The following is a 144,179-nucleotide window of genomic DNA, read 5'->3' as shown; positions in this document are numbered from 1 at the left end:
TGTGAAAGCCGAGGAGAGAGGCCTCTGGAGAAACCAAACCTGCCGACAACTTGACCTCGGACTTCCAGCCTCCAGAATTGTGAGAAATACACTTCTATTGCTTAAGCCACCTGGTCTGTGGTATTTGTATGGCAGCCCTAACAAACTAACACAGGTGTCCTCCATAAAGACTTATTTTTTGGCTGAAGTTCATTGTAATTATTCTTCCTCTCAACTCATCATTGTCTGTACCATTCATTTGAAAATTAATCCTGAAAAATTAAAGATTTTAAAATTTAACTCTTCATGATTTTATTTTTTTCTCCAATTCTTCATTCAATCATTAACCAAACCTTTACTGAGCACTTCTATGTATGTCCTGTTCTAAAGCACGTAGATTGCCATGTTCTCCACTTCAGCCATGCATCCATCACAGAACCAAATAAAACCTTGAACACTGTAGGGCTTAGAAATTTCGATGGCTTTCTTTTTTAAAGTAGTCATTTTTTCTGATTATCATGGTAATTGGAATTATTAAAGAATTTGGAAAATATATAGAAGAGTATGACTATGAAAATAAAAATCACTCATAAAAGCCACTACTTGGGGAAAATTACTGTTAGGATTGAAGAATTTTCTTCCAATTTAAAAAATAGAAGAAACACTTTCCCATGTTGTGAAATAGCTTTCTAAAGCAATTTTTAATGCTGTAACAATATCCTACTGTATGGGTTTACTTTATCTATTTTTACTGTTTACCTGCTACTGGACATCTGATCTTTCTTATTTTTATTGTTATTATGATTATTATATGTTAAATAGCCTGGCTTACTAACTCTCCATACAAATCATTTTTAAATTTAATTTTTATTTTATATTGGAGTATAGTTGATTTACAATATTGTGTCTCCATACAAATCTTTCTTCAAATTTCTATAACTTCCTTATGATGGATTCCATGAAGCGATCACAGGAGAAGAGCTTTGCCGTTCTTGATATTTATTACCAAACTGCTACCCTGGGGTGATTGCACGAACTGGATGTGGTTTTTACTATAAAATAATCAGGAACATGTTATAGGTCCTTCTACTGCTTAGATTTGATAACCCCAAACTTAAAAGAGGAAAGATCTTTATAAGATAATCAGAAACACCTGCATAATTACCAAAAAGCTGACTACAAAAATTCGATTTTTTGTTATTGCATCTTGAGTGTTTTATTTTCAAGTCTTAGAACGTTAAATCCTGTACGAAGGGTAGAAGGACTTTTAGAAGCCATCTGCCAACTTTATTGATGACAAAATTGCAGCCCAGGGAAGTGGCTTTCTTAAGGTCATGCAGTTACAAGTCAAAGAGCTGGTGCTGACATTCGTGTCTCCCGAATCTCAGTCTTAGAAACTGCTCTTAGGAGGTTCAAGTTAAGGCAGCACGTAGCAATAAGGATATGACTTATTCTTAAACATTTCCAGCAGAGATATCCCTAACTCAGCTGCTCATAAATGGCTTTCCAAGCACTTTCTACTAATCGGTTAATTAGTAGAACAGTGTTTTTACAAAGAAGATTCTGAAATAATGAGTATTTCTAAGTAAGAGGTACAGTTGGAGATGAAGGTCGCCCATGGCAGAAACTACCATAGCTTCCCTGAGGAGGAAAATGCGAACTTAATTCCTCTTGGAACTTGACTAATTGATGAAAGTCCTGTGCTCACCTCCCTTCTCAGGACTTTTGGAGTAAATAGCAAGAAATAAAGGACTGCTCTTTCTCATCATACAACCTGGGAAATATGGATTGAATATCCAAGGAAGCAAGGCAAAATGTTGGTCTTCCTTGTTTGAATTTAGAGACTAGAAATAATTCTAAGAAAACAAGAAATAATTCTATATCAGCACAGTCCAACAGAGTGTAATCTGAGCCATATATAAAATTTAAAATTTCCTAGTAGTCACATTTAAATAAGTAAAAATTAATTGCCATAATATATTTTATTTAACCCAATATATCCCTAGCATTATCATGTCCACGTGTAATCAATATAAAACTTACTACTGAGCTATTTTACATATTGGTTATATTAAGCCTTTGGAATCTGGTGTATATTTACACTTACAGCCCATCTTAGCTTGGACTAACAACATTTCCAGTGTTCAGGAAGCCACATGTGGCAGGTGGCTTCCATCCTGGATGGCAATTCTGCCCTATACAGCAGAATTCAGTCTCTGATGGGTCCAGGCCTGTCGGTTTTATTACCAAAGTGAAAGAGGTATCTTAGAATAGAAAAGATAATATGACCATTTTTATCTTTTTAAAATGTCTAGCAGGCAATGTGTATAAGTTGTTATTAAAACTGGTTATGGGGCTTCCCTGGTGGTGCAGTGGCTAAGAATCCTCCTGCCAACGCAGGGGACACAGGTTCGAGCCCTGGTCCGGGAAGATCCCACATGCTGTGGAGCAACTGAGCCCGTGCACCACAACTACTGGGGCCTGTGCTCTAGAGCCCACAAGCCACAACTACTGAGCCCGCGAGCCACAACTACTGAAGCCTGCGTGACTAGAGCCCATGCTCCGCAACAAAGGAAGCCGCCACAATGGGAAGCCCGCGCACCTCAACGAAGAGTAGCCCCTGCTCGCTGCAACTAGAGAAAGCCTGCACGTAGCAACGAAAACCCAATATAGCCAATAAATAAATAAATATATATATATATATATTTTTTAAAGTGGTTATGGGAGAGAGACACAGTGGCCTTGCCAAGGAGAGGGATAGCAGGCAGGTCCAGAACAGGATGCCACAACTGGCAGAGTGTTTTTCTTATCAGGGACTCACAGTCAGAGAAAGAAAGCCTCCTTGTTCAGGGAGGGTTTCTTTTGTTTGCTTTTTCTTTTTTAGCCGAAGGGAGTTCCTGGGAAAGATGAATGCCATTAGAAGTGGAAATTCTCGGAAATAAGAAAAAAAAAAAACCTGCCCATGCAGACACTTGCCCCACCCAAGCAACCATCGCAGCTTCAAAGGATTCAGCAAGTGTCCAGGCTCTGCTGCTTGGGGTTGCAGAGGGCCGGTCCTGAGAGAGCTGGCCGGGGCGGGCAGAGAGGCCTGTTCATTTCCCTTCCTCTCGAGGGGGGCCAGGGCTGGCCGCATTGAGAGCAGCTGTGTCCAGAGCTGCCCCTGCTGATTTAAATCAGGTGTAACGGGGAAGTCCAGGGAGACCTCGGTGTTCTTGGGTTCTGCAAGTAAGCAAAGCTTGAAGCCGCGACAGAGGAAGCTGGGAGAGCCCTGGAGACCACCATGCCCAAGAGGAGGGTCCCAAGAGGCAGAGGGCCTTGCCCAAGGCCCACACCTAGATAGAGGCCAAGCTGGGCCTTGAATGTGGCTCTGACTGGTAGCCTAACTAGCGCCTGTGGGCAGAAGTGGAATCTCTTCTGCGATTTGCCTCTGTCACTTCGTATTTGTGGGTGTTGGGAGTGGGGGCTTAGAGAGGGAGGGCTGTCCACCGTAGGCCACACCCCAGGTTATCACCCAGGCCAGTGTGTGGTGGTACTCACGGCCACCAAGGTGATGCTGAATCCCAGATTTGCCACTTCATCATTTGATAAATATTTATTGTGCCCTACTGTGTGCTAGGCACTGTTCCAGAGTCTGGGGGATACAGCAGTGAACAAAATGGGCAGAAAACTGTGCCCTTGCCTTCCCCCTAGTGAGGGGAACAAATAATGAACAAAACGAGTAAATTACACAGTCGGTTAAAAGATGGCAAGCAGGGAAGGGGACAAAGAATACAGAGAAATGTTGCCATTTACATAGGGTGGTCAGGGAAGGCTTCACTGAGGAGGTGACGTTTGAGCATGCTCTTCCTAGATATGGAATGTTTAGGCAAATTCCTTATCCTTCTGGACTCAGAACAGTAGTAATAGTAATAATAATAGATAAATCTATTTAAAGTGCTTACTCTGTACCTTTTAAAGTTCTTTATATGCATGAAGCTCACTTAATCCTCATAATCCTGTGAGACAGGTGCTATTATTAACTCCATTTTACAGAGTAGAAAACAGGCAGAGAAAAGTGAAGCAGGTTTGCCTGAGGTCACACAGTTAATCACTCAGGCAGGCAGCTGGCCTCCAGAGCCCGCCCCTTTCTTACCAGCCCTAATAGGGGTGGTCTCTTAAGCCCTTTTCAGTTTCACCGAGGAAAACAGAGAGGAAGCGTCTGCAAGCTGAGCGTTGCTCGTGACTTGTGATTTATCTGGGCAGGCTGCTCTTGCTGCTTCCATTTTTCTGTCTGAAAATGGAGTGACTAAAAGCTCTTCAAACATCTGTTTCTGAAGCATCCTGCTGGACTTGGCAGAGGATACAGGGTGGCATCGGATGTGAGCCCAGTCCTAAGGAACATATCTTCTCTTTAGGCAAAAAGAAGCAAACCCGTTAAAAAAGGTAGGCAGGAGGAGATGCCACCAAAAGGCTACACAGCCGAAGTCCAAGGGGAGGTCAGACCTTGGGGTGGCGGGGGGATCCAGTAAGACTTGCCCAGAGCCTTAGGTGGGGAGTCTCAAGTAGTAGTGGGGGGTGGTACATCTCACAGGTGAGAACAGCATAGGTACAAGGTGAAATGTGGCAAGTCACGCTAGGAGAGTTGAGAGTTGGTTTACCTAAAACAACACTATTCTGATGTCTGTTTCCCAGAGGCATTGAGATTAATAAGTGCAAAACTTCTCCAAATCCTGTTTATCTCTAGAAAGCTAGATAATCAACATCAACAAATCCAAAAGTAGTTTCCAGTCGGTTTGGAATGAAGCTGATTTGACTTCCTAATTACATCAGACGAACATCACCTTAGCCAGGTGGGAAACTATCATGGACTGCAAGCATTCCCGTGGTAGAGAAGGAAGAGCCTTGAGGGCGGGGCACATCCAGGTGAGTCCTGTATGCCTTGTTATTTACACTGAGTGTGTGACCTTGGGCATCGCTTCTCTTTATCTTAGCTCCTGTGTTCTGTAAATGAAGGATGCATTCCCTCCTGTTGTTTAAGGACCAAGTGAGCTAGCCCAGGTGTAGCAGACACTATGGGTGCTGAATCCAGACCTCCTCAGAGCCCTCTGACTGGTTCCGTGTGCCTGTCCCCCAGTTTCTGAGTGCTTTGCTTCCGAAGGCTCCAACCTGAGACCTCCTTTGGAGGATGGTCCTTGGGCTACTGGAGCTGCTCCCACCCCCTGCCTGGTTTCTCCTGGGAGCATCTCCATTGTAAATTATTGATACCTGCATGTGAATCTTCTCCTGAGTCTGTATCTGGGGACCCAACCGAAGATAGTTTATGAAAGCATTTTGAAAATTTACAAGTGAAACATATAATGTAAGGAATTACCATTTGAAATAACTGCAGAACTGACTGTACTTGAAATAACTGCAGAACTGACTGTACAAATCTTCTGTCTCTGAATTATTGAGGTCAGGACAGAGCAAGAGTTCGAAAGATGACCAGAGTCTAATTTTTCCATAATGTACTCAGCACAGTCAGCCTCTGTGTGCTGTCCCATCAGCTAGGAGCTTTCATCTTCTTGGGTCTCGGGGGACCTCCACCACTGCTCTGTCTGCTAAGCCAGCACTGTTTTCCACCCAGGGGTCATCAGCTTATTTCCACTCCATTCCCTGTGTGACCTTTATCAGGGCTCCAGAAGAAAGGCAAAGTCCTGAGGACAAGGGCTCAGACTAGATTCACTTTGGAGAGCTGTGTGAAGAAGTCACGTACTTTGGGGCTATAGTGGGAAGATCTAATTGTGGGGAGTCAGGAGGCCTGGCTGGGTTCTGGCCCCGTCGCTGTTACCAACCAGAAGGTGTCCTTCAATGACCCTTTTCAATTCACTGTTGTAGGATGAGGGTGTTGACCTTGAAGATCTCCGGAATCCTTTCTAGCTCTAAAAATGCATGATTTTATAACATAAATGGGGGCAACTGTGGCTAAAACCATCTGATGTTAATTTGGGCTTAAAATCATTCTGATGAATGTTTTCAGGCTTGGGAGGTGGCCTGCAGTGCACTGGCCAGAACCAAATTGACCTCTTCCAAACCTCAAGTCTACACGAGGTTTGTGGCCTTGGGGAGCCATTTGGAGTCTCCAGGCTGGGCAGATGGTGCAGAATTTGGTGCCACTGCCAATAAAGTTTGGTCTGTATCTGCCTGGACCCTGCAGTAAAGAACACATCAAATATTTTCTTTCCCTTTTTAGCTGGATGGGGCTCAGTGCAAACACAGAGCTGGAAACTCCAAATGAGGATGCAATATTTTAATAGATAGTCTGTCAAGAACATTAAAACGCCTCCAAGGGATGCTGCAGACCTGGAACTACAATGGCATCGGCCTGAGTCCAGGCTGTCAGAACAGTCTCGGAAACTTTGCTTGGGAGACACTGGGGAGAAACAGGACAACTCCCACATGGGAACCGTCTTGCGGAAAAACTGGTCTCTAACAGCATCTGACCCCACATCAAACATCTGCTGCTCTCCTTTAAAAAAAAAAGGGGGGGGGGAATAAAGTGAAAAAACGTTTTTAAAAAAATTTTTATTAGAGTATAGTTGACTTACAATGTCATGTTAGTTTCAGGTGTATGGCAAAGTGAATTAGTTACATGTATACATATACCCACTCTTTTTTAGATTCTTTTCCTATATAGGTCATTACAGAGTATTGAGTAGAGTTCCCTGTGCTATACAGTAGGTCCTTATTAGTTATCTATTTTATATATAGTAGTGTGTATATGTCAATCCCAAATCTCCCAATTTATCCCTCCCTCAACTTACGCCCTGGTAACCATAAGTTTGTTTTCTACATCTGTAACTATATTTTGTAGATAAGGTCATTTGTACACTTATTTTAGATTCCACATATAAGCAATATCATATGATATTTGTCTTTCTCTGTCTATGTCACTTAGTATGACAATCTCTAGGTCCATCCATGTTGCTGCAAATGGCATTATTTCATTCTTTTTAATGGCGGAGTAATATTCCATTGTATGTAAGTACCACATCTTCTTCATCCATTCATCTGTTGATGGACACTTAGGTTGCTTCCATGTCTTGGCTATTGCAAATAGTGCTGCTATGAACATTGGGGTGCACGTATATTTTCGAATTAGAGTTTTCTCCAGATATGTGCCCAGGAGTGGGATTGCTGGATCATATGACAGTTCTATTTTTAGTTTTTTAAGGAACCTACATACTGTTCTCCATAATGGTTTTACCCACCAACCATTTACATTCCCACCAACAGTGTAGGAGGGTTCCCTTTTCTCCACACCCTCTCCAGCATTTATTGTTTGTAGATTTTTTTGATGATGGTCATTCTGACTGGTGTGAGGTGATAGATATCTCATTGTAGTCCTGATTTGCATTTCTCTAATAATTAGCAATGTTTAGCATCTTTTCATGTGCCTCTTGGCCATCTGTATGTCTTCTTTGGAGAAATGTCTATTTAGGTCTTCTGCCCATTTTTTGATTGGGTTGTTTGGGGTTTTTTTGACACAGAGCTGTAAAATGTTTTCTTCATTGGGGAAGAACAAAGCAGGCATGACTATGGGTGGCCACCCTTTTGCATGAGCTTTAGACAAACCATCTAGTGTGACTGTAGAGGGAACTTTGCTCAAAGAAAATGCTGTTCACAAAAATTTTAATTCACAAAGTAAAGAGTGAAGCATAAAGGGATTTTTCACTTCTCTAAAGGATTTACTGTAAGTTCATTTGAGTAGGATGGGGTTTCCCAACAGGCTGCTTACAGGTAGAAAGGAAGCCCATCTCCCAGGATGTGGCGAGCAGAGGTTGTCTGGGATCTGGATGCACAGAGGGGGGTTCGGCAGCATCAGATGCTGGGCCAGGCGCCATGAGAGCCTTGGCTGGTGGTGACGGGTGACCAGCTCTCTCCAATACTCCCTATGTGAGGCCATCCCCTTACCGAGTCTGCCACGTGTGTATTCATTTCTGACATGGGAGAAGACTTTTTTCCAGTTATAAAAAGGTTATACAGTGTACAGAATGTCCCAGGACTAAAAGTGGGCTCGCTGAAACTCTGGGACACCTCATTAAACATACCTCTCACTTATATGGTAGTAAAGAGTGACCTGGATATTTCAAAACCACAGATAGTCCCAAAATAATTTATATCAGGCACACATGTGAATGTCTTGTATTGTTTCTTGAGTCCTGTTACGAAATCACATATTTTTAGAATGGGAAGATCAGTTAGTTCCTTTACTTAAAAAAAATATGTGGTTAATAAACACATGGCATAAATTTACCTTCTAACAATTTTAAAGTGTACATTACAGTATTGTTAACTGTATACATCTTGTTGTATAACAGATCTCTAGAACTTTTTCATCTTGCAAAATTGAAACTCTGTACCCATTGAATAGTTCTACCTTTCCCGCCTCTCCCTAGCCCCTGGCAACCACCATTCTACTTCCTGTGTCTAAGAGGTTGACGACTTTAGATACCTCATATAAATGGAAGCACGCAGTATTTGTCTTTTGTGACTGGTTTATTTCATTTAGCATAATATCCTCAATGCTTATCCATGTTGTAACATGAGACAGGATTCCCTTCGTTTTTAAGGCTGAATAATATTCCATTGTATGTATATACCACATTTTGTTTATCCATTTATCTGTTGATGGACATTTAAGTTGCTTCTACCTCCTGGCTATTGTAAGCAGTGTGGCAGTGAACATGGATGTGCAAATATCTCTTCAAGATCCTGTTTTCAATTATTTTGGATAAATACCCAGAAATGGAATTGTTGGATCATATTATAGTTCTATTTTTAATATTTTGAGGAAACTCCATAGTGTTTTCCATAGCACCAATTTACATTCTCACCAGCAGTACACAGAGTTCCCTTTTCTCCATATTCTCACTGATATTTTTTATTTCTTGTATTTTTGATAATAGCCATTCTATCAGATATGAGGTGATATCTCATTGTGGGTTTGATTTGCATTTCCCTGATGATTAGTGATGTCAGGCATCTTTTCATGTGCCTGTTGGCCATCTGTATGTTTTCTTTGGAAAAATGTCTATTTAGATCCTCTGTCCATTTTAAAAATCAGATTCTTTATTTTTTTGCTACTGAGTTGTACTAGTTCTTTATATATTTTGGGTATTAAACCCTTGCTAGATACATGATTTGCAAATATTTTCTCCCATTCTGTAGGTTGCCCTTTCATTCTGTTGATGGTTTTCTTTGTGCAGAAGCTTTTTAGCTTGATGTAGTCCCACTTGTTTACTTTTGCTTTTGTTACCTTTGCTTTTGGTGTCAAATCCAAAAAAAATCCTTGCCAAGACCAATGCCAAAGAGTTTACCACCTATGTTTTCTTCTAGGTGTTTTATGGTTTCAGATCTTATATTAAAGTCTTTAATCCATTCCAAGTTAATTTTTGTGTGTGGTGTAAGATAGTGGTCCAATTTCATTCTTTTACATGTGGCTGTCCAGTTTTCCTAACACTTTTTATTGAAGAGACTGTTCTTTCCCCATTGTGTGTTCTTGGGGTTTTTTGTCATAAATTAAATATATATATTATATACATACACACACACATACACACACATATATATATATACACACACATATATATATTTATATTTACTTCTCTCTATTCTGTTCCATTGGTCTATGTGTCTTTTTATGCCAATACCATACTGTTTTGATTATTATAGCTTTGTAATATAGTTTGAAATGAGGAAGCATGATATCTCTAGCTTTGTTCTTTTTTCTCAAGATTGCTTTGGTTATTTGGGGTCTTTTGTGGTTCCATACAAATTTTGAGTTGTTTGTTCTATTTCTGTGAAAAATGCCATGGGAATTTTGGTAGGCATTGCATTGAATCTGTAGTATGGATATTTTAACAATATTCCTATCTATGAGCATGGAATATCTTTGTTTATCTGTGTCTTCTTCAGTTTTGTTCATTAATGTCTTATAGTTTCACCTCCTTAGTTAAATTTATTCCTGGGAATTTTATTCTTTTGATGCAGTTGTAAATGGGATTGTTTTCTTAATTTCTCTCTTTTTTTTTTTTTTTTTTTTTTTTGCGGTACGCGGGCCTCTCACTGTTGTGGCCTCTCCCGTTGCGGAGCACAGGCTCCGGACGCGCAGGTTCAGCAGCCATGGCCCACGGGCCCAGCCGCTCCGCGGCATGTGGGATCTTCCTGGACCGGGGCACGAACCCGTGTCCCCTGCATTGGCAGGCGGACTCTCAACCACTGCGCCACCAGGGAAGCCCTTAATTTCTCTTTCTGATAGTCCATTATTAGTGTATAGAAATGCAACAGATTTTCTTTTGATTATAGTTTTGTAAAATCGATTTATCCTGTAACTTTATCAAAATCAATTTTTTATCCTGTAACTTTACCGAATTTGTTTATTTTAACAGTTTTTTGGTGGAGTCTTTAGGGTTTTCTGTATATAACATCAAGTCATCTGAAAATAGAGACAGTTTTACTTCTTCCTTTTCAATTTGGGTGCCTTTTATTTCTTTTTCTTGCCTAATTGCTCTGGCTAGGACTTCAATACTATGTTGAATAAAAGGTAAGCATGGGCATCCTTGTCTTGTTCTTGATCTTAGAAGAAAAGTTTTCAGCTTTTTATTGTTTTTTAAAAATACATCTTTATTGGAGTATAATTGCTTCACAGTGCTGTGTTAGTTTCTGTTGTGCAAAAAAGTGAATCAGCCATATGCATATATATATCCCCATATCCCCTCCCTCTTGATCCTCCCTCCCACCCTCCCTATCCCACCCCTCTAGTTCATCACAAAGCACCAAGCTGATCTCCCTGTGCTATGCTGTTGCTTCCCACTAGCTATCTATTTTACATTTGGTAGTGTACATATGTCTATGCTACTCTCACTTCACCCCAGCTTCTCCCTCCCCCTGCCATATCCTCAAGTCCATTCTCTGTGTCTACATCTTTATTCCTGCCTTGCTACTAGGTTCATCAGTACCAATTTTTCTTTTTTTTTTAGATTCCATATATGTGTGTTAGCATATGGTCATCTTTTTATTGTTGAGTATGATGTTAGCTGTGGGCTCATCATATCTGGTCTTTATTATGTTGAGGTATGTTCCCTTTATACCCACTTTTTTAAAGAGTTTTTATTGTAATTTTTAAAAATTAATGTGCAAAGATGGGTCTTTAGTTGGGGAGGGATTCAGAGCAAATTTCTTGATATCATAAAGTTAGATGAATTGTGGTTTTCCCTTGATGGGTAAGGAAACTGGAGTTTGGGGACCATCAGACATGGAGATAACATTCCTGGTGGAGAGGAGCCCATGGAGAAAAGGAGCAGGGAGAGATCCCCAGTGATGGGAATTAATATATCAGGGAAGTGATGCCTGATGTTGAATTATTACTGATTCCCATGCTGTTCTCCCACCCATTTGCTCCAAACCCTTGGTAAAGATATATTGCTGTGTCCATGGTTCTGTGGGGAACAAAGGAGGAGCAGTGGGAGCTGATGTGGGACAGAAAGAGGACAACGGCAGCAGGGAGACGCCAAGAGTCAGAACAGGAGTAGGGAAGATGGTGAGAAGGTGAGCCCCTTGGAGAGCCAGGAAGTCTGGAGATGGTGCTGGGCCTCACACTGGGAAGGGGGTTGCATTTTGCTCAGTTATTTAAGAAAAGGGGGCTCAGGAAGGCTAAAGGGGGACACCAGCCCTGCTCCTAAAACTGGCGACAACCCAAGTTAGGAGGAGAAGGTGCACACACATGCGCACACACAGGAAATATTCCTGATAACTAAGGGAGCAAAAGCTAAATCCCCATTTATTGAATAGAAAAGACAGGAAGTGCTATACGAGTTTAGAATTCAGAGAGATTACTTTGGTTGTGGTCAGTGGTCATGCTGGTAAATGTTTAACAACTGGCTCTCTGGGAGGAAAAGAAAAGTTTTCCTGTATAACATTTGCCAATTTCCATGGTAAATACCATACTTCCAACATGGTCAACTTCAAGTCACCAAGATGACTTCATGGAATGTGGAGTTGGGAAGAGACACACAAGGACATACCATGATAAAGTAGTTCCACCACAAAGGCACAATGAATGTAAATAAATGTGAGCACAGATTACAGTCAAATGTATTATAATAATTCAGAAGTGATGAGTTCTGAGCATTTACTACCTTCTTAAAAAATATAATTTATTTCATTGTAAGTTTATATATATTTAATTTTTAATTATGCCTGTGTTCACTAATCAGCTTGCAAAATTCCTGAAAAAATTACCAACTGGCTCTTTTGAACTGGTATGAACCAAATTCAGCATAAACTGGCTACAGTGTCAGGGAAGGCATTTTGTAGAAGGTGAGACTTAAGCTGGGCTTTGGAGAATGGATAGGAGTTTGATGGTCATGGCAAAGAGTATTCAAGGCAAGGTAAAAGATGTGGCAAAGGGTGGCCAGTAAAGTAGATGACATGAGAAACAATAATGAGGGTTTCTCCTACTTCTGTATTTTAAGGTTAAGAAAGCACTTTTTAAAAAAAAATTTATTTATTTGTTTGCACCAGGTCTTAGTTGTGGCAGGCAGGCTCCTTAGTTGTGGCATACAAACTCTTAGTTGTGGCATGCATTTGGGATCTAGTTCCCCGACCAGGGATCGAATCCAGACCCCCTGCACTGAGTGTGGAGTCTCATCCACTGTGCCACCAGGGAAGTCCCAGAAAGTACTTTTTTAACCAGAAAAAAACCCAGAAGGGATGGAAAGACCAAATAGGATTAAGTATTCATAATACACATAAAGCATACATGGCACCAAATATTCATGATACACTAAACATACATAAGTACATACATATGAGACACTCAATGTTCATCAGGTCTTAAAATGGCCACACATTCTGGTCCCATATGTCCTCTGCCAGATAAAACTCATAGCTGCTCAACAGGCTAACTAAGAAGGTACAGCTGTGGCCCTGAGTGCTTGCCCCTGCATCTCCCCATGGAGCAAGTGTGCATTATTGGCCCAGGTACCTTCTGTCTATGGGTCCCTTTGCTCAAAACCTCAACTTTGGTCCTCATAATCAAACCATCAGTGAGGAAGCCTGATATGGCTGACAGAGGCTGGATATGTGGATATTGCATAATCCAGGGCTCAGGTAATGTGGTCTTTCATTCCACTCGGACCTACCCCATCTCCTTCCTCTTGTTTCTTAATTTTTAAATTGCTTTAATAAACTGTATTAATGGCTCAGTCCATTCTGGCTGCTGTAACATAATACCATAGGCTGGGTGGCTTATAAACAACAGAAATTTCTCATAGTTCTGGAGACCGGGAATTCCAAGATAAGAATGTTGGCAGATTCAGTGTCTGGTGAAGGCCTGGTTCATAGATGACTATCTTCTTGGTGTATCCTCACGTGGTGGAAAGGATAAGGGAGCAACCTGGGGTCTCTTTTTTAAGGGCACTAATCCCATTCATGAGGGCTCCACCCTCATGACCTCATCACCTCCAAAAGGCTCCACTTCCCAATTCCACCACACTTGGGATTAGGGTTCAACATATGAATTTGGGGAGAGACAGAAACATTCAGTCCATGGCAGTTCATTATCTATGGTTGTGTAACAAATTACCCCCAAATTAGTGACTTTAAATAAATATGTAATATTTCATAATTTCTGAGTTAGGATACAGTCCTCCGCTCAGGGTCTCTCACAGGCTGTAATCAGGTGTTGGCAGGGGCTGCAGTCCTCCCAAGGCTAACTGGGGAGGATTTACTTCTAAGCCCGCATGAGTGGTATTGGCAGGATCCTCCAGTTTCTCACAGGCTGGAGAGAGACCTACCTCAGTTTCTTGCCATGTGGACCTCTCCATAGGGCCGCTTACAACATGAACCTGCCTTCCATCACAGGGAGGGAGTGAGAAAGCAAGTCTCTTCATAACCTAATCTCAGGATTCACATCCCATCACTTTTGCCAGATTCATTAGAAGTAAGTCCTGAGGTCCAGTCAGTACTCAAGGGGAGGGGATTACACAAGGATGTGAATACCAGGAGGTGGGAATTCCTGGGGGTCGTCTTAGAAGCTGCCTGCCACCTAACATTCTGTGACTTCTGGCTTAGCCAGCCTGGTGGCGGACTTGGAGGCTGCTGTTGTGTCGAGGTCATTCCCACACCACAGACCCTACAGTCGTTCCCACTCTAGTCTCACGACAGCCTTGAGTGTAGGCATTATTATTACTGTTGTTGTTATTTCCATTTTATAGCAAGAGCATTGAGAGTTAAATGACTTGTTTAACTCCTCAAAATTCGTAAGTGGAGTCAAGCCAGACCTTGAACCCCGGTCTTCTGACTTCCAGGCTACGGCCTTTGCAATTTATTGTATTGTACTCGGTTGAATATGTCCCCCCCAAATTCATGTCTACCCAGAACCTCCGAACATGACCTTATTTGGAACTAGGGTCTTTGCAGATGTATTTAAGGTGAAGTCATACTGGATTAGAGTGGGCCCTAAATCTAATGACTAGTGTCTGTATAAGAGGACCCTGTGAAGACAAGCACAGAGGGAAGATAGCCATGTGACAGTGGAGACAGAAATTGGAGTGATGCTGCTACAACCCAAAGGAAGCCAGCAGTACCAGCAGCTAGGAAGAGGCAAGGAAGGACTTTCTTAGAGCCCCCAGAGGGAACACAGTCCTGCCATCGCCTTGATTTCAGACTTCTAGCCACCAGAATCATGAGACAATAGATCTGTGTTGTTTTAAGCTCCCCAGTTTGTGGTTATTTGTTATGGCAGCCCTAGAAACAGGACATGCATTATCTCCCTGGAAAGATTCCAGCCAAACTTCCCCAGTGTCTACAGTGTGTTGAAGGGGCTTCTGAAAGTGAGTCAAGATGCACAGCTACCCTGGTTTAGGCCCCATCTACCAGCCCCCCGGAGGCTCCATCTAGAATTCAGTCTCCAGTTCCCCTCTGGGGAGGGACATCCTGTCTTCTCTAATCCCAGGCCAGAGCCCTAACCCAGGGCTGGAGGAGGAGAAGGGACACAGTGAGTAGATTCATTGCCTGTGATCTCAGGACAGAAGCATGGGTACGTGAGATTTTCTTTCTTCTTCCATGTGACAGACCAAAGATTAGAATCCCTCCTCCCTTCTCCCCCTCATGTTCTTGAACTTGAATGCACTCAGGACAATTTGTTCACAGCAGCTCTGTGTATGTGTGTGTTAAGTTTTTGGTCATCTCAGCTTCCTCGTAATTGTGCTGGTTTATAATAAGAAGCAGAGGTCAGGGTTCAGAGGGAATAGAGGTGGGTGTGGACAGTGGCTGTGGGACACATCGTTCTGTGCATCCAAGTTGGCAGGTTCACACAGAAGAGTCAGCAGCGTTGTGCAACAGAGAGGGAGGCTAGAAGGATGTTCTCCAGATTCAGTGCCATGGCAAGGGGCTTGTGTTCCTATTTGCAGAGTCTTTGAACTGCGAGAATTTCAGAGGAGGACAAATAGCTCATCATGTGAATTATGATTAAGATTTAAGGATTATCTTTACAATATTTCTTAAAAATGACCGCCACTCTCCAGCTCATCTCCTGGTGAAAGTAGTTGGGCCACTTGTGTCCACCAGCTCCCAGTGACTAGTAATTCACAATCCATGGCCCAAAAGGCTCTCGGGCTGCAAGGGACCTTAGAGTGATTTGCCTGCTCATTTGGCAGACAGAGTAGCAAAGGCACAGAAACCCTCTCCTGTCTACTCAGCACCTTCCCTGTCCTACCCCCGAGCCAGTTGGGCCGAGGGCTCTGCTCTGTTTCCCTACTTGCCTCTCTGCTGTCTTCTTCTTAAATTCAATCTCCATTCCTACAGCACCTATAGTTTAAGTTGTGGGCTCCAGTGGGGTGTAACCATCCATCCAGCATCCATTCATCCCATCACATAGTTATTGCGCAAACTGCTATGAGTCTTCCACTATGAACCATGGATGTGGAGATTATTAGGACAAGATCCTTGTTCAACGAGCTTATAGTCTAATCAGAGAGAGAAAACTTGTCTGCAAGTAGCTGGACCTCCAACAAGGCTCCTTCATTGGAGTACAGACTAGCTCCCCACCTATCAAACCATTTGAAGAAGTGGAGAAGAAATTGTAACCAGAGGACATGGTCCTCTATTGACCTATATAATTTGAAAAATTTGTGGAATATATATTTGAATTTTTCAAAATAGCTCTGATTTTAAATATGCTTTTCAGTTCATGTGTCCTGACTATTGGTCAGGAAAAGCTGGATGTCATGCAGTCAAGGGTTTTCTCTACCCAGTCTATCTTCTCTGCTGCGTTCCTTCTCTGACTCAGACAGATTCATTCTTTGGACTTCAATCTTGTTACAATGTATCTGTCCTTGGAAGGGTAATGCCCTAAGCAATATATCAGGTCCATCTTCATCCATCACCTGAAGCCCTGCTCTGGATAGGCTTTGGATGGGGTACTGCACAGGTGATACAAAGGTGCTTAAGTATGTCCAGGAGCCCTGGGCTACTGGGATGAATAGGGGATGGAATCTTATAAATATCATGAAAGAAGCACCAACTGAATGCTTAGGGGATATTACCACTGGGACTTGGAACAAGTATTGGGGATGACTGGGAAGAAACTGAGAGAAGGTCATGGGAAGTGGGAGAGAATCAGAGAGATTCTTTTGGCCATTTCATCACTTTGCCCAGCGTCAGCTCTGTTGGACAGGAGCTTACCGGATATGGACCTGGAGACAAACCATTACAAGGCAGCGTCTTTCAAGTCTCTGTGTTTCAGTTTTATAGATAAAGGGAGCCCTACTCTCTCTTTCCCCAACAGCTTAGAGAGAAAACAAGTCAACATTGCCTTTTAGGTTAGTGCAAATACCTTTTCTCTATGTGTAGGGACAAATGGTTCACTGAGAGACAAATATTCACACAATCATGGAAAAATTTAACCAGAAATCAGGGAGCATGCCAGGGAGTGGCCACAAGGTGTCAAAGCTTTATCCAGCCTGGTAGCCCTGACACATGTCCCTGTGCTGTCACAGAGGTCCTCATCCCCCCAAAGACTCTGCCTTACTGCTGTTTCGACTCCAATTGTCAAGGTAATTTAAAAATAAATATGTTCTATAATGTGCATATCTAATTGGATGTACAAGTTTAGCATAGATTTGTTATAAACAGACATTTTCCCTCAAGAAAACATACTCTGGACTTCCCTGGTGGTGCAGTGGTTAAGAATCTGCCTGCCAATGCAGGGGACACGGATTCGATCCCTGGTCCTGGAAGATCCCACATGCCGTGGAGCAGCTGAGCCCACGTGCCGCAACTACTGAGCCCACGTGCCACAACTATGGAGCCTGCACACCCTAGAACCTGTGCTCCTCAACAAGAGAAGCCACCGCAATGAGAAGCCCACACACCATAACGAAGAGTAGCCCCCGCTCGCCACAACTAGAGAAAGCCCGCGCACAGCAACGAAGACCCAATGCAGCCAAATATAAATAAATTAATTTAAAAAACCACATTCTGTTCATCTAAACATATTTGGAGAACCAACTGTTTACTAAACACTAATGGGGCTGAAAAGCCAAGAGTCACCAACGTGAGGCATCGTGTCACAGTCTTCTGGGAAAGAAGCAGGAGTTGCGATTCATGCCTGCTGGGGACATTTCCTCTTTAGACCTAAAACTGCTCTATAAGCTACACCATCAACTCAAGGCTCCTGAGGGACTCTCTTAAATGCCACTACAAGGAATCTGAAGTGTTGTACCAATGTTCCTCTCCATTGATATTGTCTGAAACAAAGTTCAGAAAACCTCTCTTTTATCAATGTTTCAACTTCAGTCAAATGACCTGTTGCTTTCCGCCGTGGCGCTTCAAGCACTTTGTGGGCTGTGCTCTCTCAGTCAGCAATCTTGTCAGGAAGACCGAGGTCAGGAAAGACCTCGGAGCAAGGTCCAGAGAAAGTCAGTGACCTCTTCCAGGTTGGACAGCGAGTGAGGATGCCAGGTATGGCCTCCCACATACGCCAGATTACCAGGCAATACGTTTATCTCACCTCTGGCTTGGAAGAACATTAGATGTCTATTGTGTATCAAAGCCCTCACTTTCCAGATAAGAAAACTGAGACAACTGAGACCAGAGTGGGCTACTGACTGTCCAAAGCGATGGAAGTATATGTTTTTAGAGAGGGAAGTCACCATTGGTCTTTTATAATCTAGTTTCATCTCTAACCCAAAGGAGAATCACTTTTCACACGCTCTTCACCAGGTGATCACCCAGCCTCTGCTTGAACACCTCCGGGGGGGGACAACAGGATTTTTCCTGTCCATTCCATTCACAGATGTGTCTAATTGTTGTCTCGCCCTTCTCTATAATAAGAGGGCATCTGCTTTCCTGCTGCATCCATGGACAGCTGTTTCCAAAGCTACCAGAACAAAACCTGGAGACTTCTGTGTCCCAGGGTAGTTACTCCCCGCCATGGATCCCTTTACTGACTTGACTGCTAAGCTTGCCTTGCCTTAGTTTCCAGTGAGGGTTAGGTCCAGATAGACTTTATTTAGTGTAGCTTAGTATATTTGTTTATTTTGCTTTTATTTATTTTTATTTTTTTAAACATCTTTATTGGAGTATAATTGCTTTACAATAGTGTGTTAGTTTCTGCTGTATAACAAAGTGAATCAGCTATACATATACATATATCCCCATATCTCCTCCCTCTTGCGTATCCCTACCACCCTCCCTATCCCACACCTCTAGGTGGTCACAAAGCACCGAGCTGATCTCCCTGTGCTATGTGGCTGCTTCCCACTAGCTAGCTATTTTCCATTTGGTAGTGTGTATATGTCCATGCCACTCTCTCACTTCGTCCCAGCTTACCCTTCCCCCTCCCTGTGTCCTCAAGTACATTCTCTATATCTGTGTCTTTATTCCTGTCCTGCCCCTAGGATCTTCAGAACCTTTTTTTTTTTTTTTTTTTTTTAGATTCCATATAGATGTGTTAGCATACGGTATTTGTTTTTCTCGTTCTGACTGGTGTCATATGTTAGTTCTCTACATCTGTGTCTCAGCTTTTGCCCTGCAAACTGGTTCATCTGTACCATTTTTCTAGGTTCCACATACATGCATTAATATGTGATATTTGTTTCTCTCTTTCCGACTTACTTCACTCTGTATGACAGACTCTAGCTCTATCCACCACACTACAAATAACTCAGTTCTTTTTATGGCTGAGTAATATTCCATTGTATATATGTGCCACATTTTCTATATCCATTCATCTGTCAATGGACACTTAGGTTGCTTCCATGTCCTGGCTATTGTAAATAGAGCTGCAATGAACACTGTGGTACATGACTCTTTTTGAATTATGGTTTTCTCAGGGTGTATGCCCAGTAGCGGGATTGCTGGGTCATATGGTAGTTCTATTTTTAGTTTTTTAAGGAACCTCCCTACTGTTCTCCATAGTGGCTGTATCAATTTACATTCCCACCAACAGTGCAAGAGGGTTCCCTTTTGTCCACACCCTCTCTAGCATTTATTGTTTCTAGATTTTTTGATGATGGCCATTCTGACTGGTGTGAGGTGATACCACATTGTAGTTTTGATTTGCATTTCTCTAATGATTAGTGATGTTGAGCATTCTTTCATATATTTGTTGGCAATCTGTATATCTTCTTTGGAGAAATGTCTATTTAGGTTTTCTGCCCATTTTTTGGTTGTTTGTTTTTTTGATATTGAGTTGCATGAGCTGCTTGTAAATTTTGGAAGTTAATCCATTGTTAGTTGCTTCATTTGCAAATATTTTCTCCCATTCTGAGGGTTGTCTTTTCATCTTGTTTATGGTTTCCTTTGCTGTGCAAAAGCTTTGAAGTTTCATTAGGTCCCATTTGTTTATTTTTGTTTTTATTTCCATTTCTCCAGGAGGTGGGTCAAAAAGGATCTTGCTGTGATTGATGTCATAGAGTGTTCTGCCTATGTTTTCCTCTAAGAGTTTTATAGTGTCTGGCCTTACATTTAGGTCTTTAATCCATTCGGAGTTTATTTTTGTGTATGGTGTTAGGGAGTGTTCTAATTTCATTCTTTTACATGTAGGTGTCCAGTTTTCCCAGCATGATTTATTGAAGAGGCTGTCTTCTCTCCAGTGTATATTCTTGCCTCCTTTATCAAAGATAAGGTGACCACATATGCGTGGGTTTATCTCTGGGCTTTCTATCCTGTTCTGTTGACCTATATTTCTGTTTTTATGCCAGTACCATACTGTCTTGATTACTGTAGTATAGTCTGAAATCCAGGAGCCTGATTCCTTCAGCTCCGTTTTTCTTTCTCAAGATTGCTTTGGCTATTCGGGGTCTTTTGTGTCTCCATACAAATTTTAAGATTTTTTGTTCTAATTCTGTAAAAAATGCCATTGGTAATTTGATAGGGATTGCATTGAATCTGTAGATTGCTTTGGGTAGTAGAGTCATTTTCACAGTATTGATTCTTCCAATCCAAGGACATGGTATATGTCTCCATCTGTTAGTATCATCTTTAATTTCTTTCATCAGCATCTTATAGTTTTCTGCATACAGGTCTTTTTTCTCCTTAGGTAGGTTTATTCCTAAGTATTTTATTCTTTTTGTTGCAATGATAAATGGGAGTGTTTCCTTATTTTCTCTTTCAGATTTTTCATCATTAGTGTATAGGAATGCCAGAGATTTCTGTGCATTAATTTTGTATCCTGCTACTTTACCAAATTCATTAATTAGCTCTAGTAGTTTTCTGGTGGCATCTTTAGGATTCTCTATGTATAGTATCATGTCATCTGCAAATGGTGACAATTTTACTTCTTCTTTTCCTATTTGGATTCCATTTATTACTTTTTCTTCTCTGACTGCTGTGGCTAAAACTTCCAAAACTATGTTGAATAACAGTGGTGAGTGTGGGCAACCTTGTCTTGTTCCTGATCTTAGTGGAAATAGGTTCAGTTTTTCACCATTGAGACCAATATTGGCTGCGGGTTTATCATATGTGGCCTTTATTATGTTGAGGTAAGTTCCCTCTATGCCTACTTTCTGTAGGGATTTTATCATGAATCGGTGTTGAATTTTGTCGAAAGCTTTTTCTGCATCTATTGAGATGATCATATGGTTTTTCTCCTTCAATCTGTTAATACGGTTTATCACATTGATTTGCGTATATTGAAGAATCCTTGCATTCTTGGGATAAACCCCACTTGGCCATGTTGTATGATCCTTTTAATGTGCTGTTGGATTCTGTTTGTCAATATTTTGTTGAGGATTTTTGTATCTATGTTCATCAGTGATATTGGCCTGTAGTTTTCTTTCTTTGTGACATCTTTGTCTGGTTTTGGTATCAGGGTGATGGTGGCCTCGTACAATGAGTTTGGGAGTGTTCCTCCCTCTGCTGTGTTTTGGAAGAGTTTGAGAAGGATAGGTGTTAGCTCTTCTCTAAATGTTTGACAGAATTCTCCTGTGAAGCCATCTGGTCCTGGGCTTCTGTTTGTTGGAAGATTTTTTTTTTTTTTTTGCAGCACGTGGGCCTCTCACTGTTGTGGCCTCTCCCGTTGCAGAGCACAGGCTCCGGATGCACAGGCTCAGCAGCCATGGCTCACGGGCCCAGCCGCTCTGCAGCATGTGGGATCTTCCCGGACCGGGACATGAACCCGTGTCCCCTGCATCAGCAGGTGGACTCTCAACCACTGCACCACCAGGGAAGCCCTGTTGGAAGATTTTTAATCACAGTCTTGATTTCAGTGCTTGTGATTGGTCTGTTTGTATTTTCTATTTCTTCCTGGTTCAGTCTCAGAAGGTTGTGCTTTTCTAAGAATTTGTCCATTTCTTCCAGTTTGTCCATTTTATTGGCATATAGTTGCTGGTAGTAATCTCTCATGATCCTTTGTATTTTTGCAGTGTCAGTTATTTCTTTTTCATTTCTAATTCTGTTGATTTGAGTCTTCTCCCTTTTTTTCTTGATGAGTCTGGCTAATGATTTATCAATTTTGTTTTTCTTCTCAGAGAATCAGCTTTTAGTTTTATTGATCTTTGCTATCGTTTCCTTCATTTCTTTTTCATTTATTTCTGATCTGATCTTTATGACTTCTTTCCTTCTGCTAACTTTTGGGTTTTTTTGTTCTTCTTTCTCTAATAGCTTTAGGTGTAAGTTTAGGTTTTTTATTTGAGATGTTTCTTGTTTCTTGAGGTAGGATTGTACTGCTATAAACTTCCCTCTTAGAACTGCTTTTGCTGCATCCCATAGGTTTTGGGTCGTCGTGTTTTCATTGTCATTTGTTTCTAGGTATTTTTTGATTTCTTCTTTGATTTCTTCAGTGATCTCTTGGTTATTAAGTACTGTATTGTTTCGCCTCCATGTGTTTGTATTTTTTACAGATTCTTTTTTTTACTGTAATTGATATCTAGTCTCATAGCATTTTGGTCTGAAAAGATGCTTGATATGATTTCAATTTTCTTAAATTTACCAAGGCTTGATCTGTGACCCAAGATATGATCTATCCTGGAGAATGTTCCATGGGCACTTGAGAAGAAAGTATATTCTGTTGTTTTTGGATGGAATATCCCATAAATATCAATTAAGTCCATCTTGTTTAATGTATCATTTAAAGCTTGTGTTTCCTTATTTACTTTCATTTTGGATGATCTGTCCATTGGTGAAAGTGGGGTGTTAAAATCCCCTACTATGATTGTGTTACTGTCAATTTCCCCTTTTATGGCTGTTAGCATTTGCCTTATGTATTGAGGTGCTTCTATGTTGGGTACATAAATATTTACAATTGTTATATCTTCTTCTTGGATTGATCCCTTGATCATTATGTAGTGTCCTTTGTCTCTGTAATAGTGTCTATTTTAAAGTCTATTTTGTCTGATGTGAGAATTGCTACTCCAACTTTCTCTTGATTTCCATTTGCATGGAATATCTTTTTCCATCCCCTCACTTTCAGTCTGTATGTGTCCCTATGTCTGAAATGGGTCTCTTGTAGACAGCATATATACGGGCTTGTTTTTGTATCCATTCAGTCAGTCTATGTCTTTTGGTTGGAGCATTTAATCCATTTACATTTAAGGTGATTATCGATATGTATGTTCCTATTACCCTTTTCTTGATTCTTTTGGGTTTGTTATTGTAGGTCTTTTCCTTCTCTTGTGTTTCCTACCTAGAGAAGTTCCTTTAGCATTGTTGTAGAGCTGGTTTGGTGGTGCTGAATTCTCTTAGTTTTTGCTTGTCTGTAAAGGTTTTAATTTCTCCATCAAATCTGAATGAGATCATTGCTGGGTAGAGTAATCTTGGTTGTAAGTTTTTCCCTTTCATCACTTTAAATATGTCCTGCCACTCCCTTCTGACTTCCAGAGTTTCTGCTGAAAGATCAGCTGTTAACCTTGTGGGGATTCCCTTGTATGTTATTTGTTGTTTTTCCCTTGCTGCTTTTAATATTTTTTCTTTGTATTTAATTTTTGATAGTTTGATTAATATGTGTCTTGGTGTGTTTCTCCTTGGATTTATTCTGTATGGGACTCTCTGTGCTTCCTGGACTTGATTAACTATTTCCTTACCCATATTAGGGAAGTTTTCAACTATAATCTCTTCAAATATTTTCTCAGTCCCTTTCTTTTTCTCTTCTTCTTCTGGGACCCCTATAATTTGAATGTTGGTGTGTTTAATGTTGTCCCAGAGGTCTCTGAGACTGTCCTCAGTTCTTTTCATTCTTTTTTGTTTACTCTGCTCTGCAGTCGTTATTTCCACTATTTTATCTTCCAGGTCACTTAATCCGCTCTTCTGCCTCAGTTATTCTGCTATTGATTGCTTCTAGAGAATTTTAAATTTCATTTATTGTGTTGTTCATCATTGTTTGTTTGCTCTTTAGCTCTTGTAGTTCCTTCTTAAACGTTTCTTGTATTTTCTCCATTTTATTTCCAAGATTTTGGATCATTATTCCTATCATTATTCTGAATTCTTTTTCAGGTAGACTGCCTATTTCCTATTCATTTGTGTGGTCTGGTGGGTTTCTGCCTTGCTCCTTCATCTGCTGTGTGTTTCTCTTCTCATTTTGCTTAACTTATTGTGTTTGGGGGTCTCCTTTTTGCAGGCTGCAGGTGCGTAGTTCACATTGTTTTTGGCATCTGCCTCCAGTGGCTAAGGTTGGTTTCAGTGGGTTGTGTAGGCTTCCTGGTGGAGGGGACTAGTGCCTGTGTTCTGATCAATGAGGCTGGATCTTGTCTTTCTGGTAGGCAGGACAGCATCTTGTGGTGTGTTTTGGGGTGTCTGTGGACTTATGATTTTAAGCAGCCTCTCTGCTAATGGATGGGGCTGTGTTCCTATCTTGCTAGTTGTTTGGCATAGGGTTTCCAGCACTGTAGCTTGCAGCTCGTTGAGTGGAGCTGGGTTTTAGTGTTGATACAGAGATCTTTGAGAGAGCTTTTGCCGTTTGGTATTACATGGAGCTGGGAGGTTTCTGCTGGACCAGTGTCCTGAACTCGGCTCTCCCACCTTAGAGGCACAGGCCTGACACCCGGCTGGAGCACCAAGACCCTGTCTGCCACACGGCTCTTTTGGGAGGTCTGAGGTCTTCTGCCAGTGTTCAGTAGGTGTTCTGTAGGTGTTGTTCCACATGTAGTTGTATTTCTGATGTATTTGTGGGGAGGAAGGTGATCTCCATGTCTTACTCCTCTGCTGTCTTGAAGGTCTCCCCCCTATTTTGCTTTTATATATTAATGATAACCATCACCTTCAGAAAGTCCCACCCATTTTCCATTCCTTTCTGAAGTGCAGAAGGCTCTCATTAGAACCTCAGTGAGTTCACTGCACTGTTTAAAATCAGGCAACAACAACAAAAAGCTTGCGTGTGCCTCCCCTGACACGCCTGCTTAAATATAATTATAGATCTGTCACAAAATGTGCGGGCTTATGACGGGTTGTCAAAGTCTTTCCCGAAGTGGGAGAGGTTGGGGGAAAAATTTTTTTTAAGTTAACTGAAAAGGAACAAAGAGGAACAAATCAAGGACCAAATGTTTTTATGACAGTTTTGCATAACTACAACGTGGTAAGCTTTGCCTGGATTCATGATAATGCAGAGGATTCCTGGAAGAGAGAAAAATGAAGTTCTGTGCTGTACACTTAATTGGTCTTGACATCTCTCTTCTCTGAAGTTTTTATTCTTTTAACCCAGTGAGGAAGCAGGTGAGGTGAAAGAACCAAAAATGTTCATTTTAACTCATCCAGATTCAAACTGTGAGTAGACCAGAGGGCAGCCACTGAATACACACTCAGGTTTCTTTAAATGATGCCTTACTCAGATGATTCCTGTTATTAATTGCGTTTCACATCATGATGCCGGAGGGTGATGGGCTCTTAAGGACTTCTTGAAAAAGATTTAAAAATTTTTCTTTAAAGCCATTTGGATTTGCATCACAACACAAAGGAGCAGAGTTCAGATCCTTCTGGGTTCCGTAAATGGGATCAGCGGAGGGTGTTCTAATTTTCTTCATTTCTTGGGGTCGCCTTTTTGAGGTCCTATGGGCAGCAGCCCAGGCCTCCAAACGCTGAATGGATTCCTCTCTGGCCCATGCATCCGGTTGCTTCAAAGGCCAGTGTAGACACAGCCCCACCTTGCACAGCATTTGAAGAAGGAATTTCATGTGGGATGTGTGACTGACCTGGTGCAGTGGCACCTCTGCGTCTGTTGGGCTTTTCCATGGGCTTCCCTGCATCCTTCCCTCCTTGTTGTCCAAAGCTGAATCTCCCTAGTGCACTAGTGATTTGGTAATGACTCAACAGAAATAAGATTTCAGAACTCTGCCTGGTTTAGAATGTGCTTTCCACGTTCTCACCAACCCACTTCTCTGACCATGCCTTGCCCTGAATGAGAAGTACATCAGCAGGAAGACTCACTGGTCCTTAAATTGCCCCAGTGGCATATTTCTATTTAGTTCTCCAGTGAACTTCCCCATCCTTCTTCACGCAGCCAGGCTAAAGAGGGAATTTCATTCAGACATGGCTAGAATGCCCTGCCCCAAAAACAGCATCATGAAAATGAGCTTACTGTTTCCTCCAAATGAGAAAGCAATCCCACCCTTTTAAACTTCCAGGAGCAATTGTAATGAGGATTATGAACAAGCACCACAGATATCAATTTTCAAATGTAAGAACCCTTTCAAGTGCCCTAACCCTAATTGTAGACTACAGCAGTATGATGGTTTTAAAAGCCAGGTTGATGATGCCTGAAATTAAGTTATATTATACCTGCACGTGCAAAGGAAAGGGACATCAAAAAAAAATGGATTTGGATGGCAAACAGAAATAAATGCCGGGCACAGACATTGAACACATCTGGCTTTTCTGGAGCCTGATGTTTGTTTCTTAGGCGAGGACAGTTAGGGACTTTCGTGAGAGCTGGATGTGGCTTTGTTACGTCCTCTTACTTTCCTGTGAGTCTCTGAAGGCTTCTTATTTCCAGGCACCAAGGATGTATCCATTGTCTTAATTGTTACCCTTTAAAGCCTATTCTTTTTTTTTTTTTTTTTTTTGCGGTATGCGGGCCTCTCACTGTTGTGGCCTCTCCCGTTGTGGAGCACAGGCTCCGGACGCGCAGGCTCAGCGGCCATGGCTCACGGGCCCAGCCGCTCCGCGACATGTGGGATCTTCCCGGACCGGGGCACGAACCCATGTCCTCTGCATCGGCAGGCGGACTCTCAACCACTGCGCCACCAGGGAAGCCCTAAAGCTTATTCTTGTATTTTAACAAAGGAAAGTAATCTTTCAGGTGAGAAGTCAAGGTTGACCCAATGAATGCATACTAAGTCAGGATTAGGTTATTATCAAGGAAATGCAGCTTCCTTACTCTCAACCTAGGGGACTAGAAAATTGCTTGGGTGAGGGAGGTCTTTGGGGGAACTGCTCAAGTGGAAGAATAACAACTATTTGTAATTAATATGTCATTTGTCTTTTTTATGGGCTTTGCGTTTTTGAATTTATTCTTGTATGTAATGTTAACGCTACCTCTTAAGATATTTTTACCCTTTGATTTATGTAAATGTATCAGGTTCTAAAGTGACAACATCTTAACAGAAAGGGTTTGCCCACTATGAAGCAGTATTGGTGGCTGTAGAGTCGCAGGGACCTGGGTTTGAGTCCTGGCAGCACTCTCTGGGTGACATTGGGGGCGTGACTCCTAAGCGCCCTCTCCTCGCTGATAAATGGGGGATAATAACACCCTCACTTCCTGTGGTGCTGTGAAGCGTAGGATGACCATAATGCACACAGCCACTTATACCAGGGCTGGGCACAGGATGCAAAGAACATTAGCTCGTACCCAGGGATTTCCGAGGAAAATGGCACTGAGAGTTTCCGATGCATCAGGCAAACGCCTGCATCTGTAAAGTTCTCTGCTCTCTATCACGCTTCCTAGAACCAAACCAGACAGCAAGAACACCCCGGCTGTGCCCAGGTTTAAGCCCTAAGTAAATAACAGATATACTCTCATGGGGAGCAAGTGCATTTTGTTATGGGTACGGAAATATTTTATCAGTCTTCAGACAAAGTAAACAGTAGATGAAAGGACGTTTTTTTCCAATTTTTCTGACGTGTACAGTGAGAAAATAGCAGTGTGAGCATCTCAGCAGCCTTAGGGGCACCTGGGGTACAGTAAAGGAGACCATGATGGTGGTGAGTGCAAAATAAGAGTCCTGGATGGGCCTTTCTGGATGCCTGGGTTCTAAACCCAGTTCTGCCACTAACAGTGGGACTGGGATAAGTCACAAGCTCCATGGGTCTGATTCCCCCTGAGAATATGATGGCTCACCTAGTTGGTCCCCATGGTCCAGTGAACTTCTGAGTCCTCAAATCAGCTCTCACCAGCTGTCATTTCCCACTCTGGGGGTTAATAAAAGCGTTTTATGACAACAGCCGGCTCATCTAATAAAACCTTAGAAGAAGGCTCAAGGCAAGATGTGTTTTTCTTCCCAGATATCTGTGTCTAGGGAGAAAGACTCCATTGGCTATGCTCTGGGGTGACACAAGGCAGCCCAGCCATCACCTCTCATCAGGATCCACTTGGAGAATATGAGGTCGATGGACCTATGGTTAAATGGAGTCTTCTCCATTTGGAGGAGAAACACCTTTAACTGAAGCCTGCGGTGATTATTTTTTGGCCAGAAAACCTACCCAGTCTCCATCAGCGTGATGGAAGGTCTTCACAGGGAGTTTTAGAACTTTCCATATTTAGTTCCAAACTGCACATACTAGTCACTCTTCTGCAAACCGGCCAGCTGTCTCTCAGTGGGAGTGAGTGCTACTGTTTCTTCCTGACGTGGGTTTACTTGACACTGTCGTGCTTGCTCCGTCTGAAAGCAGAGTCCACTCGCCCTAACCAGAAGAACTGGAGAATCAAATGCAGATCTCTGTGGCTCTTATATGAGGAAGCAGCCTTTTGCAGGAAAACGGGCCACCAGTTCGGTCGTGTGTCTGGTTTAATTGCTCATGATTTGTCAAGGTGTAGCTATCCTTTTAAAGTGCTACATAAGCAGAATGGAAGCAGAATTAACCCAAAGAATGCCTCATTTCCCATAATTCACTCCCCGAGTAAGCTGTTTACCTTCCATCAGCTTGCCAGCTACTGTGTCATCTGTAGTAAGGGTGTCACGAGAAGTCCCTCGGCTTTGCTGCCGTGATGGGCTTGCTTCCCACACAGTGAGTGACACTCTTGCTGTTCTCTTAATTATTTTTATTTTGATTCTTGACAGAAATGACTCCAGTTTAAAGAAGGGAGGCCGTATTTAACCGATCGTTTTTTAAAAACAAAGGCTGGTATTGAGACTCGGGGTTGAATATGTGGTTATGAGGGACACACCTAGATACTGGTGAAGCTAAGTGCAGGATGGTGCTAAAAACAAAAACAAAGTAAAACAAAAAAAAACCCGGAAGCAATGAACTTGTGAGACTGTGACAAACCATCCACGAATCAGTGAATGAATGCCTTCCACCCAGGCCTGGTGCCTTTATATAGAGCACACAGCCTGGGCTTCAGACTTTCCAGCCTTTTCAAGGAGAGCAGCTTTATAAAATAGGTTGATACAAGATGGCAACACCTTTGCTGGGCTAAGACAGGAGAGGCTCCAAGGCCTGCTTGCCTTTTTTTCCCTCTCTCCTTTCCTTCTTTTTTCTTTAAACCAGAGCTTCCTACTTGTATTAGTTTCCTGTTGCTGCTGTAACAAATGACCACAAACTTAGTGGCTTAACACAGCACAAATGTACTCTCTAACAGTTCTGGAGGTGGGAAATCCAAAATGTCTCACTGGGATGAAATCAAGGTATCAGGACTGCGTTCCTTCTGGACGCTCTGGGAAAGAATCTGTTTCCTTGCCTTTGCCAGCATCTGGAAGCTGCCCACATTCCTTGGTGACATATTCAGAGGTTCCAAGGGCCAGGATGTGGTCATCGTCAGGGAGCCCTTATTCTGCCTTCCACCCATCCAGAATCACTGAGTGCTCTGAGCGAGGGTGTGGGGATGGGGTAGGGCCGTGATTCCACACGCCAGTGACGCTCAGCGTGCTGCTCTAGCTCTTGGAGTCGGCTAGGAGTCCAGAGCTTCTGGAATGGATTTGGATCAAACCTATCATTCTGGATTCTTTCTTGCAAAACCATGCAGCCCGCTGTGCATTTTACCAAAACATGAACTCAGTGCACATGACAGAGGCAAGTGTATAAACATATATAAAGAATTATCCAGCATATTTTACAAATCTGAAGGCACCCGGAGACAAAAGGAAAAGATTTTCTGTTGAATTTAGCCCTTATTCTTCACAGGTAGACGAGTCTCTCAGATAAGAGTTTAGGAAGGGGAGCCTTGTCTGCAGCATAAGGTACGAAAAATCCCAGAGTGCTTTTGAAGCAAGGATAAAGGGAGTTTTCACCAAGCGAGTGCATTTATTTTGACCCAACCCATACTTACCATCGTCTGCACCTGTTCCTTAACCTACGGTAAATAAAATTAGGATGTTTTTCTTAAGCAAAGACCATTGCTGAGTTTCCCCTTAGAAAGCAAAGGGTTGCCACTACCACCAAAAGCAAGGGCAACAGATATATTCTAATGCCTTTGGGACAATACACATTTTTAAGGAAAATATTTTCTTTTGGGGACCTAAAATTGTCTTTAAAACATGGGGCTTCCCTGGTGGCGCAGTGGTTGAGAGTCTGCCTGCTAATGCAGGGGAAACGGGTTCGAGCCCTGGTCTGGGAGGATCCCACATGCCACGGAGCGGCTGGGCCTAGTAAGCCATGGCCGCTGAGCCTGTGCGTCCGGAGCCTGTGCTCCACAACAAGAGAGGCCGCAACAGTGAGAGGCCCGCGTGCTGCGATGGAGAGTGGCCCCCACTTGCCACAACTAGAGAAAGCCCTCGCACAGAAATGAAGACCCAACACAGCCAAAAATAAATAAATTAATTAATTAAAAAAAATTTTTACCAAATTTTGGTAAAATTCCTGGGACTTCCCTGGTGGTGCGGTGGTTAAGAATCTGCCTGCCAATGCAGGGGATACGGGTTCAAGCCCTGGTCTGGGAAGATCCCACATGCCGTGGAGCAACTAAGCCCGTGCGCCACAACTGCTGAGCCTGCGCTCTAGAGCCTGCGAACCACAACTACTGAGCCCATGTGACACAACTACTGAAGCCCACGTGCCTAGAGCCCATGCTCCACAACAAGAGAAGCCACCACAGTGAGAAGCCCGTGCACCGCAACAAAGAGTAGCCCCCGCTCGCCGCAACTAGAGAAAGCCCACGTGCAGCAACGAAGACCCAATGCAGCCAAAATAAATAAATAAATAAGTAAATTTATTTTTAAAAAAATTCCTTCCCTTCCCACACCTCCTCCCCGCACCGAATCACAATCTCCAAAAAAAAAAAATTTTTTTTTAAAAGAAGAGGAGGTAGGTTGGATAAATGTCCATGAAACTTCTGGGCTATTCTCACTTCTTTTTGAGGACCAGCAGCCTGCTGTGGGTTAGAAGATTATGTTCATTTGTAATAAATTTTGAGGCTAGGAAAAGCCAAGTTAATAGTCCTTCGACAAAGACCAATTTCATGCCCTTGTTTTAATCTTTAATCTAGTCACCATATGTTGTTTCTAAAGGATTAGTTAATTAAAAGACCTTATTTTGAGGACAAGCTGGACTAACGTTGGCAATATACCAGAAAAATGAGAAAATAATTGCAGAAATGTCTGCAAAAATGCTTAATAATTTCTTTTATTAATAAAATTTTTAAAGCTTAAGCTGGACTGGAAAGAGAATATAGATTTTACTCCAAATTCAGGAGCTTTTAACCTTCAAGAAACAAATGCCCACAATTCTTTTAGAGAACACAATTAAAGGTCCACAGATAATAGTAATGACAGTACCTATGGGGTAGAGACACCTCTAAATCAACTGTATTTCTGAGGTAAAATTTAAACCAGTAAGCAAGCACGACCCAGTTAGAATTCAATATTGCCTTCTTGTTATTTTTTTATACAATAGTAAATATTTGCATAGAGTTAATTTACATAGTTGCTGTATTGTTTTCCTAAGGCTGCTGTAGCAAAGAACTACAAACTTGGTGGCTTAAAACAACAGAAAAATTTCTCTCCCAGTTCTGGAGGCTGTAAGTCCAAACTCAAGATGTTGACAGGGCCATGCTTCCTCTGAGTCCAGAGAAGGATCTGTTTCATTCCTCTTTCCCTAGCTTCTGAGGGCTTCTGGCAACCCTTGTCGCTCTTTAGATTGTAGATGCGTAGTTCCAGTCTCTGCCTCTGCCTCTGTCTTTATGTAGCCTTATCTCTGTGTGTCTCTGGATCTCTGTGTCTTCACATGGTCTTCTCTCCCATGTGTCTGTGTCCAAATTTCCCTCTTTTTATGAGGACACTGGTCACTGGATTAGGACCACCCTAATACATTATGACCTCATCTTAACTAACCACATCATCAAATATTTCCAAATAAGGTCATTCTGACTGTTACCATTTCACTGGCTCTGCGTTTCCATCCATATAATGGAATCACATTTCTTGTTCCTGTCTGGTTTTAGTGTAATGGATGTATTATTAATTGTTCTCCAATAAGATCTATTCTTTGAGTCTTACTCCTGAGATCTAGTAAGATGGGAAGCCAAACTTCCTGTGGAATTATTTTCATGTAACATGAAAATTATGAAGCACAGAATCTCTTTTCATATAAGCTTTTCAGACTTGCATTTCCTAGAACATACCCTGGGGAAGATCAGTTTAAGAATTTGCCCTATGTATCCAGTAAAAATAATAAAACTAGAGACATAGGTATGTGGTCTGAATGCTTGTGTCCTTCTCACTGCCCCCCACCAGTTCATATGTTGAAATCCTAACCCCCAAGGCAATGGCATTAGGAGGTGGGGTCTCTGAGAGGTGCTTAGTTCATGATGGTGGCGCCCTGGTAAATGGGACTAAGCTCTTATAAAAAAGGCCCCAGAGAGCTAGCTCCTCCCTTCCACCATGTGAGGACACATGAGAGATTGACAGTCTGCAACCCGAGGGCTTTCACTGGAACCCAACCATGTTGGCACCCTGATCTTGGACTTCCAGCCTCCAGAACTCTGGGAAATTTATATTGTTTACAAGCTACCCAGTATATGATATTTTGTTATAAGCAGACTGAACAGAGTAAGAGAGTAAGCAATATTCTTATCTTCAAGACAACCCCCCCCCACACACACACACTTTGAACCACTGAATGCCGCATGAGTTTTTGGCTTTAGAAGACTGTTTGGAGTTTCTACAAGTGCTGCTTAACATTTTCGTTAGCTCTTGGATAAAGGCCTTCTTTCTTTGACAACTTTAAAAGATTTATGATGACTTTGGAGATGGCTACAGTTGCCAGTCATAAAAGAAAAAACAAGCTCATGAGCACAAGGCAGGGAATGATGGTCCTTGCCTGGAGTACAACCCAAGAGGATGGGGGAGAGGAGGTCCCTTGTGGAATGACAGTGTGCAGAGCTTGGCTGACTCACTTCCCGGTGAAACTGGTTAAAATGATAAGAAAGGAGCCATTAAAACCTCTGGAAATGGTCCTAAGGACAAACAGTAAATGAAGAAACGTCTATTCAAGAAAAATCTACAAGAATGTGGTGAAGAGTTGAGTCTGTGGTATTTGAAACAAGGCTGCTTCCTCCCTCATCTCTCCAGCTCAGTGAGGTGAGGACTCCACTCCAGACCACTGTAACCAAGAGCTCAAGGCTGCCTAACCCCCCAGCTCCAAAATGGGGGGGCTTCCTTCCTGTGAAAAGCAGGACTTGAGTGTTTCCAACTCCCAGCTTCCTGCTGCTGAGGCTTAGTCCCAGGCAAGTGTGGTCAGGAGGTGGGTGCTCCCTGCTTCTGTCCAGCCCTCGCTCATGGAAGGAAAGCTCTACCTTGGGCAAAGTGCACCAGGAGCGCTGGGGCCCCTATTGCCCTTGCCTGGCTCATGAGGTATTGGTAGAGGCAAGCCAAGAGGACCTCAGGCTGCGGCCACCCCAACTTGCACTGAGCACTTAACCCCAAAACAGGAATGTCACTCAGGGAGAAGCTGTTGTGTCATTCCCGGTTCCAGAGCCCTGGCTCAGAGATTTTGCCCCGGGGGAGAGGGAGAGCAGGCTGTAAAACAGTTAGCTCCTAATCTCTTTCCAAAGGAACTGATTTTATTTATAACAGAGTGAAAAAGCGCAAATATAAAGGCACTCTGAAGCACAGTGGAGGTTGTGGTTAAAGGCAATACGGAGGTGATTCATGGATTTAAAGGACAGCCTAGATTAAAAAGATTTGACTTAGACCGTGGGGTGGCCAGTTTGGAGGAGAGAACTGAGAAATAAAACAGCTGAGGAGGAGCCCTCGTGAGGTCAGAACAAATAACAAATGCTGACCTCAGAAACTGTTCCTTTAAAGGAGCCACAATTTGATTGGACTCATTTGTAGAGCAATTGAGTACAATGTTGAAAACAATAGAGCAATCTGCTGGAAATTAGTAGAGTTTAACAGCTGGGTGTGGTCAGTGAGAGGGGGAGAAAGCCCTCTGGATACCGCAGTCACTCCAAGGTTACTGCAGGCACACCCAGAGCTGCACCTTCCTAAGGAGCAAGATCAGAGGCTTATCAATGTGTGTATGTATTGGGTTGGGGAAGGGGTGGAGAGACTACAGTAAAATAATACAGCCAGTTACTAAAATTAAACAGGCAAAACAACAATAAGAAGTGGATGTCAGTATCCAGAGTTGCTATAATATGTCATTTAATATGTTCAGTTTCCAACAAAATAAATTATGAGGTATGCAATGAAACAGGAAAGGATGACCCATACACCAGGAAAAAACAAAACAAAACAAAACAGCCAACAGTAACTGCCTGTGACAGCACCAGATGTTGGATTTAATAGAAAAAGATTTCAAAATAGCCACAATAGATATGTTCACAGAACTAAAGGGAAGCATGATTAAAGAAGTAAAGGAAGGTATGTTGCATTAAATAGAGAATGGCAATGAAGAGAGAAAAATTATAAAAGAAGCAAATGGAAGTTCTTGAGTTTAAAGATATAATAATTGGAATTTAAAAATCACTAGATCAAGAGAATGAGAAGACAAGTGACAGATTGGGAGAAAATATTTGTAAAAGACTTATCTGATAAAGGACTAAAAAGTCAGTAATAAGAAAATGAGCAAGCTGATTTAAAAAGGGCAAAAGACCTGAATAGACACGTCTCCAAAGAAAATATACAGATGGCAAATAAGATGCTCATCATTACATGTAAAAGATGCTCATCATTACATGTAATCAGGGAAATGCAAATTAAAACAACAATGAGATATTACTACACACCTATTAGAATGGCCAAAAACTAGAACACCAACAAGACCAAAATCTGATAAAGATGTGGAGCAACAGGAACTCTCATTCATTACTGGTGGGAATACAAAAACGGTACAGCCACGTTGGAGGACAGTTTGGCAGTTTTCTTACAAAACTAAACATACTGTTACCATACAGTCCAGCAATTGCATGCCTTGGTATTTACCCAAATGAGTTGAAACTTTATGTCTACACAAAGACTTGCACACAGATGTTTAGAGCAACTTTATTCAGAATTGCCAAAACTTGGAAGCAACCAAGATATCCTTCAGTAGGTGAATGAGTAAATAAGTTGTGATACATCCAAACAATGGAATGTTATTTGGCTCTAAAATAAATGAGGTATCAAGCCATGAAAATACATGGAGGAATCTTAAATGCATACTATTAAATGAAATAAACCAATCTGAAAAGGCTACATATTGCATGATTCCAACCATGTGACATTCTGGAAAAGGGAAAACCATAGTGACAGTGAAAAGGTCACCAGTTGCTCAGGGTTAGGTGGGAGGGAAGGATTAACAGTAAAAGCACAGAGGATTTTTAGGACAGGAAGCTATTGGGTATGATACTGTGATGGTAGATACATATCATTATACATTTGCCAACCATAGAATGTACAACACCAAGAGCGAACCTTGGTGTATGTTATGGACTTTGGGTGATAATGATGTGTCAGAGTAGGTTTATGAGTTGTAACAAATGTACCCCTCTGGTGCAGGATGTTGATAGTGAGGAGGCTGTTTTGTGTTGGGTCAGGGTACATATGGGAACTCTGTATTTCCTGCTCAATTTTGCTGTGAACCTAAAACCGCTCTAAAAAATAAAGTCTATTAAAAATTCACTAAAGAAGCTCAAATGTAGATTTGAACTAGCAGAAGAAAAATTAGTGAACCTGAAGATAAATAAATAGAAAATATGCCAGCTGAAGAATAGAGAGCAAAAAGAATGAAGAAAGATGAATGCAGCCTCAGAGAAATAGGGGAAACCATCAAGCATGTCTATATACACACAATAGAAGTATTGGAAGGAGAGGAGAGAGAGAAAGGAGCAGAAAAAAAAACAAATACATTTTCCAAATTTATTGAAAAACAATAACCTACACATCCAGGAAATTCAATGAACTCCAAGTAGGATAAATACATAGAGATTCACAAATAAACATATTATGGTAAAAAATGGTGACAGTCAAAGAAAGAGAAAAATCTTGAAAGCAAGAAAAAAAAAAACTTGTCACAAGGGCATCTCCGTAAGATTAAGCACTGACTTCTCAGCAGAAACAATGGAGGCCAGAGGTTGGGGAATAACATTTAAAGTGCTCAAAGATAAAAACTCAATCAGATGGAGTTACTATAGAACCCACTAGTTGAAGGACATGGTCTACAACAAGACTGATCTTATGTCAGATCAACTGACTACAAGCCTGGTGGGATTCAGTATCAAGCCACAGAACTCAGGACAACACTAGAGTTACACGCAAATGAAGACACACGTACTGTGACTGTGAGGTCTGGGAGGACCCCAAACACAGCTTCAATGACTTTTCCCAAGGGAATCAGTGTATGTCACCCTTCTGGCTCAATGATGTGTTCACCAACCAGGAGCTCTACCATTCATGCCTAGAGTTTTTATTAGGTTATCATTACATAGGCATAATTTATTGAACATTGGACATGTGATTGAACTCTGTCTCCAGCTCTTTCCTTCCCTCTCCTCCCTGGAAGTCAGGAGGTCAGGCTGATACCATGTGACTCAAAGTTCCATCCCTCTAATCACATGGTTGATCTTTCCAGCATGACCAGCCCCCATCCTGAAGCTATTGATACCTAGGGGCTCACTGTGAGTCAACTCATTGGCATAAATTTAGTTGTAATCCAAGGGGCTCATAAATAACAAAGATACTTCATCACTCAGGAAATTATAAGCGTTTTAGAAGCTCCATGCCAGGAACCTTGGGCAAAGACCAGATAAATATAATATTTATTATACAACAGTCATGGTGTGTCATTCTTTTTATATGTTGCTAGATTGAGTTTGTTGGTATTTTTTATTGAGGATTTTTACTTCTATAGTCATAAGAGAGATTGGTTTATAGTTTTCTTGTGATGTCTTTGTCTTGTTTTTGGTAGCAGGCTGATAGGATGAATTGGGAAGTATTCTGCTATTTTTTGGAAGAGTTTTGTGAAGAATTGATGTTAATTCCTCTTTGAACATTTGGTAGAATTTACCAGTGAAGCCATCTATTGTTGGGATTTTTTTGTGGGAAGTTTTGCAACTAATAATTCAATCTATTTATTTTTATAAGTCTTTTAAGACTTTCGATTTCTTCTTGAGTCAGTTTCAGTCATTTTTGTCTTTACAGAAATGTGTCCATTTTATCTGTTAAAATATTCATTTTATTCATTCATAATCCTTTTTATTTCTGTAAGTTCAGTAGTAATGTCCCCTCTTTCACTTCTGCTTCTTTGTATCACTGTTCTGGATGTGGTAGTGGGGATAGTGCCCTATGTTTTTGGAGCGACGCTCATGCTTTGTGAGCATGGCACTGAGTGGGGGTGGTAGCCTCTCATCTTCTTGGCTTGTGTCTTATGCTGTGGAACCTCTGTCGAATGAGTTAGGTGGGTGAGACGTTCAGGGCCCCAGTGTTCTTGGCTTGCTGTGCCTGGGGTAGAGCCTTTACTGCATGAGTGAGGCTAGGTGAAGGAAGGCAGACCATGACTCTTGGCTGCACTCACCTGGAATTTAGCAGAGAGGCAGGGATAAGAGGGAGGTGGTGGTGGTGGGGAGAGGGATAAGAATGCAGGCAGCCTGCCCTCCTGGGGAACTACTGCAGCCCTTACCTGGGAACTGGAGAGAGGCCACACCCACCCAGAGTGGGGCTTCTGCTATACTGATCTGGGGCAAAGGGAGCAAGGGAATGGGTCATGGCTCTAGTGCCATGGATTCTTGAGGTTTTAGTAGATTTCCTTGAATAAATGTTTCTTCCTTTGATGTATGCAATTGGAACAATTTACAGAGATAGTTATTTATAGATAATTTTCACCAGTTATGATTCACTGGAGAAGAGGGTCCTCAGAACTCCTCATGTGACATTCCAGAAGTATGCCTCATCTCCAGCATTGGTTTGCCTTTCCACAGAATGTGCTTTAAGTTTTGGCTTTATAACTTTAGGTGGCTGTGGACAGTTCAGGGAGGGCTGGTGAAAAACAGGAGACTAAGAAAGACAACATAGGAGGCATATATGTGGGGAATTAATACTGAATTGAAAAAAATGTTAAAATATGATATGATTAACTTTGAAAAGAGAAGGTTAAGTTTATGAAGAGCTTAGTACAAAGTGGAATGCGTATAATGCAGAGCAAGGCACATAGGTTAGACACACATAATCTCTTTGCAAGGTTGTTATATAATAGAACATATTGCCCATAAAGGTTGCAGAATAGCATTTTAAAACAGACTGGATCCTTAACTTTAGATGGTTGATCTCCTGAGTGACTAAAATACAGCTTCCCCATCACCACCATTCATTATGGTAGAATTTGACAGAGGTACTTTATTAACATAAATGATTGAAAATAACATCAGTGTTGTACCTTTTACCTACAACACTGAGCCAGAGTGAAACACCCACAAATATTTTAAAGTTTTTAATAGCAAAGTGCAATTAAACCGAATGAGGTTCTGGGCCACGCGGATGATTATTTTGTTCTTCCTCCAGAAAGCTAAACAAATAAAAGCAGCTGTCTTTCCTACTTGACTTTCCGCAAAAGGCTGAGTTGGGCTTGTTGCTCCCCAGACTGGGGCACAGGGTAAACAGCCTCGTTAGATCCCTGGCAATGCTTGGATTCTTAGGGCATGTCAGCTTCCTGAACATGGTAAGCTATTGTTTTTCCCTTTCCAGGATGAGGAGATAAACCCTACTTCAAATATTTATCCTCCTTATCTTTTTTTTTTTTTTTTTTTTTTTGCGGTATGCGGGCCTCTCACTGTTGTGGCCTCTCCCGTTGCGGAGCACAGGCTCCGGACGCGCAGGCTCAGCGGCCACGGCTCACGGGCCCAGCCGCTCCACGGCATGTGGGATCTTCCCGGACCGGGGCATGAACCCGTGTCCCCTGCATCGTCAGGCGGACTCTCAACCACTGCGTCACCAGGGAAGCCCGATCCTCCTTATCTTGCTTACTCTAGCAAGGGACTTGGTTGTGGTGTCATTTCAAATGAAATGCCAAATATAGAACAATTTCAATTTAAAAAGATATATATTATTTAATGAGATGCCTCTTTGCAAATTAAAATCTCAAAAATATTAGGGGAAATGCATGTTCTCGTATGTTGGCAAGATTATAGAACTTGGCCTTTCTTTGGGATCCTCCCACTCTTCCAATGGCAGTTCAGTAATTTCTTCAATAAGAGGAAGAAGTAGCAGATATAGTGATACTATCTGACAGCTTCTCTTAGCAACAGAAAATATATGGAACATATATTTAAATGGTAATTTGCAAAGTTTGGTTAAAATTACTACTTAGTAAAGTTGTGCTCTAAGATGCTGGAATTTGACTTTGGGATCAAAAAGGGAAAACTAGTAACTACAGCTGGTGAAATATATACACAAATTATACATACTAAATTATATATGTATATCATGATTATATACATATAGATATATAGATTTAGATAGTGATCAATATATATATTACTATATATTGAGTATTATAGAGTCCTAAGGCATAAAAGTGGTTTAAAGTTTATAGAGATGTCTTTAAGCTAAAAAGCTAAATTCTGTCTGAGCTAAAAGTCAACTTAAAGTGCTTTGATGAACAGCAAAAGTACAGTCCTCACTAATGTGAAAAAAATTCTCATCTTAGTTTCACTAAAACCTAGTGATTTAAAAGCTGATTTGAAGCAATCCTGTTTATTTTGAGGGGTTTCCCCCTCTTGGAAAATAACTAGCTGCACTGACACATCCGTGGATGCTGACAAAAGGTTGTTTCACGTACTGAAAGGCAAACTTCAGGAGTTTGGAAATACATTTGCCTGTCATTTCAGTTATCTAAGTTTCTTGATTATATCTGCTCCTAGACAGTTGACAAGATAAGGAATGAGCACAAAATATCACCAATGTCGATGTATTCCACGTGTCATGAAAAAAATCCCATAATAAAGAGCAATATATTCTTTGGAAAGCTTTGAAGATCAAGGTCACAAATCTGTAAAATAGCACAATTACTGTATGTTGGATAGCCCATGATTTTCTGTAAACCTTCATTTTAATGGGGTTTAAAAATATCCTAAGTAAGGTTTTATATACATAAAGGATATTTAAAATATTTGTTGCATATTCAAAAGCAAAAAAGGGGGGGGATGAATATCCAATTTTTTTTTAGCTCAAGATCCTTTTCTTAGTAAGAAGTTTCTTATCTCGTTAGGAGTTCAAAACCGCAATTGCATTAGGTAGAGACTGGATTTGCACAAAATTATAATAACGAAGTTACATTTGGTTACCTAAAAGTGTTTTAAATCATTTTCTGGGTCCTATTAAAAAATCTGTGTATCTTTATAAACGTATCGATATTTGAATTGGTTTATAGTGTGTGTTTCATTCTAAAAAATGTTACAAAGTCCTAAGGCATAAATAACAAATTATTATTTTGAAGTAAAACTAAACAAACAGATTTTTCCATATATATTCCAAATCACAGAATCTTAGAATGATTCAGAACTTGAGGTCATCTGGTTTCATTTCCCACCCACTGTGATAAATACTTGATCCAACTATCTTACAGCCTCTATTTGAAGACATTCATGGGCAGAGAACTCAGTGCTCTTCGAGGCATGAGTGACTCAGTGTTTGTAGCATGGACTAGTTGTTAGTCACTGGGCTAAGTGCTTTTCTAATATTATCAAAACATAATTCTGTGAGGTATTAATATCCAGTTTGACAGATGAAGAAACAATGTCGGAGGTGAAGTAACTTGCTCAAGGCCATTCTGTTATTAAGTGACAGTGTCAGGTCAGCTGGAACAAAATTGGTGTTTTAGACATGACACTATGCTGTGTGACAAGTTCACTCTCATTTTACATGAATTCTCTGCATATTCTAAGATAACCATCACGGGCTTTCCTCACTCCTACCCCCAAACAAACATTTCCTTATTCAACACTCTTTCTCATATTACTTCTCATTACCCTCTGGTTACCCTTACCAGGACACCCACAAAGCTAGCAGTGTAATTGTGGGCAACAGAAGTAATACTTTTCCCACTTTAATTTGCTCTAAAAAGTTAGAAATATTAATTTACAAAAGTTCAAACAATACAACAATATATCAGGTCAATAAATACTAGTCTTTCCCTATCCTCTGTATTTAACTCCATATAGTTATTAGGAATTTGTTGCATCCTTCCAATTAGCTATTTCTTGTTTCTCTCTGTATATGCAGGCAGCCCTTGCTTTGAACAATTCTGATGTGCACAGTTTCAGTGAGTATAGTTTAACACCAGTTCCCCAGCAACACAACTCCAGTTTCAGTTATCACAGTATATTAACTGTAATTACCTATGTACAAACCTCACTGCCAGCTCTTCAGTCCACAAACCATTATGTAATAACAGATGTGTCCCATGACCGTGACTAATAATGTCACTTTCAAAGTCTGTGACTAGTCACTGTTCATGTTTAGTTCCAGCACAGACAGCAAATCATGCAGTTGTGTTGCCTTATTGTTTTCTAGTGATAGAGCCATGTGACATTTTACAAAAGTGGAAAATCGAAAGAGGGAATTGGCCTAAAAGACAAAAGGTACAGCAAAGAAATGAAAAGTGAAAACACTGGAAGTGAAATTTGAATGGAACGTAAATAGAGTTACAGAGGAAATAGCTGCCCATGGGAATGTTTGATGGACTCTAGGTACACAACCAGAGAAACTGAGTGAACTTACTAACATAAATGAAGAAAGTGGCTGTGATGAAAATGATGATGTCTCAGAGGAAGTGACACTGGCAAAAAAAAAAAAAAAAACTTCACATGAAAGGAACTCTTGGAGAATGTAGCACAGCACTGAAAGCACAAAGATTAAAATATGGGTATAGCTCATCCAGACTTAGAAAGGAGTGTGACAATTTGCCAGGGTAGAGAAAAGGTGCTTGCTCCATCTCATAAATTTATGATGGGAAGAAAGCAATGTTCAAATACTCTTGATAAGTTTTCTTAACAAAGAAAACTTTAACTCAATATTTGTAATGTTTTAAATTACAGTGTGCTAAATATTAGATTTATTTAAAAATTTTTTCCCATACATTTATAACACTAAGAGTTTTTAATATTTTTAAAGGTCATGGAAAATAATACTTTCTCCCATTGATTATTAAGATTGCCTTGCAGTTTCAGCTTACATGCATGGTCTTTTTAAGAAAAATATTTACTTATTTGGTTGTGTGGGGTCTTAGTTGCGGCACACGGGCTCCTTAGTTGTGGCATGCATGTGGGATCTGGTTCCCTGACCAGGGATCGAACCCAGGCCCCCTGCATTGGGAACACAGTCTTATCTGCTGCGCCACCAGGGAAGTCCCTGTATGGTCATTTTTATAATCTTGCATTACTGTACAAAGATTGTCTATGTCATTTGTGTGTGTGTGCCTGTAAACAAATATGCACCTGTATAGAACTAGTTTTTGTTTTTTTTTAACTAGAAGTTGGTACCTTTTCACCCCCTTCACCCATTTCACCTATCCATCACTTCCCAGCCACCAGTCTGCTCTCTGTATCTATGAGCTCAGTTTTTTGGTTTGTTTGGGTTTTTGTTTGTTCTTAGATGCACATGAAAGTGAGATAATACGGTATTTGTCTGTCTGACTTATTTTGCTTATCATAATGTCCTCAAGGTCCATCCATGTTGATGCAAATGGCAAGATTTCCTTTTTTATGGCTGAATAATATTTCATTTTGTGTATATACATGTGTGTATATACACGTATATACACGCACATATCACATTTTCTTTATCCATTCATCCATAAATGGACACAGCTTTTTTCCATATCTTGGCTCTTGTAAATAATGCTGCAATGAACATGGGGGTGTATATATCTTATCAAGTTAGTGTTTTCATTTTCTTCAGATAAATACTGAGAAGTGGAATTACTAGGTCATATGGTAGGTCTATTTTTAATTTTTTTAGGAACCTCCATACTGTTTTACATAATGGCTGCACCAATTTTAATGCATTCCCACTAACAGTGCACAAAGGTTCCCTTTTCTCCACATCCTTACCAACATTGTTTTTTTTTTGTCTTTTTTGATAATATAGTTAAAAAAATAAAATAGGATATTTACATTAATTCTGTTGATGGACATTTAGGTTGTTTCCAGTTTTTCACTACTACAATTGCCGACACACTTTTGTGCACATATGCAAGTACTTGAACGAACCGATTTATGTTAAGTACAACTACTGGGTCAAGACATTTATGCATTAAAAATTTTGATAGATATGGCCAAACAGCCCTTGAAAAAGATGTGTAATTTATATTCCTTTAAACCATTACAAAAGTGCACATTTCCATGTGCCCTCACCAAGACTTCTTAAATTTTGCCAATTTCATGGGCATAAAGATCAGCAAATCCTATTGGGTTTACCTCTACAATGTGTCAGTTCTATCCACTTCTCCCATACTAACCCAATTCATAATCCACTCTTTATTGCTTGGGCTAATAGCTTCCTAACTGCTTCCTCTCTCCTGGCCCCATTCCTCATAATCCATTTTTCACATAGCAGCCATAGTGATCTTCAAAAACATAAACTAGATCACATGACTCCCTGTTAACATTCCTTAATGGCTTCTAGCTGAACTTTGAAAACTCAGAATGCAAATTGCTCAAAATTTGGCTGCTGCCTACCCTCTGACATTGTCCCCATCCTCCTGACCCCCACCCAGTTCAGCAAGTTTGTGCCAGCTTCATTGCCTTTTGCTTTTTAATGGAATGCAGGTGCACAACATTGTATTATCCATACCCTTGGTTTTATCACTCTCAGTAAAAACTCCTGAATCACTTAACACACAAGCTAGGCTGTTGATACAACTCACATCTAGTGGTCACCCTCATCTCCCTGTCTCCCACCCAAACTACCTACCAGTCTTAATCTGGTAGTTATCATTTCCTTGTTTCTCCTTTTTGACAGAATTTTATCTATATGTATTCTTAAAATATTTTCAGTTGTTTAAAAATGCTACAGAAAGAGTATCATGACTTACAGGATTCTAAGCAGTAAAATCATCTCATGATATACTTAAAACAGCACAAAAGAGAGAAACATGGCTTTAGAGGGAAAATATTTAATCTATTTCATGAAAATAACGTACAAAGCTTTAGAAAAGCGGCATTAGGTTTCAGTGTACAGTATGAACAGATTCTTGTTTTCTATAATCACACGTATTATACACTTCTTTTGAGTTGGTAACGGAGGCCACCGTGTACTCATTCCAACCATCTTCTGTTAACACATGCACTTGAAAAAGTCACTGAAAATAGACTTGAAATAAAGGTAGAAACAGTGTTGTATAAAAATACTCTATCTACATGAAATGCTTAAAAATGCAGACCAAGTAAATTCTTTTAGAACTTGACCATGTCTAGAAATATCAATATATGACCCTGTAAATTGGATTTTCATTGCTTTCATTATTTTTGAAGAAAAAAATAGATAGAATCAAACCCTTGGAATGACAGAGATGAAGTTAGCACAGCAGACCAACTCTGTTCTCAAAAATAAAATCACAAGTTTATACACACAGAAAAAGGCAAGAGTCTGAGTTTTTAAAATTTGACAAATTTATGAAATGTTACAATTTGAGTGATTGTGTATATATGTACATGTGTGATGTATATGTATCACAAGCAAACTTCGATTTGTCCATAATCCACACATGAAGTAATGACAGCAATGAAAAATTTCTAAACTGGCTCTCGATGTACCCTAACAGTGAACATTTCAAACTTTTAAAAAATATTAACCTATGTATAACATAATTAGAAACATATACCTCCAAGTAGAGAGAAATTATTTCTAAAGTCATGTTGGGTACTGTTCTCCTCCTTTGGAAACTGACGTATTAGGAATTTTAGAAGAAAAATTTACCACAGCAAAACCAATCTACTGTATCTGTTATTCTGGAACCATATAGTTCCTCACTGAAACTTCTATAGAAACTACTATAATATTGTTTTCCAAAAGCGGGAAACCTAAGGTGTGGAGGGGAAGTGGTCGTGTGTTTTTACAGGTAAATTTGGATGATGAACATCAGAGGCACCCGGGGAAAACACATCCCAACTCCATAAAAACACACACTTGTTAGTGTTTGAACAGTGTAATGAACACAACAGGTAGCCATCCTGCACATGCTCACAGAATGAATATATTTCTGGTGGGATTAAGAATAATGACGACAACATCTAAAAATGGAAGATAGCTCCAAGGCTGAGCCCTTCTTAATTTTCAGAAAGGAACGTGTCTATTTTTACCCTTCATTACCATAATTTATCAACTGTTTTGCCCTATATACCTTAACACATACTTTTCACGAGCATAGCACACTAGACAAAGAATCAAAAATACTGTTTAAACTGGTTCTATGCAAATCTGAAGGCTGATTTTTTTTTCCCCTCAGTATTATGAGGTCTCATTTCATTTTATTTCAAATGTAAATATGTAACCAAGTATATTAAAAGCAAAAGGTAATAAATTCTGCTTGTCCATCTAACTCATAAAAAAAATCTGACACTCTTGCTTAATTCTGTATTACTGAAAAACACCAGGTCTGCAAGTTGCTGCTTAAAGAGGAAGGAATTCATACCGTGCCCTGACATGTTACAAAAATACTTTTGAGTATATGGCTGTTAGGCGCTCCACTGTGCTTGTTTAGTGCTTCTTAGTATATGGTTGTTGGTATAGGCCGGGAAGTAGATTTGGAAATACTTGCGATTCTTTCCTTTTGGTCGTGGGGCTTTCAACTGAACAAAATGTCCTTCGGTCCACTTGAGAGCGACATGCCAGTGAGGAAGAGGGACACACCAAACAAGGAATAACTACAGCCGGACAAACATTCCACAAGTATCTAGGGTTCTCATTTTCCAACTCCAACCTTTGAAAAAAAACTAAACCAAATCAGCACACTAAGAAATGGGGGGATGCAGTCAGAGAAGCTGACCACGCTGCCTCCTGTTCTGCTTTTCCCAGGCTGTGGTCAGACTGGCAGCCTCGGCCCGAAGCAGCCAGGCTGACCTGCAGTCTAATAATATGTGAAAGGGCCAAGGTCTGCTGGTCACAGAATACATACAGGAGATCAGTCCAGGCTCTAACTCTTAACGCCATGCTTTCTATTACCGTATTGCAAGGAAATGGGGGGAAAGAAAGCAAACTTTTAATTATTCAGGACAAAATCATGGCTTGTGGTTAGCATGAATTCATTTAAAAAAACCATGTGCCACAGGGGTCGGAAGAGGAGGAAACCTTGGTGATTAACAGTGAATTCTGAAGTATGACGCTATCATTACCTTTGCAAGTTGATGTACATTTCTTTAAGGGTTTCAGAAGTGGAATTTTATAACAATGTTAAATTATAATATTTAAATTAGCAAACGATTTAAATGAAAAACATCTGCATTCTTGTATTTGGATGATCATGAATCGTAATCAATGGTATGTAGCATTTTACTTCATACCTTTTAAGAGTACCTAAAGCTGGAACGATAGGTTGACGTGGTGAAAACTTTACTATAATAGAACTGCAAATATCTGAGTCTTGCCGGGTGGGGTGAGGCCTACATACTTCAGTGCTATTTATGAATCAAGTAGGCAGATGACTTTGTGTTAACAGACTGGCCAAATATTACATTCCTAGGGCTCACTTTGGTTATTAAAATGGTATTTTCTTAAATATGAATAAGCTTTTAAGGGTTTGAGAGAGTCCTGCGCTAAGAATTCTGTGAGAAGGTCTTGCAATTACCTTCTGAAGACCTATTAAAATAGCACCGTTGGAACTAGAACTGAAAAGCTATTTAATTCTTTAATACATCCATCTGCCAAGAAAAACTGGATGATATCTGAATTTAAGAAAGAATGGTACATAAAATCTTCTGGGAAAAACAATTATACAGACTGTTCCAAACCCTGAAGGATAACTATGTATAATGAAAAGTCCCCAAAGCTAGTAAAATTAAACAGATTTACATTTCAAAAACAATCACCACTAGGATTTTGGGGGTTCTTTGTGTTGATTAGTTACTATATATAACTATGAAGATTTATGCTTAAAAAAAAAAATTGAGAGGCAGGCATCACAGCATGGTAGTTGAGTAGACGCACCCAGGCTTGGCCAGTCCTAAATGTGTGATCTCCATTACACTGGTGTAACTGCTTACAACTTCTTTATGTCTCAGTTTCTTCATCAGGGAAATAAAGAAAAATAGTACCTCCCTCATAAGGTGGTTGTGAGGATTAAATTAGTTAATACGCAGAAAGCACTTAGAAAAGTGTCAGGCACATAGTAAGCAATGAATAAATTTAGCTATTATTACTTTAAGTACTGCCAAAGGCTTAAGAAAGCATTCACAAAAGTAAGTACTCTTAATCCCACTCTGTTTTCACTCTACATCTAGGAGTACAGCTAGGAATCAGGAGATCTGTGTTCAAATAAAAGATCCATCCCTCACTAGTCACCCTTAGTCATTCAACAAAACTGGCTGAGCAACTGCCTGCACCAGGCACCACTCCAGCATCAGCCATTATTCGGGGAGCGCTGATCCTGAGACACGCTGCCAACATTCTAAAGCAGCTTCCTCATCTGTAAAATGGACATAAGATCTACCTGTCTGATTCATAAGGTTATTCTGAAGCTCAAATGAGGCAAAATGCATGAAGGCACTTGGAAGATTTGGGAAAGCACCATCAGAGTACGTTCCAGGAATGTGGTTTAGGGTATGTCTGGACCCCCTAAGGAAGTTTATTACTCATAGTTCCAGGTCTTAAAAAAACTTTAAAAAACAAAACTGTAGGTATGTTTCTTTATAACAATGTTTATAAAATAGTAATATGTTTATTATAAAACTTTCTCTTCTTGAATTCCAACTCTATGGACAGTATTAAATACCAAACAGTTGATAGAGAAATAGTTTCCTTTAGAAACTGTGGTTGCAAAGAAAATGTGAAGCCATGTGTTTATAGACATAAGTTATTATCATTATTGTTAACTAAGCCAATAACCAGCAGTTTCATTATTTACTAACTGCTACACAAACACTATTTCACTGAGTCCTTACAGCAACTCAATAAGGCAGGTATAGCAACCCCAGTTTACAGGGCGGAATCCAAGTGACTGCAAAGTCTGTGCTCATAAATGCTACGCTACATCACACAATAAAAACTCCAGCAGAAAAAGTCATAATCATTTCTGTCTCCACCAAATCACATACTTAAGAGAAGTGGTAGATCTGAGAGCTCTAAACTGTGTTCTGATCTTTGGTAATAAAAGTGACTTTAGAAAAGCTATTATAGAACAAGTCCTTACTGTTCAGTTCATTTTAAATCTTTAAAGCACATTCCCAGTTGGGTTTTTTTTTTTTTTTTTTTTTTAAATAACCCATTGCTCAATGAAAAAAAAATTAAGGAAAAGTAGAAAACAGAAATATTCACAAGTCCAGCATTCATAGTCCATCACTGACATAGTCCCTCTGCATATATATTTTTATGCAACTTGTGAGCTTTAAAATTTAGTTTTTGATGATTGTTCTTAAACATGATGCCGAATATAATGGCTAGACTTTTTAATTGGCAGATATAAACTAATGCTAAATGTTGGGCAAGCAGAAAATTATATTACAGAGGTATGTATTATTAATGTCATTGCAAATTTTCCAACTATGGAAAAACAAGCAGAGAATAACTTATTTCAGTGGTACTAGCTCCAAAGCATATTGGCCATGTGAGAAATTGAGTTGATCTTATGTATCTGCATAAGTATATATACACATACATATATACATACACTCACCTACATATACTAAGCTTTTTTTGGCTGTTTTAAGATTTATAGCTTTCTGCAGGCCTGATAACACTATAGCTAAATATATTATTAGAACAGTTAAGGAGAAAATTGTTTAGTCATTGAAGTGTAACCAAAGTTACACTTATGGGTGATTAAACTGTAAAGCTTCCCCTTGTGAAAAGGTTAAATATTTGCTACAGACAGCATTTTCAAGATAAGCAAAATTCTTTTCAGAGATATCAATCCTGAGTACAAATTCAGAAAAGAAAATTCTACCATTTGTGAAATGATATCATAACGAGTGGCAGAAAAAATGGTGACAAAGCAGCAGAATAATTTAGGGCAAAGATCCCAGGTATTATGTCTAAGTGTATGTAATGCCACATTACTGGCACTTTGATTACAGTGACTAACACTAAAATCTTTTTTTTAAACTATCACTGAACATAACTTTTGCTTTTCCTCATGCATAAATTAAAAAATATGCAGAAATCCTTATAGAAAACAGAAGTCAGGAATCATTAAGTTTTTAAAAATAAACTTTCTTGTGCTTCCTCTTATGTAAGGGATTTATGTTAGTCATAAATTCTCGGAACCTATTTATATTGCTTAATATGATTTACAAAAAATCACACCAATACATATAAATAATATTTTGAATGTAAAAAACAATGCAGACTAGTGGCTGGCTAAGAATAAGAATGTTCAGTAAAACTGTACTTTGAAAGTCAAGAAGAGCATAAGCTTAATACTAACAGCAAACTCTGTCTAGACAAAGTGAACATTAATATATTCTAAGAAATATTTTTGGATTTTAGTGTACATGAAAATACATAGTGTGTATATTTGTGTATAATACTGAAAAAATAGTTATCAGGCATTCCTGAATTAGCAACTTAAAACTGTATATACTTCTTTCAGAGAGTGAAATTATTGTCCTTAAATAGGAAAAAAAATTAAGTCAAACTATCCTGTCCAACTGGAAATGAGAACTATAATAATAAAATGAGATTAAAAAATTACTATGGCCTATTCTCCATACAAGAGAAAATTAATGTTATATATCCTTTTATTACAGAACATATTTTTTTATGGAGAGAATAGGTTTATGCGGTACTTATATATAATTTTAAACAGAATTCCTTTTAACTTTACATTTATAATACTTCTCTTTAAAAATATCTTTAGCAGGCTACAAATTAAATGAAAGTCATGATCTACGCATTTCCTTACTTCAGATTTAGGTAACTTGAATAAAAGAAGTGAATAGTATGTTCAAAACTATAGTTCAAAAAAATATAAAGATATGGGCAGATGATCATGCTTAAAAAATTACACTTCAAATTGAGCACTGGTTTTGAAGGGAGAAGGCATATTATGCTATATTGTCTATAAATAGTTACTCAATAAATATGATTCACCTGTTTTTAAAAATCTTGTAAGCTGATTACACCACAAACATGTTGAATCAGTTTTAGTAAAAACAAGCAGAGGCTTTTAAAATAGTTATAAAGAGAAATTATGATTAAAAAAACCTTTCAGTATCTTCTGGTGACTATTTCTTTTAAGGTTAAAAAAACCCCCACCAAAAACAGTGTCATCAAATCACTGTATGTTTCAGCCTTAATATTTTAAAGTAATATATTATGATATACTATACATATTAATAGCATGAAAGTGCTTCACATTGAAACTTTCACTTTGAAGGCTTGACAGTAATTTTTAAAAACATCACAATAAATGATGGTAATTTAAATTCTGAATATGGGAACCAAAAAACCCCCAAAACCCAACAAATCTGCATTTAACGCTTCAACTGAAATGTAAACTTCTAAGATAACATACATACCCATTTGCATCAGATTCAGTGTCACAGTTCTTTAAGTGGTATCACAGACAGTAATGTGTCCCAAAGTCCCTTTCTCCTTGAAAGTCATAACATTTCTGTGGATTCATCCATTATTTGGTAAGACTGTTCATTCAGAAAAAAGTTAAAGGAGTGAGCCTGTATGTCCTTAGAGACTCTAACTTTTAGAAATATAGAAATATATTTTCTGTATATAGAAACATACAGAATATTTAACATACCATTAATAATGGTATGTTAAAATAGCAAATAATTTAAAATAGACTGAATAAATATATCTCAAATGAGAAAAATCGCAGACGAGAACAAAGAACATTTTTACCACCTTGATACTCTTTAAGCTGCTACTGTGATGAAAAGACGTTTTTTGGGGCCTAAAACAGACCTTACACCTTGAATGGCAGGTGTCCTTATAATATGTGGACTGGATCTTAACTCCTGTTTAAAGTTATTGTGAAATTTACACATTCAGATGTGCTGCTTGATAAACGTAAAAAAGTTAGTTAAAAATATTTGGTATCGGGGCTTCCCTGGTGGCGCAGTGGTTGAGAGTCCGCCTGCCGATGCAGGGGACACGGGTTTGTGCCCCAGTCTGGGAAGATCCCACATGCTGCAGAGCGGCTGGGCCCGCGAGCCATGGCCGCTGAGCCTGCGCGTCCGGAGCCTGTGCTCTGCAACGGGAGAGGCCGCAACAGTGAGAGGCCCGCGTACCTCAAAAAAAAAAAAAAAAAAAAAAATGTTATCATTATTGTTATCAGTATTCACTGCAAATTATCTCATAATATTCTGTCCTATAATGTGGACTTAAGTCTTGTGCCAAATAGCAGCACAGATTACAGGATCATGGTTCAAATCACGGTCAATGACTTAGCTGGTACACAGTGAGAATGAAGGAATTTGTCTATAATAAATAAATAAGGAGCATAGGTTTATTTTAGTATCAGTTGCTAGAACTCAACAATGGGTTTCTGGGTACCCAGAGGCAGAAATAAAGTTTCTTTTTATAAATTACACAGTGATGGTGGGGATGGAGAACAGGAGGCACTGGGACGCTAGCCAGCTTGCTAAAATATATACTTGAGTTCTACTGGAGGTATGTAGTCTTGTTGTGTATCGGTTATTTGTAAAGGCTGACTGAACAAAATTCCCTTCATCATACAGGCACTGCTGTCTGCACTACAGTAATAAAGAAATACGCTGATAGATAGAACGGCTTCAAGTGATAAACAATCCCCAGGAATCTGCAGGGAGATTGTTGGTTGACTGGAAATGCTCTCTATCTCTCCAGATGGTATCTGTCCTTGAAGAAGCCATTCATTGCCTAGAAAATAAAAAGGTAAATTATTAAGACTGTATAAGAAGTCAAGTAGGAAATTGGACAAACCTTATGAACACCAGATTCATTCAATCAACGAATATTTACTGAAAGCCTCTAAGTGCCAGGCATTGTGCTCTGTGTGAAGGATACAAAATAAGATATAAGAAGTTCCTAGTCTAATCATCTTGATATCAAGTTAAAATTCTTCCTTTCAACACTGTAAAATAAATTATAGTTATTTCTACTGAAATCAAGATGAATACTGCCAATATGGTTATAGATTTAAAATGTGATTATAGAATTTAAAATGAAAACTATTAATAAGTTCTAGAAATAAACATAGGACACTTCAGAAAATAGATCATTTTTACCAGATAAGTGTCTAGAAATATAATACGCAAACTACAAAATAATCTAGGGAATACAAATGTATGTACAACTGCAGTGACTTTCAAGTTAAGATGATGAATTATTGACTATCTAAAGGTGGTAGTAAAAAAAAAAGCCACTGATTTTTTTAGAAACAAGTAACACTGAATACATTATTCCAATGGACTCAATGTAAAAAACGGATTTTGTCTACCTCATTTTAACACATAAAACTCCTCTGAGACTTAAATACATAGATTATCTATGCAACAAAAGTCTAAAAAACCACTAAAAATCATTAAGTCTTCTAGTATTAAAGTTTTTTAAATGTTTTTATTCACCCAGTGCCTTCTCTCAGAAGGAACATATGCATCATATTGAGGAAGTGCATACTTAGGCTGATATCCAGCATTAGCTATTAAGAGCCATCATTTGGGAAATGCAGGACCTGCTTTCCTGCCATCTTGAATAGAATACATTGAACGTAATCTAACGACTTAACAACGACTTGGGGCCATCTGTACAAAAACTGGACCATCTACTGAGTAGTGATGAAATTCTGTGTCTACTTTTTAGCTTTTCTCTCTTTTGACCTCAGGATGAGTCAACAGACTAGAGCACCTGCCTCTACTGGTCCTCTTCATCTCTCCTTTAGTTTATTGCATCTGAGATAAATATATCAAATAAGAGTAAGGAGAATGTGAAAGGTTGAGAATCTAAAGAGTTAAGTGCAGAGCTTTTAAACAATTCTTTTAAAATTATCTGGCCGTTTTTGCTTACTTCTGGACTGAGGAATATGTTTTATTTTAATGTTTGATTTTGTTAGAGAGCAGGTTAGTGGGGGAATTTCTTATACGTTAAATGAAAACAGGAAAATAGTAAATTACGCTATCTTAATGTCCAATTCTAGAAATAAAACAGTGTTTCTCTAGATAATTTTTAGACACATCACATGTATCTAAAATAGACAGCTAAAAATAGCTAAGAATTTTCTCTTTAGATCACTTCACTTTCCTTTAATACTATCCCTGTTTTGTACTCCAATAACTTGATACTAATTAACTTGTGTATTTGACAGAGTTAAAATAAACATGTTAATTTACCAGTATCCTATTAAAAAATACTGTTAATTTCATTTCTCTGTGTGCAGTTAAAGAGCAGTCATCTCCCAATGATGAACTGCTTTCAGACTAATGGACCCAGGCAGAACAGTTAAACTGGCAGTTGAGGACTTGCTCTGAGCCTACCGAGGACTGCGGAATGAACGGCCAGGGTTTGTGTTCTCTTCTGCCCAAACATCCTCTAGTACTGCACGGCTCAGCCCTCTCCTTTGTGGGGAGTAGAGGGGGGTGATTTCCCCACAGGCTCAGTCAGTCACTCCAGAGCCAGCAAACTCTCACTCAGCAGTTCCTTCTGGCTAGCCTACCGAGGTCTCTCTGTTCTCTTGGTGTGGATACCAAGCGGGCAGTTGCAGGACGGTGGCTGCTGCTCTGAGAAGGTACCGAGGTAAGAAGGCATAAAGCCTGGATCTGGGTCATGTACAAAAGAAAAGTGTGTGAGAGGGCATGAGACAGGAGGAGTTGGGCAGCAAATTCAAAACTGAGGGAGAACCTGTGAAAGAGCGTGGGAGACTAGGACAGAGCAAGATCACTAGAGACAAGAAGTCAGAATTTAGCTCTGGACTAGTACTGTTTCACTTTGAAATTGTTGTCTACTCTGTGAGAGAGGTTGGAAAGCACTGCTAGAAGACAAGCAGTATACTGATTACTTATAAATTCATGAAATAAGTTCACACTGTGATTCCAACACACACCCAAATCTTTACATAATTTACAGTAACTGAATACTTTCGAGAATAGACTCAAACAGGAAATGTTCTGAGATTAAAAGATCACAAATCAGTGACTGAGGACAAAGGCTCTGCCTGGACTCTAATCATAGTAATTCATCTGTATTTAATTACACATCCTCCTCCAACAATGTTTTTTCTTCTACTTGAATGGCATACTTTTAAGCAATGGCTTTGGCATGCAATTTCTTGTAGCAAGAAAGTTAATGGGGCTCAAATTCTACCTTTGGAATCCCTAGAGAAGAAAACACAGCTTCAGGCTTAATAACCAGTAAGTCAAGTCCTAATGATACTACTGAAATAAAATGAACAGCAATTGAAAGCTCTAAAGCGTTTGACAGACGCTATCTGGAAAAGTGAAAGATAATAATAAAACAACCAAAGTACCGAATTAGAAAGAGTTTGTGTCAAGTTAATTCAGTTAAAAGCAAGAATATATTAAAAAAAAATCAAAGTCAAGGGAAAAATCAATTTAATTCTTTAGAAGAGAATCTGTGAGATTTAGTGGTATAGTGGCAATCATAATTAATACCGGATCAGGACCCCAGAGACCTGCTGATTAAACTGCTTAGCCAATACCTACACTTCTGCCTCCTTGTCCCTCACCTTGACTGGAGACAAACAGCCTCCACGCGGACTAGCCTAACTTTCAATTCATGACAGCCAGCCTCAAACACGGCCTCCCGGCCGTTCAGCAATCACACTGTATTTCCCTCATGTGGTCACCCTCCCACCCTCCTGACCCTCTTCTTTTTCAAACCTCCAAAACCTCCCCCACCATCTCTCACTCCCACTCTCATCTGATGGCCGTGCTTCCCCATAATTAAGAAAACAGAGCATGCAGAAGAGCGCTTCCACAAGCATCCACGCCACAGTTACCCATCTAGATCTCCGGGTCGCACACTGGGCCCTCCCTCCTTACCGTGGAAATGAGGTCCACATTCCTGGCAAAGGCCAGCCTGCCACCTCTCCTATCCTCCTAAAGGATACCCCGCAACACGTACCATCAGTCCTTTCCTCTACTGATCTTTGCCATCAATATAACAAACACACTGCTCTCTCAACTCCGTTTTCCCCTGCGGGCAACTGCTCTCTTTTTCCTTATCTTTTTAGCTAAGCTCCTCAAAGAGCTATCTATATTTGCTTTCTCCAGTTCCTCTCCTTCAATTCTTTTTTAACCTGCTCTAATCAGGCACCTCCTCCATCACTCTGAAACGGCCCTGGTCAAGGACATCAATTAACTATAACATTGAATCAACGATCAATTCTTAGTCCTTATTTCACCTGATCTATCAATCGCATTCATCACAGCTGATCACTCTCTCCTTAAAACACCTGCTCCAGGAAACTACCCTCTCTCTTGGTTTTGCTTCTACTTGCTTATTCACTCTTCAGTCTTCTGTGTGGTCCCTACCTCCCTCGTTGATCTCTTTATGCTGCAGTGCTCTAGAACAGGGTCACCAAAGTATAGTCTGTGGACTGGTGCTGGTCCACAAACCATGGTGAGTTAAGTACAGAAACCAAGAGTGAGGTTTGGAAACTTTTGTAACACCCAAATGCGTAACTGGTGGCTTTGAATTTTATGTCTTTAAAAAACTAATTTCGTTTTTAGGGCTAATAACCCTAGAGCTAGTTTGAGATGGAGTAGCACAATGGAAAAGACACTACACTTAGAACCAGCAGAGCTGGGTTCAAATTCCATCTTTTGACCTAATTCAATATATTCCCTTCAGCAAATCACTTTATCTCTTTGAGCCCGTAGTCTCCTCATTTATAAAATAAGAGTCTTAAAATAGATGGTGTCCTTTGGTGCCTTTCAGCCCTAATATTCAAGGGCCTAACATTCTAAGACCACATGAGTCTGTCTCATGTAATGAATCTGCTTAATAGCAAATGGCAGCAATTATGATTAACTTCAGGTGAGTTACACTGTTATTTAATAAAAGAAAGAATCTCAAAGGCTACAGAAAACTGCTAAAGTGGGGTTCGATCTGTATCTTTCTGTTTTATAAGACCTTCCTCAAATCCTGCCCAACTGTAAACATATCACAAATGAGAAAAATCACTAGATCAAATCTCAAGAATTTATGAAATATTTGCATTTGCAAGATTATTGTCATACCTTCAGCTGATAGAAACCAGCAACTGGGTGCTCCTTCAGTTAGCTCTGTTCCTGATGGGAGGTCTAATCTTAGCTTGAACTGAAGAGTTTGCCCTGGAGATGCAGCCACTGGGGAAAGTCTAATGCCTGGAGCAGATTTAGGTAGTCTGGGTAAGGTCTTCTGTTTTTCTACTAGGAATGGGCCGTCCACCATAGCACTTTCAGATCTGAAGACTGGGAGCTAGAAAACAAGAAAATCTGTTTTTTAAAGCACAAGTACTTTATAGTATTATAGACTGACAGAGCTTATTTTCAGACTTCAGTACAAACATGAGATTCGGTGTTAAGGAAACTTAATTGCCATTCTCTTCTGAATCAGAATGTGTTTACTTAAATTTCCTCATGATTATTTTGTAGGTTCAGAAAAATATTTCATCCTGGCCAAAAAACTGCCAACATTTATGAATGAAACTGAATTAAATTAACTGTCCAATATGTTTATAGATAGCAGGAAATTAAAATAAAACTTTATCAATTTAAATGTAGTGGATATAATATACGCCCTCTTATAATTTTCATTGCCAACTATAAGATGTCATTATATCAGAGATCTATGTCAAGAGAAATGACACTTACGATGGGAATCTGTGTTTTTATTTTAAAACACATCTTGGAAATTCCTAGAATTTTAGAAAAAGAACTCTTGCATTTTTCCAGGCAAATGTGATATATAAAGGGGTAACTTGTATTAGAGACCATGTCCATATCTTTAAAATTAGAACTTACTTAAGTTTCTTCCAATCTTATTTTTAAGTCTTGAGAAATGTGGCTCCTAGAGCTTCCTTTAAAGATTATTTGGTAATGGATTCACCATAGGAAACAAAGATTACCCATTAGTCAGAGGATCATTAAAAAAAAAAAACACCCAAGATTAAACAACCCAACCCACATAGTTTGTATGTGTAGTGTGTCAGTATGTCCATACATTTAAAAACACATGAGTCCTTTTTTTTTTCCTTTTCTGAAAGTTCATCAAATTCTCTCCAACTTCTAGAATCTTCCTCAAACACTCTTGGCACAAATGGAATTTTTATTTTAAAAATAACAGGATATCCTTGGAATAGGCACCCACTCACTACTCTACCCACATGTTTCACTTTCACCACTAGAGATGGCCTAACGAAAAGTGCCTCTGCTGTTGCTGAGGATCTTAGAATCTTTCTTAAAATGATGCCCTTTAACTTAAAGATTACTTACCACACAAAGCAAGAGAGAGGCATGGACATATATACACTACCAAACGTAAGGTAGATAGCTAGTGGGAAGCAGCCGCATAGCACAGGGAGATCAGCTCGGTGCTTTGTGACCGCCTGGAGGGGTGGGATAGGGAGGGTGGGAGGGAGGGAGACGCAAGAGGGAAGGGATATGGGAACAGGTGTATATGTATAACTGATTCACTTTGTTATAAAGCAGAAACTAACACACCATTGTGAAGCAATTATACTCCAATAAAGTTGTAAAAAAAAAAAGTTATTCATATAAAAGGCTTTAATAGTTAAAAAAAAGATTACTTACCACAGAAACTGTTTTTGTTTCTAAATCCATCACTTTAATTTGATGGTTATTGGTGTCTGCCACATATAATAACTGACCATTCTCTCCAATACACAAGCCTCCTGGTTCATTAAAAGCTGAGTCGGTAAAATTGGATCCGATAACATTACTTGCATCTCCAGTTCCCGCTAATGTTGTACAGTTTTTTGTTTTTGGATCCACAACTTTAATCTAAGAAGATAGAACAAAAATTTATATATCTGAAGCTCAACTGCACATTTGTAGTATGGAAAAGTATCATATTAAGCAAGCCAGAGAATTCCTGATTGACATTAGTATTCTTAATAAATCTCAGAAAAAGAACAGACATTTCCATATTTTCTTGAAAAGCCAAACATTCAAATTACAGTCTAAGAGGAGATATTTCATTCTGAGGGCTAAACACTATAAAATCCCCAGTTACATCCTGTCTTCTAGAAGCAATCTTTGATGAAATTATTTATGGAATTAAAAAAATTTTTTTAATGTTCTTTTCCCACAATGGGACAAAGTTGAACTGACATTCTTCTCATGAATATCTAACATTGGCTAAGGATTTGCCTACTTACGTTAAACTTAATGATTCCTCACTGTGTTTCAATTACATTAAATTCACAGTCTATCATCACAAAAATACTAACATTTGGGTTCCACTGACTTTATAAAAAGGAAAAATGCACAGTAAAAATGCAGTAGAGACAAAAAAAATGAAAATGCTGATGAAAACGGAATTATTTGCTAACAGGCGTGGCAACTATGCAAAGGCTCAAAAATGTTCATTTGTTAGTTGACATGTTAATTTCCCTGCTACCTGCCTTCTCCTCATTTACTCAACATGTTACTAAGCAGCTTTAACGGCTTGCAAATCACAATTTTTGGCTACAGTCATTGGGAATTTGTTCAGTCCTTTCCCCCCAGCTCAGAGTACCATCATATCCTCTCTGCAAGAAAGGACCAAGAAAAGAACAGAAAGGCTTATGTACTGTTGTCCAAAACTGTCATTCCTCGCTATATTTTAGTGGCAATTGTAGGAGGCTCACAGATCTTTCAGCATTTTAAATACCACAAGTGAAAAGCAGGGTATTATATAATTCTTTCAAGACTCACCTTGTGATTGTAAGAGTCTGCCACGTAAAGTAAATTCCTTTTCTTGTCCCAAGTTACTCCAAGTGGGTGTTGAAGCTTTGCATTGATTCCTACTCCATCAACATCACCAAAAGCAAATAAATTCTTTTATTTTTTTTAAAAAAAGAAAGAAACAGCATGTATTAAAATTTTTTACAGTGCTTTGTTAGGGTATAAAGTGAAAATTAAGATAGCTGTATATGCTACTTAAAGGGGAAAAAGTCTGATTTCATATAAATAGGGTTGGGCATTTGACTGAAATCAGAAAAAAATGATAGAATTCTGAACTTGAATTAATTTGTGGTGCTTAGAAATTTTATTCACAAAAATCACATATTTGATCAGGAACAGGTCAAGTCTACTGATCTGGTGCTCTTTCCACCCTACTGCCACATATCTAATCTACATTTTCCCCTTGCTTGGTAATCAATATTTTATCCTTCCTTTTTCCCTGAAACCTTGACATTTATATATAATCAGGTCGAGTCATTTTATTTTCTTAGGTGGTTTTGTTACTTGTATTTCTTCATACTCACATTTCCTTTGGTTTGACTTCCATTTTAACATGGATAAGCCAAGAACTTTCTCCTTCCTAAATTTTATTAACTCTTCACAGTTCAGAAAACCACAAGCTTGTTAAGCAGGCACACCACACGAGAGTGCTTTTCATTACCATGGGATCTCTCTCTCCTCCCACAAGGTGCTTCACGGCTCCATCTTTCAGCGAGACGGTTCTCACTGTACTGCTCTCACTATCTGCTACAAACAGGCAGCTCCAGGGATCCTCTGAGGCCAGAGAAAGACCTGAAGGTTGGGCAAAACCTGCTTTGTGAGGATATGAGTTATTTCGATTCTCTTCATTTCCACTTCCAGCAAACCGAAGGCAGGTTCCTTTTTTTAACTCACTAAAAAAGACAAATTCATAGGTGAAGTCAACATTGTTATACTGTGTCCAATTTCATCAAACAAATGAATGTAAATGATGAAATCAATGGTGACAGCATTATATACAAAAAAAAAAATCCAGTGATCTTGGCCTAAATTGTGCAAATCACCTTTCACTGTCGTTTCTAATCATTAACTTACTTATTCACTGTGTAAGGACCTTTCTACCTTTTTTTATTTTTGACATACACAAAAGTGAAACTATTCTCAATGGCAAGACAGGAAATCACTGACAAAGTTAGAAATATAAGAATAAAGATCATATCATTGATGGGATAGTTTTTTTTTTCCTCCAAGTGATCAGAGATAGGCACAGCTAGATCCCACCTTTACTTCCTGACCTCTTCTTAGCTTCATGCAACATTAGGTTCTGAAAGGGAATTAAAAAGATCTAGGTAACCTTTTCTAGCTCTTGATAGTTTAAAGCTTAAATTTTCATTAAAAATGTTTTATTTTCTTGTATATAAGTAGAGACTAGGAAAAAGAATTAAAAGAATAATTTGTGAAAGATAGTCAGGTACTCATTTTAAGAAAATAATATAAGATGATTACACTGCTTTAACTAATCGATTGTACAAATCCATTTCTTATATACACTAGGGAAATTTCTATTTAAAGGACTATCGTAATGATTCCTTCTGTAATGCAGAGAAAGTTTTATACCTTGGTTTCTAAGTTTATGTCAGAGGAACTGTAAGGAAGACATGGTAATGTCCTGGGTTGAGGGAAGGGAAGAAGCTGACTTCAGATACAAAATAATGAGAGACTATACGTATATCATTTCCTAATAGGGCACAACATGCAAAAGTCTAAAATGACCATCATATCATTTACTAGTTGATATGATCCCAATGCTAACTTAGGTAGGGAGCTGGGAGTGGAGGCAAAGGGATACAAAATGTATAAATACAGCCATTTATTCAAGGAACTCGTAAAAATAACCTACTCAGAGAAATACATGTAATAACGAATATGCCAAACAAATAAAGGAGTTACAACAATTTTAAAAAGGAGTTCCCTTAATTAAAGGTAGAAAGAGTGGGGAGAAACAGTAACTTCTAAAAGCTCAGGAGTTATTACCACTTGAAGATCAGTAACAAATAAAGATAAAGCGTCCTTAAAATTATAATACAGGTCAATGTGATCCAAATGGACACTTCACTATTGCAAACAAGTGACTCTACTTATGTGGAAATTTAGTCCACTCTTGACCATCTAGGTCCAAAACAGCCATCGCTTACAACAGCATATTCTGGTCATCTCTGCTACTACTTTTTTCCTCATCTTTTATGTTATCGGTCCTGTCACTGGGCTACTATCATCTCTGGCCTGGATAACAGCAATCGCCCCCTCACTGTATATCTCTGTCTCCAGTACTGTCACACTCCAAATGCTGCCAGTGTTCTTTCAAAAACACAAGTCTTATGTCACTTCCCAGCTTAAAACTTTCGATAAAGGTATGCAGAATAACTTTCAAATCTCTAAAAAAGACTCACAAGGCACTTCATGATCTGGCTGCTACTGACATCACTAGGGTCATTTCTTGCCTGGAAAACCTCTACTCTTCCGAACTCCTTTCTACTCTCTATCAGGTTTTAGTTTAGTACCATCTTCCAGGAAGCCTTCCTTGATACCTCAGATCTTATTTATATCAGGTGTTCCTCTTATTTATATAAGGGACAACTTCAATTTAAAGGACTACTGCAGTGATTCCTTTTGCACACAGCACCTGTACTTCCCAACTATTTTTTGTTTGTTGGCTGATCTGATTCTTCCTCTGAAAACCCACTGAGGACAGTAACCACATCTTTTCATTTTATTCTTAATATAGTGAACATATCATTTCATCCCTACTGCCAAGCATAGTGCCTAGTTTGCTTAATAAATATTTGTTAGATGAATGATTAAATGTTGCAAAACCTCGTACAAAGCAACACACACATATACACTCTTTAGACTATCTGATATTTTGGATTATCTATATAACTGCCCCTTTCTACTGATAAAGGTAACTAAGGTGACTGGCACTTACTTTCTAGGGTGGTTTGACAGTCTTTATGGTCTGTGACTTTCATTCATTTATTTCTTCTGCAGACCCTTACTGAGCTCCTATCATGTGTCAGATACTGTGCTAGGTACAGGGGACACAAAAGTGAATGAGAAAGGGTCCTTTCCTTTAAGAGGCAGTCTACTCGGAGAAAACAGTTATGTAAACAAATAACTGCAACCAAAAACAGAAGGTGAGAGAGAGAGGGGTGAGAGGGAGAGAGAGGGGAAGAAGGGAGAGGTGGGAGGGGAGGGCAGGGAAGGGGAAGGGAGGGAAAGAGAAAGGCTGGGGTGTTAGGGAGAATAGGAAAGGCTCTATAGAAAAAACACAAGAAAATTTGTAGAGACACTACTTTACTTTTCCAGCTTTATATCCCTAACAGTGGCAGCAATGCTACCAACATTTACTGTACATGCCAGGCACTAGGCTGAGATCTTCACACATATTAATTCTCAAAACAAGCCTATGAGGTAGACATAAATAAGGAAACTGAGGCTTAGAAAGTTAAAGTGACTCTCCTAAGCTCATGTAGATAATAAGTGGCAAAGCCAGGACTCAATCTCAGGCCTGACTACAAAACCTGAGCTATTAACTACTCTGCTATGCAGTCTTCAAATATTTGAATTAATGATCAGGGATATTAGAAATATGCATTAAAATAAAAGATGTTCCCAGTTCTCCTTGTAGATGCTCGGTGGGACCGCTCTTCCCAAGCTCCCCAAAGTTGGGTGTGGTCACGAGCCTTAATTGGGCTGATGAAATGTGAGTAGAAGTGATGTGTGTCACTTCTGAGGAGTTTTCAGAGCCAGTGAGCAACTCACCACCTCTCTCTCTGCCAGGACAGCTGGCAGAGCTCCAGACGGTGGCTGCTGCATCAGCCTGAGGGGCAGAGTAGTGCTCCCCCAGCAAACAAACCTCGTCCTAAGCCACTGGGGACCTGGGCTGCTGGTTACGGTAGCACAGCCCAGCACATCCTGACTAGTACAGTGAGAGCTATGAGGATGGAGACTTCGGGAAAAGGAATTCTGTGAATGCCATGTTTACCCAAAGAGAGATGTTACCAATGTTACCACTTACTTTTTCTTGGGTAATCTGCCACAGTCCAACAGGAATGCCCATATCTGATGAGTCCCTGCCATGGCTATCCACAGAATGTCATCTCTTTGGACCTCTGAACCTTTATGAAAATAAACAGTAATTACTATATATATATATATCTGGTTAATACAAACATTCCCAATCTTTCAGAAATTTAAATTAAGGGAAGACAGTAGTATGTTTATAAATCATCTGATGGAAGAAAGTAAAAATATTTGCAATGTTTTAAGTCATTTTGGAAATTTTCCCATTTTCCTCGTGAGAAGTTTACTTCTTTAGACTTATAAATTTACATTCACAGAAATCCGAAGTATTCTTAATAGCAAAATGTCCCCCTGCATCTCTGGGCACAATGTTTTTAAACATCTGATTTCTTATTTTATGTGACAGAAGAAATGGGTTGACACACACTCTCCAAAGAAACTCTGGCACTCAAGTACCTAAATTACATGCTTTAGGAATATAGGAATAGTTCTTTGAACAATTTCTCATGAAAGGACTGTATCTTTTAATAGTTTAAGAAATGTATATTTCCACCCCAGTATTAGCTTTTAGACTTAGACTCACATCACTGCTGCTCTTTAAAAATCTACTGTTTAATTGTTGTGAACCTTTTTCAAAAAGATATGGTTGACATGTAATAAATCTAAGAGTACACTATATTACAATATAGCTCTTTTCTAAAATTAATAAATAATTTTCTGTTTTGTAAGACTGATATTACAACTTATTACAATGTGACAAGGCTCTGTTTCTCAAATTAATTCTATTTTTAAAATATTAAGCTGTATTCTGAAGCTTTTACATGTAGTTGAGCCATTTTCACTAAAATAATTTGGTCAGACATATGCCAAAATAAATATCTTGGAAAGGCTATTTTATTTGTACTTTCTTTAACTTCAAGTAGTTGTGTCCAGAAGGAATTTTTCTTCCTTAACTTGAATGACTTTCAAGTGTCTTTTAACAAAATTAAATTGTGTTTATTTAAATTTTGTCTAATTTAATTTAACAAAAATAATGTTGATGGTCAATAAATTGTGGTTGCTATGTGCCAAGCACTTTACAGAGATTATCACTTAAATCTTCTCAAAAGGCCCTTCCTACAGGCCCTTTACAAAAGAAACTGAGGCTTAGACAGGTTAGCTAGCTTGCCAGGATCACAGAGCTAGTAAATGAAGGAACTGGAATCTGAACCCAGGAAGTCCAACAAGAAAGTCTATTTAACATGCTGCCTCTTTTGCTGTGTTAACTGCTATCATATGAAATCTAAAGGAAAGTAGTTTATTTCCATTTAATTTTTCATAGTCAAATATTTTTAATAAACATAATTTATATTAAAGTAACAGTGGCATCCATATATTCTGGGGACTCAGTCTCTGCTTAATCACTTTAGAACTAGATCAAAAGCTTTTCATTATTATATTCTTTTATTTTATTTTGCCCCTGCCATGTGAAGACAAAGGTTGAAGGTGACCGTCTATAAGCCAGAAGAGAGCTCTCACCAGAAACCAATCATGCTGGCACCTTGACCTTGGACTTCTAGCCTCCAGAACTGTGAGAAAATAAAATTCTGTTGTTTAAGCCACCCACTCTGTGGCATTTTGTTATGGCAGCCCGAACTAAGACATTCCCCCTGAGAACAGAAATGAGACAAGGAGATCTGCTATCAACACTTATTTAGCATCATATGAAGGTCCTAATTCACACAAGAAAAAGAAGTAAAAAGCATAAAGATTGGAAATAAATCTATAATCATTAGAAGATGACATGGGTTTAAAGCCTCTCTACTTTGCCAAAGAAGAGCTGTGTTGGTATATACAGGAGTGAAAGACCAAATCAGGTCTCCATTATCTACTTCTCCAACCAGGCCAGGCTAGTTCAACTAGGGTCTACCTATGAGGCCAAAGCTTGATCGTAATATCAGTGTGAGCAACTGTTTGGTCTTGGTCTCTGTGTACTTATTTCCTTTAGAAGCTGGAGGTATGAGAAATAGTGTAGAAGCAGAGGCTGTGTCAGGTGGGGATTCAGGAGTTTATGATTCTACATACCAGCTGATGAGGATGATAATGACAACGGGGGGCATGGTGGTGAAAATGAAAACCATTCAGAACATTTCCTGTTTAAGGCACTGAGCTAATAATCAGCACTTTATATGGATTATTTCCTTTAACAACATTAGCAAGTCTAATTATTATCATCTCCATTTTATAAAGAAATTGAAATTCAAAGGGGTTAAATAATTTGTTGGTATTCACACAGCTAAACCTGGAATAATAATCCATTAGTGAGTCCAATTCCAGGTTATTAGTGTTCTGATCAGAATGAAGGAACTACAGAAGTGAGCCTGTGCTCTTCTGGCCAATACTCTGCTTGGCCCGTTCTCTTTTCTCTCCCTTCCACCCCTGCTCCATGGACTTAGCTTTGGATTCAATTACCCAAGTGCATTTTAATGTGTGATCAGAAATTGAGATCTGATCAAATGTAACCAAGGCTTTATACTCCAGTATCTGTGGCTAGGTCACTGCTTCTGCCCTTGTCTTCTTGTAGCCTCTGGAATAGCCTGTGGCCAAATAATCTCTTCCAAGTATTTTTTCCAGTCCCTTGCCTTTCCATTTTTGGTTTGGTTCAGCTTATCAACATCTCCTTGAGATTTTTAAAATGAGAATCTTATAGCAAACAACAATAACAACAGACACTTATATAGTACTTTCTATGTGCCAGGCACTGTTCTGGGTGCTTTCCGTACATTAATTCTCATAATTCTCACAATAAACATTTGAGGTAGATACTATCAGTATCTCCCATTTAGATGAGGAAACTGAGGCATCAAGAGGCTGAGTAACTTGTCCAAAGTCACACAACTACTAAGATGTGAAACTAATTAGAACCCAAGTGGTCTGGCCCCAGAGTCCAGGCTCATCACTTCCTTGCTAAACTGCCACTCAAGAAGTTTTTACCCTGCCTGACCATTTCACTGAGGGCTGAAGAGTTTGTTCTTGTAAATAAAATGGGAGTTAAAAAAAATGGGGGGGGGGTGTAGTCTGGCATTTATAATGTCTATCAAACTAATAATCATGTTTATATTGTTCATCCTGGGTTTTTAAATCTAAAGTATATAGTTGTGGGACTTCTCTGGTGGTGCAGTGGTTAAGAATCCTCCTGCCAATGCAGGGGACACGGGTTCGATCCCTAGTCCGGGAAGATCCCACATGTCATGGAACAACTAAGTCTGTGCACCACAACTACTGAGCCTGCGCTCTAGAGCCCACGTGCCACAACTACTGAGCCCGTGCTCTAGAGCCTGCGTGCCACAACTATGGAAGCCTGTGCACCTACAGCCTGTGCTCTGCAACAAGAGAAGCCACCACAATGAGAAGCCTGCACACCACAACAAAGAGTAGCCCCCGCTCGCCACAACTAGAGAAAGCCTGTGCACAGCAACAAAGACCCAACACAACCAAAAATAAATAAGTAAAATAAAATAAAATAAAAAATAAGATTTCCATCCTGTTGGGAAGAAGTCTCTTGACTTTCCCCTCAGCTTAAAAAAAAAAAAAAGTAGGGGCTTCCCTGGTGGTGCAGTGGTTGAGAATCTGCCTGCCAATGCAGGAGACACGGGTTCGAGCCCTGGTCTGGGAAGATCCCACATGCCGCGGAGCAACTCGGCCCATGAGCCACAACTACTGAGCCTGCGCGTCTGGAGCCTGTGCTCCACAACAAGAGAGGCCGCGACAGTGAGTGGCCCGCGCGATGCAATGAAGAGTGGCCCCCGCTTGCCGCAACTAGAGAAAGCCCTCGCACAGAAACGAAGACCCAACACAGCAAAAAATAAAAATAAATAAATTTATTTTTTAAAAAAGTATATAGGGCTTCCCTGGTGGCGCAGTGGTTGAGAGTCCGCCTGCCGATGCAGGGGACACGGGTTCGTGCCCCGATCCCGGAAGATCCCACATGCCGCGGAGCGGCTGGGCCCGCGAGCCATGGCCGCTGAGCCTGTGCATCCGGAGCCTGTGCTCCGCAACGGGAGAGGCCACAGCAGTGAGAGGCCCGCGTACAGCAAAAAAAAAAAAAAAAAAAAAAAAAAAAGTATATAGTTGTATCACCAAGTATAGGTATTAGTTCCTTCTAACAAGAATGTGGCAATCATGAACATTTCAACCTTAAATTAAGAGCGCACTTGGGACTTCCCTGGTGGCGCAGTGGTTAAGAATCCGCCTGCCGATGCAGGGGACACAGGTTCGATCCCAGGTTCAGGAAGATCCCACATGCTGTGGAGCAACTAAGCCCGTGAGTCACAACTACTGAAGCCCATGTGCCTAGAGCCCGTTCTCTGCAACAAGAGAAGCCACCACAATGAGAAGCCCTTGTACCGCAACAAAGAGTAACCCTCTCTTGACGCAACTAGAGAAAGCCTATGTGCAGCAACGACGACCCAACGCAGCCAAAAATAAATAAAATAAATTTATTAAAGAAAAAAAAAGAGTGTCCTTAGAATCACTGACTTACAGCAGTCAGAAATTAAAAATAAAAAAAGGACAATGCCAATAGCTAAAAAGGTTTTGGGAGTTAAGTATTTTTAAAGGCAAAATCCCTCATAATTATCAATTATCAAGGATTAGTGAAATAGTTTCAGAAAACAGGAACAAAATCAGCAAATGAAATATGAATATAAAAATTACCTGCAGTCCAGCTTTTACAAATTCTGTGTTATTTTAAGCAACTATGACCAAAATAGATCCCACCGACTAGAACCCTCTTAATGGCACCTGTGAAATCATCCATTAGTGTAAATGTTTTTTTCTGCACAGCTTCTAAATCTCCCCTGTAAAGCAAAGCCTTAATCCACTAGGAAAAAGCAACAAAGTCTGTCACTGCCAGGGCACAGGAAAAGACTAATTATAACTGGAGGAGGTGGAGAGGAGAAAAAAAGAAATCTCTCTACTTCTGGGGGAGAGGCAAGGAAATGTCTTTGGCCAAAGACCCCAGACACCAAGTAGAGATTTCCCACTGCTGGGAGAGAAGTGGGAAACACTGCAAAACCACTCACAAATATAAGACAGAGTTTAGCTGCCAGAGAGAGAAGGAACAGAATCACTGAAAAAGCTCTAAGCTCTCCACCTCGTTTCATGGAGGCCCAGGCACATAGTGCCTCCCTAAGACTGAGGCTCACCAGAACAACAGAGAACTCTCCCTTAGCCCCAATGCAACCTAGTACAGAAAGACAGCAGCAGTCTATCCCTCGGGGATCTGTGCTGGCTGACTGAAAGCTGACGGTGGAGTACTAACACTAAGAAAAAGTCTCTAGCATCTAGCCCTCCAGGCTTAGGCAACAGCCCACTGCTAGAGGACCGTGAAAGCTATGGTGATTTGACAGAACTCACAGCAATAATAAAATCCAGATCCAGGCCAGCTTCTGACTAAATTGACTCGACCTCCCATAATAATGACAAATACTATTGATCTCAGCGTCTATAGTTCCACGCATGACTGGAATTTAACAAAAAATGAGAAGATGCACATAAATGTAAGCAAAACAAAATAAAAAAACAAAAAACCATTTTCAAGAGACAAAGCAATCAACAGAAACAGACTCAGAGCTGATCTGAAATTTAGATCTATGACACAGACTTTGAAATCACTATGCTTACTATGGTAAAGAATCCAGAGAAAAAGATGGCCAATATACCTAAATAGATGGGGAATTTGAGCAGATAAATGAAATCTCTAAGAAATATTAAAATGGAAATACTATTAGAAAAAGAATAATATCAGAAATGAAAAAATCCTTCAACAAGCTCATCAGTTGACTAGACACAGCTGAGGAAACAATCAATGACCCTAAAGATAAATCAACAGAAATTATGTACACTGAAACACAAAGAGAATAAAGGGTGAAAATTTAAAAAAACGCAAAACCATAATATGTAAAAGTTGTTGAATATAATATTAGAATCTAACATATGAGTAACTGAAATCCTAGAAAGAAGAGAAAGGAGCAGAAAAACTATTTGAGAAGATAATGGTTGAGAATTTTTCCAAATAACGAAGGACATCAAGAATCCTAAGCAGGATAACTCCTAGACATATCAATCAAACTGCTGAAAACCAAAAAGAAAATCTTGAAGGCAGCCAGAGGAAAAAACACATTTTTTATACTAAGGAACTAGGAAAAGAATTAAATCAGACTTCTTGTTTATACTATGTAAGCTATAACACAGTGGAATGACATCTTTAAAATATCAAAAAAAAAAGAAAAAAAGCCAATCCAGACTTATTTATGGAGTAAAAATAGCTTTCAAAAATGAATGCTAATTACTTTTTCAGACCCTCCCCCTCCAAAGAAAGGGCCAAGAGAAATCATTGTTAGCAGACATGTGCTACAAGAAATGTTAAAGTTAGTTCTTCAAGCAAAAGCAAAATTATTCCAGCCAGACATGGGATTTTTAAGAAAACAGCAACTTTGGGAAGCAGTTTGGCAGTTTCTTATAAAATTACACATACACTTATATGATCTAGCAATTTCATTCCTAAGCATTTGCTCAAGAGAAAATATATGTCCACATAAAAACCTGTACACAAACATTTATAGAGGCTTTAATCATAATTGCCATAAACCAGAGACAGCTGAAATGCTTACCAACTGGTGAATTAATAAACAAATTGTGGTACAGCTGTACAATGGAATACTACTCAGCAATAAAAAAGTACTACTGACACATGCAAGAACATGGATGAATCGCAAAAGATTATGGTAACTGAAAGAAACCAGACATACAAAACTATACTGAGGAACAAGAAATCATTGTTGCCAGTGGATGGAGTGGGTAAAGTGGGTGGTAGAGGGGGAGGGAGGGAGACTGAACAGAGTCATAAGAGAACTTTTTGGGGTGATGGAAATATTCTATATTGATTGTAGCAATGGTTATAAAGATACTTCATAATAGAACTTACACCTATTAAGGGTAAATGTTACTTTCTGTAAATTATTACCTCATCATTCAGACTGGAAAAAAACCTTATAAACACCAAATCAGTGTGATAATAGTTATCCAGATATAAAAACACTACAACTGTTTTTTTTTTTTTTTTTTGCGGTACGTGGGCCTCTCACTGTTGTGGCCTCTCCCGTTGCGGAGCACAGGCTCCAGACATGCAGGCTCAGCGGCCATGGCTCACGGGCCCAGCCACTCCGTGGCATGTGGGATCTTCCCGGACCGGGGCACGAACCTGTGTCCCCTGCATCGGCAGGCGGACTCTCCACCGCTGCGCCACCAGGGAAGCCCTACAACTGTTTTTATTTTGTTAAAATAAAAACACACTAGTCACATTATATAAAATTTATTCCTCAAAAAAATTTTGTATCACCTGATAAGAGGATAAATGTATTTTATTTAGAGCATATTAATGGAAGTCAGAGAAGCATATTATCTAAGCTGTAGATTACCAGACTAGCATACTAAATAGTTGGATTTCAATCATTAAAGGTCAAATAAGTACAACTAAATGTCTATCTAGGGAAATGCTGATTAAAGGGCCAAGGAAGGTTAATGGGATTTGGGCACACTATCCTTTTTGTAAATGATTTTAAATCAGGTGAAGTCTGAAGTACTTAGAGACTAGCAGGGGTTCTGACCTTTACGATAAGAAATATTCTCAGGTTATTGTCTGGCATGAGTGGAGACAGCACAGACTTGATATGCATTTTAGAAACATGGCAATGTTTCTGGTGAAAAAATGAATTTATTGGAGTTATTTTAAATTATTTTTAGTGCATTATAAAGTTTTGACCATATTTAGAGTGGTAATCAAAAATGGACAAAGATGAAAATAACTTTTATAAAGTGATTTTTTGTAAAAATCAATTTATGTGAATTATTTCCATGCTTTTATCACTGTAATGGCATAATTAGGTTAAATATTCAGGTACTATTTAAAATACAAACACAAACACATTTACATATTACATATATATTTAAAATAATCAGAGGTATTTCAAGTCCCTTTCCCTAATCTCTTTTCGAAGTATGCTGTTCATTATCTGAGTCTCTTGGTGGGGTATATATTCAACTGTATATTTGTCTTTGTTATTTTTCACTCTCTTTATCTGATCTATTTTCTTTCCTTTTAAGGTTTAATTTTTACTTAAATATGCATATGAATGGATAACTGTTCTACATCAAGTTTAAATAATAACTAAACATCCATGTGCACAACACCAGCTCAAGAAAAGGGAAGATTATTTGAAAACTTTCTGCATCCCTCTGTGAGCATATCCTCCTCCTCTTCCCAGAAGGAACTACCAGTCTAAAAATGTGTTTTTCGTTATCTTCTTTGATTTAAAAATTTTACCATGTCTGAATGGATCTCTCAATGTATAGTTAGTCTTGCTTGCTACTGAACACTCTATAAAAGGTGTTTTTTCCACTCAACAGATTTCCTGATACTTCTCCATGCTGTCAGGTGTAGCTGTGGTCCATTGTTTGCACTGCAGAACAGCTTAATATATGAAGATACCACAATACCTTATCTATTTTTCATGTTTTCCTTCTGATAATTCCATCCTTTCTCATATTCCTAACTATGGTAGAATTTCAGAAATATTCTATATAATTCTTAAAGTATTAAAGAATTTAAGTGCTTACAAGAACAATTTTTCTTAACCACAGTCCCCTTCAAGTTGCATTTAATCCCACATCTGCTTAAACCAGTTGTACAATTACATAATTTAAATACATTCAAACCAATTCAATATGAATGAATTGGAAGGAAGTTTTTCCTCTGAAAACAAAGTTAATACTTTGGAAAGACAGTAAAGGCAAGTAGCAAAGTCAAATTGTTAGTGAATAAGATGTGGAAAGACAATTGGAAAGAATAGGTTTTAAAAATTTCAGCCCTGTTTTCTTTGCAGGTGTTTTAAAAACTCATCACAGTTTAAGGAAACCAAAACAATACATTGTGATTGGTATAAGACAGTCAGAAAAGACACACTTAAACATCAAAAGACTGGTTAAAAATGTACATTCTATAAATGTACATTTATAGTTCTTAAAGCATTTTTAGTTTTATGATTAACAGATTTTTTTTCCCACATGGATCAATTATCATACCCAATCAGTTCAGTAAATTACTCTACTGGATTTATTTACTTCTACTTTTATTTCACAAAGTATTCAGGTAGTTTACAAGGAAATAAACCCTAGTAAGATAAATAAATTTAAAATAAGAAAATTGAAGCAATAGGTAAATAGAGTAGAAAAGAAAGATGCAGCCAAGTAATATTAAAAAATGAATGTCATGTTTCCATTACACTTTGCTAGAGACAAATCTGTCTCTAAGTTTCCTAGGAATCAATATAACAATGCAAACACAATCAGTTATGATATTCAAATTATCCAGGAGCTTAAAAACAAACTTGATACTTAGAAAAAAACATAATTATCTATAACACAGAAAAATTCTCTAGTAGATAATCACATAGGTTATTTATAAGATAATAACTGAAATTAGCAGCAAACCCTTATAGTAAAAACAGTTCAGAAGTCCCACAGGACTGTGTTTTGATGAAATATATAATATGAAACATATACACATATAAATGAATGTAAGATATGTTGATGTGTTAATATATTTTTAAATGAATGACATGATGTCAGAATATAGTTTAGTAAAAACAATTGTAAGGAGAGCAATTATTCTATGATCTAATTTCCCCATACTCTGACAATATGCATTAATCCAGGATTAGACTTCAGAGTGATTTAAAGCAGCAGCTCTTAAAATGTTTTGGGGTAACACACCACTTTGAAACTGATGAGAATCTGACCAACTCCCCCAAACCTTAAATAGGATTTCTGGGAAATTTAAGTACTTCGCAAAATCTAACCACGAATGCCTTGGGTATATAACTCAAGGTTAAAAACTCTTGTAGTCATTGTGATTGTAGGTCCTTCATACAGTACTTGAAAACCATTTTCTCTTAGCATTTTGAAAGGTGTTGAGCTCATTTAAGTGCGTTCAAGATTACTCCTCTTACCAAGTACCTGGAGTGAAGCTAATTTAAACTGTAAGTTAAATGTGGAACCATATGCTTTTAATGATCTATTGAGCTAAGGTAGGATTCACTTCCTTTTCTAAAAGCTGAGCTTAATAAAGACACAAGCCTCAGCACATCACTCCAGTTGGAAGCTGAGGGAGTACTTGTCAACAGAGCCAATATTTTCCTTGGAAAGCAATTTGGGTACACTCTCAATACGAGATAAACAACCAGAAATTCCATGCCATAAAGTATGACTGAAACAATTTTAGCCTATAAAAATAAGTACTCTATTAAATAAATCCAACTTAGTAAAGCATCCGGTAAAGTACACCCTGTTTTGTTTTGGTTTTTTTTTTTGCGGTATGCGGGCCTCTCACTGTTGTGGCTTCTCCCGTTGCGGAGCACGGGCTCCGGACGCGCAGGCTCAGTGGCCATGGCTCACGAACCCAGCCGCTCCGTGGCATGTGGGATCTTCCCGGACCGGGGCACGAACCCGTGTCCCCTGCACCGGCAGGCGGACTCTCAACCACTGCGCCACCAGGGAAGCCCCACCCTGTTTTTAAGCAATGTAAATTCTGAAATATGTAACAGATTGAATTACTGGTCTCAAGTCTTTATTCCTCTGTGGTAATAATACAACCACACCCTTGCCATTGCCTCACTGTAGGCAAAGTGCATATCCCTGCCCCATAACTTTGAGCTTAGTTATGTGACTTGCTTTAATGACAGTAGGTAAGCAGATATGACATGAGCAAAAGCTTTAAATGTGTGTAACTGGGCTTACTCTCCTGGGCTCCTGCCTTTTGCCAAAAGAATATACCTCAGTCAGCTACTGGCTCAAGGAAAAGGAGAAACAAATGGAGCAGATCTGGACCCAAAAAACAGTCTGGAACTAAGCCCAGGCTCGGCCTTGATCAACTGAACCCCAACCCTGTATGTAAGTGAGAAATAAATGTTTAGGTTTATATGAGTTTGGGGATGATTTCTTATGAAGCTTTACTGTGGCAATTACTGACAGACAATTACAGCCTGTAAGATGTAAAATATAAATATCAATAACTGAATTGCTATATGGACTATTAACTATAAATCACTGGGGGCTTACATATTAAGAGAATTTTTTTTTCCTTGAGGGAAGGTAATAATATACCAAAATAACAGTTCTCATCCACTTTGACTATTTTACTAAGATATATTTCAGACTGTTTTTCCATCTATAAGATTATGTTCAAATAGCTCAGGTGTGTACCAAAAGCAGGGAGGCAAGTCCAGTTAAGTCCTGATGGGGATGAGTATTTTTAACCTTGAAATTATTTAGAATTGCTGGTGCATGGTGATAAAAAGAAGATCGAGGTATAGTTGGTTTTCTTATTGTTTTTAAAATCTCTACATGTAATATATCCCCTTATTGATTGCTCCTGAGACACACTGCTCCCTCTACCTTCTCAACCCCTCCCCACTGTGAACCACTAAAACAACTCATTATTAGGGCACCAAATTCCAAAAATGGAATTTTCAAAAATAACTTACACAAAATACCTAAGTTACATAGATCAAGTGCAGGTAGTACCAGAAGTTCATTCAGTTACTTCATAAATATTAAAAGCTTTATAAAAAGTTAATCACAATGAAAAAATTAAGGTCTTTGAATTATAACCAAATTGGCATCATAAAAAAATTATCTCAAATGTAAAATCATCCAACTAAGATGGTGCTTAAGTCACTCTATCAATATATTAAAATCATACAAACCATTTAGCTCCAAGTTCCATTTTCAATATATTCTACTAAATTTCTTTCTTCATTACTCTGGTTTTAAACATGTAGATAACCATGTCAGCAACACTGAGGGCCAGTGAAAAATAAAGAGTACTAGCACTCCTGGATTATCTTTTAGTCAAGTAATATATAGGTAACAAAGATTGTAAAAAATGAGGCAAATCTCATTTTCAATTATCTAAGTAATTCAGTAGGATAAAGTGTTTACTTTTTAAATTAAGTTTTATTTTTTAATCTTAACTTTGTCTTCCAGTTTTATTTATATAATTGACACATATAGCACTGTATAAGCTTAAAACGTACAACATAATGATTTGACTTACATACACCATGAAATAATTACATTAAGTTTAGTGAATATCCATCACCTCATATAGATTAAAAAAGAAAAGAAAAAACAATTGTTTTCCTTGTGATGAGAACTCTTAGGACTTACGCATCTTAACAACTTTCGTACACACATACAGCATTGTTAGTTATATTAATCATGTTGTACATTATAGCCCTACTTCTTATGTATCTCATAACTGGAATTTTGTACCTTTTGACCACCTTCACCCAAATCCTCCACCCCTGTCTCTGGTGACCATAAATTTGATCTCTTTTTCTATGCGTTTGTTTGTTTTTTGAAGTATAATCGACTACAACTCTACGATAGCTCCTGGTACACAACGTAGTGATTTGATATTTCTATACATTGCAAAATGATCACGGTAAGTCTATTTACCAAAGATACTGTATTATTATTGACTATATTCCTCATGTTGTAAATTGCATCCCTGTGACTCATTTCTTTTGTAACTGGAAATTTGTACCTCAATTTTCCTCACCTATTTCACTCATCCCCACCATCCCCTTCCCTGTTTGTTCTCTGTATCTATGACTCTCTTTGTTTTGTTATGTTTGCTCATTTGTTTTTAGATTCCACATATAGGTGAAATTATACAGTATTTGTCTTTCTCACCCTCTAGATCCATTCATGTTGTCACAAATGGCAAGATTTCATTCATTTTATGGCTGAGTAATATTCCATTGTATATAAGTAAAGTTTTTTTTAACTACTCAAAAGAAGCTATAATAATTAAATAAAAATTTTATTGATAATCTAAAAAAAACCCCGCTGTCATTTCTTGATTTTTCACATGACAGTAAATAAAAAGGACATTGTTAAACAGTATAGTGTGTGAATAATCTTTTGAAATTCTGAAACTATAATCCGTCCAATTTCAGAATATTCAGAACTATCTTAATTGGAAGCTGCAACTAAGATGAAATTCTTTAACATTAGAGAAATACATACCCTATCTTGTGCATAAAATATAATATGTATGTAATGTTACATGTAATATATAATGATATATTTACTCTATCTTCTATATATTACTGCTGGCTTTGTTTTTATGCAATTAACAAATCCCAAGTCATTGGTATAAAAGCATAAAATAACTAGTAAAAGAATTAATCCAAATGAATGTCCCCATAATATTTTAAAACTTTTACTTAGCAAAATTTACTTACATTTAATATCAAAAGTTTACATACCTGACCTTCCAAAAACTACATCCCAAGGAGAACTAATGGGCTGTTCTTCTCCTTTAGCTCCACCTTCTTTATCTGTACCTTGAATTCCAATGCCAGCTACAGTGCTCACCATCTCAGCTTCTAGGTCAATCTATAGACATTAATACAGGTTTCATGCAATGCATCTATTTCCAGTAGAACATACAGAAAACATGTACTTTATTTACAGTATGTGTGAACTTATTATATGTTAATTAATAAAACTGAGTGGTTTTTAGTGTGTAAAAAAAAACATGTGCAACATAAATACTTAAAAAAGCTTTAAAAAAAGGCTAATCAAGTACATGGTGACCTTGTTACTGGAATGCATAAAACTCAGTCCTTTCCATTTCTCCATCTGTCCACTCCCCCACTTTCCTCTTACTCCCCTCCCTCATCATGCCTCTACCAGAACTGCTGTTGATCTCATCTCAGCTATAAAATATTTTAAAAGAAGGTGAAATTTGAAAATTTAAAGCAGAATCAAGGAAAACACTTGCTTCTTAAATTAAATGTATGTATTTCAATTATGCTTGGCTAGTAATTGACACATATGGAGCTTAATATGTGGTAAGAACTAATCCAAGTATCATCCATCCATCCATCCACCCATCTTAATAACCCTATGACTGTGATTTTGATTACCTTAGAGGAAACTGAGGCACAGATCATTAAGTAAGATCCCAAGATCCCACAGCTAGTAAGTCAAGGATCTTGGATTTGAACCAGTTCTAGCTCTACTATGTTCTATTGCCTCTGCTTCATAAACCAAAAAATCAATGCATTCTACTGAAAAAAGATGCTCTGGTTTCATCTCCTGAGACACTTTCAACATTTTATCATGAAAATTTTCAAACATAGAGAAAGCTGAAAGAATATTGCACCAAACATCCATATATCAACAGTTCACTGACTTGCTTTATCACATATCTCATCCAGCTATCAATCCTTCAATTCATTTACATTTTTTGATGCGTTTCAAAGTAAATCATAAACATTAGTACACTGTCCCTAAATATTTCAGTAAGCTTGTCATTAAATACAGTTCCATATTTTTTCAGATCTCCTTTTTCCTTTGAGGCAAAACTTACAATGAAATGCACAAATCTTAAGTGTATCACCTGATAAATTCTCAAAAATGCATAAACCTGTGTGGCCCCAACTTATATAAAGATACAGAATGTTACCTTCACTCCAGAAAGTTCCCTCATACCTCTTCCCAGTCATTCTTGACCCCAGTGGCAAACAGTGTTAATTTTTTTTTCCACCACAGATTAGGTGTAACTCTTCTAGGATCTCAGATAAATGGAGTCATACAGTAATAAACTCTTGTGTGAGGCTTCTTTCATTAAACATGTTTGAGATTTATTCATGTTCCTTTTTATTGCTGAGCAGTATTCCATATAAGGAATACATCACAGTTCATTTATGTATTTTCTTACTGACAGACAGCTGGGCTATTTCCAGTTTGGGGGCCTTCAAACAGAGTTGCTATTAATATTCTTGTATAAGCCTTTTTGTGGACATGCTTTCACTTCTCTTGGGTATACACAGAGGACTATAACTGCTATGTTATAGGGCAAGTATATGATTAGTTTGATTTAAAAACTCCCAAAAGGTTTTCTCCAGTGCTCTATCATATTCTATTCCCACCAATGATGTATGAGAGTTCAAACTACTCCACATCCTTGCCAACCTATGGTATTGTCAGTCTTTTTAATTTTAACCATTATACTGGATATACAGTGGTATTTCATTGTGGTTTGAACGTACATTTCCTTCTCAGCTCATGATGTTGATCACTTTTCTATGTGCTTGTGGTCATTCTTGTATCTTCTTTTGAAAAATATTCAAAACTTTGGCTCATTTTTCATTGGTTTGCCTTCTCATTTTTCAGTTGTAGAAGCCTTTATATTTCATGGATACTAATCCCCTATATAGATGTGTTTTTGTGAATTTTTGTGACTATTTTCTGACAGCCTGTGGCTTTTCACCTTAACAGTGAAGTTTAATAGAAGTTTTACATTTAGATAAATTTGAATTTAGTTTTTTTCTTTTATGATTATTGTTTCTGTGTCCTGTCTTTGAGAAACCTTTGCCTACATGCAAGTCACAAGGATATTCTCATGTTTTCTTGTAAAAGCTTCAAAGTTTTAGCATTTACATTTAGGTCTGTGATGCATCTTGAATTGATGTTTGTATATGGTGTGTGAAGTAGGTGTCATGTTTACTTTTTCCCCATGTTGGTATTTAGTTGTTCAAGCACAATGTGCAGAAATGACTTTTCTTTCTCCCGATTGATTTCATGCTTTTTAGAAAATCAAGTGACATGTATACACTGATGTGTATACAATTGATGACTGATAAGAACCTGCAGTACAAAAACAAACAAACAAACAAACAACTAATACTTAACTTTCTTTGGGTTATTTGTATGGAAATATGTTAATATAAATGTTTCAGACATTACATGAAATTTCTAAAAATCTTGTATGTTCTGGTATAATGTTATAAGTCATAATTCTAGTTATTACTTTAAAATGTATATCTCAGAAATAAGTTAATTTCCTTGTCAACTGCATTATTACAACTTTCATCAGATCTTTAACCATGGTCATTTTTAAGTCTTTTGTTTACTAATTTTAACATGATTAGGTATTAAATGTTTTCCAATGTTTTTCTGAATCTAGTGAAGCATCATCTTTTATTCTGTTACTATGGTGAATTACATTGATTTATTCTGGTGATATCCTCTTGCATTATTTTTAGTAGCTGCTCTATAATATCTTGAAATTGTAAAGAATATTCATCAATGTAACTTTATTTATATTTTGACTGAACTCAAAATCTGCAAAATATAATCTGCAAAAATACCATAGGCAGCTACAGATGGGCCCTTGAAATAGATCTTGATTTAAGAAATGTATCACAGAAACTGATAGGATAGTTTAAAAATTCCTCTTGGAAGAAGCCCTGGGCCCAGATGATGTTACAAGGGAGTTTCAATAAATATTCAAAACTATTAATTCCTATGTTAGACAAATTATTCCAAAAAACAGAAAAAGAATGAAAACCAGCTCATTTGATGAGGTTAGTGTGACCTTGATTCCAAAATCAGGTGAGAACAGTCAAGAAAATATAGAGCCATTTAATTTTAAAATATTAAATATAATTTTGGATAATCAAATCCAATTTGACTTTTTAAAAAATTCATGATTAGTAAGGTTTATCCCAGGATGAAAAAGATGGTTCAACATAAAAAATATATATAAATATAATTCATCACATCAGAATACTAAGGGCAAAAAACTATAAAATTATTCCCATAAATGTAGAAAACGCATTTAATAAAATCATATAATAATTCTTAGTAACAAGGAATAAATTTTCTTAACTTCATAAATATTTTATTTCCCAAAGCTATGGAAAATATTAAACTTGTGGAGAAAGTTTACAAGAGTTCCATTTAAGACTACGAGCATGACAAGACACCCACTATGGCTGTAATGCTTAAAAGCAATATAATAAAAGGAAATGGGAAGTATAAAAATAAGAAGGGAAAAGATAAAACTGTCATTTGTTCCTTTAAAAAATATAATTTACTTATATGAGAAAGAAACAGAAGTTTTTGCAGAAATGGATAAGTTGATCCTAAAATTCATATGGAATTGCAAGGGATTCAGAACAGTCAAAACAATGTTGAAAAAGAAATAAGTAGGAGGATTCATACTTTCTGATTTCACAACTTATTAAAAGTTATAGGAATCAAAACAGTGTGGTATTGGCATAAGGACAGATACATAGATCAATGGAATAGACTTGAAAGTCCAGAAATAAACCCATGCATGTATGAATAATTTTCTAAAGGTTGCCAAGACTATTCAATGGTGAAAGAATAGTCTCTTCCATAAATGGTTCTGGGATAACTGGATATCCACATGTAAAAGAATGAAGTTGGACTCTTACTTCATACCATATGCAAAAATCAACTAAAAATGGATCTAAGATCTAACTGTGAGAGCCATAACTATAAAAATCTTAGAAGAAAACATAGGAATAAATCTTCGTGACCTTGGATTTGGCAGTGGATTCTTACATGACACCAAAAATATAAGCAATGAAAGAAATAAACAGATAAATTGGGAATCATCAAAATATAAAACTTCTGTGCATCAAAAGACATGATTAAGAAAGTGAAAGGAGGAGGAGGGAGAAACCAAGATGGCAGAGTAGAAGGACGTGCTCTCACTCCCTCTTGCGAGAACACCAGAATCACAACTAGTTGCTGGACAATCATCGACAGGAAGACACTGGAACTCACCAAAATAGATACCCCACATCCAAAGACAAAGGAGAGGCCACAATGAGATGGTAGGAGGGGTGCAATCACAGTAAAATCAAATCCCATAACTGCTGGGTGGGTGACTCACAGACTGGAGGACACTTATAACACAGAAGTCCATCTGCTGGAGTGAAGGTTCTGAGCCCCACGTCAGGCTTCCCAACCTGGGGGTCCGGCAACGGGAGGAGGAATTCCTAGAGAATCAGACGTTGAAGCCTAGTGGGAATTGACTGCAGGACTGGGGGAAACAGAGATTCCACTCTTGGAGGGCACACACAAAGTAGTGTGCGCATCGGGACCCAGGTGAAGAAGCAGTGACCCCAGGGGAAACTGAACCAGACCTACCTGCTACTGTTGGAGGGTCTCCTGCAGAGGCGGTGTGGGAAGGGGGGGCTGTGGCTCACCGTGGGGACAGGGACGCTGGCAGCAGAGGTTCTGGGAAGTACTCCTTGGCATGAGTCCTCCCAGAGTGTCATTAGCCCCACCGAAGAGCCCAGATAGGCTCCAGTGTTGGGTTGCCTCAGGCAAAACAACAAACAGGGAGAGAACCCCACCCATCAACAGTCAAGCAGATTAAAGTTTTACTGAGCTCTGCCCACCAGAGCAACAGTCAGCTCTACCCACCACCAGGCCCTCCCATCAGGAAACTTACACAAGCCTCTTAGGTAGCCTCATACACCAGAGGGCAGAGAGCAGAAGCAAGAAGAACTACAGTCCTGGAGCCTGTGGAACAAAAACCACATTCACAGAAAGATAGACAAGATGAAAAGGTAGAGGGCTATGTACCAGATGAAAGAACAAGATAAAACCCCAGAAAAACAACTAAATGAAGTGGAGATAGGCAACCTTCCAGAAAAAGAATTCAGAATAATGATACTGAAGATGATCCAGGACCTCGGAAAAAAGAATGGAGGCAAATATTGAGAAGATGCAAGAAATGTTTAACAAAAACCTAGAGGAATTAAAGAACAAACAAACAGATGCACAATACAATAACTGAAATGAAAACTACACTAGAAGGACTCAATAGCAGAATAACTGAGGCAGAAGAATGGATAAGTGACCTGGAAGACAGAATGGTGGAATTCACTGCTGTGGAACAGAATAAAGAAAAAAGAATGAAAAGAAATGAAGACAGCCTAAGAGACCTCTGGGACAACATTAAATGCAACAACATTCGCATTATAGGGGTCCCAGAGGGAGAAGAGAGAGAGAAAGGACCAGAGAAAATATCTGAAGAGATTATAGTAGAAAACTTCCCTAACATGGGAAAGGAAATAGCCACCCAAGTCCAGGAAGCGCAGACAGTCCCATGCAGGATAAACCCATGGAGAAACATGCCAAGACACATAGTAATCAAATTGGCAAAAATTAAAGACAAAGAAAAATTACTAAAAGCAGCAAGGGAAAAATGAAAAATAACATACAAGGGAACTCCAATAAGGTTAACAGCTGATTTCTCAGCAGAAACTCTACAAGCCAGAAGGGAGTGGCATGATATACTTACAGTGATGAAAGGGAAAAACCTACAACCAAGATTACTCTACCCAGCAAGGATCTCATTCAGATTCGATGGAGAAATCAAAAGCTTTACAGACAAGCAAAAGCTAAGAGAATTCAGCACTACCAAACCAGCTCTACAACAAATGCTAAAGGAACTTCTCAAAGTGGGAAACACAAGAGAAAAAAAGGATCTACAAAAACAACCCAAAACAATTAAGAAAATGGTCATAGGAACATACATATCGATAATTACCTTAAACGTGAATGGATTAAGTGCTCCAACCAAAAGACACAGGCTTGCTGAATGGATACAAAAACAAGACCCATATATATGCTGTTTACAAGAGACTGACTTCAGACCTAGGGACACATACAGACTGAAAGTGAGAGGATGGAAAAAGATATTCCATGCAAATGGAAATCAAAAGAAAGCTGGAGTAGCTATACTCATATCAGATAAAATAGACTTTAAAATAAAGAATGTTACAAGAGACAAGGAAGGACACTACATAATGATCAAGGGATCAATCCAAGAAGAAGATATAACAATTATAAATATATATGCACACTACAGAGGAGCAACCCAATACATAAGGCAACTGCTAACAGCTCTAAAAGAGGAAATCGACAGTAACACAATAATAGTGGGGGACTTTAACACCTCACTTACACCAATGGACAGATCATCCAAAATGAAAATAAATAAGGAAACACAAGCTTTAAATGATACAATAGACCAGATAGATTTAATTGATATTTATAGGACATTCCATCCAAAAACAGCAGATTACACTTTCTTCTCAAGTGCGCATGGAACATTCTCCAGGATACATCACATCTTGGGTCACAAATCAAGCATCAGTAAATTTAAGAAAATTGAAATCATATCAAGCATCTTTTCTGACCACACTGCTATGAGATTAGAAATGAATTACAGGGAAAAAAATGTAAAAAACACAAACACATGGAGGCTAAACAATACGTTACTAAACAACCAAGAGATCACTGAAGAAATCAAAGAGGAAATCAAAACATACCTAGAGACAAATGACAATGAAAACACGACGATCCAAAACCTATGGGATGCAGCAAAAGCAGTTCTAAGAGGGAAGTTTATAACTATACAAGCCTACCTCAAGAAACAAGAAAAATCTCAAGTAAACAGTCTAACCTTACACCTAAAGGAACTAGAGAAAGAAGAACAAAACCTAAAGTTAGCAGAAAGAAAGAAGTCATAAAGATCAGAGCAGAAATAAATGAAATAGAAACAAAGAAAACAATAGCAAAGATCAATAAAACTAAAAGCTGGTTCTTTGAGAAGATAAACAAAATTGATAAACCATTAGCCAGACTCATCAAGAAAAAGAGGGAGAGGACCCAAATCAATAAAACTAGAAATGAAAAAGGAGAGGTTACAACAGACAACACAGAAATACAAAGCATCCAAAGAGACTACTACAAGCAACTCTATGCCAATAAAATGGACAACCTGGAAGAAAAGGACAACCTGGAAGAAATGGACAAATTCTTAGAAAGGTATAACCTTCCAAATCTGAACCAAGAAGAAACAGAAAATATGAACAGACCAATCACAAGTAATGAAATTCAAACTGTGATTAAAAATCTTCCAACACACAAAACTCCAGGACCAGATGGCTTCCCAGGTGAATTCTATCAAACATTTAGAGAAGAGCTAACACCTATCCTTCTAATCTCACCAAAAAATTGCAGAGGAAGGAACATTCCCAAACTCAGTCTATGAGGCCACCATCACCCTGATACCAAAACCAGACAAAGATACTACAAAAAAAGAAAATTACAGACCAATATCACTGATGAACATAGATGCAAAAATCCTCAACAAAATACTAGCAAACAGAATCCAACAGCACATTAAAAGGATCATACACCATGATCAAGTGGGATTTATCCCAGGGATGCAAGGATTCTTCAATATACGCAAATCAATGTGATGCACCATATTAACAAATTGAAGAATAAAAACCATATGATCATCTCAATAGATGCAGAAAAAACTTCTGACAAAATTCAATACCCATTTATGATAAGAACTCTCCAGAAAGTGGGCATAGAGGGAACCTACCTCAACATAATAAAGGCCATATATGACAAACCCACAGCAAACATCGTTCTCAATGGGGAAAAACTAAAAGCATTTCCTCTAAGATCAGGAACGAGACAAGGATGTCCACTCTCACCACTATTATTCAACATAGTTTTGGAAGTCCTAGCCACGGCAATCAGAGAAGAAAAAGAAATAAAAAGAATACAAATTAGAAAAGAAAAAGTAAAACTGTCACTGTTTGCAGATGACATGATACTATACATAGAGAATCCTAAATATGCCACCAGAAAACTACTAGAGCTAATCAATGAATTTGGTAAAGTTGCAGGATATAAAATTAATGCACAGAAATCTCTTGCATTCCTATACACTAATGATGAAAAATCTGAAAGAGAAATTAAGGAAACACTCCCATTTACCACTGCAACAAAAAGAATAAAATACCTAGGAATAAACCTACCTAGGGAGACAAAAGACCTGTATGCAGAAAACTTTAAGACACTGATGAAAGAAATTAAAGATGATACCAACAGATGGAGAGATATACCATGTTCTTGAATTGGAAGAATCAATATTGTGAAAATGACTATACTACCCAAAGCAATCTACAGATTCAATGCAATCCCTATCAAATTACCAATGGAATTTTTTACGGAACTAGAACAAATCATCTTAAAATTTGTATGGAAACACAAAAGACCCCGAATAGCCAAAGCAGTCTTGAGGGAAAACAACAGAGCTGGAGGAATCAGACTCCCTGACTTCAGACTATACTACAAAGCTACAGTAATCAAGACAATATGGTACTGGCACAAAAACAGAAACACAGATCAATGGAACAAGATAGAAAGCCCAGAGATAAACCCATGCACCTATGGTCAACTAATCTATGACAAAGGAGGCAAAAATATACAATGGAGAAAAGACCGTCTCTTCAATAAGCGGTGCTGTGAAAATTGGACAGCTACATGTAAAAGAATGAAATTAGAACACTCCCTAACACCATACACAAAAATAAACTCAAAATGGATTTGAGACCTAAATTTAAGACCAGACACTATAAAACTCTTAGAGGAAAACATAGGAAGAACACTCTTAGACATAAATCACAGCAAGATCTTTCTTGATCCACCTCCTAGAGTAATGGAAAAACAAAAATAAACAAAGGGGACCTAATGAAACTTAAAAGCTTTTGCACAGCAAAGGAAACCATAAACAAGACCAAAAGACAACCCTCAGAATGGGAGAAAATATTTGCAAATGAATCAACGGACAAAGGATTAATCTCTAAAATATATAAACAGCTCATGCAGCTGAATATTAAAGAAACAATTAACCCAATCCAAAAATGGGCAGAAGACCTAAATAGACATTTCTCCAAAGAAGACATACAGGTGGTCAAGAAGCATATGAAAAGCTGGTCAACATCACTAATTATTAGAGAAATGCAAATCAAAATTATAATGAGGTATCACCTCACACCAGTTAGAATGGGCATCATCAGAAAATCTGCAAACAACAGACGCTGGAGAGGGTGTGGAGAAAAGGGAACCCTCTTGCACTGTTGGTGAGAATGTAAATTGATACAGCCACTATGGAGAACAGTAAGGAGGTTCCTTAAAAAACTAAAAATAGAACTACCATATGATCTAGCAATCCCACTACTGGGCATATATACCCAGAGAAAACCATGATTCAAAAAGATACATGCACCTCAGTGTTCATTGCAGCACTATTTACAATAGCCAGGTCAAGGAAGCAACCTAAATGCCCACTGACAGACGAACGGATAAAGAAGTTGTGGTACATATATACAATGGAATATTACTCAGCCATAAAAGTAATGAAATTGAGTCATTTGCTGAGACGTGGATGGACCTAGAGACTGTCATACAGAGTGAAGTAAGTCGGAAAGAGAGAAACAAATATCGTATATTAACGTATGTATGTGGAACCTAGAAAAATGGTACAGATGAACCAGTTTGCAGGGCAAAAGTTGAGACACAGATGTAGAGAACTAACGTATGGACACCAAGGGGTGAAAACTGTGGTGGGGAGGGGATGGTGGTGTGCTGAATTGGGCGATTGGGGTTGACATGTATACAATGATGTATATAAAACTGATGACTAATAAGAACCTCCAGTATAAACAAACAAACAAAAAAACAACTAATACTAAACTTTCTTTGGGTTATTTGAATGGAAATATGTTAATATAAATGTTTGAGACATTACATGAAATTTCTAAAATGTTCTGGTATAATGTTATAAGTCATAATTCTAGTTATTTAAAATGTATACCTCAGAAATAACTAAATTTCCTTGTCAATTGCATTATTATCGACTTTCATCAAATCTTTAACTGTGGTCATTTTTAAGTCTTTTGTCATTTACAGACAGTTCTGGGTGTACTCTGATGCTTTTGCAAAAATGTTCCTATAAAAGGGTTTCATCTTCAAGGAATTCATGGAAAAGACTGACAAGTATAGGTTTCTGGTAACTGACTATACTGCTGAACTGAATGAATAAGCATTTTCAGAACTCTAATGGAAAACTGATGAATTCATAAAAGTGCTAACAAAAGATCAAGATGAAAAAAAATTAATTACATGGGACTGAGTGAACTGATGAGGATGATTATAATTTTTGTGACTTTCTGTTTGAATAAAAAACAAAAATCCCACAAGGACTCAGAGGCAAAAAATATACAAATCAATTTTCACTGCAAAGTAAAGGAGCTGTTACAGTGGAGGATTCGTGGACTGAATGTCAATATTATGACACAGTATGAGTGTGTTTCGTGTTTGGTAATTACAATTATTGTTGCTTTTGTTGTGGTCATCCATTTACAATGCTTGGTGTCAGTTTATTTATCTCTTGTAAAAATAAAATACAGTGTGTGTGTGGAAAAAAAAAGGAATGTGAAAAGACAACTCACAGAATGTGGGTGAGTATTGAAAATCATATATCTGATAAGGAATTTGCATCTAGAATACATAAAGAACTCTTACAACTCAATAATAAAAAACACAAAAAACCCAATAAAAAACTGTCAAAGAATCTGAATAGACACTTCTCCAAAGAAGATAAACAAATGGTCCATATACATAGGAAAAGACGCTCATCATCATTCCTCATTAGAGAAATGCATATTCCAAACCACAAAGATAGGCCACTTCACACCTAGTAGAATGCCTAGAAGTTTAAAAATGGAAAATGAAAAAAAGAAAAAAGAAAGAAAATGGAAAATGATAGGTAATGGTGAAGATATGGAGAAACTGGAACCCACATATATTGCAGGTAGAAATGTAAAATGATGCAACCACTGTGGTTTAGCACGCTCTCAAAAAGTTAAACACAAAATATAAAACATACGAATCAACACTTCTAGTATTTACACACTTACCCAAGAGAAATAAAAATGTATGTCCACACAAAACTTACATGTGAATTATTTATAAATAGCCAAAAATTGGAAAACACCTTAAATGTCCACCAACTGGTAAACAGATAAAATGTGGTTTATACATGCAACAGAATGCTATCCAGCAATACAAAGGAATTAATTACTGACATGTTACATCATCAATGAACCTCAGAAACATTACACAGAATGAAAGAAGCCAGACACATAAGACCATGTATTGTATGATTCTGTTTATATGAAATGTTCAATGAGGCAAATTTACAGAGACAAAAAGTAGATTAGGGCTGGGGGTGGGAACGGGGATTAACTGTAATTGGGCATGAGGGTTCTTACTAGGAGGATGAAAATGTTCTAAAAATGATTTATGGTGATGGTTACACAACTTGTTAAACTTACTAAAAATTCCTGAATTATATTCATGAAACGGGTGACCTTTGTACTATGTAAAATATATCACAATAAAGTTGTTAAAAACACACACACACACAAAATACTACATGTTTTACAAGGTCACAGATAAATAAGATGTGAATGAAACATATCAGAAAGGCTGCCTATAGGAGTACTTATGTACAGGGAATGGCAGGGGAAATGGGAATGGAGATGAAGAGGAATTTACAAATTAATAAATAAGTTATTCTAACAAGAGACAGGTCGGGCTGGAACAACGATGTTCATGAGCTGTGAATGTAGGAGTATGATCAACCCTCTGCTAATGAGCTCTTAAACAAATGTAAAATACAATAAATATTTTTATACTTTTAAAACAAAAGGAAGAAATCACAATTCTCTCATTTCCATTTTTGCAGACACTAAACTAAGTCATAAAAATGACTTTGAGTAACCTATATTTGTTATGATGATTATGCTACTTGAAAAGCATTTGAAATGCAGTCAATACTCCAAAACCCACTAAGTCCTAAAGCAAGAGAAATAACATAAAATCAAAAAAGGACAAGTATTCCCTGTATGTTGTGGGCTACATATATTACTACTTCAATATCCTGTTAGATATCTATGACACTATGATGAATTTTAGAAGCACAGAACCCCAAAAAGATAATGATAAGGAAATACTGACCTCTAAGGAGTTCGTAACATAAAAGCACTTTTCCCAGAGTATACAACATTAAGCTATAGTCCTATGAAAAGTTCTGCCAAAAAAGGGCTCCTTGGTCAAATAAGTTTAGAAATACTGCACACACATCCCCCAACTAGTGTATTCACAATATATTAGCACATTAAAATATATTAGCAAGACTTTCAAAAAATAAGTCTGCTTTAATTTATAAATCCACAAAATCCTTTCTTCATTAACATCTTTTCATATTAAGAGGAATTTACACTTTAGAAAATGTTTCATTCAACAGATGTTAGTTGCTTATAAATCAATTCAACAAATATCTAATAAACACCTACTGTGGGCCAGGCACTGTTTTAGGTGCTTAGGATTTCAGCAGTAAAGAAAACAAATGTCATGCCCTCATGGAGATTTACATTACAGTGGTTATTATTAAATGTTCTACATATGTTTTTTCCTATTATATATATATATTAGTTGATAATTTTGTAATATAAATGGGCAAAAATATCGAGAGAGAAATAGAGAGAAAAGGAAGTACCTAAATGTACTTAGGTACAATATGTAGTACATATATGTTCAGACAGAATGGGTTAGATGAACTTACTTATTTTCCAAATAGAAATAACAACTTAAAGACCAACAGATTACAGTCAGAATACTCATCAGTAAGAAATGTTTAAAATAACTAGGTAATACTATGCAGTCATAGTCATATGACTAACATGGAAAAAAAGTTAAAAAAAGAATGTAGGAATTATGTATGTACCTTATGATTCCATTTGTTTAAAAAAGAAGATTCTCTAGAGACAGTCCTTTCAATATAAAATTATTTATACATGAGTAGAAAATTTCTGAAGACACAAATTTTAACAATGCTTGGTTAGCCTGGAGAGCCTGAATAGATGATTAGGAGAACTTTTTTACCTTTATGTATTAATTCATTTTTTTAAAAACAAGATCATATATTACTTTTATAATGAGATAAAATAAATTTTAAGACTAATTGACAGATAAGTATTCCCAGACAAAGCATAAGAGCTGAAGGGATGCAGGAGTGGTATGTTTTTTTTTTTCTTAAGTTTGAGAAAATTTAACTGAAAAAGGACAAAGCATCACTTTACAAATAGTAGTTAGGAAAATACCTCAAAATCAGGAGCTTTTGGGTGACTAGGCACATGACTTTAAAATAAAGGATTAAAAAAACGATTTGATGGGTTTGTCTAAGAATAAAGTTAAAGCAAGTAACCTCTGAAAAAAGCTGAATGAGGATGATCTGAAGTATTTAAGCAACACCCTCTCACTTCAAATATTTATGTAGCAAGTAAATGTAAGTTTTTCTGATTAGAAGGATTAAACTTTATTTAAAATGGAAAATTACCTTTCTTATAAGGTGGTTTTCTGTATCTGCCACATATATGATATTATCCATTATGGCTACACCTTGTGGTGAGTTAAAAGTTGACTCTGAAAACATTCCATCTTTTCTTCCAGGGTTGGGTCCTACAAGACAAGATAGCCGTAAGACAAAAATTTTCCACTTAAAGTTATTTCAAATTAACACCGAAAAAATATTTTGTATTTAAAGCTGGGATTTTAATATAAATAACTTGATACTTCTACCTAAAAACTAAACTGTATCCCAAGATACCTATTCTTCTCAAGAGTAAGTTTTGCTAATGACAGGGCTTACAAGATAACAGTTACTAGTACACTTTAGTAGTAGATATCAGAAGAAATTACTTCAAAAAGCATCTGAGGGCCTCCCTGGTGGCGCAGTGGTTGAGAGTCCGCCTGCCGATGCAGGGGATACGGGTTCGTGCCCCGGTCTGGGAGGATCCCATATGCCGCGGAGCGGCTGGGCCCGTGAGCCATGGCCGCTGGGCCTGCGCATCCGGAGCCTGTGCTCCGCAACGGGAGAGGCCACAACAGTGAGAGGCCCGCATACCGCAAAAAGAAAAAAAAAAAAAAAAAAAAAAGCATCTGAATTACCTAGTATCTAGACTTGAAAGAATTAAAAAATAACTTAAATCTTTTACAATCTAGATGAATGATTTTTAACAATTTTGGAAGATAAACTCCTTTGATTATAACTGAAAATTACGAACCCTTTCCTTACAAAAATACACATGCCCATAAAATGTCACAGGAATTTCAAGGGGCTCCTAAATCATGAGGATCATTCAAGCATTTCTTAATAGCCCATGAATCCCAAGTTAACAGACTTCGTTTAAACCCTAGCTCTTCCTAGCTGATGATCTGAGCAAGTTCTGTGTGTCTCAGTTTCTCTTTTGTAAAATGGAATTAATAATATACCTAGGGCTTCCCTGGTGGCGCAGTGGTTGAGAGTCCGCCTGCCGATGCAGAGGACATGGGTTCGTGCCCCGGTCCGGGAAGATCCCACATGCCGCGGAGCGGCTGGGCCCATGAGCCACGGCCGCTGAGCCTGTGCATCCGGAGCCTGTGCTCCGCAACGGGAGAGGCCACAACAGTGAGAGGCCCGCATACAGCCAAAAAATAATAATAATAATAATAATAATAATAATAATATACCTAACTCTAGCACTGTGAGGACTAAATAAATTAATACAGGTAAAGTGCTTAGAATAATGCCAGGCATATTTTTGCTTGCTACTATTACTATTATTAATAATACTATTTATTATTGTTGGTGATGAGAGTTCCCTGGGGAAAAAAAGGAGAGTACTGTGATCACTTCAGATTGGAAAATACTGTATACTATAACCTCCTCTCATATATTCGTGAGATACACCAGGCAGAGTAAAAGATCTGAGTACAGTGACACCATCACCACCAAAAACCTTTTAAGGCACATCTGATCAGCATTTCCTGAGTGTATCTGACCACAGAATGTTTTTAAATTGTAGAATAACTACAAATTTATCACAAGATAACAATATTCCTAGAAACGTATTTGGAAAAGGTAGCTTGCTGCTGGCTCCTCTGTTTAACAAAGGAGAATATCCATCTAAACTATTTAGAAAATTTTAGAATCTATTAAAAACTTTTAACCATTTACATGTAATTTGCTATAACAGATGCTTTTTGAGTAACAACTGTCATAACTTCCTGTTATTAACCAAAATACCAAGTTGCCCAAGCAAAATAAACAATATAGAACACACACATACTCTAACAGAAACAACGAACAAGAAACAAATGAATTCAAGAGCTAAGGGAATGATACCTTGGCATACTAAGAATAGCTCCAGGACTTAGGAAACAATTAGTTTATTTTTTAGTTTATTTGTTTATTTGCATCAGGAATGTTGATATCCCTACTTTATGTACTAACACTGCATGTGTGACCAAAGTAGGATTGCAAAGAGATGAATTACTCTTCTCTTTGACTAATTATGTTGTCAGATGTCAGTTCAGCCTGGTGAGCAGGATTAATAATGTACTTAACAGATTTTATTAATTATATAAGATGTCAATAAGAGCCCTTTTTAGATCAAGACCAGGGAGATATGGAAGAAAATGATCTATGCCTGTATGATACTTTTATTTCACTACAACCAAATAGAATGGATTCAGAAGTATGCTTAAGTTCCTATGGAAGGAGAGAAAAGTATAATAATATACAAATCCTAGGTTATTTCATAATCTAAGACTCAACTTCCTAGGGTATTGCTGTGGTCTTAAAAAACATACGGCTAGGGACTTCCCTGGTGGCATAGTGGTTAAGAATCCGCCTGCCAATGCAGGGGACATGGGTTCGAGCCCTGGTCCAGGAAGCTCCCACATGCCGCAGAGCAACTAAGCTCGTGGGCCACAACTACTGAGCCTGCACTCTAGAGCCCGTGAGCCACAACTACTGAGCCTGCGCTCTAGAGCCCGCAAGCCACAACTACTCAGCCCGCGTGCCATAACTACTGAAGCCCGCTTGCCTAGAGCCCGTGATCTGCAACAAGAGAAGCCACCGCAATGAGAAGCCCGTGCACCGCAACGAAGAGTAGCCCCCACTCCCTGCAACTAGAGAAAGCCCACGTGCAGCAACAAAGACCCAACACAGCCATAAACAAACAAACAAACAAATATATATAAATGGCTATATTTTGATGGAAGGTGAAATACTTCCATTTAAAATGCCCGAAATCTAAAATGTATATAATACTTTCATAAGATACAATAGTGTGGCAGTTTTTTGAAAAAACAAGATGGGATATATGAATATACTTGAAAATTACACAAAAGATTTCCTCCTTTTGATCTTAATGGAGTTTTTTGGGTAGTTTTGTTTGTTTTTGAGGGAGTGAGGAGAGATTAATTCAGACACAATTAAAATAATTTCTGATGAAGTTAAAAATCAGTGTATATTGCCCTTCTACAATTAGTTCTTATTTATAAATTTCAGTTTTAATACATTTCCTTGAACTATTTTTTACATGTATAATGTAAGATACATTATATAACATAATTAGCAAACTTTACCTCCAATGCTGTACTGAATTTGTCCATTCCTCCAGACGACCAAAATTCTATGATGTCCAGTGTCTGCTATTACCAATCTATTAGAAACATGGTCTACTGTTACTTTGCCAGGAAACAGCAATGGTGAAGGTGGCAACGAATCTTTATAGAGTTTTATTCCAATTTTATTATCTCTGATCTGTCCCCTGTCTTTGTAATATTTTAAAGCTATTGAAGTATATAAAAATAATTTCTCTCTATGTCCTTCTCCAATCAAAGAAAACAACATGTTTCCACGGGGTCCAAGTATGATCAGAGTTGGCCAGCAGGAAACTTCTAGTTCTTGCCAAAGGCTGGCATCTGCATCATTAACCACAGGGTGGGTGATGTTGTATCGAAGAATAGCACTCTTAACGTTATCCAGGACTTTTTCATTTGGAAACTTAGCCGAGTGAACACCAACAATCAGAAGACCATCTAAATGGGAAAAATTATATGTTGAACATTATAAAGTATTAAAGTTTGAATATCACCATCCACATATTAGGTTTTGGGTCATAAATAAGTATAAACTGTCAGAGATTAAAAAAGAGGAAACAGAACTAAATTAGTATCTTCAACTGCGTTTACACTCATGAATAAAAAATTAACATTTAAATCTAAATTCAAACACATATGATCAAAACCATGCAGCTATTTTAAGTTTAAAACCCTGTGTCCTTTATCTAGATAAAGCTTTAAAATAATATTCTCTATTTTCTTAGAAGATGTTGAAATTTTGTAAATTTTTTCCACCTGTTTTAAGCCCCTTTGAAATTCACAGTGACTATGATTGCTTTTTGTTGGTATTTATTATCACATTATCCTCTTAGATTTTTCTGACCTAACTCTATCATAGATTAACATAATGAATATAAGCAAGATGTTTCCATAAGGTCTTTTTTTAAAATTCCTATTGTATAGTTCTTAGAACAAACCTTGTTATACACAGCAGACCTGCTGAAAACTAAAAACTAAAACCAACATATTTCTTCTACCTAATCAATATAGTATATCAAGAAAATAATATAGAAAAAAAAAGTATGAAGTGTTAGGCTGGATTCAGAGAAAAACTCAGCATTGATTACCAAGTAACATGTTACCTCGGGCATGTTACTTAATCTGTCTGTGCATCAGTTTTCTTATTTGTAAAATGGGAAACTAATAGGAATTACCTCATAGGTCAGTTTTGAGGATTTAAAAAGATAATCTGTATAAGGCATTTAGCATAGTACCTAGTTTACTGTAAAACTTCAACAAATGTTCATTATCATTATTTTTTAAAGTTATAAGTACAAAGGTAACCAATAAAAGAGAAATACAACACTTTCTATATATCAAAAGAAATCAGTAAAGTAAAATAGCAAAAAAGCACATCATGTTGAGAAACAGCAAATAAAACTTAATACAAAATAACACAATAACTATACATAATACTTATAAATAAATGTGAATGGGTTTAACTCATCTACTAAAATGATTTGTATCAGAAAAGCTAAAAATAAAGATATGCACGAAGATACGTGGGTAAATGAAGCGACAGGAACATAAGGGTGTGATCCTGGTAGTTAGGATCTACCCGACAAGGTAGATTTCAAGCCCCAAAGCATTAAACAGGACAAAGGAAGAAACGTTTTAATGTGAAAAGCATTCACAACAAAGATAAAACAATTAGGAATATCCATGTACCAAGCAATAAAGGAAGCAACTTATTGTTTCTATTTTAAAAGTTTTCTATTTTTGTTCCAGTGGTTATTTTCTATTAATACTTTTTAATCATATTATAAAAGTATTAATCCCCATTTTTTATAACCTTTTACTATCTGGCCTATCATTTTTAAATGGCATCCTTTACCACTTATTACCTATACAATAATCAATAATCTTCTGTTTCCCCTCTCTCCTTTTTCTTTCCATCTTTCTTTAGTTGCATTCTTTCTAATTTTGTCAGACTATATGATTTTATATTATTCTTCTACTCTTGGGTGATGGATTTATCAATTTAGCTGAGTTGGAATTGTTTTCCAGTATTCTATTCCCTGCCTAGCTCTGGGTTATCCTGGACCACAAGATATTATGAGAGAGAACTGGAAGGTGTTGAAGGCAGCAGCAGCCGTATCCTCTCTTGTTGGAAGGTTGGTGCAGGGCACCAGGTGCTACTGCAGTTTACACAATCTGTAGCTCATCTACTGGCTCACCTCGGGGGTTGTGGGGTAGCAGCTGGGCCCCAGCAGCTGCACCAGCTCCTGCTAGATCTCCTCCCTCAGCTTTTGCAACTCCTGGGCCAGGCAAGATTTTAGCTCCTGATGAAGGGAACAAACTTATTTTTCTGGTCACCTCATTATTTAAATTGGAAGCTTACATAGGTTCCAGTTCATCCTTATGGATTCCAGTTCATGCCTGCAGGTTGTAGTTTACCCTTGATCGCCCCTACTTCTTATCCATCTTTCCTTTTCAACTGCCTGAACTTCTGACTTCAAATTGAGGAATCAGACACAGAAGCAACAGCTATATACATGTAGACTAGTTAACCAGCTCCCACAATTACGTAAGGTCAAGTGCCTTTAACAAATCCTTATTATTTCTCCTTACTCCTAGTGGTCCTTCTCCTCTGATCAAACTCTGACTGATTCACCAAAATGCCTCATCCTCATTGGTCACAGCTCTACAAATACATGTATGAAGTCTTCATTCATCCGTTTGGAGTTTCCTTAGTCACACCTGGTTAGAATCTCCCGCAAGTAGATTCACCAGAAAGGGCACCTGGGCACAGTATTCTCTGAGTTCTTGGACATTCAAAACTGTCTTTCTAGGACTTCCCTGGTGGCACAATGGTTAAGAATCTGCCTGCCAATGCAGGGGACACGGGTTCGAGCCGTGGTCCGCGAGGATCCCACATGCCGCAAAGCAACTAAGCCCATGTGCCACAACTACTGAGCCTGCGCTCTACAGCCGAGCCACAACCACTGAGTCCACATGCCACAACTACTGAAGCCTGAGCGCCTACAGCCCGTGCTCCGCAACAAAGAGTAGCCCCCGCTCGCGGCAAGCAGAGAAAGCCCGCTCGCAGCAACGAAGACCCGATGCAGCCAAAAATAAATAAGTAAATAAATTTATTAAAACAAATTTAAAAAAACTTTCTGTAACCTTGATTGATTCTTGAAAGGCAGCTGCTTAGATATAAAATCCTTGGTTTGTACTTCCTTAAGATTCTTAGAAATGTTGCTTCACTGTTACCTTGCTTTGTACATTATTTGTGAAAAGTCTGTCCAGTCTAATTTACATGTCTTTCAAAGTCATCTTTTCCTAGAGGCCCTGAGGACTTTTTTTTTTTTTTTAAACATCTTTAAAGTGTAATAGTTTCACTAGGATACTTCTTAGGCTGTTCTGGGTATTTTCCCTGGTATCTAGTAGGCCCTTTCAATATGTAGATTTAAGGTTCTTTTTGTTTCTGGGATGTCTTCTTGGATTCTAATTTTAGATATTAGTTCTGGTCAGTTGTTTTGATTTTCTTCTCCAGTCTCCAAAGTAGTCTTATGTTGGACCTCTTCTCCTAGTCTTCCAATTCAATCATTTCCTCTCTAATCCTTCTTACTTCTTTTTTTTTTAAGCTCATTTTCAGTCTCTAAGTCTGTTTTTATATCCCTGCTTTAGCTCAATGCCCCTTATAACATTTTTACATGAATTTATTATCCCTTGGACACCCTGTAATTTAGTCTTCATCTCTAATATTATTCGGACTTTTTTCTTCTATTTCTTTTCTGGTTTAATCAACACTCATTTCTTCCTTTGTTTTGTGGGGGGCGGAGGGCATGTCCATTTCTGTTTTTAGTTTTTAAATTTCTGATTCAAACTTTTTCATTATTCCTAAATACTTTTAGAGGATATGTCATTCAATATGGAGGACTGTGTTATAGTTTCTGTCAACTTTTTGATTAAGTGAGAATTTTCATCAGCATTTCAACTTTGAATCACATTTTCAGCTTTTTACAGTTTTATATGGATGTGATCTGCTTTTTAAAAATCCTAATCAGTTTTTGGACAGAGCTCCTAGTTTGAGAGTGCCCTCTTCTGACAGTCCCCCTTTTCTGTGCAGTCTCTTTTCAGAGAGCGCCGTTGGAAGAAGGAGTTGATGTGTATATTGTTGTTTCTGCAGCATCCTTAACTTTTCCCTCTTATCTTCTTCGTTCCCTTCAGTAGACTATCTCCAAGGGAAACTACACACACCTCTACATATCTGATTCTCTTCCAGAAGCAATGCTTCTCTGAGGCTTCTGTTCCCAGTCCCACACTCTTTCAAGAGCTAGTACTATGTTCTAGTATATCCAAACCTGTGTTCAGTATTTTGCACTTAGTGTTGGAGTTTCTCTTTCTGCAGGTAAGGGGATTACTCTGTGCTTTGCCTAAGTCCTCTGAACCACTTTATTTTTTTCATGGAGTCTTTTAAGCCTCCCCCATTTCTGTTCTCAGCACCTGCTGGCTAGTAGCAGCAGGATCTTTAATGGAATTAAGTTTATTTCACAACTTACAGGTAATTTGAAGGCCATGATATTCTCTGTCTCCTAGTATCGCTGAACGTAGGATCAGGTGTGGTTCTATTTACTCTCCCTGTTGTTTTTATGTTTGGGGAGCGGGGGAAAGGGACATGGGGAGATTCAAAATTAGGTAGCCACCATTCTCCTCCAAACCCAGAAGTAGCAGAGATAGATTTTTGTTTTTAACATCAGGTTTATTGAGATATAATTTAAAGTAATTTTGTACTTTGATAATTTGTTAATTGAGTAAATAAATAAACTGAGTCCTAAAACCAGCCTCTAACTTAATGGAGAAGAACTAGAAGTTTTCCAGTAAGATAAGGAACAAGGCAGAGATGTCCACTGCTTCCACTACTATTTAACAATGAGTAGGAAGGGTGGTAGTAGACAACAAAATCAGACAAGGCGTAAGAATTGGAAATTTTCTTTGCAGGTAATATGATAGTATGTTAGGGAAACTCCAGAGAATCAATTACAAAACTAACCCAAATAATAAAAGATTCAGGAAGTTGTGGAATATAAAATTAACAACAGAAATCAATAGACTTTATATACCTACATAATACCCAGTTTTGGAGGATATAATGGTAAACAAAACCCCATTTACAATAAATAGCCATAAACATATGAAAAGACTTGTTCAACTCCACTCTAAAATGCAATTTAAAACTACACCGAGATACCATTTCTCATATACTAAACCAGTAAAAATATGTCAACACATTTTACTGGAGCGACAACAGGGAAAGAGACACCATACACTGTTAGTAAGAATGCAAACTGAGGGAATTCCCTGGCAGTCCAGTGGTTAGGACTCTGCGCTTCCACTGCAGGGGGCCCAGGTTTGATCCCTGGTCAGGGAACTAAGATCCCGAAAGCTGTGTGGTGCTGCCAAAAAAAAAGAATGCAAACTGGTACAGTCCTCCTGGTACGGAACATGGCAATCTCTAACAAAATTGTATATACATTTAACTTTGACCCAGCAATCCCACTTCTAGGAATATACCCTTAAGATATACTACCAGCAGTACAAAAATGTATCCGCAAGATTATTCACTGTTTGTAACTGTTAAATATTAGAAACAAAGTAAGGGCCAATACATAGGATAGGAGAGTGGCTGAATAAATTATGGTACACACACACACACACACACAAAGTACTATGCAGCTACTAAAAATAACCAGGAAGTTCTTTATAAACTGATATGGAGTGACTACCAGGAAAAATGTCACATGATAAAAGTGAAGTGCACAAAAATGTCAATAGTATATCAGTTTTTATGTTAAAGAAAAGAAGAAATTTTAAAAAAGAAAAAGAATGGGACAGAAAGAATGAGAAGGTAGGAATAGGCAGAAGAGATGGGTGTATGGATCTATACTTTCTGTATAGTTCTGACTTTCAGACCATGTTATAATTTTGTATACTCGAAAACAAAATCAACAGAAATGGAGAAAGGGGGCCTAAAAATACAAACAGAAACAAATGAATCTAGCTATATTTCAAATGAATAACATAACCTCATGGGGGGTGAGAGGGACTAGTTTAAGTAATTTTTAAATTAGTTGAGAGGGACTGGAAGCAAAGACACCCCACTAGCAACAAGCACGTCTAGTGAGTGCCCAGACCTTGGTTTCTCAAAACCATTCCCAATGTTCAGTACTAAAAGGAATGAGAGCTCCTTGGAGAAGTGGCTGATTCAGAGATGGGGCTGGGAAAGTACAAGACGAACCCGGAAATATTTTGTTGTGACAAGTAAAGAAGTGCTCAGAGAATGATAAGGACATGTCAGAAGGACACAGGTGATAGCTTGAAGGGGATCCCATTAGTCAAATATGGAAAATTTGAAAATCAAAACAAATGATTGATGATTTATAATAACAAATTAAAAAAGAAACCATGTGTTGAGTCCAAATCTATTTTATATATATAATATATATACACAATATATATCTTATTACTTCAAAAATGTATTTTTTTCCTTTGGTCAATATATCCCAACACTTCTTTGAAAAAGTGATGACTGAGGTGAGATCTAAATGACGAGACGATGTTAACTATGTGAAGAGAGTAACAGAGGAGATTTCAGGGAGAGAAAACAACAAACTGAAAAGTGGGACGAGACAGAGACTGAAGAACACGGAGGACAAAGGGGAGCATGGGACAAAACAAGAATAAACATGCAGATAGGGTCAGTCTCATAAGTCATAATAAGGATTGAGATTTTTTCTTAAAAGCAATGGAAGTCAGATGGAGAATGAAGTGCAAGTCTCAAAGATACTTCAAACTAAACTCATGAACTTCCCCTCCAAACCTCCTTTCTACAGCATTTCCTGTCACCAAATGGCACCACTGTCTTTCCAATTATACAAGCCAGAAACCTACCTAGGATATCTCTGTAATAACCAACCAGCCCTCTCTCATCACCCACAGTTAATCCATGACTGAGTCCTATTGATCTTATCATCTATAACGGGCTAAGCTATTATGATATCTCACAGGGAGCACATAGACTTGTCACCAATCCATTTCTTGTCCACTAATTAGTTGCCCACCCAGGAGATGAACTGATCTTTAAAAAACACAAATCTGATCACATCACCCTCTGGCAGAAAATCCTTCCTAGGCTTTCCCAATGGAAAACCACATGCAAAAACCACATCTCACCTCTCCATCATCTTTTTCCACTCTTCTTCCCTTCCCTCAGGGTACGGTAGCAACCGGGACTTTCTTAGTTCGTCCAGAATATCATTATTCCTCTTGCTTTAAAGCCTTGACACATAGTGTCTCTCTGCCTGGAACCTTCTCACCTAGTAAAGTCATACCTGTCTTTTAGATCTCAGTTCAATTTTTACTCTTAAAAAAGCTTTCTTTAATTCTTCCAGATTAGAGTAAACCTCATTATTTGTTTTCATAGCAGTCTGTAATTTTCCTTCTTAGCACTAATCAGAAATTATAAAAATATTTGTGTGGTTATTTGATTGTAAGTTTTCCCCTTGTTAGACTGTAATTCCTATTAATTATTTAGGGACCATACACTGTTTTATTATTTACCAGCATAGTGCCTCATACATAATAGGAAATGAATGGACAGGACATAAATACTGAAGAAACATATTTGTATAATATATAAACCACATCATATTGTCTAAATAGAGTATCTATATTGATCTACATACAAGGACAACTGCCAAATAGCTATGCATCTCATTTTTTCAGTGTCAACAACCTTAAAGTAAGTGTACAGAAATTTTTCTTAAAATATTTTGCTTGTTCTATTAATCATACACAATAAACAACAGGATGTAGAATATTCTTCCCTTTATGGATCTTTTGCCAACACATGGATCAAAACTACTACATTTAAAATAAAACATGGTGGGGCTTCCCTGGTGGCGCAGTGGTTGAGAGTCCGCCTGCCGATGCAGGGGGCGCGGGTTCGTGCCCCGGTCCGGGAAGATCCCACATGCCGCGGAGCGGCTGGGCCCGTGAGCCATGGCCGCTGGGCCTGCGCGTCCAGAGCCTGTGCTCCGCAACGGGAGAGGCCACAACAGTGAGAGGCCCGCGTAATGCAAAAAAAAAAAAAAAAATTAAAAAAAAATAAAATAAAATAAAATAAAATAAAACATGGAAAGAAGAAAAGGAAGAAAGAGAGACAAGAGGGAGAGGAAAAAGAAAGGGAAAGAGAAAAGGTGAAACCAAATAAAAAGAATAACTGCTTCTAGGGGCTTCCCTGGTGGTGCAGTGGTTGCAAATCTGCCTGCTAATGCAGGGGACACGGGTTCGAGCCCCGGTCTGGGAAGATCCCACATGCCGCGGAGCAACTGGGCCCATGAACCACAACTACTGAGCCTGCGCGTCTGGAGCCTGTGCTCCGCAACAAGAGAGGCCGCGATAGTGAGAGGCCCGTGCACCGCGATGAAGAGTGGCCCCCGCTTGCCACAACTAGAGAAAGCCCTCGCACAGAAATGAAGACCCAACACAGCAAAAATAAATAAATAAACTCCTACCCCCAACATCTAAAAAAAAAAAAAGAATAACTGCTTCTAAAATATTAGTAATAAAATAACTTTTTAAAATCATTTAAGAAACTTCAGGGAATTCTCTGGCAGTCCAGGGGTTAGGACTCCGTGTTTCCACTGCAGGGAGCATGGGTTCGATCCCTGGTCAGGGAACTAACTACAAAGGTCCTATTTTTCAGAAATGTATAGACATATAAATACAATTATGCATAGTAGTATATAACATATTTATATATAGTGTATAGCAGACAGTATAGTTTAATCACAGGCAGTATAATAACTTAGTTCAATGCAAAAACTAAAAATATTTAAGGAGTTTTAGATGTTACAAAACCTGTAAATTGAGGCATTTTGAGATCTAAAAGACGAGCATGACTTTACTACGCAAGAAAGGATGAAGGCAGGTAACGGAGGCTAGAACACCCCGAGCGAAGGGAAGAAGGATGTGGAGAGATGGAAACATGAAGTAAAAAAATTGGGGGCTTCCCTGGTGGCGCAGTGGTTGAGAGTCCGCCTGCCGATGCAGGGGACACGGGTTCGTGCCCCGGTCCGGGAAGATCCCACATGCCGCAGAGCGGCTGGGCCCGTGAGCCATGGCCGCTGAGCCTGCGCGTCCGGAGCCTGTGCTCTGCAACGGGAGAGGCCACAACAGTGAGAGGCCCGCGTACCGCAAAAAAAAAAAAAAAAAAAAAAATCAAAATCACCCGAACACTAAATTAAATCAGAGACCAGAAGCAAATGTGAATTTTAATTTCAAAAACTGACATTTCCCTGTGTCTACATTAAACACTCTGAAAGTTTGCCATAAATCAGCCAATATTTTCGTCATACTTTAACTATTTAAGAACAAAGAATAATCAGTATATGGGGTGCTGCAAAAAGAAAGTGTGAAGTGTGTACAAAAAAGAGTTAACATAGCAGGCCGCACTACTATTCTTTCAAAGACCTGCTTACAGGGCTGGTCCTTGCCTGTATTTCGGAAGCATTCCCATCATTCCCAGACCTGATGAGAGTACCTCATAAGGCCTAAAGTGCTGGGTGCTGTCTCTAGTGAGCTTCCCTGGTTGGCAACATCCAAACTCGCTGTAACAACTCTTTGCTGGGGAATTAAGCACCTCTTACGCGACTCCACCAAGAGAGGACTCGGCATGCTCCTGGTCTCCCCTGGATTCAGCCCCATGCGTTTTTCCCCTTGGCTGATTCTGCTTTGTGTCCTTTTGTTGTAATAAATTATAGCCATGAGTACAGCTACATGCTGAATCCTGTGAGTCCTCCTAAAGAATTATTGACCTGGGGGTGGTTTTGGGAACCCTGACACAGAGTAAAATTGTATATTGACTCATTAAAAGGTTTAGTTTCCCTATAAATTAGAAATACATTCTTCTAATTTTTAATAAAGTGAAAAATAGCATATACCACATAACGAGAATACCAGCATTTACTCAGCAGTGTTATGGCATTTAGGTTTTTGAAGTCTGATTTAATTATATATTAACATTCACCTAGCAAACACATTTTAAAATATGCCAAGTTTTCCAAGTGCTTTTCCTTAGATGATAGCCATTGTGCTAAATTTGGGTATTATATATCATTAATGTATCCAGCATAAACAGGTAAAAGAAATTAGAAACCCTCAAGGAAAAACCAGAACCATTCATTACTATTAAGTATCTTTTTACTTTTGCTTTAGATTTTTGGCATTTATAATTTCTTTTATGCTACTGTGAAAGTGATACTGGTCACCATTACAAACCTGACTTTAAAAGCTGTTTACAGAGGAAGGAGACTGAGTATTAAAGTGGGCTTCTTTCAGAGTGTTTTTGAATTAAAATGCACTTCCTCACTCAGCTGAGCATTTCCAGCTTACTGATAAAATGAACTGAATATTTCATGGAATAAAAACAGGCTGCTGAATGTCTCTTCAAGAACATAAATAGCACTGCTGAAGATAAATTCAGAAACATCAGATAGTAATGAAATAAGACACAGCATCATGATAAATTAGGAGATTGGAATTAACATATACATACTACTATACATAAAATAGATAACTAACAAGGACCTACTGTATAGCACAGGGAACTCTACTTAATATTCTGTAATAACCTATATGAGAAAAGAATCTGAAAAAGAATGGATATATACATATATATAACTCATTTACTTTGCTGTACACCTGAAACTAACACAACATTGTAAATCAACTATACTCCAATAAAAATTTTAAAAAAAGACAGCAGCAAGAAAGCAAATTTAGTGACAGCCTACTGAACTTTCATATGATAATCTCTAGGTATGCCTGCTTTTGTGAATATGAACTGAACTTATCTTCTAAGCAATACAAAAATCTTTTATTTCTAAGTTACCAGCATTTTCATACAGCAGCATAATGAAGTAATGTTTCTTTGAAATTACAATGTTGAAATCACTTACAAAGTATTTTACTTTTCAGAAGTGTATTTATATATAAAAAAATAGTTAATATTTTGTGTCACAATGTGTTACAAAAATATTTTCAGTAAACTGGTAAAGAGATTGTTAAGGATCCATTCTAAGAAGCCACTGAATTTGCTTCAGGTATGGGGTTAACCAATTAAGTTAAACAGTCCATTAGGGGTGATCTTAAGTAGGAAATGGTTAACTTTGGGATTTTTAATCCAGTCTGTAAGTGCCATTCTGAAACACAAATTGTACTGTCATCCTCCTCTTAAACAAGTAAATCAAAAACAACCTTAAACATCTCTGTACTTTCAGTGGATGAAAAAGTCCATTAACTTAACTATTAAGAACGTTATACAAAGCCCTTCATAACGCAGTCTGAACCTAATCTGCCTTCCTCCCCTTTAACTCTTCCCAGGGGCCCCTACAATCTTGTGACACTAAACTATTTACCACTCTTCAAACCTACTCTTCTGTGCTTCCCTCCTTGTTTACCTGTCACTTCCTCAACCAGGAGTGTCCCTCCTGCCCCATTTTCATTTTCAGCTGCACTCCTGCTCATTTTTCAAGTTCCAGCTTAATCGTCTCCTTCTCTTGAGAAATATTTTCCAAAGCTTCTAGGCAAAGCGAGTTACTCTTTTCCCCATGTTCCATAATGCTTTAATTCAACTTTGTTACATATTTCCCCAGCAGTTAGAGTACCCTGCACATAATACATACTCAATAAATGTATTTATTACATGGACTTGAACAAGACACACAAGTATCCAAAACCTAGGAGATAATGAAATACTCATATTTCTTAAATATAGATGAATTTTTGAAAACATAGTTTAGCTATTGGGAATATTTGAGTTCTTGGTAAATCTCATTGATAGGCAATTCCAAGATACAGTCCGTTACAATTTAAAAGCATCTGAAGTTTCACTTGCACTGAAGGTTTTATCCAACACTCCTTTTTTTAAACTAAGTTTCAAGAAATCCTTCACTTTTGTACATGTATACTCTATTCTCATCTTTACTCTCATAAGATCAGTGACCCCCTCTTCTTTTTAGTCACTGCAAAGAGGACAGCTTCAATTAATTTAAGCCTAATTAAATGGAACCTTTAATTAGTTTCATTTATCTCATACGCTCTCTTCTTAGAAAGAAGTAAACAAGAAAAAAAATCTGAAAAAATGTCAAAGTTCTAAAGAAAATACTAAGTATAATCTCTTACGTTTTCAGAATTTGTAATACCATAAAAAAGGATTTCCTAGTGTGCTTTGGAAAACATTAACCTTTATAAATAATTTTTAAATAAAGCAGGGTCAAAGAAAAGTATCTGTTATAATATTTTGCCTTCCAAAATATTAGTACAGGTAGTAGTTTATGTCATCTGAAATTAAAGGAAGTTTATTCATATTTCCTAATAAGAACTTTAAACCTTTTTATCACAAGTAGAAGAAGATAAAATTAGTCACACATTTCATTTTTTTCATAGAACAAACTTAGGTATGTCCAGATATACAAAATGACCTTTTTAAAATACTTCATCATGCAAAAAGTAAACTATGTCCTATCTTTAAAGAAAAATCATAGACTAAATGCTGGTTCTTTAGGAAGGCAAACCATTATCACTAAGCTTAACTCTTCATGAAAAGGTACATGGAGTCGTTAATTCATAGATTAGAAATTACTTTAGAATCACTGAAGTCTTGCCAAATGTTTCATTCTCCTATTAGCAAAATGAGTCAGCTAATCTTCCAGTGCCTATGCCAGGACGGATTGTTAGAAACCAATTAAAGGGCAGATACCTTTATCAGAGTATGTGTGCTCTAATGCATGAAGATCAGGCAATAGGTGAATACAGTTTATGCAGCAGTAGGTGAAGAAATCAAGGATGACCACTTTTCCACATAGATCCTTGTAGACAGAAATAGATTCTTCTGTGTTCAGCCATTCTAATCCTGAAATTTACACAAAATAAAAAATGATTAAAGGAGATGATAAAGATAATTTACTTAAAACTTTCTATTAAAATGTGAACAATTATTATTTCTAAGGAAGGGATTGGCAGGGCAGGAAGGGAGTGGGGAGGTAGGAGATGGGAAAGCTACTAGTATGAGACAGTCTGCAAATACAGTAAGAAAAAGCTACTAAATTCTTTCAGAAATGGTATATTAGTCTGTGTGTGAAAGGAAGTAAGATTAACATATTTAGGTAAAAATAAGAGGAAATATCAAATATTAAAAGGACTTAAGTACATGATTAGGTACAAATGGGCTACTGAGAATGAAGGTCAACCTTAAGAACAAACTAAATATCAAAAAAGTGTTAAAATATAATGATAAACATACAAAATACCTAAGCCAATTTCATAAGAGAAAGAGCTGAAATGCTCTGGATTTGAGTGAAACCTTAAATACAAAATATTTTAAATGCAAAGTTAAGCAAAACACACTGCTATTATTATAGATTTCATGGAAGCAACATTAATATTCAAGAAGCATGTTCCCTTCCCTCCAAAGAAAAGAAAAACAGAATCTCATTAATCTGTGCTTTTGTAAATTAGAATTTATAATTACTTGACCATGATTTACAATTTTAACTATGAACTATGAAGAAAAATTTTGTTAAACAAAAGTAGATTAAAAGTACAGCATCTCTGTTTAACCAATTTAAGGAAACAAAGATAATGAGTTTGTTGCTTATAAGTAAATAAATGCAGCTACTAAAAGTATTAATTATAACTTGAAACAGGTATTTGGAAATATTTTATAGAAACTGAAAGCCAAAGCTGGGTGGAACAAATGAATAATAACAGCTAACAACTAATAACAGCAACTGAAGTTACTCAATTAAAACAAAATACTAAAAAAAAAAATCTGCAAATCAAACTAATTTCTGCCAGTTAGTCACACCTAGTGAGGTTTAGGGTACAGTGAGGTCTTAAATATCCATTTAGATAAAGTTTTAATTGTATGCCAGATCAAGTGACCCTATAAAACTTCAAACTAATTATGTATATTTCAAATCCTAATTTTAAAATATTTATGAATTTGTCTCAAATTTATTTTCTGTAAATAGTCAAGTGACTTAGATTGGGGAGGCAGGGAAAGTATAATCACATGTCACTTATTGTGCTAGGTGCTTACCAGACTTAGTAATTCACTTTATAATAACAATAACAATGAATATAACTTTAAAAGCTGCTAACAATGACATTTACTGAGCTCCCCTATGAAGTAAGAACTTTAGATATACTATATAGTCTGCATAATAAACCTGAAAGGTAAATAATTGCTTCCATTTTATGTGAGAAAAGTAAGGCTTGGCAAAGTCAACTAACTTGCTCAAAATCATGCAACTGACAAATGGAATAACTGGGATTTAATTCCAGGTCTGTCTGAATCCATCCATTATACCACACTGCTTCCCATAAAACATGTTTCTTTGAAGAAATTAACAAAGCACAGTGTTTTTTTTTTTTTTTGCCTTATAACAAATTTAATCAGTTATACATATACATATGTTTCCATATCCCCTCCCTTTTGCGTCTCCCTCCCACCCTCCCTATCCCACCCCTCCAGGCGGTCACAAGGCACCGAGCTGATCTCCCTGTGCTATGAGGCTGCTTCCCATTAGCTATCTACCTTACGTTTGGTAGTGTATATATGTCCATGCCGCTCTTTCACTTTGTCACAGCTTACCCTTCCCCCTCCCCATATCCTCAAGTCCATTCTCTAGTAGGTCTGTGTCTTTATTCCTGTCTTACCCCTATGTTCTTCATGACATTTTTTTTCTTAAATTACATATATATGTGTTAGCATACAGTATTTGTCTTTCTCTTTCTGACTTACTTCACTCTGTATGACAGACTCTAGGTCTATCCACCTCATTACAAATAGCTCAATTTCATTTCTTTTTATGGCTGAGTAATATTCCATTGTATATATGAAAGCACAGTGTTTTTGAGAGTTATGTTTATGACTTCCTGATTACAGTAACTGATAAAGAAACCAAGAAAAAACTCACATCTAGTATTCTGTTCTCAATAATCAGGTCCAGCAGAAAATTTGTGTCATATATGAAGCCTGAATATTTTGTTGTATTACGTATGAGTCACAAAGATCAAATCTCATAGTAATAAAATACACTCATCGTAGATACAAACAAGAAAATAAAAACACTGGCCCAAATCCTAGCTGCTGGCATGCCCGTTTTATGACAGGGTACGATATATAACTAACTTCTTACAGACTTTAAAAAAAAAAATACACGTTCATGTATATAAACTTTTAAAGTTCCTTTGATGGGATAAGCACTAATGCACCCAATTCTTTTGATAGAATTCCACAATAATTCAAGTCCAGTATAGGATTAACAACAGATAAAATAAGCACGTATGAAGGCGAGAGCAAAAGGCTTCGAAAGACACGAGGCTGTCGTCAGAGGCAAGGTTCCAATAGACCTCCCATGAGATACTGAACCCTACCACATCGAACCAATTAACTATACATGTGGTTTCAGTGTCATGCCAGGAGACACGCCAACACCACCGGTCAGAACAATGCCAGTCCCAACCAAAGAAGGTAAAGTTCGGTTTCATTTATCATAGCAAGATGAGCTTCACAAATAGCACTGCTGGGAATATCAGTTCCCTCGTGCTCCAAACATTCACAGAGCCAGGATTCAAACCTGGAGACAGGCCATAATTGATTCAGATTTTAAAAATTACAAGGTTCACGACTTTGAACGGAGGAGTGTGACACAGTTAAGAAACCGGCCGATGCAGTGCGGGGGAGGGGGGGTGTCTGTATAATCCAACTCTAGCCGTTCTCAGTTGTGAGGCCCTCGGCAGACGACTTAACCTCCCTGTTCCCGGGCCTCAGTTTCCCATCTATAAAACAGGGCTAAGAAGAGCACCTCAAATGGTTTGCAGGGAGGATTAAATAAGATAATACCCTTGTATTCAGGGCTGTGTGGGGCCCATAAGAAGTGATCAATAAATGGAAGCTAGGATGATACACAAAAATGATGACGATGCTGGGCAACCAGACTGAATGGGCGTGGACACTGGAATCACTGCCAACAGGGGCCACGAAACAGTCAGGGAAAGTCTATTGAGTTAACACACGGCCCAGGCAGATAGGGAGGAAACAGAGACAAAGATACATCGGCCCACCCTCCACAAATCCCCGGTCGTCCGCCGCCGCCGCCGCCGCCGCCGCCTGGGGACAGAGGTTCGGCTGGGCGAAGCGCCTCTGCCCGGCGCGGCGGCAGAACCACGCCTCGCCCACCGCTTCAGGGGAGGGCGCCGTCCCCGAGGAAGGGGAGGTTCCGGGAGGGGTCCCCACCCCGAAGCCAGCCCCTCACCTTCCGGAAACTCGGGCACTGACAAGTCCTGCTCCCAGCCGTCCACCTTCTGCAGATACTGGTAGACCAGGCTGTCCTTCTCCTCCTGGGTGACGGCGTCGAGCAGAGCGTACTCCAGCGAGGTCTGAGCCGGGAGCAGGCCCGAGAGGCTGCAGCTCCGGGCTCCGGGCGCCGCCATGTTCTCTCCGGACAGTCCAGAGGCGGCCGCAGAGCCCGCGGGACGGTCTCGTTTGGAGGGAGAGGGACTTACGGTCCTTTGGTTTCAAAACCGCACATTCGCCTCACTCTCCACCAGCCCCACTCCACGCTCACAGCACTTTTTTCAAATGCTAAAGTACAAATTGACGCAATTCCCAGGCACGTACTTAAACTACGGTCCCAACCTACCCCGCCCCTCTAAATCTTCTCGCCGCCGCTGAGCCTGGACATTCAGAGCGCCAGATTCAACATGGAAAAGGCTTCTGGGCCAGCGTTCTAGAAGCTCCAAGAGAACAATTCCCCACCCTTCACTTTGAAAATTAGCAAGTTTTAGAACTAAAACAAAACAAAAATAAATCCGTAGGATTTAAAAGGGCCCTAACTTTTTTTCTTTTTAAAGTCTCACGTTTAGACCAGGATCAGCCGATTCGACACAGCATTGGGAACGTGAAGCTGTTCCCGCCACGGCACGAAAGGTAAAGAAGTAGGCTTTTTAAAGTTGGGAGTGACTAGCCAATGGCCTTGGCTTATACGCAAACGCAGCATTTTGTTACCCTGCAGTGCTGAAAGTGCAGGTGCGAATAGATTGTCAGCCAAGCAGGGGGAGGGGGCACGACGGGAGCGGACGCAGCTGGAGCTACTCCCGAGGGGGGGCGAGGGTGGCAGGTGGGCGGCCGCGGGGATCCCTGAGGGCCCGGCCTCTGTCTTCAGAAGTGGAGAGCACTGGTGGCTTTTGTGGAGCGAGCTGTGCTGGTAGCTCCCTCGCTCCCTTCCCTGGAGGGGGTGAGGGCCCACTCCGCTGGCCTTGCAGCCTCTAATGCCCAAAGAGGCGGTCGAGCCGGTGGGAGGCATCAGGCAGGTGAAGCTTGGTTTTGAGGCAGCTGGAGAGAGAGCTGATCGCCTTCAGGCAGACCACCCCTGGGGTCTGGAGTTAGGAGTGTGGGTGGCCTCAGTGTAAGCACAATTTCACGTACTTGAATTTTGTTTGTTCATTGTGCAGTGTTTGTTCATTGCCGCTGGAGGAAGATACTGGATTGACCCAGGAAACTGAAGTTGTCGAATATTCACCAGTCACGGATAAGGGCGCGTTTTGGGGGTTTTTTTTGCCAATCACACACATTTGATTATGGTGTGACTAGTGTTACTCGCAAACTGAAGTAGCCATTAAGTGTTTGGAACACCTGCTGAGCCAGTTGCCCAGGGACTGTGGTTGGATTTGTGAGTTATTTGGACAATTGTCCAGTTGAAAGAGAGCTGACAGGAGCTTTATAACAATTTTACAAAACTCCTTCTAAGATTGAACTGTTAAACCTATACTTCCCATTGGGGTTTAGTGTTCAAAGTATTACTGATACTACTTTTATGAATCAAGTCCTGGGAAAAACCAAGATACCTGAACAAAATACACACAATGGAAAACTCATCTTAATTTGATTGTGCTATAAATGAAACAGCAAGTGTTCTCATGTATGAGGTTTGTAGTTTGCCAATATATTCATTATCAGAGCTTTAGATTCCCATCAAGTTGGTGGGTTTTTTGTTACTTTTTTTTCTGAGCAAAATAATTCCATTTAAAAATTTTGTAACACGACATAGACCCTCAATTTACTTAAGATTAGTGCTTCTTTAATGATCAAAAACATTTTGCCATGTTAGAGGATGCTTTTCTGGAACAAGACATCTGGGAATACAAATCCAAAAGAAAACCCAAACCAGTACATCCAAATAATTGCTCTGAGAATACTCCAAAATCTGTTGAGAAAGCAACAGATGAACAATACCAGTCAAAACGAAACAGAAATAAAAAAAGGACTGTAGAAGGTAGAAAGAAGGTTAAGGCCCCCGAAACGTGCCTTGGAGAAACAGACAGTCAGACTTCTGGCGCTTCCAGTCAGAACTCTAGTTGTGGAGATGGTATTCAGCAGTGCCAAGACAGGGAGGCCACTCCAGGAAAGCACTGTAGGACTCACAAAAACAAACACGTGTCTCCGAAGATACGACCAGTTTATGATGGGTACTGTCCAAACTGCCAGATGCCTTTTTCCTCCTTGCTAGGTCAAACACCTCGATGGCATGTTTTTGAGTGTTTGGATTCCATACCAGTCTCCGAAACAGGTAAGATTCCAAAAAAGATAGTGAACTCTAGTCAAAAAGACCTGCATTAGGCCAGACATATCAGTCCAGTGAAACAAGCCAGGTAAGCAGTAAACCAAAAATGAGATGAGATACTCAAAGTATAAATGACTTAACCGTAGAAGGAAACAAGGTAATGCATTGTTACGCTTCTTGTGAAGGGTAAAAAGATAACAGTCAATAGTATAATTGTAAAGAATGTTGCAAACTTGAAAACAGTTTAAATGCATTTTACTATTTCATAAGAGTCCCTAAAAATCTGTGATTTTTCATAAATGTTAATTGAGCACATATTATGGTAGATATTTTCACCTGCATAAGGTAGGTGGTATTGACATCTGACAGATGAGGGTTCTTAAAAGCTAAACAACTTGCCCATTTTGTTATCTTTTATGAAACAGACTTTTAGAGAATCATGAATGTAGTCCAGCCTTCTAAATACGGCTGTGTTGGGGTCATCATGCTAATGGACAGAAATAAGAACTAGGAAGGAGTGTTTGGTTATTAAGATTCTAATAAATAAAATTGTGCCAAATGAGAACTGAAGTAACACTATGTTCCTGTTATCATTTAAACTATATAATAAATATCATGTTTAATATGTAGAAAATCCTACTTGTAGTATATGGAGAATGGGTTGTTATTGATGATTTGATTATTTAAAAGTTATATATACCATACGTAAATTTTTAAATCTCAAAGAATCAAAATTCAGTAAAATAAAAATAATATTGAGTATGGCTTTCGTGTCAACTATGATTCAGAAGACGTTTTATTATTAACTTCTAGTTCTCATTTTAAAGTACTGCATGAAGATGCAAAATAACTTAAAAAATTTGGCACTAGCCTTATACAACAGAGGAAGCCTCATCAAATGCTAGTAATTTGTTTTTCAGTGGCTTGAAAGTCAGAAATGGCAGTTGGAATCCCATGGTGAGCACTCAGAGTGAAATATCTTATAGATGAAGCCACCTCAAAGAGTTTTTCTCTTGGTTTTTTCACTGATTAAACTCCTTTGAATGGATAATCTCAGGTGGATTCTTCTTGAATTGAATTTTATTCTATAACATATACTTTTATGAGGTGGTTTTAAGTTAATTTTTAAGCAATGAAGTCTCCAGTTTAACGTGACATCTTTTTTTGGGGGGGATCATTTTTTGACAGGCCTGAAAATGAACATACAGGGGGTGGGGTATGCCAAGATGCATTACAGACTGTTTCTCAGTCATAATGGTATGACAGGGAATAGTTTCCAGATTATTAAAGCCTTATTATTAACCAGTTTATCAAATTGAATGTCAAATCTTAGAACAGAACTTAAAATGTTTAGGGTATGAACAGCTCTAATTAAGATTGCTATTACTGTTTCATATACAGTGTGAATATTAAATAATGGAACCTAATTTGGTACTGCAACTCTCATACATATGTGTTGCCTGATAAGATAAAAATTGAGGTAGAACTTTAGTCTGTGAGAGACATACCAGCCTTCTCTACTCTTTATTGCTTGAGCAATAGTGATGTAGTGAAACTGATGGGATCAATTTGTAGCACCTGTTTAAGAAATACCTAGTGCAAGCATGACATGCATTTTGGAGGAGCTCATATTTGTGAAAGTTTTTAGTGGGGAGAAAAAGGTGTTAGTCTTAAATTTTTGGGGGGGAAAGAGTATTTGACAAGAAATTTAAAAGAATATATTGATTTAAAAATAATAACTAGCACCTTGCAAAACCGTACTGGATTACTGTTATTGTGTGCTGATTTTTTGTTTATATAAAGATAGCTGTTGTCCTAAGGCCTCAAAGTTGGACTGATGACTTTCCACTTACATGTTAATTTATAGTGCTAATACTGTCAAAGCTTAGTCTGTGCTTTGATCTGGTAATACTTTTTTCTTTATTAAAAGTTTCAGAGTGTCCTGATGCTCTTCAGTGTTCCTCAACAATTCCTTCTCATTACAAGAGATACACTCATCTCCTGCTAGCTCAAAGCAGGGCTAGTAATAGTCCTTTCAGCAATCCATCCCATGAGTCAGGTGGGAGTTTCAGTGAGACTCATTCAGGCTTTCTTTGTAGCCTTAAGGAAAGATGGTCTCCATATCAGAAACAAACAGATAACTTAAAAAAAAATGTTTCAACTGATCCCTTGTTAGTGACCCAATGTCTAAGAAAATCTCAGTCTCCAACTGAAACTGATAAAAAGGTTTCCTCTTTGACAAATATCCAAACTTCCCAACAAGTCCCACAATTTACAGAACTTGTTAATAATGACAAACTGGTAGGATTTGGTTTGCCTCTTGCTGAAGAATTAGACAGTCAAAACAGCCCAGAACACATAAATTTGACATTGCCAGAAAATGACTTTAGCAACTGTGAAATCTCCTATTCTCCACTTCAAAGTGATGAAGAAACTTATGATACAGATGAAAAGCTGGATGATTCACAACAGGAACTATTTTTTACAGAAAGCTCTAAAGATGGCAGCTTAGAAGGAGATGAAAATAGCTCCACTTTGTCTAAAAAACTCCATGACCCTTTACTGAAGGACCAGGAGGAGAGCTGCCCCGAAGTGGATAGCTTCTTAACTCAGGATAAATACGATGAAGAACTGTATAAATGCAACACTCTAAATGATTCGTCTCAACTTACTTTCCAAAATAAGAGTATTATTTTACGTGATGATCCAGCATATACTGATGATGATTTTATATTGTTTCCACCTGCATTAGCAGAGAGGTTTACTTCTCCTAGTTACCAAGCCACTAAAGCAAAACCTGATGAGCCAGAATTTCACTCATCTCAATCAAATAAAGAGAAACAGGTAATTGAAGAATCAGCTGTTTACAATCAAATTTCTCTTCCGTTACTTAAGAATAAAATGGCAAAACCTTTTGAAAGCCAGGGAGGAGGGTGTCATTCTTTCCAACCAACCCAAAATAAAACTAGAGAATTATCAAGTAAGAATTTCAATGCTAAGCACAATACGAACTCAGCATGTTTCTGCAGAAAGGCATTAGATGGTATGCTAGACAGTAAAGTTACAGCTTTAAATACAGCGATATTTTCTAGTACACCTACTGCTGCTAAGTCTTTGAAAATATTGCCATCTGGCCCTAAGTGTAATGCATCACAACCTTCTACTAAGGTAATGAAGCAAATGGATATAGGTGTGTATTTTGGACTACCACCCAAAAGAAAAGAAGAGAAATTGCTGGTGGAAAATGCCTTAGAAGGGATGAACTTAAATACAGTTGTAAGTCCTAATGAAAAGAGGTCCCGGCAGTGCAAGAGGAAAGCAGAAAAATCTTTAAGTGATTTAGAATTAGAGGCAAATAATTTAAGTGAGAGTCAGCCCTCTGTGGAACTTTCTCGTAAGAGGTCACAGCATCAAAGAAAGAGACTTAAAAAGTCAGATTCATTGCAGGAAGGAGTACATCAGAAGAGTTCAGGTCACCGTAACAAGACAGAACCTGGAACAGTCAAGTTAAGTAAAGACAGAGTCTTCGTAAAATCAGCTCATGGCAGGCTGCAGAGAGGGAACACGAAAATCCCAGAGTCATCGAATGCAGGAGAATTAAGGAAAAGGACATGTCCATTCTATAAGAAAATACCTGGTAAGTTGAAATATCAAGGCTTACTATATCTACGAAGATGTAACTTTTTTGAATTACGTGTTCATTGCCCATGTTATGTGTGTGTAAAACAATCTGTGTGTGTTTACTTTTTATACCTCATTGACCTGTAACAGACTTTTTTTCCTATTTAATCTTTTTTACTCCATTCAGTTCAGCAAACTTTTATTAAACATATTCTATATATAAGGTACTATACTATTTAGATAGATATTACAGATCTGACAAAGATTCATATAGATCAGCTTAATACAGAAGGAGGAAAGGCTCTCTGTAAGTAACCATAATAACAGTCTCTAAGCTCTTAAGAAAAATGCAAGTACTAAATAGCTTCAAAGAAGGAAAATGTCACAGGTTATACAGGTCATAATAAATGCTAAACATTTTTAAACCATATCATAACTTAATTTCTCAGTCTTTTCATGTTCTTATAATTTCTCATGTCTTCATAGATGAGTTAGTAGAAAAATGTGTCATAAAATGAATTTTATTATTGAAGAAAACAGGTACCCTTCTGAAAAGAATATAAAACTGCCCAAATATACTTGGTTTCAGAAAAATTTTTTAATATGCTTTTTTGATATTCTAAATCTATTCAATATAATTTGTTCAAAATATTTATGTAAAGAAAAGCATTTATGTACATCTTAGTACCAGTTCTGTTTTTAATAATTATTTTGATTAATTTTCTGTATTTTAAGTGAGCCCAGAATTAGTGGGCCATATGTGGCTAGGCCTCCGTAGAATTGTGGAGGTATGTTTATTTACCTGCATATCACAGTCAGCGCACTTGTTTTTTTCTCATGAACAAATTTCAGAACAGCTCAATCTTTTTTTTTTTTCATTATTGCTCCTCTAGGGAGCCTTTTTAGGCTTTTTGTTTGTTTGTTTGTTTGTTTCCCTTCCTCCTCCCCACCTCCCACAATGAAATTCAAATACTACAGATACCCTGTTTATCTGTTATTGTACTGTGGCCCTTTGGAGGGCCATTAGATTATTTGGGTCATCAACCATTTTTGCCCCTTAGAAGCATACCAATATCACCCCCATTGATAATTCATGTTTTAAAAGAAAGTTAGCATTCTCCTTCTGCTGTTTTGCAGAAGTAAAGGATTTTAGGTGCCCAGTAAGTATTGTGAAAACATTCAGCAAAACAAAAAAGTAACTCATTTGTAGCTTAGTATTTTTAATTTTTTTGGTACAGTTATTCATTAAAAAGCCTATACTGGGATACTTAATGGAAACTTATAAGACTCATTTTCATCTCTAATATCACCTTTTGCTGAATGTATGTGGTGTAGATTTTTAAATTAAAATGTAAAGTTAAGTTGGAAATGAGATGTAAAGTGTCAGAGGGTTTGCTATATAAGCAAATGGGACTGCTTTTACTTAGTTAGCTATTGCTCAAGCAGCTGTGTTGGTGTTTTCATTGTAGGAACTGGCTTTACAGTCGATGCCTTTCAGTATGGATTGGTTGAAGGTTGCACGGCCTATTTTCTCACACATTTTCATTCTGATCATTATGCTGGATTGTCTAAAAACTTCACGTTTCCTGTTTATTGTAGTGAGGTAAGTTTTAATATTCTAAATCCTGAATTTGTAGAATGCAGCAAATTTCTAACCTGTCTGGTTAAAAAAAAAGGTAATTAAGATTGTAAGATCTATCATTCTTCTAGAAAATATATGAAAAAACAGACTCCACATTGAGATTCTAAAATTAAATGAGTTATTGTCAATAGTTACAATAGATATTTTAAATTATGCTTTATTATGTGGAAACAATAAATATTGATACCTCATGATGTACTGAAACATGTATGTTTCATTCAGTAAATATTTACTGAATGCCTAAAAAGATACTCAAGGCAAAATACCTAACTTCAAGGAGCTTTCAGGCTACACATTCACAAGTAGTACCGCAATGGGATCTGTACTGTAATAGAAAAGTGAACAGAATGCCTAAAAGTAGGGAGAAGCAGGGCTTTACTGTGTCCTAAGCTAAGGTTAGAAAAAGTTTCACGGTGCAAGAGATACCTTGAAATAATTATTAAAAGGTGAGCATTTTAATGTGTACTACTAAGGGCTTTGGCTAGAATTTGATTTTATCCTCAAGCATTCTTGAATTATCTTCTTTTTATTAATGAAGCAACTGAGGCTTGGAGAGGTTAAGTGCCATGCCCCAAGTCACAGAGCTAGTAATGGCAGAGCCAGAATTTGAACGCAAGTCTGTCTCATTTCAGAGCAAGGCAGAGGAAAGAGGAGAGAGCCTTCCAGGTAGAGAAGAATTTGTGTAAAGGCACAGACACCTAAGAAGTATGCCCATTCCAGGAACTTCAGATAATTCAGAATCACTAAAGACAAGATAGGGAATAACAGGAGATAAATCCACAGAAATGGGTAGGGGCCAGATCATGAAGGGTTTTGTACGACATGATGGGGATAATGGACTTTTTACAGGTGAGGGAGAATCAGTGACAGTGTTTAAGCAGAGTTGTGACACAGTCATTTTAGAAAGTTCTTCCTGGCATTCTGGAGGGTTTACATGAGTATAAGTGGGAGAACCAGGAGGTTATTAAGATGTTTGTGTTCTAAACTAGATATGAAATAAAAGACATATTTAATGTTTTAATGTATCAGCAATAAGCACATCCTGTTTTGCAGATAACTGGCAATTTGTTAAAGAGCAAACTTCACGTGCAAGAACAATATATCCATCCATTGCCAACAGACACTGAATGTATAGTGAATGGTGTCAAGGTTGTTTTGCTAGATGCCAATCAGTAAGTATTAAAGTTACCTTAGTAATACCCTATTTTTTTTTAATTTTTTTTTTTTTTTTGCGTTTCGCGGGCCTCTCACTGCTGTGACCTCTCCCGTTGCGGAGCACAGGCTCCAGACGCGCAGGCTCAGCGGCGATGGCTCACGGGCCCAGCCGCTCCGCGGCATGTGGGATCTTCCCGGACCAGGGCACGAACCCGTGTCCCCTGCATCGACAGGCGGACTCTCAACCACTGCACCACCCGGGAAGCCCAGTAATACCCTATTTTTAAATATTCAAAAGGAAAACACATTGCATGGTTATTTAAGAACTTTTTATTGGAACTATTATGCTTGATATTTCATAAATGTCTTATTTAAGTAAGATAAGAAACACTTAAGTAAAGTGTGTTTCTCCTTTTGAAAAAAAATGTACGCAATTACAGGATCAAAGATTAAATGTAGAGAGATTCTCTAAGTGTTCTCTAACCCATTTTTTAATGCAGTTTAAATTACTATGCTTTACATGAGACTCCATCTTATTTTTTAAAAAATCTTTTAACATATTGCTGCTGTTCTTTAAGAGAAAACCTTTTGCCATTTTCTTTAATATCACTTATATATATTAACAGCTGGTACAAACTAACAGCTGGTACTCCATTCAGATTCTAGAGGGTTGTTTTTTTTTTCCTTGAAGAAATCCTTTAGGGTTTTTAATTTTTTTTTTATTTTTTGCGGTACGCGGGCCTCTCACTGCTGTGGCCTCTCCCGCTGCGGAGCACAGGCTCCGGACGCGCAGGCTCAGCGGCCATGGCTCACGGGCCCAGCCGCTCCGCGGCATGTGGGATCTTCCCGGACCGGGGCACAAACCCGTGTCCCCTGCATCGGCAGGTGGACTCTCAACCACTGTGCCACCAGGGAAGCCCTCCTTTAGGTTTTTGATACTAAAGTCTTGGAAGATTATTTTCTTGGAAATTGTTTTTCTTTTTCCCTCATTTTTTTTTAATGTAAAGTACTGTCAGGATTCACATTGCCAAAATGTAACTGTCAGTCAGCTATGCATCTTTATAATTTCCATAGAATGTTAGCCTTATGTACCTTAGAGATCATAGATGCCTAGAGAATTAAAATTAAGACTAAACCTAGGTTTCCTAAAATCCAGGCTTGTTATTTTTTCAGGTTGCCTATAAGTTTTTGTCTGCTAACTTTGCTGCTGTTTATTTTTTTAATCACCAATTATTATAACTCAGGTTCTGATTTTTTTTTTTGGTCAACTTTATTGAGGTACAATTTACATAAATAAAATGGACCCATTTTAAATCTTTGCTGAATTTTGACAAAAGTAAACACCCATGTAATTCCCACCACAATAAAAATATGGAAAATATTCCCCACCACAAGTTTTCCTTGTGCTCCTTCCCAGTCAATCCCCAACCCCAACTCCTACCCAGGCAACCATTGATTTGTTTTCTATGACTATGGATTAGATTTGTCTTTACTAGGGATTCATCTAAATGAAATCATATAATATCTTCTGTTTTGTATCTGGCTTCTGTCACTCCTCATGTTTTTGAGATTCATTCATGCTGTTGTGTGTTCCTTTTACTTACTGAGTACTATCTATTGTATGGACACAATACAATTATTTTTTCCATTCACTTCTTGTTGGAAAACTGATTTTTGTTTATTGATCTTGTATCTTGAGACCTTGCTAAGCTTGCTCATTAGTTGTTGTAGGTTTTTTGTAGATTCTTGAAAATTTTCTACATATGTCATCCACAAATAAAGATGCTTTCGTTTTACTTCTTTCTTTCCATTTAGAATGATATTTTTTCTCTTATTTATTGTACGGGATTATGCCTTCAATACAGTGTTGAGTAGGAGTGATGTGAGCAGACATATTGCCATGTTCTTGATCTTAAGGGGAATGCTTTCAGTCTTTCTCCATTAAGTATGATGTTAGCAATAGGTTTTTCATAGATGCCTTTTGTCAGGTTGAGGAAAGTCCCTTCTATTCCTATTCTGCTGGGAGTTTGTAATCATGAATGGGTGTTGAATTTTGTCAAATGTTTCTTTGGCATCTGTTGAGGTGATAAAACAACTTTTGTCCTCTATAATGTTAATGTGGTAAATGACAACGATGGACTTAAACCAGCCTTGCATTACTGAGATAAACCCCACTTGGTCTTCATGTATTACCCTTTTTAAAAATATATAGCTGGATTTGATATGCTAATATTTTGTTAAGAAATTTTGTGTCTGTTTTAAAAAGTATATTCGTCTATAGGGTTTTTTTAACTACGCTTTTGTCTTATTTTGATATCAGAGTAATACTGGTCTCATGAAATATTCCTTCCTCTATTTTCTAAAAGGTGTCATGTGGTAATTATTATTATTTCTTCCCTAAGTGGAAAATCTCTAGTGAAGTGGTCAGGGCCTGAATTTTGGCGTCAGGGAGATAAGGGGAAGTTTTTAATTACAATTGTAATTATTTCCTGTGTTTTCCTAGAATTTAAAATGAAAATTCTCTGTGTTTCGGCAGTAATTTCCAAACCCCATTGTGTCAGGGGTCCCCAAGACCACCTTGAGGCTCAATGGTTCATCAGATGGACTCACAGGACACAGAAAAGCTGTTTTATTTGTGGTTACAGCTTATCACAGTGAATGGATACAGATTGAAGTCAGCAAAGGGAAAAAGGCAAATGGAGGCAAATCCAGGAGAAACTAGGTTCAAGTTTCAAGGTTTCCTCTTCTAGTGGAGTGGCACAGATGTGCTTAATTCTCCCACCGACAGTGTATAACAACACATAGGAGGTGTGGCCAACCAGGGAAGCTCAGCTGAGCCTTGGTATCCAGGATTTTTATTGAGGGTCAATCATGTACACATGCAACACCCATGCTGATTGACCTGGGCTACTCAGACACCAGTCCCCTAGAGCAAAGACAGATATTCACCATAGATCACACTGTTAACATAAACTATCTTATCAAACTAGTAACACATGGCCCAATGTGTCAGGCATACAAAACACTCTTAGCAGGCAGAATATTTCAAGGACTCTAAACTTATCTCCCAAGGGCCAGTCAATGACTATTCCTAAGGACAGGCCTTTCTTGGGGACCTGTGGAGTTTGCACAACACTGGCCTGCTGAATTAACCCTTTCCTGCACACCATTTTTTCTGTGTGTGTGACATAAATTTCCTTAAGTTAAAATGCTACATACCTTTGTAGTACAATGCTATGTCATTGTGGTCAGCTAATAAAGTATATTAACTTGTTGATATTGAAATGAACACTCTTTCTTTAGATGCTTTGCCTGTGTTAAGAATATTCCTTTTTCAATGTTTGTGTTCAGCTGTCCAGGTGCTGTCATGATCCTTTTTTATCTTCCTAATGGTTATGTCATACTACACACCGGAGACTTCAGAGCAGATCCCACCATGGAACGTTCTCTTCTTGCAGGCCAGAAAGTCCACACGCTTTACTTAGATACAACGTAAGAGAAACTTTGTGTACTTCTTTTTTCCACCAACAGCATTTGCCCTGCATGTTATGAATAATTTGAACTTTTGCTTAGGTAATCAAAATGATGGCTTACTGTCAATTATCATTTTAAGTATTTATCAGGTGGATGCTGTTTGAAAAAATATATACTTAAGAACAAATTTTGGATTGCATGGCTTAACTGACTCCAGCTCAATTTTTATGTAATATCCTTTTGAAAATATGGTTTATGTAAAAAGCTTGTTACTGAAACAAGGATGAAAAATTTGGGAGCAAACTTTAGGAAAACGCCCTTTAAAGTTATCCTTTCAAAGTGTCTGTGTAACTATTAAGCATGATTGTGAAGAACAAAACAGAGAATGAGATTCTGTCTGAATATTCAAACTTACTTTGTTCCTTTCTCCAAAAGATAATCTATAAGTGGCAACCTTGAATTCCTAAGTGCTACATAATGGTATAAGCTATTATCTTCTTTTATATATTGAAATACCTCATCAATTGGTCAGAAATTACGTTAACCATTTCAACCTGTTTCAAGAAGAAGTGAGTTTGGATGGCATATCTTAGTAAGAGATGGTCTTTCCACAACGAGTTTTTTAATACTATAGTTAATTCTTCCATTCACCTAAATACTAGGTGAACTAAGAAAATAATTTTTTAAACTTTTTTTGTTACTTAATTCTATTCTACATACAATTCTGGATTTCTTTGTGAGTATTTATAGGAGAAAGGACTAAGTCTTTTCTTAATAATAAGATTTATGCCTGAACAGCAAAAACAATTTTGAAAATTGGAAAAATATTTCTTTGATGTGTGTACTTTATGAGATCTTTAGTGAAAAAGTGCTTAATTTTCATCTCAAATATATATAACTAGTAGTCTTAGTGTTAATTTTTCATTGGGTGTTACTGTACTGAAGTAGACCCAACTGGATCTGCTGTAGTCCCATAATACTATATGTATTTCTATATCTCCTAAAAGAAAATAACAAACAGATGAATATTAACTGTTTGATTTAATGCTACTTCATTAAATTCATGTTCACTTTCATTATCTTAAAAATATATATATTTTGGGCTTCCCTGGTGGCACAGTGGTTGAGAGTCCACCTGCCGATGCAGGGGACACGGGTTCATGCCCCGGTCCGGGAGGATCCCACATGCCGCGGAGCGGCTGGGCCCGTGTGCTATGACCGCTGAGCCTGTGCGTCCGGAGTCTGTGCTCCGCAGCAGGAGAGGCCACAGTAGTGAGAGGCCCGCGTACTGCAAAAATAAATAAATAAATAAATATATTTATATATATATATTTTATATTTATTATTTTATATTTATATATATATATGTATATTTTTTTTTACTAAATCAGAATTCTTTAGTCCAAAAAGATAATCCCTATAAATCGTATTTCCTTTGATAGGGATTGGGGTTAAAAAAAAGAAGATATTAAGGCCTATAATTCATAGCTAAAATAGCTACCTAGAAATATTCTTGAAGGAAAAAAAATGCAATTTCTTTATTTGAGGGTTATAAAAGAAATATAATTAAAAAGGTATATTGAAATGTATAGTTCCATCATAAATAATCAATAGCTGGTAACAAATATTTTAACCACAGGCACTGGTGAGATAACTGCGGTGGTGTTAATGTACTATACTGCTGTTGTATGTAATTTTGCTAAAGCTTGTTTTCTGAAATAGCACCCAACTTAATGCTATGACTTTCTTGTTGTTCTTTTAATAAGTACCATGTTTCCATATTACAGATATTGCAGCCCGGAATACTCTTTTCCGTCTCAGCAAGAGGTTATCCAGTTTGCCATCAACACTGCCTTTGAGACTGTAACTCTAAACCCACGTGCTCTTGTTGTCTGTGGCACTTATTCTATTGGAAAAGAGAAAGTCTTCCTAGGTGGGTGGTAGCTGTAGCTAATTTACGGTATTATAAAGATCAGATTCTTTTTGCATAAAGCCCTTTCAGGCTCTGTTCTTTCAGTTGATATTTATTTCCTGAAACAGTTCAATATTACCTTTGAGGTTGAAAGAAAAATTTGATAGAGTTTGATTCATTTAAATTTTGAAAGACTTAACTTAATGGAAACATTTGTTAAGTATGTTTATGGTAGCCTTTATATCTACAAAATGTTTATAGAGCAAAAGTCCATGCTACATTACTATTTTAGTAAACTTTGAAAGATGACTAGTGCATAGGTCTTTCACTGCATTCTTTGATGATAGCCACCAATTAATTATTTTAGAGACCAGTTTTAGTTTTTGTTCCTAAATGATTTTTGGATATGTAACTGTAGTTTGTCTACATAGTATTGTACTATTTTGCAAAGTACTTCCATTTCTTCTTAACTGTGGTCCCATAATGTCAAACATTAAGATGTGAAATGATAAAGCTAAGGTTTTAACTCCTCCAAATTTTGTTTTTTCCCTCCAACTCTTTCCATACATCTTATGCAATTTTTAAATACTAGGTCTTTAAAAATAAATTCTTGGCTTTCTCACAATTTATTCCACATAGTTAACTGACAAACCTGTTCAGCCTTTTTGAGATATTATGGCAAAAGTGTGAATGTTTTGAATTTCTTTTAATTTGGTAAATTCTTATTTTAAAGTTAACTTGTAATTTTATTTTTTTCTTAAGCTGTAATTTTACTATTTTTAAACTTTTCCTTTGCCTGTAGCCATTGCTGATGTTTTAGGTTCAAAAGTGGGCATGTCCAAAGAAAAATATAACACATTACAGTGCTTCAATATACCAGAAATTAATTCCCTCATCACTACAGACATGTGCAATTCACTGGTTCACCTTCTCCCAATGATGCAAATTAATTTTAAGGTAAGTATTCAAGAGATATGTCTTTTTAGGATGAACTAGAAAAGGCAATCTGATGATTGTAAACTAGAATCCCATTTTACTTGCATTTAACTTAGAGGAATTCAGTTACAGTGGAGTCAAAGTAAACTTTGCCCTAGAAAATCTTTTAAGTGGAATTTTAAACATTTTAAGTTTGTATGTGTGTGCAGCTATATAGAGTGATTCATATGCCCACCAGGAGTTTAAGAACTAGAGAACTGTCACAAAGGAAGAAACAAAAATAGAAAAGTGTGCAGCTCTCTGGTCATTCAAACGTTTTGAGATTGTTCTTCATTCTTCCTGGATGAGTAGGGAAATGAGTGGAAAATTCTAGGGAGTTCTTACTTTTCTTCAGGTCTATTCTGTATAATTTTAAGCCACTATAACATTGATATACGTTGAAAATATACTTGTGAGGATTAAATGAAACAGTAGAAGTGAAAGAGAAAGTTCTAGTGCTAGTTCTGAAATATAAATTAAGATACATATGACATGACCTCCCTGTGATTTATGGGGGCTCATTTGTCAGATTTATTCAGATACTAAGATTCATTCCATTTACTAATGTTTTGACACCTTGCAATGGAATAACATCAAACCTATGTATTAAAAGTAATTCAGGGCTTCCCTGGTTGCACAGTGGTTGAGGATCTGCCTGCTAATGCAGGGGACACGGGTTCGAGCTGTGGTCAGAGGATCCCACATGCCACGGAGCAACTAGGCCCGTGAGCCACAACTACTGAGCCTGCGTGTCTGGAGCCTGTGCTCCGCAACAGGAGAGGTCGCGATAGTGAGAGGCCTGCGCACCGCAATGAAGAGTGGCCCCCGCTTGCCACAACTAGAGAAAGCCCTCGCACAGAAACAAAGACCCAACACAGCAAAAATAAATAAATTAATTAATAAACTCCTACCCCCAACATCTTCTTAAAAAAAAAAAAGTAATTCAGAACATAATGTACACCAAAAAAATATGTTTTTAATTTTGCTATAATGTTTATGAAATAACTTTTATGGAGATTTTTGAAATAGTTTAGGTGTTGATTACTGTATCTGTCTTATAAATAATAACACATTGTGTAAAGAAAATTAGTATTTTAGTTCTATCCCTTGAGTAAGGAAATTCTCACTGGTGTAACTACTCTTTTCATGAGATCATGGTAAAAATTTTATGGCCTATTTTCATGAGTATATAATTCATAAAAATGTCAAGGATAATCAGGTCATAGTGTTGTCCATTGGTGTTTAAGCCAGTTTTGCAAACATATGTTAAATTTGAGAGGCATCCAGTTTGCATGGAGGCTAATGAGGATGTTGGTTAATTATAAAATGAACACTGATATCCTGCGGAGGGTATAGCATATTTTTATAATTTTTATAAAGATTACTTCATGCAATACAGTCTTATTTCCTGCTAACTTAGTTTCATTTGGACAAATTATCCATTTAGGGGGACAAAAGGGGTGGGGAAAGTCAGAATATTATGGAAATGAAGGGACTAGACCTTTTCAAGAATAGTGTTTAAAAGTGCCATATGCTGTGGAGAGGTCATATAAGGAAAAAGTGACCTGCACAAGAACTGTTTCAGTGAAGTGATGTTGGAGAAAACCAGTGACAGCAGAGGGCTAAGGAATGAATGAGAAGGTATAGAAATGGCCAAGAAGCACATAAAAAGAGGATCAACACTGTTAGCCATCAGGGAACTGCAAATCAAAACCACAGTGAGATAGCACTTTACACTCACAAGGATAGCTATACTAAGAAAGATGGACAGTGCCAATTGTTGGTGAGGACATGGAGAAACTGGAACCCTCATGCGTTGCTAATGAGATTTTTAAGTGGTGCAGCTGCTTTAGAAAGCAGTTTGTTAATTTCTTTCAAAGTTAAACATGGAGTGACTCTATGACCAGCAATTCCAGTCCTAGGTATATGCCTAGGAGAATTGAGAACGTATGTCCACTTCTACACAAATGTTCACAGCAGCATTATTCATAATAGCAAAAAACTGGAAACAACTCAGATGTCCATCAAATGATGGATGGATAAACAAAATGTTATATATACATAAAATAGAAATATTCTTCAGCTGTAAAAAGGAATGAATTACTGCTACATGCTACTATATGAATGAGCATTGAGAACATGCCAAGTGAAAGAAGCCAGACACAAAAGGCCACATATTGTGTGATTCCATTTATATGAAATATCCAGAATAGGTAAATCTGAAGAAGTAAGTAGATTAGTGGTTTCCAGGGCTTGAGGGAGAGGGAATGGGGAGTGACTGCTAATGAGTACAGTGTTTTATGGAGGGGTGATGAAATGTTCTAGAATTAGATAGTGGTGATGGTCATACAACTTTGTGGCTATACCAACAACCACTGAACTGTATGCTTAAAAAACACCCAAAAAACTGGCAGTTACCTGCTTTGAAGACAAAAAACAAAAAAAGGAATATCTGAAATCATTGCTTGTATTATTTCCATTATTTGTCATAGGTTGTTGGTATTGTTCAGTAGCCCTTCCCCTTCCTCCATGAAAGTGACCAGATATTGTTGACATTTTTTACAATTTCATATCTTCAGAACACAGACGGACCAGAAGCTGACAGTTACCATAAGCCTATATTTTAGTACTTGAAGCCAATTTTTTTTACCAGCCAAAAATAGTTTTATTGTATCAGAGCTAATGACTTTTTTGTGAAAATGTAAACCTGATACAATTGTCAGGGTTTCTAAGGCAGGCTTGAACGACTTAGAAACCCTATAAATAAAACCATTCATGCTACCTAGTTCAACATCCCAAGTTCATATACGTAAGTATATAGTTTACTATCACCTCTGATTTAAACCTGATTCATGGGATGTGGTAAAACATTATAACCATAATGTTATAGATGATTATTTGCATACTGAAAAAATAACTTTAGGGGCATCTACTGAATGCATTTTAATCACAAACTGGTTACCAGTAAACAGAGAGACAAGTCATAGACCAGGGACTTTATGTTGACTAAATGATAATAAAATTCCTCATGATAGTAGTTCTGCAGTTGTGGTTAATGAAAGACTAGTGGCTGTCAGCAGTCTTCCCTGTATGTTTGGCTTATATGATAATATCCTATGTTTTTGTTTGTGGCACAGATTAATGATGTTTTCATGGTAACTCTAATTTGTCTCATGAAAAGCATGAAATTACTTCTGATTGGGTTCTCCCGAGTGTTTTTACAGAGACAAATAAGAATGGATAAGTTTGATGACCTGCATTGATAGCTGGGCTCTCAGTTTATGATATTACCTGTTTAATTGCTCTAAACCTGTTTCCTGTTATTTCCTTTTCTTTGTGAGGACAGGAAGAGAGAGGGATTAGTAATTAAGCAAATAGTATTACAATAGATCCTAGACTAAGTAAGACAAAATCTGAAAATTTGCAGGGCCAGGGATATGGTAATGAAAACTTAGTTATATAGCTATAACTTAAACTTTTTTGGGGGGGTAGTAGCTGGTAAGAAATATGACTGTTTAATGGTAGGTATACAAATTAATAAAAGATCATTATTTGATGCAAAAGAGAAATCAAAGGGTTATTATTAATTCGTCAAGTGAAATCTTAATGTCTGATAAACACAATAAACTGTTCAACCTTTAAATAGTAATCAAAAAGAAAAATTTTTTTTAAATGATGTGTTTGTCTTCTACCAAATTGGTGTACTTTTAAAAAAGGTAATATCCCTATGCTGAGATTCAGAGAAATTGGCACTCTTCATCCACTTGGATAGTAATAGAAAAGAGGGTAAATCCTCAACTATTTCCATTTCTAGAAACTTATACTAAAAAATGAGTCCTTTCTGAAGAGATCAATCTGTAAGTTCCTAGGTGCTGATGGTATAATAGATGATGAGAGTCTTAAAAAGTTAGGAAAGGGCAGATTGTTTCCACTAAAAAAAAAAAAAAAAAAAAAAAAAGACTTAGAAGGTGGTGTTTATTGATGTCTTCCCCTTAGGCTGTAAGCTTCCAAAAGGTGAAGGCTGTGTCTCACTCACCACTCTGGCATCAGCACCTGGTGTTAATACTGGAACAGATATTTATTGAACGAATGAATAGATGGATGAGTGAATTTATCTTTATCATTTCTTCAGAACTTCCTACCAGCATCTTTTAAAAATTCAGTAAAGTATGTATGGTTAAAGAAGAAAAAGAAGACTTCTAGAAATCCAAGATGACACTATATACACTTTAGGTTTTTTATTATTTTAAATAAAATTAAAATTTTATTATAAATTTACACTAAGCCTTTGACACTCTGGGTTGAATCTTTAGCCCAAAAAGTATTAGAGTTTTTTTGTATCCCTCTTGCCATTATTATCTTTATCTGGATTTCTCTTATCTTTCAAAGGTTGAATCTTTGTCATTGATTTTCTGAGAATCTTACCTAATGTCCTCACTAATGACGACCTCACTAATGATGACCTCAAGATTTATTAGCATATTACTTCTGATCATGGCACTGTGAAAAGTTTTGAAATTATTCTAGTTCATGCATAAAGGGTGAAAAGGAGTAAACACTTGAAAAGGGAACACTAGATACTATGCATCTTAAAATGTATGTCTGAGTTGAGTATAATGCCATTATAAAGTTATTTCCATCTTTTTATCCATCTGTCAGTCCTCTACTGGTGTATATGTATGAGGATATGTTTGGAATGATGTTTACCAGTGTTAATATCAGTATGTCTCATAAGGATAGTATTAGATGCCAGTATCTCTAATATCCTAATAATTGTAGGATTTGGAGAGGTGTTTGTTTTGTTTGTTTTTGGTAGCTATCTGAATTGTAATTTTAAAACACATGATTACTTATCTTTAAAGTTGCCTCATCTTATTTTTCTCAGACTGTACTTAAACTTGTTTAACTTTAGATAAGTAAAGGGGAAAAGATTTTTTTTTTTGGTGATTTTATTTTTGGGGGAGTGCACTAGGTTTTCCTATTTAATGTTCACCAAGTGAAAACTCCGTGACTGTGCCAATGTAACATTTTAATCATTCTGTTTTATTCCATATAACCCATCTTCACTGACCATTAAATAAATATCCTGTTTTTATTTAACAGGGTTTACAGAATCATTTGAAGAAGTGTGGTGGGAAATATGATCAGATTTTGGCTTTTCGACCTACAGGATGGACACATTCTAACAAGTTAACTAGTATGGCAGATATTATTCCCCAGACCAAAGGAAACATTTCAATATATGGTATGATTATTCAATTTTTTTACTCTTAATGTTTGTAATTACCTTACATTTTTTTAAAAACAGTAAAACTAAGATCCAAGGAAAAAGAGGCACCAAAGAATCTTTAATAATTTAACAAGTTCAAACAATAATAATAATAATAATAATAATAATAATTTAACAAGTTCAAATCATTCATCATGCTCTACATGATGTATTTACTGTAGTAATAATTTAACAAGTTCAAATAATGTAATAATTTAATAATTAAATTTAATAATTAAATAATTTAATAATTTAAATAATTAAATTTAATAATTTAACAAGTTCAAATCATTCATCGTGCTCTACTGATGTACTTACTGTAGTAAATAGACATTGACTAATACAGATCAGTCTATATGTGTGATCAGTGACATGTAGGGGAGATTGTAGAACTACTTGAAAGGAGGGGTGGGTAGTGCCATTGTGTCCTGGAAGTTTAAATGATGCTGCGACACCAAGAACAGGAAGACAGTGGATTAGATGTGATGACAGCAAGAGATACAGACTTGACTTTAATTTTTTCATCTTTGAAGGATGTTTACCATTGTCCTCAGAGATTGGCTTATTACAATAATGGCTGATGGAAACATTTTTGGATCCTAGTTTACTCAAAACAGGACCCTTTCTCCCTCTTTCTCTGAGGTATTTGATCTTCAGTAAAGAAGATGAAGAGACTTTTAGTACTTAATTTTTTTTTCCTTTTTATGCGTACAAAGCTTGGGGATGGAATCTGCTTACTTGCTGTGGAAATCAAGAGTCTTCTGCTTGTTACTCTTTAAATTTTACTCATATTTCTTCCAGAATTTTCCTGAAATCAATAGCTGGGCAAAGTGCTTAAAGGGAAGAATTGTTTAAAAAGAAAAGCCTACTTATAAATAAGAATCTATAGAAATGCATATTATTAAGTGTCTACATAGCAAAGTAATAGAATTTTTTAATGTTCAAAAGTTTTTGTATCATTTTAATATTTATTATTTGTAAAAGATACTAGCAGGGGGCTTCCCTGGTGGCGCAGTGGTTGAGAGTCCGCCTGCCGGTGCAGGGGACACGGGTTTGTGCCCCGGTCCGGGAAGATCCCACATGCCGCGGAACGGCTGGACCCGTGAGCCATGGCTGCTGAGCCTGCGCGTCCGGAGCCTGTGCTCCGCAATGGGAGAGGCCACAACAGTGAGAGGCCCACCTACCGCAAAAAAAAAAAAAAAAAAGATACTAGCAAATTTTTGTTATCAGAAAAAAAGCACCAAGGAATTTTTGGCAAAAATACTCTGGATTGCTTTCCTTTTCTCTTTTATTTCATTTTGGGCTTGTGCAGTTTTCTTTATTAGTTTGATTTTTAGTAGGCACTGTCTTTCATGTTGCAGGGATTCCTTATAGTGAACACAGCAGCTACCTAGAGATGAAACGTTTTGTTCAATGGCTGAAGCCGCAGAAAATCATACCTACCGTGAATGTTGGCACCTTGAGATCCAGACGCACAATGGAGAAATATTTTGAAGAGTGGAAGTTGGAAGCTGGATATTGATGTTACCTCAGAGGACTCAGAAGTAGTTAAGTAACTTAGGCCTAGCTTGTTAGTAGTTAAATCTTCAGTGATATGATATTTCACTTTATGTGAAAAACCTCATGAAGGTCACTCATACAGCTTATTTTCTCATTTACGTTTGAATAACATGTTTACAGTGCAGGGCCTCTCAGCATCATCAATAATTGAGACTGGTCTGCCTAGTACCCTTGTTTCTTGCCCCTCCCTGTGGGGCTGTTGTATTCTGCATCCAACAGCAGGAGCGTAAACATAGGCAGGTTTGGGGACCAAAGGATTCATGATAATAAACTAGATTGAAAGCATTATATGTAAGTAATTATGTATCTTTAAAATTATTTAATATGGGGCATATTTTTATGAGATAAATCTTTTCTATGATATGTATACTTAAATAAAAAATTGATCTTAAATTTGCCATAGCGTCGTTTGGTTTTTAGGATTTATAACTGACATTTATGCAATCTTATAGAATTTCAGTCACAGTAATTCAACATTTGACTCTGAAAAAGATGACTCAAAGAGACTAGACAACTACCCAGTAAATGATGGAGAAAAGTTTGCGTGAATAATGTTTATCTGAATTGTTTACTCAAGACATCAGATAACTAAAAGTTTAGATTGCAATTTTTTTTTAAAGTGAGATTATGTAATTTATTTATGAGTCTTGATCTCTCCAACAGAGATGAAGTAACCGATCCAAAATGAAAATTTGGGGCAATACGTGTTAAAAGTGTTTTTATGGGGTTTAAATAAGAAAATGGCTAGCATAATGAAAGTATGCATGTGTATACATGTGTATTCTTCCATTGCCTCTAATGAAATTAATTTAGGGATTCCTTAATGTTTTAATGGAAAATTATTTTCTGTGATGATTTCAGTCACCAGAAGAATAGTACTCTCCATGAACTTTATTTTCATAAACTTGGATTTTACTTTGTTATGGTGGTGTTAGTAAGGAATCATGTTTAGGGAAGGAAAAGCATTTGGGGCCCAGTAGTAATAAATCCAGTGTAACTATGTTCTGAGTTGATTTCAATTATATATTTAAAATATTTTGACTTCTTTGGGCTTGGTGTTTTAAACTTTTTATAAATCATTAATTAAGAGTTATAACTAGGAAAAATTACATGTAGTCTGCAAATACAGGTATTTTTAACATAGAGGAGATGGCCAAGTCATTTAAGGTCATTTTTTTTTTTTTTGAGTAATAGTTTTTTCCTAGAATTGCCATTTTTCATTGGTAAAAAGATTTTTCATGATTTTGAATGTTTTACTTTGGAAATCCAGGCATGTTATTTAAAAGCAGCCTCAGCCATCTTATTTTCGAACGCAAAAACATCTTTCTACACAATTAGCACCATTATGGCAGCTTGGAATGATTTGTTTTGCTGTTATTATTGCAGAATATGCAAAACCTCATTTAGGGACCATCCCAAATATGGGAGTTATTTTACAAATAAATGGCAACAACCGAACTTTTCAAGGCTCTGTTGAGAACTGTATGGGAAATTCTTAGTTCCAATAACCTAACACTTTGGTAGGTAAAAATGTTCAATTTTAAAGCAAAGCAAAAGAAGAAAAAAGTCTACCATCAACCCAAAATAAATGGATGGCAGCTCTTGAACATCCTTACCATGTGTAGAGAAGAAGAAATAGAATTAAGCCAACAAAGGGGAAAATGCTTTACTACACATTACATGTATTCGGAACTTTTCAGAAAGCTCCTTTACACTCTTATCTAAACATTGAATTACCAGATGCACCGACACTTGACAGGATGTTTTCAAGTTCTCATGACTTTGATTTAATAGGAAAACCTTTTCCACTTGATGTCAATGCCTTTTATTCCTAAGTTATTTATCATTTACCCTGTATTTATTAATGTACCTAAATATGAAACTGGTTTTCAGAAAAACTAAATTATTGCTTTCTTCAGTTATTGAGTTATATTCTTGTGAACCAAATGCATTTAGAATTTCCTTATTTGGTCCTGAATAACCGTGTATACTAGACTAGGGAACTCCAAGTACTAATACCCAAAATTATCTGTCTTGAAAGACTACTGATATTGCCTTGTAACTTTTCTGGTTGTTTTATTGCTGTTCATTCAGTTCATTTGGTATTGATCTTAGAAAAATTCCAAAGAAGTTATCTGAAATCAGCAAAATCATAAGCTAATGGTTATAGATAATAGAATGGTTTAGGTATGAGAATTCCTTCTAATCTGAATAGTTGGAAGCTTTTAACTTGGTAATCATTTTGTATGCTAATTATATTTCAACTTTCCCTTAGTATCTACCCCTTCTCCAGAAGGTAGGCATACTCTCTTTGCTTAGGAACTCAATCCCCCATGATTTCACTGTTCTACTTTTGGTAAGCCAGAAATAATTTATAAAACACTTGTTATGGAGTGGACCAATTATACAACACCAAGTATAACACAAAATTATTCTTTTCTTAAACAATCATAGCCAGGCCAGAACTAGGGTGAGGCAGGAGAGATGCCTAGAATGTAAAATTTAAAGAGGCAAAAGGTAAAAATCCTTTTTAAGGCTGACCCTGCACTTGCATGACCCTGAGAGTGAGTGTCTCCTTAAACGCTACTCTAGGAAATCTCTCTTGCCTCAACCTAGTTCCAGGTCCTGATTCGTAGCACCTAATTATGTTTTTTTTGTTGTTGTTATTTTGGTGAATCCAAAGTGGTTTTCTAAATAGAATATTGTTATAGCTTTGTTTTTAATATACATTGAAACATAAATATTGTAATCTGAATTTAGGAGAGTACATTTTCAAGAATTTCCAGATTCATCGATATAGAGCTAATTATACCAGCACCAAAACCCAGATTCCTTTGAGATCCTTCCACTGGGGTATTGTAAACACTTTCAGGGCAGGGCTCATATCTTACTCATCTTATGATCTAGTACCTTTTTCAGTATGTGGTCTGGTTCAGAGACAGTTATAACAGATGGTAAATGCTTGAATGAATCTTGAATAAACAGTGAAAAATCCATCTATGTTCTAAGACTCTGACTTCCAAAATTCTTTTACATGTTTTCCTCAGGTGAAAATAGTGTGATTCCAGAAGAACCACTAAAAATAAAAATAAATTGAAACTACTCAGTTGATTGTTTGGGTATATTAAAATGTCCATGACTTCAGTGTAGGAACAATTTAGAGAATAAAGTTTTATTTTTTGTCAAGATCTATTACTTTAGTTTAAATGTCACTATAATCAGTCACTGAGTACTTGAATCCTCTCTCTTAGAACTTATTCTATCTGTTGAGTAACTGCTATGTGCCCCACACTATTCTTGGTGTTGTGTGGAAATTAAGAATAATTCAATCTAACAAGGATTTATTGAGTGATTATTCTGTATAAGGTGAAGGGGGTATAAACATGTTCTTTTTTCAGGGATTCACACATAAATAAAATAGTCTCAAATGTCAGAAAAGTAGTATTAGGAGAGAAAGACATGTCCCTAGGCACCGTGACAAGTGGTATAATACCAAACACTTCAAAGGGAGAAATTAATTCTGATAAGGAAGAGTCCATAGAGAAGATGCCTTTTTACACAGTCCTTAAAACATTAACAGACCTTTCATAGGCTGGAGAGAAATCTAAGAGTTAACAGACCTTTCATAGGCTGGAGAGAAATCTAAGAGACAGCCAAGTCCTGGAGCTGTGACAGTGTAAGTTGTGAAAGAGGAGCTTTGAGCAATTGGTGTATTGGTGTATGGAGCTCAGACTAGAAGGAATAGGTGGAGGAAGATGGCACACAACTCTGATAACACTACTAAGGAGTTTAGAGGTTATTCTGAAGAATATTGAGAGTTTTTGAAGATTTGGGGGCAGTCAACATATACCTATGTGTTGGAAATGAAGTAAAAGTGAGATAGATATTGATATATACACACTTATACATATATGAATATACACAGCTTGACAGGAGACATGGGCTAAGCCTTGAACCTTGAGAAACACGATAATTATGGAATATCTGAGGTGCTGACATTTAACACAAAATCCTTGCCTTTGAGGAGCTTAGCATTTCCATAGGGGGCTGGAAAAAAAGCTAATATATGTAAAATAGTTGAGAGATAAATTAGTGTGGTTTTAGATCTTGAGAAAGGAAAGTTTGGAGTAGGTTGGAGTTGTATGAGCTAGTTGATGAAATAGGATACACGTGAAACTAATTAAGAAACAAAACCGCATGTAAACAATTCATGAGTGATCAATTGAACTGGTCTTTAGGAAGTTCATTTAATTTAAATCAAACTTGGTTTATATAAGTGCTGCTCTTCTGTTTGGGACTACATTTTGTGGTTTAAATCCCTATAAAGCGATTGTAGGTTACATAGGGATTCAAAACACCTAAGAACACTATTTGTGTTTGTCCTAAATATGATAGACTTTTTTTCAATGAAAGAGGAAATTTCGTAAAGTCAAATTACATTACCTGTATAAGCCCTTCTGCTATTTCAAAATGGAAAGCAACGAGCTTAAGATCATAAAGCAATGCTCAAAGCAATGCTTTAATACACTATTAGATAATGTTATTAAACTGTTTTTTTTTTTAAGTTTGTTTGAAGGAACTGTTGTGGACTTCCTGCTGAGGCTCTGAGCTCTGGTTAGGTATCACGTGGGATAAGCAGATAAAATTGTAAGTGAACTAAAAGCAACAGTGTCTGGAAGGGGAATAAAGGCCAAATACCCTTGTTTTGCTAAATCAGTCAGTTTTTTTTATTAGTGTCTTTTATCCATGGAAAGAGTGCTAAACTCTGTTTGTTGTGTTTTGGTTTTCTTTTTTTTTTAAATAGCTTTATGGAGTCATAACTCACATACCACCAGATCACTTACCCATTTAAAGTGTACAATTCAGTGGGTTTTGGTATACTTATAGAGTTGTGCAACCATCGCCACAATCAGTTTTAGAGTATTTTTATCACCCCCAAAGAAATCCTATGCTCATTAGTAGTTACTCCCCAGGCATCTCCCGTCCTCCACCCCACCCAACTGACTACCACCCACCCCCTCGTCCTGGGCAACAACAAATCTTCCTGTCTCTATAGATTTACCTATTCTGGACACTTCATATAAATGGAATCTAGTACACGGTCTTTTGTTATTGGCTTTTTTGACAATGTTTTCAAGGTTCATCCATATTGTAGCATGTATCAATGTAAGTACTCCATTCCTTTTTATGGCTAAATAATATTCCAGTGTTTGAAAATACCCATTTTGTCCATTCATCAGCTAGTGGATATGTGGGTTATCCACTTTTTGGCTCTTGTGAATAATACTGCTGTTAACATTTTGTACAAATTTTTGTGTGAACATATATTTTCATTTCTCTTGGGTATGTACCTAGAAGTGGAATTACTGGGTCATATGGCAATTCCATTTAAACTTTCTGAGGAACTCCAAATTGTTTTCCAAAGTGCTTCACCATTTTACATTTTCACCAGCAATGTATGAGGATTCCAACCTGTCCACATCCTCACCAACACTTGTTATTATCTGCCTTTTTGATTACAACCATCCTGTTGGATATGAAGTGGTATCTGGTTGTGGTTTTTATTTGCATTTCCCTAATGACTAATGATGTTGATCATCTTTTCACTAACTCTGTCTTGAAAGATTGCACTGTACACAAAGCTCAATTAAATGATTGTTCTAAAATGTATTATTTAAGCCTAAGTAAAATAGTCAGTTTTTATAGATTGTGGCCTTGATTTGCTAGAAGATGATGATTAATAATGACAGGTGTATAATTTTGGTCTGATGAGAATTATTTGAATTATCAATAATAAGATAAATTTAAATACATAACAGCATTGCAGATATGAAGTGGTTATATGCAATGCAGGTAACACAGATTTAGTGCCTCAGATTGCAGAAAGGAAGTAAAATGATCTTCATAATTATAAGTTGGAAAGGAAGACTTGAGATAGGAAGTTTTAAAATATTATGGTCTATAACAGCAGCTGACTTGAATAAGCAATGCAATTTATTAAAATGGTCAACAATGTTGATGTGAATATATAAATATAAATCTTTATCCAGTTTTTAAACTTCAAAATTGCAGCATGAACAACTGACACTGCAGAAATACAAAGTATCATGAGAGATTACTACAAGCAACTCTATGCCAATAAAATGGACAACCTGGAAGAAATGGACAAATTCTTAGAAAAGCACAGCCTTCTGAGACTGAACCAGGAAGAAATAGAAAATATAAACAGACCAATCACAAGCACTGAAATCAAGACTGTGATTAAAAATCTTCCAACAAACAAAAGCCCAGGACCAGATGGCTTCACAGGCGAATTCTGTCAAACATTTAGAGAAGAGCTAACACCTATCCTTCTCAAACTCTTCCAAAATATAGCAGAGGGAGGAACACTCCCAAACTCATTCTATGAGGCCACAATCACCCTGATAAGAAAACCAGACAAAGATGTCACCAAGAAAGAAAACTACAGGCCAATATCACTGATGAACATAGATGCAAAAATCCTCAACAAAATACTAGCAAACAGAATCCAACAGCACATTAAAAGGATCACACATCATGATCAAGTGGGGTTTATTCCAGGAATGCAAGGATTCTTCAATATATGCAAATCAATCAATGTTATACACCATATTAACAAATTGAAGGAGAAAAACCATATGATCATCTCAATAGATGCAGAAAAAGCTTTCAACAAAATTCAACATCCATTTATGATAAAAACCCTCCAGAAAGTAGGCATAGAGGGAACCTACCTCAACACAATAAAGGCCATATAAGACAAACCCACAGCCAACATCATTCTCAATGGTGAAAAACTGGAACCATTTCCTCTAAGATCAGGAACAAGACAAGGTTGTCCACTCTCACTACTACTATTCAACATAGTTTTGGAAGTTTTAGCCACAGCAATCAGAGAAGAAAAAGAAAAGGAATCCAAATTGGAAAAGAAGAAGTAAAGCTGTCACTGTTTGCAGATGACATGATACTATATATAGAGAATCCTAAAGATGCTACCAGAAAACTACTAGAGTTAATCAACGAATTTGGTAAAGTAGCAGGATACAAAATTAATGCACAGAAATCTCTTGCATTCTTATACACTAATGATGAAAAATCTGAAATAGAAATTAAGGAAACACTCCCATTTACCACTGCAACAAAAAGAATAAAATACCTAGGAATAAACCTACCTAAGGAGACAAAAGACCTGTATGCAGAAAACTGTAAGACACTGATGAAAGAAATTAAAGATGATACAAACAGATGGAGAGATATACCATGTTCTTGGATTGGAAGAATCAACATTGTGAAAATGACTATACTACCCAAAACAATCTACAGATTCAATGCAATCCCTATCAAACTACCAATGGCATTTTTCACAGAACTAGAACAAAAAATTTCACAATTTGTATGGAAACACAAAAGACCCTGAATAGCCAAAGCAATCTTGAGAAAGAAAAATGGAGCTGGAGGAATCAGGCTCCAGGACTTCAGACTATAGTACAAAGCTACAGTAATCAAGACAGTATGGTACTGGCATAAAAACAGAAATATAGATCAATGGAACAGGATAGAAAGCCCAGAGATAAACCCACACATATATGGTCACCTTACCATTGATAAAGGAGGCAAGAATATGCAATGGAGAAAAGACAGCCTCTTCAATAAGTGGTGCTGGGAAAACTGGACAGCTACATGTAAAGGAATGAAATTAGAACACTCCCTAACACCATACACAAAAATAAACTCAAAATGGATTAAAGACGTATATGTAAGGCTAGACACTATAAAACTCAGAGGAAAACATAGACAGAACATTCTATGACATAAATCACAGCAAGATCGTTTTGGACCCACCTCCTAGAGAAATGGAAATAAAAACAAAAATAAACAAATGGCACCTAATGAAACTTCAAAGCTTTTGCACAGCAGAGGAAACCATAAACACGATGAAAAGACAACCCTTAGAATGGAAGAAAATATTTGCAAATGAAGCAACTGACAAAGGACTAACCTCCAAAATTTACAAGCAGCTCAATATTAAAAAAGCAAACAACCCAATCCAAAAATGGAAGACCTAAATAGACATTTCTCCAAAGAAAATAGACAGATTGCCAACAAACACATGAAAGGATGCTCAACATCATTAATCATTAGAGAAATGCAAATCAAAACTACAATGAAGTATCACCTCACACCAGTCAGAATGGCCATCATCCAAAAATCTACAAACAATAAATGCTGGAGAGGGTGTGGAGAAAAGGGAACCCTCTTGCACTGTTGGTGGGAATGTAAATGGATACAGCCACTATGGAGAACAGTGTGGAGGTTCCTTAAAAAACTACAAATAGAACTACCATACAACCCAGCAATCCCACTACTGGGCATATACCCTGAGAAAACCATAATTCATAAAGAGTCATGTACCAAAATGTTCATTGCAGCTCTATTTACAATAGCCAGGATATGGAAGCAACCTAAGTGTCCATCAACAGATGAATGGATAAAGAAGATGTGGCACATATGTACTATGGAATATTACTCAGCCATAAAAAGAAACGAAATTGAGTTATTTGTAGTGAGGTGGATGGACCTAGAGTCTGTCATACAGAGTGAAGTAAGTCAGAAAGAGAAAAACAAATACCGTATGCTAACACATATATATGGAATCTAAAAAAAAAAAAGGTTCTGATGAACCTAGGGGCAGGACAGGAATAAAGACGCAGACGTAGAGAATGGACTTGAGGACATGGGGAGGGGGAGGGGTAAGCTGGGACGAAGTGAGAGAGTGGCATGGACTTATATACACTACCAAACGTAAAATAGATAGCTAGTGGGAAGCAGCCGCATAGCACAAGGAGATCAGCTTGGTTATTTGTGACCACCTAGAGGGGTGGGGTAGGGAGGACAGGAGGGAGACGCAACAGGGAGGAGATATGGGAATATATGTATATGTATCGCTGATTCACTTTGTTATAAAGCAGAAACTAACACACCATTGTAAAGCAATTATACTCCAATAAGGATGTTAAAAAAATAAATAAAATAAAATTGCAGCATGCTATTTAAGATCTTTTGTGAAGGCTCGATAATGAAATAAAGAACTTATTTGTGTCCTGTTTAGTCTTAAATCCTCTAATTATATAATTCCTGGTTAACATCCAGGTTCTTTTAAGTACATAATAAAGCACAGTGTTTTAAACAGTTCAGCTATTCTCGTCATGAGAATAATCAGCCAAGAAACTTATCTTTTTGTTTCTAAGCTGTTCACCCCAGGTTGTGTTCTAGTAATTTATTAGTTATTAGTGAGTTAAGTCAGGAGTCATGAAAAGGTCAGCATAAAGTTCTTTTTGTCACCATCTGAAATCCCTGGACAAGAGGAAACAGATGAGTTTGGTTATATTACCCTTGCTGTGCCAAATAAACAATTAAGGAAAATGTTAAATATCCTTTTGCTACACGTCTGTGTCTAGGCTGGGAATCGTGCTTAACATTAACAATGCTGGCCTTTCCAGCTGCTCAGTATTTAATGGTAGAAGCTTGAAAATTTTTTAATACATAGAATGGAAAAGTTCATTTAAATCCTCATTGACTGACTTAGTTTATTAATTCAGGAAACATTTACTGGGTGCTAATTATCTGTAAGACACTCTGCTGGGCAGAGGAAGGGGCTTGATTCCTTAGGGGGACCAGGTAGCATTTAAAGTGAATTTTAAACATGAGTACAATTGGGTTACTCATAAAAGATAAAAGCTCAGAGTGGCTGTTGTATCTAAAAAAATCAAAGATGCTTGTGAGAAAGGTTCCACTGAAGGACTAGGTGGGTAGCATCCATACAACTAAGAAACATTTAAGTGTCCACAAAAGGAGTTCAGGCAATAAACATAACAGTTCGAAAACAACCAAAAATACAGAGATACCTGCGTTTACAGGGCTTGTGGAATATACAAAGTAAATGGGGAGTCATAATATTGAATACATTATAGGAGAAATAGGATGGTGTGGGCAGAGACAGCGTCCAACTTGGGAGTTGAAAGATGGGTGTGGCCTGATCATCCCCTCCTGGCATTCAGACACATTCAAAGCAACGACTTGACAGAGACATTCTGGAAGCCTTTTGAATCTTCCACGTCTCACAAAAGTATCAAAAGGGGAGTCTTCTTTTCAATGTATATTTGTTAAAAGTTATTGTAAAAGGAGAGAATTCTTAAGCTAAAATATTAATGGAATTTCAATTAAATTGGTGGATAGACCATGCTTATTTTTCTCCTCTCCTTCCCAAAATTCATTAACATGGTAGTAAAGCTATTAAAAAGAAATAGATTCACAAGAATAATTCCATCAGTGGTTGAGAGATTAAACAAGAAATTTCTGGAAGACAGAAAAAGGTCAACTGGGCAGACTAGATGACAGACGGTATGATAGAGACTCTGGAATGAATTGAAGCTGTGTATTTGTGTGCAAATGTGTATAATTATGTAAGTGAAAAACAAATGATACTATTAACATGAGGCACACCAAAAGCTACACAGGAAAGGAAAATGAACTTCAGTTAAACTACTTGGTTCTGCAATGAGCAATATTAACACTGATGTTAACAGTGATAATGATTTAATCAAAGTCAGTGATGTAATGCTAATAAGGAATGGAAAAGGGGAAGATGTGAGAGAAAATGGTTAAATCAGTTCCCTGCTGAAAAGTCTCCCGTGGGTTCCGAATGCAATTAGAGTAAAAGTGAAATTCCTTACCAGGGTTTAAAATTCCCACATGGTCTGGTCCCTGTCTGCTTCCCTGAACCCATAGCCTCCCACCCTCCCCTCTTGAAACATCATTCAGTGACACTGGCCTTCTTTCTCTTCTTTAAACAAGTCAAGGTCTTGCTCTCCTCAGAGCCTTTGCACTTGATCTTTCCTGTGTGTAAAATGTTCTTTTGTCAGAGAATAAGTTGGTCCCTGTTACCCATTCTCTTCTCCCACAGGAATAGAATTTTAGCTCAGCACATGGCTGCCCAGAATAGAAAACACATTTCAAGTTTCTCTTGCAGCTAGCTGTGACTATGTGACTAAGTTCTGGCCAAAAGTATGTGAGCATAAGAGATGAGAAATTTCTGAGTTGTGCCCTTATAAAGAAGAGATGCACCCTTCTCTTTCTTCCATCTTGTTCTGTGAAAAATGAATGTAGTGAAGATATCTTGGACCTTACAGATGAGGAGCAAGAAAATAGAAGGAGCCTGGACCCCTGGCTGGCCTACCCTCAGGCTATTACATAAGGAAAAATAAAGAAAAAGAAAACAAAGTCACTTGTTTAGGCCATTGTTATAGGGTCCATTACATGCACCGGACCCATATCCTAATTAATACCGTTCTTGTTCTAGATCTTCACAATACAGGCTCAACTCAAATGTCATTTCAGAGGAACATTTCTTGACCACCTTACCTGAAGTTATTCTTACTCTGTTTTACTTTCTTTATAGCACATAGTAGTATATTAAATTGTTGTATTTAGTTATTTGCTTTTTAATTGGCTTTCTCCTAGAATTAAGTTTCACAATGTAATAATCTTGTCTGTTTTGTTCATTGCCTGGAACAGTGTCTGGCACATAGTAGTGACTAAAAGGTATTAGTTGAATTATTGACTCCATCACACTGCAAGTCAATAGATAAAATAGATCAATCAATACAAAGTGGCGTACCCATATTATTTGGAAATATAGAGATCAATTAGTAAAAACAACAGCTAAAATATTCTTAAATGGCTGCTTCTGGGGACCAGAGCTGGAGGGGAGACCGTTGGCACAGGGTGCTATTTTTTTTTTTTATTATAAACCCTTTAATACTATTTGATTTTTGTTTTGTTTTGTTTTGTTTGTTTTGCGGTACGCGGGCCTCTCACTGTTGTGGCCTCTCCCGTTGCGGAGCACAGGCTCCGGACGCGCAGGCTCAGCGGCCACGGCTCACAGGCGCAGCCGCTCCGCGGCATGTGGGATCTTCCCGGACCGGGGCACGAATCCGTGTCCCCTGAATCGGCAGGCGGGCTCTCAACCACTGCGCCACCAGGGAAGCCCCTATTTGATTTTTTGAAAGTGCATTTATCACTTTGGGAAAGATCAAATTTAAAAATAAACAAATCAATAAAACACTGTGTGGTCATCACAGTGGTAGAAAAATGTTTAATGACATGGAAATATGAAAATAAAAAGAGTAGGTTACATAACACGTCAATATGTAGAGCAGGATCCATTTTTGTATATATATGAAGCATATATGCATAAAAAGATGCTATGTTATAGTCAATGCATATGGTGAATTCCTAACTTTAGATATAAATGGATATTCAGGTTTTATTAATAGAATCAGCTTTTTCCTGATTAACAATGTTGAATGAATATTTAAAGACTTTAGGTTTGAAGAGACACCATGTTATCT

The 144,179-nt window shown here is 37.7% G+C and overlaps 2 protein-coding genes across 3 annotated transcripts; one reads left to right on the top strand and one right to left on the bottom strand.

Moving 5' to 3' along the window:
* Positions 1-44,159: 44,159 nt before the first annotated feature.
* On the bottom strand, positions 44,160-110,227 carry NHLRC2 (NHL repeat containing 2). The gene is made up of 11 exons (XM_082631902.1): positions 109,834-110,227; positions 106,272-106,424; positions 93,464-93,919; positions 90,390-90,511; positions 76,552-76,681; positions 63,174-63,273; positions 59,778-60,009; positions 59,087-59,209; positions 57,962-58,171; positions 56,408-56,627; positions 44,160-52,070 (listed from the first exon to the last, which is right to left on the bottom strand). The coding sequence occupies exons 1-11, from the start codon at positions 110,009-110,011 to the stop codon at positions 51,814-51,816; spliced, it is 2,181 nt and encodes a 726-aa protein (XP_082488028.1). The 5' UTR covers positions 110,012-110,227; the 3' UTR covers positions 44,160-51,813.
* Positions 110,228-110,261: 34 nt separating this feature from the next.
* Positions 110,262-132,125, top strand: DCLRE1A (DNA cross-link repair 1A). Of its 2 annotated transcripts, none has more exons than XM_082631884.1 (10): positions 110,262-110,507; positions 111,032-112,146; positions 114,071-115,777; positions 117,231-117,364; positions 118,457-118,575; positions 121,910-122,050; positions 123,820-123,965; positions 124,747-124,901; positions 130,023-130,164; positions 131,550-132,125. In XM_082631884.1, exons 2-10 carry the CDS (start codon positions 111,681-111,683, stop codon positions 131,708-131,710), a joined length of 3,171 nt encoding a protein of 1,056 aa, XP_082488010.1. In that variant the 5' UTR covers positions 110,262-110,507; positions 111,032-111,680; the 3' UTR covers positions 131,711-132,125. The 2 variants fall into 2 exon arrangements, with proteins under 2 accessions (XP_082488010.1, XP_082488011.1); XM_082631885.1 differs by having other exon boundaries at positions 110,263-110,507; positions 114,077-115,777.
* The last annotated feature ends 12,054 nt before the right edge of the window (positions 132,126-144,179 follow it).

The sequence above is a fragment of the Mesoplodon mirus genome, assembly GCF_964341445.2.
Source record: "Mesoplodon mirus genome assembly, chromosome: 2".
Lineage (NCBI taxonomy): Eukaryota > Metazoa > Chordata > Mammalia > Artiodactyla > Ziphiidae > Mesoplodon > Mesoplodon mirus.
Note: the sequence above shows the minus strand (reverse complement) of the source record. Positions and strands in the feature narration are given on the sequence as shown.

What these genes read in the sequence shown, in the direction of transcription:
- NHLRC2 (XM_082631902.1), bottom strand. Translation starts at nt 110,011, where the DNA reads ATGGCGGCGCCCGGAGCCCGGAGCTGCAGCCTCTCGGGCCTGCTCCCG. An exon ending in GGCAGATTACCCAAGAAAAA is followed by an intron (nt 60,010 to 63,173) that starts GTAAGTGGTAAC and finishes TGTCTTTTTTAG; the next exon opens with TGAGTTAAAAAAAGGAACCT. An exon ending in CAGACTCTTACAATCACAAG is followed by an intron (nt 58,172 to 59,086) that starts GTGAGTCTTGAA and finishes CTATCTTCTTAG; the next exon opens with ATTAAAGTTGTGGATCCAAA.
- DCLRE1A (XM_082631884.1), top strand. Translation starts at nt 111,681, where the DNA reads ATGTTAGAGGATGCTTTTCTGGAACAAGACATCTGGGAATACAAATCC. An exon ending in GTTTTGCTAGATGCCAATCA is followed by an intron (nt 118,576 to 121,909) that starts GTAAGTATTAAA and finishes GTTTGTGTTCAG; the next exon opens with CTGTCCAGGTGCTGTCATGA. An exon ending in ACGCTTTACTTAGATACAAC is followed by an intron (nt 122,051 to 123,819) that starts GTAAGAGAAACT and finishes TCCATATTACAG; the next exon opens with ATATTGCAGCCCGGAATACT.